Raw genomic sequence first — 144,179 nt, 5'->3', positions numbered from 1 at the left:
AACATCTTGCCTTAACTGATTTATTGAGGTGTGTTTTCGTTTTGTAATCACCCTTTGAAAAGCTAATGTCAGCTGATAGGGGGTTTTTTCACAGTCCTTAAAATAAGCACATGTTTTCATGGTATGTGTTTAAAATGCAGGGCCCTCTTGTCAGAGCAATTTCCACAGATCTTCTGCAGCAGGTGAGTAGGTATCACCTAGAAGCTGAACAGTGGAATGAAAAGACTACTCACATCTAGATGAGGTGCATAAAGCTAGAGGTGGCTGGTGAAGGATTTGCTTTCAGCTATCAACAGTAAGGAAGAATTTTTTTTTTAATAAAATATAAAAGTCTAGTTGTCCAGAAGCCAGAATATATGTTCAAGCTCTTTGAAAGCTCAGAGCAGAGATCAGAAACCACTGACAGAGATGAGAATTTCAAATTGTGTTGCCAACATCTGTGGACAGAGACATTTCTTCCAGTGCCTCTGTTAAATCCAGTAACATGTGAGCATCACCCGGCAGCTGAGTTCACTGCTGCTCCTCCTGAAGCCTGGGGCTGATGGAGTGGGAGAGGGTTTGATCTGGGCAGGTGATGGATGCTGTGACACTGTGTTGTCAGCAAACAGTGGCAGCTGATGAAATGGCTTTTGATGCGTGGTGGGCAGGCTGGAGCGGGAGCATCCTTGTCGGAGGAATCTGTGGTTGGTGAAATGGGAGCAGTGGTAGTCTGGCACCCTGGGGTGAGTAAAACAGACCATGATGAGCTACAGGAGCTCAAATGAGGTGGAGAAGGGAGAGCAGCTCAGGTGAAGAGCCCATGTTATCCCCAAGGGTTACAGTGCTAGTGAGTTCAAAACACCTTTGCCACCGAGTAGCAAACATAGAATAACAGTATTTCTTTTTTTAGGTGAACTTCATGTGACTATTAAAGAACTGCAGTTAGCAATAGAATCCTCAGAGGGAGAAAAATAACCTATGAATTTATTACATTGAAGGAATTAACCACTATATCATGTTTTGACCACCCATGTTTTCCTCTAACAAGCTTTAAGGCTCTAAAAATATATTTCTTAAGATTTCTGCATACTGCTTTGTTGTTGCACTGTGCTAACAGTCGTCTGTTCCCTCATGGCCAAACAAATATGCACTGGACTGTGATAGTCTGGATAATTTTGATGCAGTGTCAGCATTGATTAGATGTGCTCAGAGTGCTGCCTGCCTAAGCGTGCATAGCTGGTGTTGTAATTTGAGGTGCACTTGGACATAGCACCAGATAAATTTGATGGTGTTTATGGCCAAGGGGACAATATGGTGAGTGTCTCAGGGGTCACATTAAGGAACTGTCTGTGCTGGCATGCAAGCCTGTGAGAGATAATAAGGGAAAGTTGCACTGAGCCCTCAACTGAGTATTAACAGCTTCTGGTAGTCAGTTTCTATTTGCTTGTTTTTCAAAAATTCTTCAGTCATGGTTGAATTCGGTTCTTTTAGATCTTGGGCTAGAACTGGATATGTTTAAATAGAACATAAAATTTCTGTAGAGGAAAATGTTGTGAAGACCTGGTTAGTACTACCTTGTCTGGATTATGCAAGTACAACCAGTGTTGAAAAAGAAATGCTCTCGGCAAACATGCCTTTGGTGTCTTGCCTTAAAATTTTCAGGTCTTGAAATTAAAGTCCAGTGCCTCAAGGTTTGATTATAGTAACTTGGATTCAGGAAGGGGGAAAAAAAAGTGTACTAGTTAGTTGCCAGTGCTTCCCCACAAAAAACAAGGCAGCGAGTAACACAGTGTTCCTCCCAAGGCTGCGTTGTGCAGGCACACTGTGTAGAATAAGTTGTAGAACTTTGAGTTAGGTGTCGTGTTTGCTAACCCCTATCCAGGCCATGCAGATAGTGCTCAAGCTGGAACATGAGCCAGGTTGTTTTCAGCTGGGCTGATATTTGTTCTTGGGGGTATTTTTTGGTTTTTTGTACTCTGAGAAGCAAATGTGTCTTTTATCACTGATTTCAGTGGTGTGGCTGAAGATGTACATAGAAAGCAATGTCTCTGTGCTTTCCTGAATAGACTTTACATTTTAAGGTTCTTATAATGTAAGTCTCCAGAGATGAAAATATGACTTAGACAGCTTTATAACTAGCAGACTGATATTAAAACTTAAATTACTTTCACTTTTATTGTTTGTTTCTGATTGCTGTATGATTTTCAGGTGTGTGATTTTAATATAATATTTTATTAATTATAAATTATATGAGTTATTAATATCCCTTGCTTACACTGACTCAATTGTCTGAATATGTAGACATCTGAGTATGCCTACTTTGTTGAGTATCCATCTGGCTTATTCTCATGGTATTGAGAACTTGATCAGATTTTGATGGTTTTCTCTTTGGGGTATTTTTGAGGTTTTTCTACCATCCCCAGCCATGTGTCATTAGATTGCTTGTGAGAAGTTTAAACACAGATATCAAGGGCCTGAAAGAAAGCATCTCGTCAAAGCAGAGGCTGTGCTGAACATGAGGTCTTAAGCATACATACCGCAAATCAGTGTTGAAATCAAATATTAATTTTTTTCTTCAACTGGCTGTTCATTTCAGTAACAGCCCAGAAGCAAATTGCTGGAATGGAATTAACTAGATACATATTTTATTGTAGAAAAAAATTCTCAAGGTTTTTGCACAAACTTATGATCTCAACCTGGATGAACACCTGCCTGGGTCTGGAGCAAATGTCTGACTTTGGTATCCATCTGGCTTTGCTGCTTGTCCTGTTGCACACAGCACTGGCAGCTTCCGTGCCCCTTTGTCGCTTTTGGATGGACTGCATTGAATTCAGAGGTCTGTTGGCTAAACCAATTTTCATTTTGATTAAATGCACGCTATAAATACGTGTTTGAGTGCTCCTTGCTTTGGCATGTGAACTGATTGGAACGAGCTGTGGAAGAAGGCTGTCACCTGGAGACTGACAAGAAAAGTAACATTTCCACATGTGGATGATCGGGGTTTAACTTGACTTTCTGAGGACTGAATTAATCTGAACTTACTGTATGGTGTTGAAAGGCAGTACTGTTAACTGGAACATGCATAGCTGTTGTTTTGATTTGGTTTGGGGGTTTTTTAATACCCAAATGTATTAAGAATATTTTCCACAAGTCTTCATTTTAAAATGCAGTTTCATAGTTTGAAAAATATCCGATGATCACTAGTTCTACTATAGTCACCACATAGCAACAACCTTCTGTTTGCTGCTTCAGGAGTTCCTATGTACAAGATACTCATATGTACAAGATATTAATTAATTCCCAAATTTTGTTGCAATTTCAAACCAGGTGGTGCTTCATACTGAAATTACCCCTTATATGGACTATGAGTGAAATTACAAGGAACTTGGCAAGTACTGTCTGGTAGCTAGCACACATAGATTGCTCCTATCTCGTCATGCCTAAGTATTATTTACTGTTTTTCTTTAAAATTTGTAGGTGTAACTGTATAGACAAGTTTTCTGTACACTTCTACACTGAGAATCCACATAGCAATTCAACACAGAGAGGCTATGTTGTTGATTCATTCCCTTATTAGTGCACATTAATCCCCCATGTAAGCAAGCCCTTGCTTAAGCTCATTTCAGTGTAAATCATTTCCACAAGATGAGCTTGCACCCATGAGCAAAATCAGAGCATAAATAAAGCTTTAGATAATCTTACATCCACCTAATGCACATCATACAACTATTTCTAAATTCAGTCCATTATTTTCTACCCCTATGCATTGAAGGGGACCTGCCCTTGCCCTCCTTTTTTAATGACAATGTTTTGTTTTCTGCATTGCAGCCTTTATTAATCTTTCCAGCTGGAAAGTAGAAACAGATGTTTCTAATTATTTGGACATCGTTTTAGCGCTCAACATCAAGTTACAAAAGCTTTCATAGAATAATTTTCCTCATCTGTCAAGTTTTCCATTTTATTTTGGGAGAAATAGACCGAGTTTATTTTTATATCTGATGCCTGCTTCCTTTGCCAGACAGTTAAGGGACAACTGTTAATTTTTTTTATCCTCCATTTGCCTGCAGATCTGATAGTTACCCTGCCAGGAAGGCCCTCCAAGCAGCCTCATAGGTGACAACATTTTGATATTGTAGTCACTTGGTGTATAAGGGTAAGGCCACATCATGTTTTATGAGAGTTGTCAGGTCCAACATCTCATAGAGTCAAAATGCAAGTGATTGTAGCATTAATTCAGAAGGAGTCAAACAAAGCGAGCACAGGGTCGGCAAGTATGCCAGAAGCTGGCCCTGCTGCAATTACTGGCATCTTCATGGGCTGCTTGTTTACATTTGCGTTTTTGAGTTAGAGAGTCAGGTCATTCTGGATGGTACCCTTAAAATCTTCACTTAGGAAATGGATGTATCTTCAGCAGAGTGCTCGGGTTTCTGTCCCAGGACCACAAATGGAGGGCAGCAAAGCCAGTCTGGGGGAAAAATGGAAAGGTAACATATCTCACATGAGCCCTTTAAAACTGACTTCACCTGTTAAATATTCAATATATTCATTGAATAAAATGTAATGCCTTCATTATCATCATTAAAGAGAAGGGGCAAGACAGTGGCTTATACAGAACAAGCTTTTCATTCTGCTTTACATGGCTGCATTGATACTGAGCACCCATAAACATAATTGGTTGAGATTGACACAATTGGTGTCAGCTGTAGGTTACCATGGCACTGTGAAACAGCTGAAGCTGAGGGACCATCTCCCAACATGTTCTTCAACTTTTTAAATTTTTTAGTTACATTCTCAAGGGGTCTAAATTTGCTGTTACTAAAATGAAAATGACTAATCTAAAGTATAAAGTCAAAGAATAACTGCACTGTGTACTCTAGCAGTTAGACAGTGGGGCATGCAACGGTTTAAAAATCTGTACTTTGGTAAGTCTAAAAGACAGGACCTTTCCTCTAGTACTAACTAATTTTTTACTGAGTTATGCCAGCTGTCATTGACCATATATCATTTTGGTGCTAAGAGAGGCTGATATAGACATAACCCAGTAAGACTCATGAGTGTCTTAGTGAATGCAGCCTGCTGTACTTAGCTGCTCTCCTGCTTTTCAAGTTATGTGGAAAGACTTGTAATAGTTATTTGGGTTTTCCTGGCTTGAAAAGACTCATAGCAACTTGGAATATTCTCCTATAACTTAATTTTATTTTTATTACTTGTGAGAAACTAAAATCAAAAAAAAAATGTGTAAGGTAGTAGCAGCTTTTAAGAATATCTACAAAAACCAGCTTCTCATTAGAGCTCGTCACCAAGCTTGGAATTTCTTTTTCATATTTCTAGTCCTCACCTCCATACAGTAAAATATTTACATTAGCAAGCATACAGCTAGTTAATTAAAATTGCCAAAAAGCTACCTTTTCAGAGGTGACATTGTAGGAAAATAGAAAAAACTTAAATTTAGTGAATAGTCTAAAGACTCAATGATACTGCTACTTGTCTCCAGCTGTGTGTTATTCTGTGTTGAGAATGGGTCTATATTAGAAAAGCAGCATTTTTTCACCAGACTCGGTTTTAAATTATCAACCTTAAGTGTATTTAAATCTTTATTCTAAAAGTTTTCTATTGTGAAATTATACCAAATTGGTGAAATACATTATGTGAGTAAAATGAGGTGTAAATTCTCCTTGATTACCTACAGGTATTTGTACTAATTTAGCCAGTTTTATTTAGAAAATTTCCACTAGTTTAATGAAATTATTTTGTATCAAAGTTGAGGTTTTGTATTGAAATATATACACACATAGATATGCATGTTTGTCTTCCCAGATTCCAATTGCCATTAAAAATGGTTTCTGGTCTTTATCATCTTGCCACATTTCAAACAGCTGGATGCCTGCCACATCCTCCGGTATTGGGGTATCACTGACAGAGTGAATGAGTTGCTGTCTTTCCATTCAGATGTGAAACTTATTCTTACTGCTATTACCATTGCAGCAAAAGTGGCCGTGGTATTTTATGGACTCCCCTGAAGGCAAGATCCAAAGCCTGTGTAATCTAAACATCCCTCACTTTAGCTTCTCACTGAGATTGAAGGCTCTGTGTAATCCCTGGTATTTATTGCCTTCCAAATTCCACTCTGTAAGCATCAATATATTTCATCTAATATTGCCAGCAAACTGTAAGCTGCGTTTACAAATGTGTCATATGAGACATTTTTCAGCTTTTGACACAGCTCACCACCCGTAAATGAATACACGAGGCCAAAATATCCAAGTCAGCTTCTCTTCATCGGAGAGATAAGGCAAGACACCGTTGGGTGTGAAATTCATAGTCCATTTCTCAAATGAGTTTCTGCAACAGTGAGTTCCCATATGTTGAAGCAAAGTATCATGCATATGACAGGCATGTACTACTTGTCCTGAATTACATTTATATAATATTTCTCTATATAATAAACCTCTATATAGGGGCAAATCCTAACAGATAAGCTGGAAAGGAAGCAAAAAAAGGATCCTTTTCCCTTTTCCCCAGTTTAGCCTCTTCGATATGCATTACCAGAAATGAGGCAGGGTTACGATTTAGCACACACATGCTGCTAAGAAGATTGGGTTTGAGAGAAGAGGAAAGGAGTTTAGCGTGGTTAATTTGCATGCTCTGAAAGCATGGGGCTGGCTCTGTCTGGTGCCCTGCTCTGAAAGTGTGGTGCTGGCTCTGTCTGGTGCCACCAAACAGCCACACTGTGTTCCTCACTGGGCCATCTCGCCATGCACTGCCTGCTCTTACACTACCTCTCACACCTTTTTCAAGGGTAAATGCTACTCACCGTGACATTTTTTATTGCTGTCTAACCACTGGAAATAACAGTCACAGATCCCTAGTGCAACCAGCACCAGTAGATGCTCTCCTCCATTTCTTTCTACTTTTACAGCAGTGAGATATCTGGTGAAGTGCCATGTTGGCAGTAGCCATCCTATCATGGGTAGACATCCTATCATGTCAGACAACTGAGAAGGCTTGAAAGTAGCTTTCCGCTTTGGAGCCATAGCTTTTGTACCATTTACTACATCACTTCAGTCCTGGGAGCTTTGCTGTCAGGATTTCTGCCCCAGACCCATTGCTTTGTGGATACTCAGGGGGTGCAATGCATTTCACCATGCCCTTTCTATTGCCTAATGCAACCACCCCAGGGAGTGCCCCAGGGGGGTCACAGAGTTGAGGAGATAATCCCCACAGCTAAGACTGTTGTACAAGCAGGGAGCTGGAGTGTGTGCACTTCATAGATGAGTGAGGAATAGAAGGCAGAAAAGAGAAGCAGCAGTATGGAAGATTAGGAGCCAGCAACAGGGAAAAAAAAAGGCTGTTCTCATAATTTTGAAAATGGATGCTTAAATATTACCAGGGGGACAGTAGTTATCATCTTGAACCTGTTCTGTCACCCAGCTGTTCTCTCAGAGGCCAAAATCAGGCTTATCCTACACACGGTATGTTGCTGAGCTACACAGCGGTGAAATGTGGTGAAGCAAAGCAGGTCCCTTGCTTTGACAAGGTGCCACATCTGTGGCACCAGGCCATCCAGATCTGACCACAAGTGTAAGGCTTAACTGCTTTTGACTTGGTAAATAAGAATCTCCATGAGGCAATTTTGACTCTTCTCATTGATAATACTAATGAGAGCTGAGTGCATTAGCTGTAGGCTGCCTTGCTGCTGAATTTAGCCAGTGATAAATATGAATTTGATTTTTAAAAAAAAATGCGTAGAGAGTTTATTCATGTGCTGGAGATACAGGCAGTGAAAGAGGTGTCAAGACTATTTAATGTATTTGTTCTTGCATAGGCAATGTTACTGCTACCATTTTACCTCTCATCTCTGAACTTTTGCATGGGGAATTCTTAGGTGTTGCAGCACTGTAAGTTAGTGGATAGTGAGCCTGGGAAGACCCAGGAAATTTAATGTTCGTAAGTGTGGGATTTTATATCATTGCTCCTAAGAAAGCCAAAGTGTGATAGGTTATTCCTTGCTGTCAGTTTGTGTTGTCAGCTAGCTCTGTGCCCCAAAGTGAGGCAGTTACCCAGAGCAAGTCTTTTTCATATCATCATCATAATTTCCTTAGTTGTCTTTTCCAGTCTGTTTTCCCTGTTGCTCTTTTCTTAAGATAAATATCTACTGTCAAAGTAATAGAAGTTACTTGAGGAAACTTGATTACAGGGCATCTGAAAAGAATTCAGAGGTGCGTATTCGATTTGCATGAACCATGGAAGCAAATGCTCTGCCTTACTTCAACAGGCTGAGCATGTGTTCCCTGAAATAAGCGTCCCAAATGGGCTAAACTTTCCCTTTCCTCTGTTTTCCATCTAGGGTTTGAACATGAGTACCCAGCCACATACTGTGACCAAGACAGAGATCCCTGCCCATGTTCTTTACACTGTAGGAACTTGTGTTCTCATTATCGGCTCCATTGGCATCATCGGAAACCTCCTAGTTCTCTACGCATTTTACAGGTACAAAAATTCCTCTCGTGTTTAACCTGACTGCTCTTGAGGTTCATGTGTGCAGATTTCTGCATTGCTTTCCTCTTGGTTTAAATCTTCAAACAGAGGCTGATGTAAACAAATGGAGAAGGGGAACGAGAGGAAGGCAACCCTACACACACACACACACATCCACATGCATCACTGATAACCTTAGTGTGAATTCCTCATGTTTTAAGGAATCAAAGAAAATGAGAAAGTAAATACCTTGTTCTATAAACAGAACCAATTGAAAGTTTAAAGAACAGTTCAGCACTTTTGATGATAGAAATCACAGTCTCCCTGTTGCAGACACTTACCCTGTAGTATTTGCAGAAATACTTGACAAACACCGACATTCCTCCCAGCAGCTCAGATGTCCTGGAAGGACCAAAGAATCAATGTGCTACATGAAATGAGCTCATGCCACCAGTGTATTCCCTGCTTCAGGCAGATCATAGGATTTCTGTCAGTCTGTGTGCTCTCTTGGCAGAGTAACAGACAACCAAAGTTACTGCAGCTAGTAACTGCAAAAATCTCATGGAAAAAAAATAGCTACCCTCTGTCCCACAATGTGATGATGAATTTCAAAATCCTCCTCGTTCACTGCTTGCTGTCATTATGCATGTTGATGTAGAGGGGCCCTGTAATGCTAGAGACACTGGTGGGGTTATGAACCAAGTGTTAGTTTCCTATTCTGAAAGACAAATAAATTAGTTATTTTGAATAACTGGCTTCTAATATGACTTAATGGAGAAAATTAATTCCCTGCAACTGTGGATACCTTCATGATTTTTTAAATGCAGCACAAGCTCTGCGTTTTTCTTGAAATTTGTGTGTTTAGCTGGTGTAAAAAAAAGCATTAAATTTTCAAAGTAGGAAAATATGCACTGACAGTTGAGCACCTGGGAAGGTGTGAACTCTGCAGCCTCTCTCACCCAGTTGCTGGCAGTTATTAGACCCAAGAATCTGATAGCATTGAGATGGCTTTCTCACTTTCTTTTTCAGTATTTGTTTATCATCATGAGGAAAGAAATTCATGTTAGCTGCAAATACTGCTATTGCAAAGCACATCAGAAAGCCCTCAGTAGTTCACCTTCTTACACTGAAGAAGACATTTTGAGGAAAAGAAAGAATTATTTCAAACTATTGAAGGTTGCAAGAACAAAATTATTTATAAAATTCTGCCTCCTCCCTGTGTCTCACAGAGCATGCCAAGTCACCCCTTTTTGTATTATACATACCTAACACTCGCAAAAGCGCTGAATTCAAACTCCAGGTATCAAAGCCTTTAACTCCATGATACAGCCAATACAGCGATTCACACTGGGGGACTACTAGTTCAATGTTACACCTTCTCATTATATCCCCTCAAAAGTGGCAGTTGAGGATTTGGGTGAGCTGAACTCATGAATTAATTTAACTTTCCTAGTTGGACACAATATTTAATTAGAGCAACAACAACATATTCAACCAAACAACTCCAAGTACAAGTGAGAGGTTCTTTATCTTGTTACCAGTATCTTTATTCCTCTCAAACAGAGCTAAGGGTAATCCCGAATGCCCACTGAAACTTTCCAAGAAGGTTTTTACTCCAGATATCCCTAGAAAGTGAGACTGCATGAGGTGGTGAGATGTTGGGAAAAGAACTGGAAGTGATGTTTGTTTTCTTTGGATAAGCTTTGCTTGCAGACTGTCTGTTGCTTTCACACTCCTTGTTGTGGCATTTAATATTGCCTGTTCATCTGCAGCTGAGAGCTTTCATTCCCTCTTATGAGATGTATATTAGCAAAAGTACTTTTTCCAAATCTCAGTGCATGCTCTACTTGTGTGGTAGCACTTTGCAAAAGGTCATTTAGTTAGTGGTAATGTGCCAACTCTTCAGGTCAGCATCTTTTAAAATATCACCAAAAGCAGATCCTTTGGCTCAGTAACCTGCTTCAGATCCTGGTCATGTACAGTGCAAGACACAATCAATATTACAGCACCCCTAAGGAACTGCTCTATTCCAGAACAAATCCATATTTGTCAATACAGCTGAAACTCTTCTCAGTTTGAAGAGGAAACAATCCATTTTAACCCTCCTGCTCTTGTCAGTCATAAGTTCATAAGTTTGAAATGACTGCAGCTGAGGCTGTAGTAGCTGACTGATGATTAGCAATTGATTCGCTGTAAGTAACCATCGATTCCAACCTGGACAGTATTTGTTTATGCTAGTAAGCAAAGCTATAAAGTTAACTTTTCACTTTGTCTGTTTAAAATCATGTATTTCTCATGTTTTTTAAGCAACAAGAAGCTGAGGACACCCCAAAACTACTTTATAATGAATTTAGCTGTGAGTGACTTCCTGATGTCGGCTTCTCAGGCACCCATGTGCTTTGTCAACAGCCTGCACAGAAAATGGATACTTGGAGATATAGGTACTTTTCATCACTAATTCGTACCTCACCAGCTCTATGCTGTCTTCAGCCTGTTTTTGCCATAACAATCTTTACTTGTGCTGTGGAGACAGCAGCACAAATCTCGAGTTACAAGCCCAGTTCTTGACATCATCAGTCAGCATGTTTTGTATTATAGGCTTGATTCTTTTATCTTACATATTTTGGAAAGGAAGGAGTCAACATCAACATGTAATTGTATTACCCTTTAGCTTGTAAGGGAGAAAGTAGGTAGAAAAGTTTTAATAAGTTGTAAATAGTATTTTTTGTATTAGTTTAAGGTGTAGTTACTCCTTTTATTTAGAAATGTATGTTGATATCCATTAGCATGCTTCTAGGAATCTCATATTTAATTAAAAGATATAAATAATGATACTCAGTTGAGGACTCTGCAAATTTAGGCTCCTTTCATGCCAACTGCAAGAAGGAAAAGGTGATGAATGCTCAAATTATAGCTGAAATGTGAGTACAGCAAGAACCTCAGAAGGCTTGATACTCTGATTGATGCTGCTCAACACATCGTTGGGTGAAAACTTACACAAAGTAGTGGTTGTATAACAGTGGAGCAAGCCAGGAAACCATGTACTTTTTAGCAGCACAGAAGGGACTCCAGAAGGGACTCTGCTTTAGTTCGATTTTAGTCTTGCTCATCCCCTTAGATAAAATCAGTGTAAATTATTGTGCTGACACAAAGCTGACACAATGAAGCAATTGATTTGGATTGAGTGGGATTTCGTCCTTAGTTGCAGGTTACTTATAAAGACTTTAGAAGTCTATTTTAAGGTTGAATCGGGTATTTTGACTGCCCGCCATTCCTAGTGGGCTCTTGTCTATAACCACATGGGGCAATGCAACATTTCAAAAAATGGATGATCTTTTGACACAGGTTTCTGAACTAAATTCTGGACAGTGTAACTCTACAAGTTTCATCTGGTAGTGCAATGCCTGAATGTAGAGAGGTAAAAAAAATCTCTGTCGTGTAAAAAATATTGGTTCTTTTAAAAAGCACTGCCATTAAAAATGGGAGTTGGAGCTGTTTTACAGCTGTTTTAGTCATCAAATTTAAACCACTTCTGTATTTTTAAACCACATTAACTAAAGTAATTTTTTGAAACACTCATTGGTCATTGGCAGACAGATGTCTGCTGCAGCCTGTTAAGATCAATATATTGGGCAGCAGTCCAGGAAAGTATAACTTTAATTAGATTGGATTTTCTTTGAGGCAGTTTTCCATTGACAAAAGGTTCCCAGTTGCAGCCTGCAGTGGAGTAGGACCTTTTAAAAACATATATTTGTATTTTATTTACATTTGTGTTTTTCTAATAAACAATAACTATGAAATTGTGAGGCTAAGAAATTCTTCTAATGAGAGAGGAGTCCTGAACCCGGAAAAAAATGGGAGGTTTATTACGACGGGCTCTGAGAGAAAACGTGTGTCTTTTCAAGAAAATCCCTGACATTGCCATTTTCTGCTTCAGGCTGTGACTTGTATGCTTTCTGTGGCGCACTCTTCGGAATAACCTCAATGATGACTTTGTTGGCTATTTCTATTGACCGCTACCTTGTGATCACTAAGCCCCTGCAATCCATACAGTGGACTTCAAAGAAACGCACCATACAGGTCATCGCCGTCGTGTGGCTCTACTCGCTAGGATGGAGCCTGGCTCCACTCTTCGGGTGGAGTATGTTGTCTGCTCTCTCTCTCCTCTAGCATTCCCTGTGTGGTCTGCCTTAGTCTTGCTTGGGATATATAAAAAAAAGAGTTTTCTCACAAGTTCTTGGTCGATGCCTAGCCACCGCCTGATGGTTTGTTGTCGTGCCAGACATCGACACCTGCTGCACGGCAGATACCCTCTTCCCCCCTACCCCCAGGCTGTATTCAAGCAGGTGGAGTATTAGGTGTGCATCTGAGTCTGGCAGTCAGAACCTCCTCTCCATGTGCACACTCACATTCTCAGACCACACATATAACATGGCCAGCATAGCTCTTGAAGGCTATGGATACAGTACAGGCTTTATTTTAAGGGCTTAGTTGTTGGATCAGCAACTGTGCTAACTTTGGGTGTATGTGCGAATAATGTATTCCATGTATTCCACAGGTTCCTATGTGCCTGAAGGCTTGATGATATCCTGTACATGGGACTATGTAACCTACTCCCCTGCAAACAGAAGTTACACCATGATTTTATGTTGCTGTGTGTTTTTTATACCCCTGATAATAATATTCCTTTGCTATTTATCTATGTTCCTGGCCATAAGACGTACTGGCAGGTAAGCAATGTAGCTGAAAGAAGTACATATCCCTTTTCTTGTATTAGAAGATATTCTCAATTTCTTTGACTGCAGAAATATCTTAATCAAAAATTAATCTGAATTGAAATTGGAACTGTAGTGGCAGATCTTTAGCAGCTGCAACAGGAGAAATATTTTTTGCCTATTTAAAATCTGGAATGGATGTATGGATTTTGGAGCAGAAAAAGAAGTCACTGGTGATTTCAATCTTATTCCAGTGCATCAGATAATTTGATTGAGTTATTTGTATTTCAGATTTGCACTGCAAGAAACTTTGTCCCTGTATATTTTAGCAGTTTTCAGACCCAAGGGATAATAAATAACATGTAGCAATGGAGGCATCATCTGCCTTCGAGCTGTTCTGTAAACATAACAGTCTTCATATTTTTTGACAGCTTTATTTAAGGCAGGCATCCCAGAAATCCTTGTACTTCACTCAAGCATCACAACTACATGTACAATATCTGGCTATGCTTGTTAGGACTTTTTTTTCCACAAAAATTTTGGTCTATATTTGAAATGAAAAATCAACAGGGTGTTAGATCTGCAAAGTAACTTCATCCTGTCACTTATTTTTCTCCTAATGAGCACATGGCTGGTGTTGTAAATCCTTCCTGCTGCTCACAGTGTCAGCAGCTCTGATGGCTTTTCTCTGCATCTGTCTGCAGGCACTTGTTGAATCATTTGGTTACATAACGCTAAATTCTGTTTTTCCAAGCACATTTATCTGTATGCCTTAAGTGAAGTTCTTACTGAACTCTATGTTTTGGCCTTGTCTTGTTTTTTGCACTTTGTGTACACATATTTGACATCAAGCAAGGGAGCGAAGAATGCATCCTTATAACAATGGTGTCTTGCACACATGTGAAGCACAGTGGACATAAGATTTTTCTGTGCCTTTTGCTAACTAAATACAGAAAACTCATTTTATGAGTTTAGATGATTAGAGGGGTGGAACAGCTCTCCTATGAAGAAAGGCTGAAAGAACTGGGTTTGTTCAGTCTGGAAATGAGAAGGCTTAGGGGTGACCTAATCATGGTCTTCCAGTACCTGAAGGGAGTGTACAGGAAAGTTGGACAGGGAATTTTTACAAGAATGTGTAGTGACAGGACAGGGGGGAATGGCTTCAAGCTGAGAGAGAGTAGATTAAGATTAGGTATTAGGAAAAAGTCTTGAGTGTGAGGGTAGTGAGGCACTGGAACAGGTTGCCCAGAGAAGCTGTGGCTGCCCCATCCCTGGGAGAGTTTAAGTCCGACCTGGATGGAGCTTTGAGCAAACTGGTGTAATGAAAGGTGTCCCTGCCCACAGCAGGGGGATTGGAACTAGATGACCTTTAAGGTCCATTCCAACCCAAACCATTCCATGATTCTATTCTATGTTCACAGTGCAACAGGAAGAAGTTTGTTACCCTGCTGGCTGGTAATTAATGTCTTCAGCCTGAAATATATCTCCATTTACCAACACTGATATGTAAAAATTGTTATTTCTATGCTAAGCAATATAAAATACTTAACCACACAAAACTTTTTTAAAATAAAAATGGAGCGTTTGGTGTGAGAAGAGAATTTGATTCGATGTTTTTCAGCAAAAATGTTAGGACTGCATGTTGTACTTCCCCCTGAAAATACTCTTCTCCAGTGAATAAATTTGCAGGTAAGTAAGAATGTCCTCCTAAGTGTTTGGGACAAGGTCTGCAGAGTTGTCAGGGTATCCCAGCACGTGTTACCTTGTGAACTTGATTTTCTGCAAGCTGTTCTTCCCTTGAAAAGGAAAAGATGTAAGGCTTGATTTTTCCATCCAACTATGCCTTTGCTTCCTCCACCTCTGAGAACAACAAAGGGCAAGAGATATTAATTTCTGCACCTTTGCAACCTGAAACCCTCCTTGTATTAGGTAAGGACAGTGCAGTCCTGTCCTGTAGTCCCGGGCATTCTGGCTCAGTCTTACAGGCAAACACAACACTTGCAACCGTTTTGCTACATTAATTATCTTCTAGAGTTTTTAAATATCAGAGGACAAAAGGAGAATTAGAGTAAGGAAATATGAAATCTACTTCATTTTGCATATTGCTGAGAACATATTAGAGATGTTGCACCTAGCTTTTTCACTGTCCTGCTGAAATATTGGTATTTTTTCCCCTCTCACAGAGATGTTCAAAAGCTGGGGTCCTGCAGTCGGAATTCCCACCTCTCTCAATCTATGAAGAATGAGTGGAAACTGGCAAAAATTGCTTTTGTGGTCATCATTGTGTTTGTCTTGTCCTGGTCTCCATATGCTTGTGTCACCTTGATTGCCTGGGCAGGGTAAGTGGAAAAGTAATCCAAACAACATAGGTTATTCTGAAATGCAAATATGTTAGTACTGTCACCCACGTGAAGCAGATCTCCATTTTGAAAGGGTCCTAAATAATTAGGGTCCTGACTGACTGTGGGAACTTAAAATCAAAAGGAAAACACTGGTTTCAAACCACTTCTGGTCCTCTCTTCCTTCTGCAGTGTTTGAAACTGAGTCACTGACGCACATTACTGTGTGGCACAGATGTTGCTGCTGAAAGATTTTTAGGTTTGATTCTGTTTTCTTTTTTATCACCGTTCACTTTTCGCAGATGACCATAATGGGCGTTCTTTTGTTGGGAGTTTTGGGGGTTTTTTTTGCCTATTGTAGAAACAGGGAGGGTGATTCTTTGTGTTCCTAGTCATCCTCAAGTAGATAACTAATTACTTGCACGTGTTTGATCTTCTCCAAATGAATGAAACCAAGTACATGCTGTCAAATTCAAGCCTTTCATCTGAAAAAAAAATGCATTTGAATGAATCAACATTTCAGGGGTATTTCTTATAAAAAGAAATAACAGCACAAAACCAGCCAAAAGGAGTAATATGTTCTATTAATATAGTATTAATCCGTGGCATAGCTGTGTGTAATGTTTTTGCTTTGTTTTAGTCGAGGCAACACCCTAACACCATATTCCAAATCTGTGCCAGCAGTTATTGCCAAAGCTTCTGCAGTCTACAACCCCATCATATATGCAATAATTCACCCAAGATACAGGTATAGTAAATATATAGGTATGTGTGTAATTGTACATTCAAATGTGTTTCTTTACAAGGAATGAATTACTCTCATTCCTTTAGCCTCACCCCATGCAGTGCCTGTTCCTGCACTAACTTCAATATTAATTTAAAGAAGTTGCTAATCTTCAGGAGAAGCCTTCTGAGAAGCAAACAGCATTTTCATAGAAGTTCTTTGCATAGTGACAGCTGTAGTAAGCCGGTAATGCAGACAAGAGTTCCCTGCAAATATACAGAAAAGGCTATTTTTTCATTAATACTCTTGCTAGTGTTAGTCAACAAGTATTTGCCTTTAAAAAATAAAGCAAACATTTCTGAAGTATCTCTTCTGAAGGCTTTTTCATATTTGTTTCATTTAGTTATTTTAGGAAAAGTCTTTCCACTCTTTCTTGTTTTCAAAAATGTTAACTTCGACTTAAAAAACTTCAGGTTTTACACTAATGGTGTTCAATATGCAAAATGTAATGATCACTTCTCTGAAACACTTTAATCCTTTTTAGGTATGAAATATTTCTGAAACTATACCTACATAGACAAATTATACTACAATTCTACTTATTACTACAGATATCAATTATTGTATATTTTAAAACAGAATACTGTGCCAACCCAGAACAACTTCAATAAGCTGCATTCTTAGACAACCTTTCTTGCCTTTTTATTTCCTTCTCAAGCCTCTCACAACCTGTGAATGAGTTTCTGAGCTGAAAGGTATGAATTCTGCTTTTTATCCAGGTTCTCTGAATGCAGTAAGGTGAGGGATAGAGAGTATAAAGATAACTTGTTCCCATGGAGTAGATTATTAGAAATGTAACAATGCCTTGTTAAAAAGGATTTCCATAGTGTTGCTCTGATGGGAAACCTACAAGATTAGGTGAATAGAATGGTAATATAATACACCATAAAAGACACTTCTCCAAAAAACAGAAACCTTTCTCTTTAGAAAGTGGAAGAAGGTCCATTAAAATATGTTTTGATAACTTCTCTAGACCATCCAAGTTAGTCTCCAGAGATCAACTCAGCCTTTCTCAACATTTAGGGAGAGTGTGAGGAAGAACCACCTTGTGTTTCAGAAAGGTCAGAGACTCTTCGACCCAACCAGGACCTGGAGTCATGCATAGTGTGGATAGAACAAAAATGATTGTGTTTTCAGTCATGTATTCCTAAAAGGAGTTACAAAGTACTTTGGGAAGAGAATAAGCAGGCATGGTTGCTGCTGAATGGTTCTGAACAAGGGCAAACTTACCATGCACCTCCCAGACACTAAGCAAGCTGGAACTGCTTTTTTTGAAGTCAAATATTATTTAGGAATGTCCTCCCAGCTTCAGCTGAGAAGTATGTTCCCGTTACTGGCAAAGTAAGTAATTTCTGTTAAAACTACTAACTCACTTGGTTTCCAAAAATTCAGCAGAAACAGGTTTTCTAGGGAGTTGTTTTTGCAATTGTTTTTTTTTTTGTTTGTTTAACATAAGGAAAGGGATACAACCCCATTGTGTTCTCAGCCCTATTTCCAGCATTAAGTGAGCTTCTAAGTATTTTTTTTCAACTTTACAGCTCACAGTAATGTACTCAGAAGAAGCTGTACCTTACATAGGAAATAGAACTCAAAGTGTGCAATTTCTTCCCGTAGCTGTATGTAATGTTTTTTTGAAACACTGGCAGTGAAAAATACTGCATTATATAAAGGAGAAATACTTGTAACAGAACTGCTGTTCAGCAAATCTCTAGGTCTTTTGCAAGTCTTACAAAGCTTATCTACTACAAAGTGATGCTGTGTCCAAAGTTCTGACAAAACACAGGGATGCCATGGAGGTAAATGTGATAAACGTATAAATGCCACTAGATGGCAGGGTTAGTCATCGGTATGAGTTTTGTTTCACCCAAGAAGTGGAAGAAACTGATAAATTCCATTGCCTGAAAACTAGGATTTGGAATTTTCAAATTGAGTTCTTTGTTTTGAATGTCTGATGAATGACAATGTGGTTGTAAGAAAAGTGAAGTTTCTCAGAAGGCTAGTAGAAATATACCCAGAAAGGGTGAAAATACAGTCTCATGTAATTATAGAATGATTTGCGATGGAAGGTACCTTAAAGATCATCTAGTTCCCAACTCGCTGCCATGGGTAGGGACACCTTCTTCTAGACCAGGTTCTCAAAGCCCCATCAAACCTGGCCTTGAACACTTCCAGGCTTGGGGCATCCACAGCTTCTCTGGGCAACTTGTTCTAGTCCCTCACCATCCTCACAGTAAAGAATGTCTTCCTAATATCCAATCTAAACCTATTCTCAGTTTAAAACCATTCCCCCTTGTCCTATCCCTACATGCCCTTGTAAAAAGTCCCTCTTCAGCTTTCCTGTAGGCCCCTTTTAGATACTGGAAGGCTGCTGTAAGGTTTCCCTGGAGCCTTCTCTTCTTCAGGCTGAACACATTGACCACAACTCTTTGAGTGTGACCATCCAGCCAATTCCCTACCCACTGAATGGTACATCTGTCAAATTCATGTTTCTCCAGTTTAGAGACATTTTTTTTTAAAAAATATCTGCTATCATAACTAACATCCTTTTTCATCCTCCAAAAACCATCTGATTTTTTTAAGTTTTCAGGGCCTTTCAGTTTAGTATAGAAGAATGTTTCTGATGAGTTGCAGACCTTCAATTAGAAGTTTTGTATGGCTGTCTGATGCATTATGAACTGTTATTTTTTTCTGATCACAGAATCACAGAATGTGCTGAGTTGGAAGGGACTCACAAGGATCATTGAGTCCAACTCTTATCCCTTCACAGGACCATTCCCAAGAATCACACCATGTGCCTGAGATTATCATCCAAATACTTCTTGAACTCTGTCAGGCTTCATGCTGTGACCACTTCCCTGAGGAGCAGTACCAACCACACTCTGAGTGAAGAAGCTTTTTCTAATATCCAACTTAAATCTTCCCTGACACGGCTTCAAGCCATAACCTTGGGTCCTGTCACTGGTCACCACTCCGAAGAGATCAGTGCCCACCCCCTGTGCTTCCTCTCACAAGGACGTTGTAACTGCGATGAGATCTCTCCTCAGCCTCCTCTTCTCCCTGCTTTCTGACTTATATTTCTAGACATATCAACAAGAGAAGTGTTTATGGACTTGTTGTGAAGACATTTCATACACTTGAGAGCCATCCAGTCAGGAAAAGAAGTAATATTGGGTCCTTTGGGATAAATCAAGAACACAGTTTCAAAACTGAAAAAGCAACTACAATACACCAATAAGTCAGCTGGTAAAAATAAGCTGGCAGGATCAATTTTGCTTGAACAGTGAATAATGAATATATATATATAAAGATTAGTGTTTCTGGATAATTTCCAAATCTTCTAATTATTTACATTATGCCTTGAAAGTAATTTATCTGATCACAGATGAATGTGCCAGTCTGTTCAGGCTAAACGGTTAAGGGGTGGAGCAGCAGATAATTTGCCATTTTATATTGGAACTACTGAACTAAGTTAAATCCAAGTTATTTTCCAAATCTCTCTGTAAAGAGGCATCTAGAAATCAGAATCTAAAGAATTCGAATATGGCTCAAACCAGTGATGTACAACTAGCAAAGCAAGATGCTTTTTTGCACAGAGAATTGCTGTCACTGCGTCTTATCACCCCAACAAAACAAACAAGCCTTTTTGTGGGGTTTCCTTACCTTGTGCAAATGGAGGGAAAAAGCACATTACAATGACTGTAACTGAAAATGTAACAATGACCTTTGTGCTAGGACTTGGCTTTTAAAAACTGGTCTGAGACTTTAATTGTTATGTTCTTCCCCGTCCATTCACTCCTCACCAGGATAAAGGAGAAAAACACTTCCCTCCCTGATAGGTAGTAACAAATGTGAGTAAATAAGAAATGTGCTCAAAGTTTTAATTCATTAAATGCTTTTTTGTGGGAAGGAAAGCTTCCACCTATAAAAACTTGTGTGTTGACTCTTATGTTCTGCAATTACTCTAACACACAGCTGTGTTTTTTGAGAAGTTTTAGGTTTGTTATTCTTTTTTATTCTTTCAGAGCAAACAGGGAAATTCTGCATCTCCATGTTTCCAACTTGCTCCCAAGTGAAGCACAGTTATACAGAAATGATTGGTTCAAAACTGCTCCACCATAAATAATGAATAATCATAATGAATAATAATCAAGAAGTTTTTTATACTGTATTTTACACTAGGTGACTCTTGTATTTCAGATTATAAAAATATCATTAAATAAGTATATCAGTTTATACGTATTTTGTATTTCATACATAGAATTTAAAACTCCCTTCAAAATTCACTTTCATTGCAGCCAAAAAAGTGTTCCTCAGTAGTCCTCCCACATATTACTAAAACTGAAACTCTGGTCCCTCAAGACAATGTTCATATGTGTCCTTAAAAATTAATCATCAGATATATGTTTCCTGAACCTCCAGCATTAGGAGATCTCTGCATGAAGACCCACTTAATGAACAGATTGATGTGTTTTACACTAACTTTTACTTTTCAAACGGTTTACAGGCCCAAGTAGCCTATGACACATGAAAAGCTACATCTGTGTCAGAGGGAAGAGGTTCAGCTTCTCAGACTTACAGCTTCTCTAGTAGAAGCAGAAGAAACACATGGGGGGAAAAAAAGATGCAGCTTCTTTTCAGCACCAGCCTGAGATCTTCAGTATGAAAGGGAACTTACGGGAACTTGGCCTTTTTTCTTGTCCTGTAAACACATGCTGTTTCTCAGAACTTTTTATTTTGTGCACAACATTAACTATCTTTTTTTTATACAGAACCATATGAGTAGCCTTCTCCCCCAAGCAGCTCAGTGGGGCTCTGCCAGGTCACCAGTAGGCATCTTGGCAGGATCAGGAATGACGGTGCACACAGCTTTCTTCAGTCCTTGTTTCCAGAGTAGACACAGAGCTGCTATTCACTTACCTCTGAAGGTAGAGAGGGAAGAGATGCAGAAGTCTGGTATACTGAGAGTGGTGATGATGACAAATATTTGGGTTTGGTGGCAGTGGATTTCTTTTTTTGATTACAAACTAGTGATCTCATCTTGTGATTCCAGAATCCTGTATTGAAATTTTAACGTTTGATCTTTTATGATAATAGAAATGATGATTTAAAATTTACTAGTTATTCAACGAACTTGGTAACTATAGAAGCAAAGATTTTACAATATACGTCTGCTTGACTTGCGTCTTAGTGTAAAGTCGATATACCAACATCCTCCATCTATCTCTACTCCCCTGCATCAGTTCTTTCCCATATGCCTTGTTGCTGCCTCACTTTTTGACTTGTTCATTTAGTTTTGTGCCAGTATTAGCTTCATGTTTTGGGCTGAAATAAAGGATTGGGAGGTCTTGGGGAGGTGTTGGAGAGGTGTTACACCAAATGAAGCATTCTGGCTAGCATCACCCTGCCAGCTGGCATTGCACTGTACAGGGCCAGCGCTGGGGCCATGAGAAGTAAACTCACACAAACATGGCTGAGATTATTATTTAATGAATAAGAAAAGATTTGGGGTCTAGATCATGGTTTTCATCTGTGCTTGTGTTTTCCTGTTTTCAATAGGAGTTTACAGTAGCTGTTGTGATACAAATAAGTAACAATATCTGATTCTTCTGGCCTTCTCCCCCTTCCCTTTTTTCTACTCATTCTGTGCCTTTGCACAGTGAAGATCTTTGTACCAGCTACTCTGAAAGTTTTCTGGGTTAACCTTTTAAATAAATCAAAAGCAATCATGCTCTTCAAGGTATTTTCAATTCTTACTACTTATCCATGCAGCTCTTCCACATGTGTTTTGATACAATGACTAGAAGCATTTCTTATTTTCTTTTCAGCCTTTTGAGTAGTTTCCACTAGATATACTATGATGTTTATGGGTAATCTGTAAGACCCCGTGAATCAAAACAGAAGCCATATTTAGGTGGTGGAAAGAGATGGTACTTTTACCACATGAATTTCAAAGCTATGTCAACAATGTGACAGTTGTTTTTTTTATTCTCACCTTTTCCTTCAGAAAAACCATCCACAATGCTGTCCCCTGCTTGAGGTTCCTAATACGAATATCAAAGAATGACCTCCTGAGAGGGTCCATAAATGAGTCATCATTCAGGACCTCTCTCTCCAGCCACCAATCTCTTGCTGGCAGGACCAAGAGCGCTTGTGTTTCATCTATTTCTACTGGAGAAGCTGTAAGTCTTTTCTTGTTTCCACGAAGGAAAGTGAGTATAATGTTTCTCAGACTCCCAAAATATGTGACTCTATAAATACATATTCAAAATTAGAGAATGGAAAAGGGGGAGGAGGGGAGTGTAACTAAATGTTGGGGGTCATGTGAGGTCATTTCTGCCAAGCATTTCTGGGAGTTTACGCATGATGATTTATGATAAGAGAAAGCATCCAGGCCAGCACATCTGCGTGGTTCAGATGCATAATGGGACCAAGGATGTTCAGGTTAAGTCTTTAATGTGAATTAAAAAGCATGATTGTCAGACACTATCTGTGTCAGGAACTACTGCCTATAATTTAGTGTCTGACTGGGCTGGAGGACAACAAAACAATGTCCCATCCAAAGTCTTCAAACCTATCCAAAAGCTGTCTTATTATTTTAAAGGAAATCTGTTTTATGTAGGATGGGAAATTTTTTATTTCTTTCCCTGGGTTTTAACTATGAGGAGCAAAAGATTCCTGTCCCTGGAGCATGGTGGGGTGTTTTGTAAGAAGCATACCCCAAGTGTCAGTAAGGCTGGTGACTGAGTGAGACAGAAATAAAAGAATCCCCTGGGACTCTTCACAGCCTCTCTCAGCATGACCTCACTTGCCTCTCTGTCACAAGAAGCCGGCCTTGCCTGCAGAGGTGCTGGGAAGTTGGCTCTGGGGGGATGGTGGCAGGCATGGCAGGGTCCGGGCTGGGGCTGGCCCTCCTGGGGACCTGTACTGCCCCCTGCTCAACTTGGGCATCAGAAACCTCCCAGAACAACAGCTGCCTCTGGTAAACTCTCACAAAGGTGTAAAACACTGTGACAGGCTGAGTGGCAAGCTCTTGACTCTCCCCTGGGGCCAGCAATCTGGGCGAGGATGGGCCTGGGTTACATGTGACTATTTTCAAGGTGAGAGTCAAGCCATGGAGTTGTGCTTCAGTGAGATTGTGACTGTGTCTGGTATTTTGGGGAAGACTGGGGTCTTTGATTTGGCAATGGACTCAGGACCATCAGGAAAACCAGCTTGAACTATTCTCAGACAAGGTAATTTTGCACCAAATTTTCAGCTGGAGAATGGAAGTTGTCATTTTGGGTAACAGCAACAGGGAGATTTCTGAACTCTTTGATGGCAGGTAGATGCCATTAAAACACACTGGAGTGAAAAATACACTGGTCACTGGGTTTAAGTGCCTGAAAGGAAGGCTCAGTACCTGAGCCCTAATGAAACAAAATCTACCTCATTACAAAAGAGAGGTTACTTCGCACTCCTTCAACTGCCTCCCTTGCACATTAACCATACGGATATATCAGGTAGGCTTCCAGTTAAAGTAACACATTGCATTCGCTGGTTAGCCTCAGATATTCAGTTTGTGAAGCTGTGAACTCTCTGAGGACAAGCATCCTCTTCCACTTTGTGATTATATCACATATCACAACCGCATTCCTGACTATCACTAAACATCCTACAGGTTATGGTATTACAGACTGGTAGTAATGATTATAATTAAAATAATGACATCTCCTAAATGGGGTGTGCTTTGCCACTCAAAATTAGAAGTTGTTTTAGTACCGTGCAATGGATGAGCTACTTCACAGGAGAGTCTTTGTCTAGAAGTGACAAGTTTTTGCTGTAGTACTTTATGAAATATGTCTACTATAGAATTTCTTTTAAATTAAAACAATAAATAGAAGAGTGAAAGGCTTCTCTTAGCCTAGGCAAAGCCTATTTTTAGCATACTGTTGTTCAGATTTGAGCCCAAGCAATTTGAAGTGTGTGATGAGACTCTTGTGGAGTGCAACACTACTGTATCACAGCGCATAGCACAAGGATCCCCAGATTTGCTTACCTAGGCTCTCATAATCTTAAGGCCATGGGGAGCACTTTCATGTTTGTCTGGTTCCTGCTATGTTAGGGCAAAAGACTTTAATGAGATAGGAAAAAAAGTGATTCACTTTGTATGGGCTATGAAATTTAGTGTTTGTCATAGCTCTTGAAGATATAAATAAATGCATTAATATTACTATTGCAATGTGAAGGAGAATGAGATAATCTGTCCTGCTGATTTAATTCCATTCACAGACCACTGATTTCACAATGATGAGTATCAACTGTGATTGTTCATAAACTGTAAAATACCCAGATTAACCTTGCAATATGAGGTTAGTATATGTAACACGCCAATATCCTATCATTAAAAGAAAGAAGAGTATAATTTGTTTGGGATTGCTTAGCAGCTGGAGCAAACAGAGTGTGCACACATATCTGTATCTCCCTTGAAATCAAGGGGACTACTTGTCTTACACATCTGCTTCATTCACTGGTTGAGGTAGTACACATAGCTACATGGAAATATGTTGACTAGTTTAAAACAGGGTTACTCCTCATTTTCTTATTTTCAACCTTTTTTGCCCCTTTTACCTTTTGATTTTCCTTGACTTAGTTTATTCCCAAATTTTCTCCCCATTATTCCTTTGTTTGATGTCAAATGAAGTAATTTCAGCTGCATCATCTGCCCTCATCCAAGAAGCTTTCTCTTCTTCACCATTGGACAGTACTTGGACTTAATTGTTCGTGTTAGCAGGTTACTCTGTGTGTTTGGTTGGGGGTGCTCCTTCAAGAGGCAGGATAACGAGGATAAGAAACTTCAGCCTTTGGCACAACTTTGGCTTAGGAGTCTCAGTTAAAACACGTGCTGTTAGAGATGCACAGAGCTGCGTTGTGCCAAGTTGACACAGTCAAAGGCAATTGTCCTTGGGGCTACTGACATCTCAGTGCAGCTGTACAGATTTTAGCTGAAAGAGCAGCTGCTGAAATAAAAGCTAAGCTTGATGACTGGCATGACAGCAGGACTGAGAAAAATTTTGGAATGCTCAAATAAAATATTGATGGGCAAGAATGACACCAGCAACAGCTGTTGCCACCAACACTTTCCTCTATGTGTTATGTACATGTTAGTGTAGGGAACAAACATATTTACGAATCACATCAAGGAGCATTTACAGTTTGATCTGGCAAGTGAGGAGAAATAAACAGGTGGCAACACATAGATGCATGAGCAAGGTGATGCAGAGGAATTATGCACTAGCTTCCCACTCGTGTGGAGCCCTGTCTGTCTGTCTATCTGTCATCTATCTATCCATATCTCAAAGCTGGTGTTGAAAACAGTGGAATGATCCCATCATTGATACTCAATCAAAAAGTCACCACAAAGTAAGGGATGATGGATGACCTCTGCCCAAGCCTGTAAATGGAATGGCATGGTTGCAATGTCACGTTTGTGCTTCATTGCTGGCGTGCTCTCAGAAAATTAGTGCAGAGCCCACCCGTTGTTTCCCATGCACTAATGATGGTTTGTAGAATCAACAAGCTCATGGGGATTGAGAAGCCCCAGGTGTTCTGGATATTCTGCTGGCATGTATACAAATGTGGGTTTGGATCTGTCCATGTCCACAGTGTTTTACCAGTCATGTAGAATGCCATAAGACATATTAAATAGATTGGTTGTACTTGCTCCCATCTTTAGAATTCAAGTGCTCTTCAGCTATAAGCATAGCACAAGCAATGAGATAAAAAGGTGTGAAAAAGATCATGGTGAAAAGAGATCAAATAATTTTTCATTATTTAAAAGATTTTTTTTTTTTGTTCAGCAAAATAATCCAGGGTAAGTAACAAGACTTAAAGCCAAGCCTCTCCCCAGGGGAGATTTGAGTATGAGACCTATGTTAGAACAGCTTTAATTTTCTGTAAGTGAATTTGAGAAAGGGTGCAACTGTGTGAAATCCTTCATAATTTGTGATTAGACTTGGAGCGATGTAGAGCTTGACCCTGTAGAGCCTGGTCATGAGAAACTGAAGCCTCGCCGAAGTCATTCCTTCTCAACGAGTCTGAGACAAGAGAAGAGAGACCTGCTCCCAAAGAGCTGCAGCTGCAATGCAGCAACTGCCGAAAAGGTATGGAAAAAAGTCTCAGCTGAGGACTCTCTATTTTATTGTTAATCTTGCTGCAGTACATCATCTCTGGAATGATAATTCAGTCTTTATATGTTTATATCCTTATCTATTTCATCTATAGGCTTTATGTATACTGATTCCAACGTCCTCTTCATCCATGCTATTATTACTTTTTTTTTTTTTTCTTTTTTTTTTTTTTTTTTTTTTGGTGTGTGTGTGACAAATGAGAATGCCAGGAATGCCTTATTAACTTTTTCCAATGATATGTAGCCTGTTTTGGGAAAGCCAGCATCAGCTCATAGCTCTGAAGCTGTGTTAAAGCATAGTCAATAGCATCAAATGTAAAAAGATGAGTTCTTTGCCTCTTCACCTGTTTACCTACCCCAGCTTTGGTTCCTCTCATCCTGACCCTTGTGTCTATATAGTGGCAGCCTCCTTTCATAATAAAGTTAAGTCTGCAAAACAGAGTTTGAAGTAATAGAAGCCACCCTTTTTCTTCTTTTCAGTGTACATTAAAATGTTTCATTTTTGTTGAGGGGGAAGACAAGAAAGAAACTCCCATTTCTCCCTAAGTGTGGGAGAGTCTGGCAGCTGCCACCCTTCCCTCACTGAAAGAGGAGACGGTGAGTACTCAGAGCATCTTTTGTGGATGCATCACACCCATTGTCCAAACCACTGAGGTTTGGCATCAAGTTGTTGAGGAGCACCCCATTCCCTGCGGAAGTGGGATGGGAGGAGCAGGTCACCCACAAGTCAGCTTCTGCCAGATTGTAACATCAGTTTTGAAATGAGTATTTATATGGGTGGCACAAGGTCAAGCACATATCAGCACTGCATTTTTAACAGACATAGGCTTACAAATAGCCACACCTTTGGCAGCTGCAATATCTGCCTCTGTCCCCTGTGCTGCCTTACAGCTCTGATGGTAATTATCTAGAGACAGTGCAGTTTAAAGCAGGAGCTGTTTTGGAAATTTCCAGCCATCCGACAACCTGGTTCCCGCATGCATCCGCCCTGTCTTCTTCCATGTGTCTCATTAAGATCAAGTCCTGGGAAACCTTGTTCTTTCCCTGAAACTGTTGTGAACAGTACTGATGGAAAAACAATGGCTTCAAATGTGGTGGCAAGCAACATGGACTCAATATACCTAATACCCAGTTCTGCTGCTATGTAGTCCAGTGTGTTCAAGGTTGTAGGTAAGTCACAAAGACAAGATACTGCCCCCTGGCTCTGGAGAACCACTGGCTTTCAGTCTCACAAGGAAGGAGAAGGGAAGTAAATTTGAGGTGAATCTGCATAAAACTGTTCAGCAATCAAATAAATATTTCTGTGCTCTGGAATTTAGCAGTTTTGTAGCCCAAAAGAAGGCTCGTATGCTATACTTTGCCTTTGAAAGACATCTGTTGAATTACTTTGATAAATAACCCTTGAACAGAAGAGGAGTTAATTTAAATTGAATATTCAAAGCCTCATTTGCTTTTCTTAATATTTTCAGCAGAGGTTCCTGTGTGGTATGAAGGTTTTTTTGTATTAGCTAAATGCGATAGGTCAGTATTCATACTATCAGGATAAATATTTATTTGTCAGTTAAAATGTTTCACTGTGAGACCACACATTTATCCTTAAAAAAACCCCAACCAACACTAAAGAAGCCCCACTGTATCTTTAGATATTAGTTTGAAGGTTTTAATAGCATTACTGGATTTTCTGTGACTGAATTCCAATTACAGCACCTCCAGAAATATTCAACTGCAGAAATACAAGTGTGAATTTAGTGAAGGGTCACCTTTTTGACTTAACAAAATTTTTTTTTAGGAAAATAATCTTATAATTTGTTTCCATTAAGAAGATTATCTCAAAAACATCTAAAAACCTTATGTACCTCTGAATTCTTTTCGCTGACTGAGATCAAGGCTCCTTAATGAACAGTTGCATCAAAAATGTAAAAGCATCCTTGAAAGAAGCCAGTCAGTGTCCCAGGCTTGTTGCTTTCCAGAGCATAAAAATGCATGGGACTGTTTGCATACTGTGCACAAAGAGCTATGGAAAGGAATCAGGGAAGTTGCCATCAGGGCCAAGTTAGAAATCAGAATTCTCTCAAAATAGGTAGATAAGAAATTGTTAGCAAAGTGGATGTTTGCTGCTTCTTTGTTGAAGCATTCACACTGTCCAAAGTGTGAATGCAAAGCCACTGACTTCCCTGAGGCAGTACTAGGAGCTTTTTAGGGTCATCATGATAGGCATTGTCACAAGGATGATGAAAATAAAGAATACAGTGTACTTGAGTCTTATCTGAGATCTCTTCCATGAGAAGAGAGAAAAGTGTAATTGTCTGGTACCCTGAGACGTTAAAAATGGAGTAATTCCTTTTTTTAGTAATAAAATAAGTCAGATATAGAAATATTCTTTTCTTCTTTTGTTTGCTTTGTGGTGGTTTGTTTTTTTGGGTTTTTTTGACCTCTGCTGCAATTTGAGCATGTCTTCTTTTGCTTCATTTAACACTCTGCTTTCCAAACAGTATATGTTAGCACATTGTGATCTTCCCTCTAGTTAACAATTCAAGTGTTTAGAAAATAGGCCTGGTGACTCAAATAGTGACAAGTGCTAATGAGTATTTCTAGTACTGGTTTCCACAGTCATACAGTGTATGACAACACTAAAGCTTATGTCTCCACTCCAGGTTTTGCTCTCCTCTAGCTGTTTGGAGAAGGTGCTTGGGCAGCCAGGTCTACACAGCCCTCCTGCAGCACTTGTGACCAGCTCCCTGCGAGCAGCTTCTCTGCCTGTTGGTTTGAATAGCAGCAGTGTCACTAGAGGAGACTCAAGTACTTCACAGATGGCAACTCAAGAAAGTCAAGCTAATGGAGTCCTGGACTCTGTCATTAGCAATGCAGTCCCTCGCATCGTCATCATTCCTACCTCAGAGAGCAATCTATTTCGGGAAGAAGAGGAAGAGACTGAATTATTCCACTTTAATGACAAAAAGGGCAATCTGCTGGACTTGGAAGGACTTAGTTCATCCATGGAGTTCCTTCAAGCTGTTGAGAAATTTCTATCATAAATTTGTCAAAAGAAAACTCTCTGGCAATTATTTTCTTGGCATCTTCTCCACTTAATTATACCAAATAACTGAAGCCTTGTAGGTTAAGTCATCAGATTTTTTTGTATGCTTATGTGGTAGTCACTAGGCAGCCTTCAGATTTATCTTTGTCCAAACCAGCTCAGGCATGGAAACAGGCTTTCTTTCACATTGTGCTGCAGGAAATGAGCAGTGGAAGATCTGGCAGCATAATCGAGTGGCATCAGTCAGATAGGCTGCCTGCTTCATGAGGCTCTGATTTGTTGCCACTGATGAAGGTGCCAGCAGAAGGGAAAATGACCAAGAGCAGGGTCAGCTGCTGAATGTTTCTGCTATCTGCACATGAAACAGCATTCCTGTTTTGGCAGCTGTCTTCTGGACAGTGATGGGAAGCATCACAAGACCACAGCTTTCACTAGCCCCAGCAGTAAAGGCAGGTGGCTAGGTGACCTGAACTATATTTTAATAAATATTTTTCAGCATTTTTTTGGCCATGTTTCATTTTTTAAATAGGCAGCTTGCTAAACATAAAGAGAGAAACTGTTGATGTAACTGGGAAGTGACTGCTTCCCAACATCTGAACTTCTGAAGTTTAGTGCTAGAAGTCTGGATTTTACCTCAACATTAGCATGGTCACCTAAATGTCAAAATGCAAGGTACTACGTGCTAAAACATACACTACCATAGAAACATTTAGAGCACCTTTAGAGCTACAGTCTTAATTAAATACATATGGATCCTAATGAGTCTGTGATTGAAAGGGTGAATGTTCACAGCTGGCTTGACATGTCATTGACAATAACAAAGTCTTGGCTGCTGTATGTCACTTATCTATTGAGGACATTCTTCTCATCTCCTCTAAAATTACCCAGCAAATGTCTTCTACAGGTCACTTACCAGAGGCATTCTGAGTGGGTAAAACCTCATCCTGGGAGAAAACTCCACAGTTACTGTGGTGTTTCCTACAGGATCTGCACTCACATCATTATCTGTGGTTACTAATTGCACTCATTTTATCCGTGCTTCACATTATGGCTCAGGCTCACAAGACTCTCCTAGCATTTTATTCCTAACTGCATTCTTCCTTTTGTTACTCATTTTCCCATGTTGTCCACATCTTCCCTTTCAGTCTCTGATTTTCAAATGTAGACAACAAGTTGAACTATATTGTTCTCCACATAATATCAGTATATATTAGTAGACAGCAGGTGTTCCTCTGGATGTAATAGTGCAAATATTTGGTCCAGTGAGTCTCATAGCATTCAGACATTCAACAAGAGAGTGAGAGTTAATGTTTATAGTCTCAGTTTGTTCCCTTGTATCCTAGATTGTGCAGAGATCACTGAAAGCATTTCCAGGTTTGTTGTATGCACTGGCTGGTCTCAAGAAGTAATTTCTCTTTGCCTGTTTTCCTAATGCAAAAAAACAGATGGAAAGCACAGACATTTGGGTTTTTTAAAATTATTTTTCATTACAAAAGAAAATATCACAAATCTTGTTTGCAACAAGCTAGACAGGAATGCCACTGAAGAAAAAAATAAAACCCAAAGCAGTGTAAGACAGAGAAGAATGCCTCCAAACTTGCAGACCTGAGGCTTTGCAGGATGCCAGCCAGCAGACTTTTGAGAGGGCTGAAACACTTGCTGAGACACACTGCCTAATGCAATGCTAGTACTATTAATGCTGCTATTATTTGAGGTACTCAAATAATAAGAAATGAGGCCAACACACTTCCTTACCACTGAGAGGAGAAAAGGGTGGTGGAGCCACATTATATGTGTGGCTGCTGTGTGCAACCCTGGTGCATGGTGCCAGAGGGCCAGGGCTCAGCTGGGGCAGCACCAGGCTGGGGTACCCACAGCCAGGCTGCCAAAGCCTGTGCCCACTGGGTGCAGAGTTTTCTGCCGGGGCCAGGAATCATGCCAAGGTCATCTGCAATCAGGTCAGCATTTCCAAAAGCAATTCCTCCATCTGAGGACTAGAGCAGTGAGCAGGAAGTGCAGGACAGCTTCCAGGGACTGGGACAGGGACGTGCTTACTTGCAGCTTCTCAGTGTCAGGCTTTCATCCACTGCATAGTTTTGGCAACAATGAGTAATTGAATATTAATTAAATATGATTTTAAGGGAAAACAGAGCAGGTTCAGTCCTAGGGTAAACATTGTCCCACCGTCTTGGATTATTTTCTTTTTTTTTTTTTCTGAACCTGCCCTCTCTGATTTGGGTTTTTTTCCTCTGTCAGCTGTGTAGTGACATTACTTCTACGTGCATTTAATATCCACAGCTGCAGTATCTCCTTTCTTCTTGAGCCAGACGTTAGGAAGCAAGTGTTTTTATAAGGCTTCCAAATCTTAGACCTGATTTTTACTGTTGTAAAATTACTCTAAATAACAATAGAAAATGCATTTGATGTTCCATGATGTAAAAGTGTGTCCTGGAGTAGATTTTGCACTCAGGTTATGACAAACTTGTACTGGTAAAACTGCAGGCAGGGTATTGCCATAGTTTTTGACAGGAGAGGACGACCTAAATAGTCAAAAAACTCCTCAATATCCAAAATTTTACATTCTACTTGTTAGCCTACAAGACAACTTTCCAGTGATTTCTTGCATGTGTGTTGGTACTGTTAGTGTGTCTCAGAAAATTAGCAGGCTTGAGGCATGTGCAAAGAAGTGTTTCACTTTTATACTGTTAATGTCGTACACAATTAGTACCATTGTTTCTGCAGCTAATGGCAAGATTACTGCTTATTTAAACTGATATAGGCTAAAATACCAAATGAGATAGCAGTAGAGAGACAAAACATGAAATATGAAATATCACATAGACTTACTACAGTCACTGTGAGACTTTTGCAGAAACATTGGTCACAGAGTAAATGTGTCTTAAATTGACTACCACAATGAAGAAAAATTTTGGAAACTTCTCTGTTGCTGCATTAGAATAGATGGAACACAAAAATGTGCAATAATAACTGTTGCTTCCCATTTCACAGAAGAATGTATTGGTTCACTCAAATGGAATAAAAAATTCTGAGGAGTTAAACCAAACTATCTATTGTTTGTTTTTCTTATTTAATCATTATTTTTGAAGCCAGGAGGAAGAATGAAAAAGTTGAGTCAAAGTTTTTGAAACCCATGCTCTGATTTAGTTAATAATAAGGTAGATATATAACTTTATTTTCAATCATTTAGACTGCTCACGTGCAACCAAGCACTCACCTACTGGAGTGCTGAACATCCAAAATTAGAGTTCACTGACTTGGTAAAATCTGAAGTTGTTCAGCAGCTTTTGAAATACAATGACTTTAACTGGGATGTCAGGAATGAGATGAATGAAACTGAAAAAAATTAACCAAAGTCAATACATTAGAACTGTGATGGCAGACTTTGATCTTTGTCCTAAAGCCAAATGAAAGTTAATGAGCAATTGTTTGTTTCTGCTAAATCTTTCTATAGCACAGTTATAGGATATGTTCCAGTTTCCATAAGTAATAGAAAATCCAGACTAGAAGTGTAAACATTTTCTCTTACCACTGACAATGGTATTTTTTTATAGTTAAATCAACGGTTAGATAAAGTTTTCAAATAAGAAAATTTACTTATTTGAATCTTAATGAATCTTGCTGCCTTGGGTTGGTATGAAGCAAGATCTAATACCACGTTCTTCTAGAAAGGTCATTCAGTTCCCATCCATTTTCTCCTTTCAGGAGAACACTTGAATCAGAAAACCCTTCCACCCTGCTGTTTGAAAAAAGTTTATCTTGTAATGTGCAAAACTGGAAAATACTGGAAGGAAAATACCCTGTTTTTTAATTTCCTTACTCTTCCCTCACCCTTTTATTATTTATTTTTTTTAACAGCTACTCTTTACTGCTTCTTTGTGCAGGTTATCCTTGATATTTTTTGTCTGGTTCTTTCACAAATGCATGAAAGTGATTCGAGTTAGTGGGGAGATAGAGACTTAGGTGTGTGTTATGCAGTGGATTCTTTTCTCTGATAAGAGCAAACAAAACTGCCCACAGTGCTTTGGTTCAGCAAGTGCATGGACCAGGTAACTACAGGATGAAGTCAAACAAGGTGGAAGCAGCTGAGGTGCAGCTGTCCCTCCCAGATCATCTCGACACAAGCTGATGATTATTTCTTGCTTTGCATCATATCCATAGCCTCAGTCAGTGTTTTGTCTGCACCTTGAATGGACAAGTATTTAAGTGAGAAGTTTGGTGCTGGGATGCCTTTATTGTTCATTTCACATTTACCCTTGTATTAGCATACACTATGGCTTATTAAGAATTGGGATGCCTGTCCCTATATTTTACTTGTTTTATGATGTGTCAGGGTTACACTTGGGTTGCACTTGTTAGTGCTACGGGTTGTAACAGGACATGAAAAGCTGTTACTAATTCTCTCATATGCCAGCATGAGGATACAACTGCATGCCAGCAATCCCAGTGCCAATATTCCATGGTAAAATCTCCTGAGAGGAAATTTCTATAGGGAATAGCATATTATACAATATATTGACTATTTTTATTCTGAAACATTTTTCCTCTTTATTCATAGTTATGTATCATTGTAGGCATTTTTATTTAAAAGGTCAGATGCATTCTTCGCCCTAAAGCAAAGCTTTGGAAGACCCTTGTCATCTTCAGGACCTTGTTCTGGGCTGAATGAGCCAAAGACCTAGGCAATAACAGGTGAGGAGATGGGCTGCTGCCATCACCAGTGGTGCACAGTCCTTAGAGTGATGCACTGCAAACCTCTCCCTCCATGCCAAGGAGCAGGTCTGTTCCCCTTGAAAATGGTATTTTCCAGACATTTATAGGGAACTAAGTGTGGGTAGATTTTCATGGGGACAGCAGAAGGTGTCTCCCTAGAGTTTCTCCTTGCCAAATTTCAGGTTCCTTTCCACTGTAAGCAGGTGGCAAATCTCTTCAAAGGAACAGATGGATGTATTTAACGTTAACAACTAATTTTCCACAGGCATGTTCTTGGAAACAAATGACCCGTATTTCCTGAGACAGAGAAAAAAAATCCAGCCCAGAGCAGACTACAAGTGTGGAAAATGTGAAACTGAACACATTTGAGTTCAGTAAATGTAAAACGAATGAAAACAGCATCTTAGAGTGGAAATTACTGAGCCACCAGGAGTGCAGTAAAATGGCCAACTCCATCTTCATAAAAGATACAAAAAGCTATATCCAACCAATTAATATACCCAGGTCTTTTTGTCTAGCCCCATCTATTGACAAACTGAAAGAAACAAGCTCAGAGACAATGGCAGCTTTTTCGTGCTTGGGTCACTATGACAAGACTCAACCATCTGGGCACCCACACGTGGAGAAAACAGGAATGAAAAGTTTCTCTTAGAAGAGCAAATGTCATTCACCTTGTTAAACCCAGCAGAAAAAAACCGGGGGGGGTATGATTGCTGTCTTTACTTGTGTCTGGAGAGAAAGATAGAATGTTCAGGTGAAGTGTCAGTGACAGCCATCAGTGGCCAGTGTCAGACACTGATTGCTCTAGTAGAATAATAACAAATTTCTTAAAATACCTACAGAAACAAATTTTGCTATTAAAAAAATACCTTAGCTTATTTGCTGACAGTTTTAAATAGGCTGGTGTTGTTTTGAGTCTCAGTGCACGTGTGACTGTCAGGAGAGTGCATAAAGCAGGAGTCCTGCTGGAGAAATGCAGTAAATTTCCTGACGATGTACAGCCATTGAGCAAGTAACTGCTTCCAATTTGCTGAGGAGAAAACTTGCCGAGAGACCAGTAGGATCTCTGTTATCCTTTTTGTAAACTTCAGTGGAAAAATTGCCTGTCCCCTAAGGTATTTTGTAATGTGGAAATAACTTGAGCTTCAGCTGCCTGGCAGGGCTGAACCTGCGTTGTGCTTTATTTTCTTACTCATTATCACGCTACCTAAAAGCCGCATGCTTTTCTGGGGCAGGGATTTGAGCTGGTATGGCCTTTTCCTCCAAGCTGTCTTTACAATCACAGCGTAGATTAAGACCTTATTTTGCTCCATCAGAGTCCAGCAGCAAGTGTTGAAACTCCTGACAGGCCTCTGGAGCTTTCTCCTACATGCCTTGTCCTCCTAGACTTTAGTCTGCCAGAGGTGCCAGTCTGCAAAGCCAAGAGAAATGGACTTGGAAAAAAAGGAAAAAAAGGTCTTCTCTGGTTTTCCAAAGTTTTACTATCTTGCCTACTTTGGGAGTGACTGGGGGTTTTTATTTTTGTTCTTCTTTTCTCTCTTCTTTTTTTTTTTTTCATGGATGCCTTGGCATGCATCCCTACTGGCATAGGATGTTTCCTCAGAAAGGTTTTGGGTTTGTGCTGGTCTGGATTTAATTTCCCCATGTGAAGATTTTTCCTGGAGCAGCTTCTGAGCAGTTCTGAAGGTGCCTAGCAGATGTTCCTTTGCGATTGAGTTGTCCTGCCACACTCTGGTGCTGCTGATGCACTAAGACGTTTGTGTTTGGGTGAGCTCTTCTGGTCCAGCAAGAATTAACAACTAAAATTCCCAGAGGAGAAACTCCCATGGCATGTTTCCATTTTGACTGAGATGCTGTTGCCAAACTTGTGTAAGAGTAGGTTTTAACCACCCTACAAAGTCTGATGGAGTCTGAATCTCTCTTCTTCACACGCCTCTGTTTCAGAAAAGGCTGTTGCGCACTTCTGGAACATCACTGGTATTAAAATACTGAAAACTCTGATACCACAGGCTACAGAAAAATCAGCAGTTTCAATAATCCAAGGAAAATAAAAGGGAGAAAATCGGTCGGTAGGAGAGAATCAATGGACGTGTCAAGGTAAAAGGTAGTAAAGAAGTCCCCTCCATTGTCCTCCTCAAATCTGGGCCTGGACTCCAGCAGGCACAGTGAGGCTCAGGATGAGTGATCACAAACACTCAAACAAGACAGACTAAAATCATCATGAAATTACATAAAAAGCAAAGGACTACCACAGTGAATATTCCTAAGTCTTGACCTTCTTTTCAAGTTTGTCTCTCCAGCCTGAATAGATAGAAACAAGATTGGTTTTTTCTCAGAAAAATGAAAACAAAAAACAAAACAAAAAACCAAACAACAAACAAATATAACAACAAAATCATTCAGACTCAGAACAAAGGTCCAGTTGAGTCAATATCTTGTCTCCAACAGTGACCAGCAACAAGTAACTACAAAGAGAAGCAAAACTGGTACCAATAGTTTCCTGCTCTGCTCTCCCAGAACTGTTGGAAATTCTGCACTAGAAATTGTATTTAATAAACTTCCACAGACCTCTTTTCTTCCATGGATTTATGGAATTGCTCTTGGGATACATGTGAAAGCCTAACCCCCAAAACATCCCATGGGCTCTGCAATTTGTGATTTACACAAAACAGAGCCTCACTTTGCACTCAGTGCCCTCCAGTTCTTGCAGGGTGTAAGAGAACGGATGATCACTGCCTGGTGGGCACCTTCCCTGGAGCCCCACTGAGGCTACACGATCTCCACTGATTATCTCCTCTCACAGCTGAGGGGTCCCACACTGTCCACCTGAATCCAGGAGCTCCATCCCATTGGCACGGAACCACAGTGAAACCACTGGATACCACAGGTGAACGGCAAAGATACTTTGGTTGCTAATCCCAAGGGGACGTCCTGGGTTATTTGTCCTTGTCCTTGCCCTGGACCCTCGACTCCTCCTCTCCCACTCCTTGTGTGTCCCTGCCCTCTGTGTGCTCTTCTGACAGCAGTGCTGGGAAGTTGTGCAAAAGTCTGAAAGACTTGGAGCAGAAATGTGATGTGCTTGCAGTTACAGAGCATCCGCAAAAATATTTACAGACTGTTTAAGCAGTTGGCAAACACTGTGAGGAATAACTTAGCAACAGGCTGTCTCCCAGCTCTCCTGAGAGGGAAGAAAATGTAATTATCCTCATTTAACATAATCAGGGGCTGGGAGGAGGTGTGATGTGCCCAGACAGTAGCAGTGTTGTGGCAGTCTCCTCTCTGCAGCCCAAGCCCAGACATCAGACACTTTGCCCTCCGTGACTGCAACATGTGGTCAAAATAACTAAAATATTTGGGTTTCAGCTGTAGGTATTATATAAAAAATACAAAACAATCCCCTAGATCCAAATAATGCAACAAGTAAGATGTTGGATCTCAACTGGAATCCAAATTTTGCCACTTAATATTTCTACCTGTGTAATATGGTGAATTTCAATGACCTATTCAAATGCACAACTGGAATTGTCACAAAAACATATGGTTGGGAATCACTCCAGGAATCGTGAATAAATAGCAGGCACTGAATTAATATTATCCTCACACTTTAATCTGGCATGCTTTATGGCAGTAACCAGAAATTAATATAAAAGTTGTATTTCTAAGGACTGGGTTTCCAAGTCTTCTCTCTCAAAGAATATAACTTTTTTAATAAGCCATTTGGAAAAAGTGTAGCTTACATTTCTATTCCAGCCTACAGGACATTTTCTTTTATGCATAGTGACTGAAATGTCTAGTTCAAAGTTATCAAACATTGGCAATGACACTGAAAATCCCAGTATCTTGTGAGTTGTCCGCATTGGAAGAAAATGCTGTTAGAAAATCAATATTATTCTTACTTTGACTTTGAAAGGAAACAGTCAATGGTGGCATAAGGATGAGGACACACAGCATTCTGCCTAAATGTCCTTGTACTACCCTGGGAAAGTATGAGGAATAGTATTATCCCCAGTGCCTGTCCTGCCTGCATGAGCGCAACATGTCCTGCCAGGGTCACTGCTGCAGGCAGACATCACCTCCCTTGGGCTCAGAGTGCATGAGGAAAACCCTTGGTCTATTTTTGGAGCGGCAAAGCCAAAAAGTACGTACTAGAAGCATGGGGTATATCAGCAGGAGGTATTCCTCTCCCCAGAGCAGCAGCACACAGAGAAGTGTCACTTTGCAGGGGCAGGCTCTGATCCATTCAGGTCAGCTACAACCTTGGGTGAATATATTTCCTGTTTCTGTCTGCTGCAGCTTAGGGAGAGACCAGTTTTGCTTCAGCATGTGTGACCCATGGGCGCTCAGAGGGCTCGCCCAAACACAAGTGATTAAGTCAGGTCTTTCCTCCCACAGGCTAGAAGGAGAGAAAGGCAGGGGAAGCTGCTCTAATTTTAGCTGCCTGAGACATGCAGACCTCATGGTGATGGGGGGCTGATAATTACATAAGGAGTCATACTAAGATTTGCTATTTAAGTCTATCTGGCCTCCTCCTTATCTCAAGTGTGGTACTTGCAGTTCCCGCTCTTAATGTCCGTAATCAAAGTATAACGTGTTTTCCTGGAATCCATTACATGAAGTAATAGGCTATTTTATAGCGTCCCTTTTCCATATGCTGTTCTTTCTGGCTAATGCTTCCAGTTAGGTGCTGGTAGGGTGGCTACACTGGTATCACAGGATCTGGTGTAGTCCCACAGGTAATTCATAGGATGAGTAAAGGAGGGTCAGGTCATTTTCCACTGCGAAACAGGACTTGTGTTTGAGCAGACTGTCAAACATTGTGCTTATTGCCTCCACCCCGCTGCTGCCACCCCTACTGAGGAAAAGTGTTTCACACAGAAAATGCACCTAAAAAACCTTTCCACCAATAACTTCAGCTCCTGTAGGTGATGCATCCTGGGTGCTTTCACACCACTATGACCCAAAATGCACTCATCTATATGTTAGGTGGCTGTCTGCAAAGGTAGCCTGGCGCATGCAGGCAGGACCTGCAGTTTAGCTACTTGCCTTGCACATCAAGGCTATTTCAGGTATTTTTTTCAATTCCTTGTGATTAATTTACTGGTTTCGTATCATACCTGAACACCTGGCTATGTCCTACTGAGCCTCTCTCTACACAAAGTTCATCATGGGTGTCTCCACACCTACTTCAGGAGGGTTTTTTGCCAGTAAAAACCCTTTTTTCCAGTTCCACTAGCAGCAAAAGAGGGAGGCAGTGAAAGCAAGGAGGCTGATTTATAGACAATGGACAAGGAAGCATTTTCATGGAAAAAGCCACACATGTTACTGCAATTGGAAGTACTGATATCTTTTATAAATATAACTTTTTATTCTCATGGAACTGCTCTAAAGCACTCAGAGGAAACAAATACATTAAAAACGAGGCAGTGGCCTGCAGTTCCCGGAATGTCCTGTGCCACATGCCACAAGGGTGCTCTTGGATTTCAGGTGTGCAGAGGCTATATCCAGCTCCCAGGCATGGAGCTGAATGGAAACACTTCTCATTGCATTAATAACACAGGGCTAGACTCCAGCTGTCTAAATGCAAGCAATTAGTTGAGAGTCTGGGGAGAAACCAGAAATGCTGGCTGTTGTATTACACATGAACAGTGTTAGAATTTAAAAAAAAAAAAAGTGGATGAAAGGTCTCTCTATTTTTATATAGCAAAGTATTAAGTATCTGTGGCAATATTTAGTCCAAAGGAAAATGAAATTGAATCCAAGTGACACAACGAGAAAGTGTCTGGCAAAGCTTGGTCCGGGGAAAAGTAGCAGGGATCATTGCCTTCTAAAATTTAATTTTTAAGATGAATATGCAACAGAACTGAAAGCTATGCTATAGGTAAAAGCTATTTTATAGTAGAAGCACACACTTTTGGGAGGAGAGACCGAGGTGTTGGCATTTAAAGCAGGAAATGTGTGGACCAAGAAGTGAGAGAGAAAATTTTAGCATTATGGACTGAAACTTGGAAGACTTGCACACAAGAGAACAGTGAGCGGGAACACAGTAGGGAAGAAGTGCAGAATAAAGGGAGGCAGGATGAGAACTGCCTAAAACTGGCACAGCAGGGTGACTTGGAAAATAATTCACAGTTGGTTTCAGCTCTTGAGCCTTTCTTTCAGACACTCTTCTGCTCAGCTTTGCTACCATGGCAGGTGTCTCAAGTTAACATCAGGCAACACCTGAGGGATTTTGCTTCCCCTTAAATTGGGACTGTGAGGGGACTCCTACAAAGGAAGGCTTTGAAGAAAGAACTCTAAGTTAGATAACACTTGTTTTTTCCCCCCTCCAAGATCCTACAAGAAATAAACAATGGAATATCTCAATGTGAAAAAACCAAGATGTGTGAAGTAAGAAATCCTTCAAATACACTGCAAAGAAGGATTCAAAAGAACAGGTAAATTTGAGGGGGCAGATAATGTGATTGCAGACATATCTCTGCAGCAGGCAGCAGTCTACGGTTGTCTCTACCAGTGCTTCAAATGCAGCACATATATATATATAAATATATGCTTGACTAATGCAATGAGGGAGAATTTGTTGGGTGGACTGATTTCCCCCTGGTGCTCTGTCTGACTTCTGGCTGAGCAGCATGCTGTAGGTCATTTTACTGTGGACTGTTGGTTGTTCCAGCCACAGTGTCTTGGCAGCCCCTCTGTGATGACTCAGTGCAGGCCAAATGGAGAGCTTGGGGGTACAGGAGCCTCTGTTGTTCCCCTGATTACAGAGGCTTTGGTTTGTGCAGTGCCTCACTCCTTTTTTCTCCCAGCTTAGAATTATCTCCCCGAGGCCCAGCAAAAATGGTGCTAAAGACATTACGAGGCCATTTTCCCAGGAGAAAATCTTGAGTACATATCTGTATTTGAGCCCCTTTTCTGTTGTACTAGAGGCATCTACAGAGTTCCTCAGCAACATTTATTGGTGTGGTATATACTGAACAGGTGTAGTGCTTTTTCCAATCTTAAATATTCATACGCCACAACTATGAGGCCTGGAAAAAATCTCTAGCACTGTTTTCCTGTCTGTCCTTCAGCCCTTGGTACTTTTACTATACCTTGGCATTATTTATTTACATCTAGACTCAGATATGCTTGGTGTTTGCTACCAGGTGAAAATAAGACACCTTCAATTACTGGAGCTGCAGGTGATAGGTGAGTTGAATTTCTTCTGCAAAATCATGGGTCATGATAACTTTTGATGCAGCTAGCAACAAGTACAGAACTACTTCTAACATCCTTGTTGCTACAAAGCAGCTTGAAAAGTATTAAATCCTATAAACAAGGACATAATACCTTTTTCTGTCGTGGCTTTGAAACCTTACCTTTGAAATACTAATAGTAATGTGGGAAGCCACTAATAGGTCAGTAACTGTGACGTGTACAGTCAAATTAAGTTTTTAATCAAAATACTCCTTGGTTGTTGCTCTGCATCCCAGTAACTTATGTGCTTCACCAAGGCTGTCTTGGTGAAGGGTGCTGTTACCAAACTCTTGCTGGAGTTAATATGTGGTTGCAATCACACCAATGGGAATCACGCTGGCAGTGGTTAGGAGGGCAGATGAAGGAGATAGACAAAATCTAGAAAAAGACAGGATATTCTGCCATTCTATTTGTCTGCTATTTGCCTGCTATCAAGAGCTAATTCTTCAGTGCAGTAAAAAATCCCAGTCTGATCAGTATTTGTGGCCTAGAAAATAATGGGTGAGGTATGAAGATAATGGATGCTGCAAGAAGATAATGGATATCAGCAGAAGTTGCTATTGAAGCAGTAGGTGCAAAAAATGTAAATATTAATAATAGTTACTCACTTTTCCCCTAACTGCTTTCAGTGTTTTTTGTGGGAGAGAGTGCAACTCACTATTGGTTATGTTCAGAGATATAAGGGAGTTTATCAAGAGAAGATCTATGTGCTAATTGAAGAGGAATTGAGCTTTTAAAACCATATATTTTTTGAAGTGGTGCTTGTCTCTCTCTATTCCTAGTTTCATGTGCTCTGACCTGCAGAAGAACCCTAAATGCAAAGTGAGCACAGGAAAGGAAAAGTGGAAATCAAATTGTTGGTCCTGTGCTGTGCTCTTTCAGGGTGAATCTCCCTTTTTAAAAAAAAATTTAAAAAAGAATATATAAATAGAAGTATATTGCCCAAAGAGAAGTAATACTTCCTTGGGGATTGTCAGAGCCCCTTTATTTTCCATTTTTAACTGGTAAAAATGGAAACATTGCTCCAAGAGTCCCTCCAGGATTCCATCTGTTACCTAAAGCTGAGAGCCGGAGGAACCGGAGGTCAAAGTTTGAGTTCAGCTTCCTGTGAGAAAGCGGAGCTGAGATTCCTTAAACATGTTAAAGCTTTGTTTTAAATGGATTGTTTGTCTCACAGTTCTCATGAAATACTTCTAAAGGAAGTATTTACATATTAAAATGCATTCTTTGCTGGTTTCCATGCTTCCTCACTGAAGGTAACAGTTCACTGCATCTATGGCTTGGTAGTTCTCCCTTTTTTCATTTTTCCTTTTGCTGTTTTTCAATACTTTCCTACACATAGCTAAATTTTGAAATGCTGCAGCATAACAAAGCAAAGTGATGGAAAAGGATCTCTGGGTGTAACAGAGTGAAGGGGGTGAGCAGGAGGAAAGAGTGCACAGAAAATTCAGTCTTTTCTACCTTGATGGAAAAAAAATCTCTTCAGTACATTTTTCTGCATTCAATTATTTTGTGCAAAAATGGAATAAAAGAAAAAATAAAAAAATTAATTCTGTAGCCAATTCTGTGTCTAGCTCTGGTTCTGGTCCATGAAATCTTAGCCCCCTTTGAGTTTGTTCAAGGGCAAACTGAGAGACAGTCCTAAGATGCTGATGGCCTTGTATGATTTGAGCAGCTGAACTGAGCTGCCTGGTTATGTTTTTGCAATATATTATATACAGCATTGAATACTCAATGGCTGTTTGCCTAATGGAAAAGAAAATGGAGAACACATGGGCCAGATTAATAGGGGGAAAATTGGACTGTTTTTTCTTTTTTTCTACTGGCATGGTTTCACCTACTTTGATGGAGTTATTAATGATTTATGTTGCCATGCAACATATATAGCTAGCAGACTAGGACTACAGTGAAAGAACAATGGGCATTTCAAGTGTACAGGACAGTTTGGGGAGCTAAACTGAAGAAAAACAGTAGAGGGAAATAGATTCACTAAAATTGTGCCTGAAGTTCACTTTTCTCTACAATAAGCAAGAAATGAGCTGGTGTGGCATCCCCTTTTCCCTTCTCTGGTATCTGACGGGGGAGACCCTGGAGCTTCTCCAGGGCATCTGGCTGCCAAAGAGGAGCTGTACATTAAAGGGAAGGGAGCTCTGGAGGGAGGCATTTCTTTCATTTAAAAGGCAAAAGTAGAAAAGCTACACTGAACCTTTTAGCTTTGGTTTGCTCAGCTATGGAAAAAGACAGAGCTTGACTTATGGGTTGTTAATTGCCATTGATGAGTAAACAAGAAAGAACTCAATCTAGCTCGGTTATTTGTAATTTTCTTTTTTTCTGGGTCACTTGAACTGGAAATCAGTGAGATGCAATAAATAGAAAGCCATGAGGTTATCATTCAAAGAAACACTTCTCCTAGTAGAACTGTGCTTTAAATCAGGAGGACTGTCAACCCTCTGACACAGCCAGGCTGTAAATATTCAGTCATTGCTTCATTTGGGGTGCAGGGGAGTGGTGAGAAAGGAATGACCAAAAGCTTTCCCAGAAATATGCTGCCCTAAGGATTCATTTGTTAAACAGAGGCTGTGCCAATGCATTGCTCTGCCAGCCTTGTACCTCTATTGAAATGTCTCTGCTGATTTATTCTCAGTATCTACATTCCCATGTGTGAATTCTATACCTTTCTCCATTCGACTTCAGTATCTGTAGACTGAGGCTGAATTTTACAGGATTCTGTGTGCAACAGTGCATGGCAAATACAACTTTGTTCTCTTCCCTTTTCGGTTAGTCTGTGTTCTTTCCTTATGCTTTAAAAACTTGTTGTTTTTCTGGTTTTCTGCTTAAAATAAAAAAAAGTTTTTAAAACTTTATCCACTGTCTGTAACTCTGCAGGAATTAATCTGGGTACTGGCCTTTTGCAATACATGTGACTGGTCCTGTTTGTTTGAGTTGGTATCTGAGGATTAAGAGATTTGGGAAAACTCATTCAGTCTTTCTTTCTTTCATGATCCTCTCAGTTGCTTTGGCTGGTTTTCTGCCTACCCAAAGGGGAGCAAATGGAAACAAAGATGTCTAACTCTTTACACCATGCTCCTCACATCCAGCAAAACCTTCCACTTGTCACTTCACAGGAAACAGCAGGATTCCTGTATGATGGACTTGCACCCAATCCATATTTTTCCTAGCTGTGATTTTGGACTTTATATTTTAATGTTGATGTTGAATTCTTCACATCAGCTGAAAAGCCTGACTCCAGATTTTTTTTTACACTGTGCTATTGTATAAATGCTAAATAGGAATAGCTGTGTCAGGAAACACAGTTGTTATCTGCTGCTGAAAATGGTCACTTCAATTCATTATACCTGCTTTTTCAAACTAGTAAAAAGAGAAGTTTCTATTCTTTTGCTCATCCTGCATCCACAGCCAGAAGCCCGTTTCTTCTACTGAAAATCAGTATAAACCACTTTTTGCACCTCCAGTGTTTTTTATTAGCAGAGGCTATTGTGGTTTTACAGGAAATGTAGTCAACTTGGAACTTGCGTGTTAATGTATCTAAGGCTGTGATTTGGTTTTTATGCAAGAATGTTTCTTGCACAAACATCCTGTTAGCAGGTTGCTGGGAAAGTGGCAAAAGTTGATCTCAGTGGGGTTTTGTGCTTTGTCAGCATATGTGAATTCCTTAAGGTTTGCTCTTCTTCCCTGCTGTTATGATGGCAGCAAAGTGGTTTCGGTAGCTATTCTTCATGGAAAAGAGAGCCTCTGGGCATAAACTGCAGCTTTGCCCACTGGCACTCTATTCCCAGGGCCATGGGCAGGAGTAGAGACATCTTGGGTATCCGTTGGAGTCTTCTCTACTGGGATATGGGAAAACACTAGGTGTCATCAGTGAGGTATATTTTTCCAGCAGTAACATGCATTTGAAAACCGACAGCTAATGCTGTTGATAGACTAGCTGCCCAGGATCTTGATGCATTTTTATAGAAAAGCCAGGAAGAGTCCCTGAAATCCCTGTCTCAGACAAGTCTAGCCAAAACTTCGGGTTGTCCAGTGAAAATCATGTCAGGATGAGGCTTTATTTCTAAGTGCATAGAAGGGTATTTTTTTAAAGCTTACTTTTATGAAGAATGAAAACATTATTAAAATACCAAGTGAAATAAAATTTTTCCTTTATTTGTTTTTTTAGTTATCAGTTAGATCTTATTGAGGACTTTTTTGTCTCTTCTCTCTGTTGTTGTTTCTCTTTCTCTCCACACAAATCTCTCCCTGTTGCAGTAGTGTCCCTGAAATAAAATGGGAATTACTATCTTGTTCATAGAAGCTGTTTTCTGTCTTTGGGATGTGAACAGCACCTGGTGCATAGCTCAGCCTCCTGGTCCAAGAGAAACTTTCTGTCCCCAAAAAGGGCAGGAATCTCACTAAAAAATTATTTAAAAATGAAACAAAAACCCACAAACATAAAAATTACAAGGAGATCAGAGACAAATGTAAGAGGCTGAAGCTGTCCCAACAATACTCAAAGAGGTTAAAACTCCACAAGCAGGAAAATAATCTCCTTCTGTCTCTGCTTTGACTTCTCTGTCCTCTACTGAGTCCTCCAAAGACCAGAGGAAAAAGGAGTCTTTTTTTGACTGCAAAGTGGTAGCCACTTCTTTCATTCTAGACAATGATCCTTTCTCTTTTTCTCTCCCTCCTGGTCATTTCCAGTGCCAAAGTCACAATGATGGAGGTGGCAGCCAGAAAGAGACAAATTCCAAAAAGAGAAAAGTAATTTTATCTATTTTCCGCTTCTTTTCCTAGACATATGTGTATTATTAATACCAAAGAGAAAAGATGGAGTTTTTTCAATATATAATAGGTAGCTAGAATTTTTATATTCTTTTTTTTTTTGAGATTTGCTCTCTGTGCTTCTTGGAATGAGGGAGTTTCATCTGTTTGTGTTTAGGGATTAAACTCACCACAGATGCTCCAAATCTTCAATTCATTTCTTGCAGGTGACAGCTGTAATGGCATTAGAGACTTGCAAATCCTGGCACACACACAGTTTAGCCATGATTTAGGTTCATAAACCTCTATAACATCACATTTCACAAAAGTGTGTGCATTCTGAGCTAGATGAAAACCCTTTTGTCTCCCTTGTCAGCTTTGGCAACATCTCAGACCCCCACTATAAAAGAAGTGTGGCTCAGTGGCAGCATCTATAAAACTAAGACCTACATTTAAGATAAAATCTAATTTAGTATCTATGAAATTAAAGCAGACTCACTTTACAGAGTCTAAAAAGTAGATGTATAGCCAAGTCCAGATCCCCACAGCTACTGCTGCAAATCCTGGATTAGACAGGATATAAGAATACACTTATCCCTTGGAAAAAAAAAACCAAAGAAGCCATTCAGGAAATTGTGATGCTTGAGGAATTAGCTGTAAACAAAGAAGATGGCAGCATCTTTGGGAGAGAATGCTGCCATAAATAGATACTGGCAAACTACGGCTTAGAGAATTGCAAATTATAAAATAGCTTTCTATTGCTGTTAAGTGGAGAACCAGTTTTTGAGTCAACTCTGTTAGGAAAAAGACCGCCACGTAGAACAGTGCTAACATGATCCTGTGTCATGCTTTGCAGCTAGCATCTGGTTTCTGTAGCTACTTCCTAACTGAAATGCTTTCTGAACAGCAGTTTTTCATTAAATCGTAGAATCATCAAGGTTGGAGGAGACTTTTGAGATCACTGAGTCCAACCATACACCCAGCACTCCCACTGTAACCTCTAAATCACTAAACCATACCACCCAGTGCCAGATCCAGACACCTCTTAAGCACCTCCAGGGATGGTGACTCCACACCTCCCTGGGCAACCTATTCCAATGCCTGACCACACTAACAGTGAAAAAAAATGTTCTAATATCTCCCCATCTGATGAAGAAACAGATTTTTCTCCAGAGTCTGCTTCACTTTCCCAGCCTGAATGGCCCTGGGTGGTAATTCTCAGCCACACATGCTGCTGAGCACTGACTATGCTTCACAAAGCCAGAGGGAAGGTGGACAATGTGGTTCTCAAGATGACTGCAAATAAACTCCAAGTAAATTTAGGGAGGTCAGTGTTTCTGGAGGAAGGATTGGAAAAAATCGCACTTCACTGTTTACATTTTATCCTTTGTTGTAGAGCTGGCCATTTTTTCAGTTCTTTGACCACATCTCTGCCTGTTTCAGCACTCAAAATAGTCCTTAACTAACTAATGGGCCTTTCAAATCTCTCTGAAAACAAGAGATGCACAAAAAGTATTGTGAACCTATGGGATGCATTTCCTCAGCCTTTTCTCAGTTGCTTTTTTCTCCTTTAAATTCAGCTGGAATAAACTTAATTTTTATTTATTTATTTTTATTATTCTGAACTCTCTATCGACAGGAATGACAGGGTTGTCTCTCACTTAGCTGCCTCAGCTAGAGAGCAACAGGCAGTGGAGTGAATGCAACAAATTCACCTACAAACCCCATGATGTCTTCTCTTCCACCCCGACATTCAGCACACAGGTAAGAAGTTTTGTTTCTCTGATTCTCATTTGCTTCTCCATCTTCAGTCTGTTTCCCTTCCCCTCCATATGTTGTTTCCATCCTTGTGAAACTGCTTCCTCCAGCATTTAAAAACAAAATTAAAAAAAGCTAAAAGCCCTATGGCATGATCCTTCTTTCTTGCCATTTTTATAGTAAGCAATCCCTGCTTCTAAAGTGGGAAATGTTTGTGTTCAGTCCTTTGTCGCCGTTCCTCTGTTCCCGCTGAGATATGCTGGACTTGTTCCTTAATGGGTAGGTTTACTCATCCACAGAGCAGAGAAAGCAGTTAACTACCTTTAAAGGTGCTCAAGATACATTTTTTGAGAAACCCTGTGGGAAAACAAAGGATTTTGTTCAATCATTTTTTCACCAGATGGGCTTTTTTCACCACTAGGACTGGTGGTGAAACCTTGGAAAGAGAATATTGTTCCCTGGAAGAGGATTCATAACTAAATGTTGGCAGAATAATTCCATCAAGGCCCCTTCACATCTTAAAGTCAATACTTTTTTCCTTGCTTTTACTCTAAGACTTGTATAATTAACGGACATACATGTACCTGGCCAAAACATAGCTTTGAGTGGAAGTGAAAGATGAGGACAAGCAAAGAAATAGTCACTCAGAGACCACGAGATGCTTTTTAAAGCACGAAGGGTCTACAGTTATCTTTCCATTAAACCCCTTTCGTCAGTGGATAGTCTATTATTAGAATGAGAGTACACAAAGTTTTCTGTGTCAATTACATAAAGGCTGCTAATAAATCTTGTTTGGTTCCTTGCTGGCCTATGCCATTTCTCAGCAGAGCAGTTTTGTTGTTGTCATGGTGGTTGTTGACTGGGTCTCTGACAGTCTACAGTGTGAGTTATTGGGAGTCTATAGTGGGATTTACAGGGAGTCTGTGGTGAATGCTGCCCTTCTGCTGTGGGATCTTTTGGCATTTGCTGGGTGGTTCTGTCCAAATGAACTTGTAAGCAGCAAATGCAGACTCACATCCCCTGCCTATGCAGGAGCTTAGATCAAGAAGCAAATCTACCCCCAGTTTATATATAAATAGAATTGTATATAAAATCCCAACACCATTAGCTTACACAAATTGTTTTTGCCAGTCACCCTAAAAATTCTTTGCAAGCCAGCAAATCCTCTATAAATTCAAGAGATAATCAAATACATGTCTTTCGGTCACTTTACCCCCTTAGAGACCTCATCAAAACATTCCAGTGCTCTGCCAAAATCCATGACTCCGTTTGTAAATTTTAGCTGTTCCAGGAAGTTTATGTACCTGATGCAATGTTACTTTTATTAAAACTCCTGCTCGTTTTAGTTCTTCCTTTTAACTTAGCTAGGGTCAAGACAGGTTTGTAGCCATTGGAATAAAACTGAATATGAGGAATGATCACTACTGGAATGATACATCCTGTATTTTGTCCTTAGCTAGAGAAATCTATACTTTCCAAAAACAAGAGCTAAAAGCCATAAACTAATAATTTATTCCTGATATTCTAAATGTTTTAAGGATCAAAGATTATGTGCAATATCACAATTTTTTAAGACAAAATGATAATGTAAAATTATTTATGCATTTTCTTTAAATTTGACTTCTCCTACAGCAAGGCAACTTGTGTTACACAGTCTTGTTCACCACTTTCCTACTCTGCTCATACCCCAGACTCTTTTGTAAACAGACCAAACACTATCCAGAAGCATCAGTGAGGATGCCTTATCCTAGCTGCTCTGAAGTTTGGTCCAAGATTTCAGTCTTGCAAGGCTGCCAACACCCATCCTTAACTTATTCCACCCTCTCTCTGGGTTAGGAATACCCCCTTAAGGTTATTTATCATCAAAAAGAAGAAAGCAGATTTTTTGCATTAGCACAGCCAATGGGACATATAATACTTTGTGTTTCAAAACTTACCCTGAGTAACTGTGCAAGAAGCCCTCCTGCAGCTCCATACATCCCTTCTCACCACTGTTACAGACTTGTGCATTCCTTTGAAATTTCCGGTTTGGGAGGTTTTTACCAACTTTTTTTATTTCTTTTTTCTTTCTTTTTTTTTTTTTTTGGTAGCCATCCCCATTTCCTGCAGTTTGTTTTATAGCTTCCCAAGCACTCCTAGATCTGATGCTTTCCTGAAGTTCTTGGAGAAAAAATCTACTTCATTTCTGTGTTCTAGCAAAGGGATTCTTGTATCCAGGAGAGCTATGGAGTGAGTCTGACAGCATCTGGTTTTTTGCCAATGTGCTTCATTTTGTCCTGTCTTTCATTTACATCTCTATCTACCTCCATCATATGAACAGCTTATTTACAGTCCTATGTATTTCTGGACTTGCAATAATATGGCTGTTAAGCTCACCATTTTCCCCAGGCATTTGCTCTTAGGTCAGACTTTACTGACATCTCAAGCAACCACAGTCCCTGCCTGCTAGAGATGTCTGCAATTTTGGCAGTCATGGTTTGGCATGCCCACTATGTTTCACCCCCACTAGCTGGCTCTTGTGATGAGAGCCATCCCTGATGATATGGGGACCTACCTGCTCCAGCCCCTGGACTGCTTGTGCACCTACACAGGGATCAATGTATTCCTGACACAGCTGATTTCCTAGGACATCACTAGTCAGATCAGACAGAACACTGTGCAGACAAACTGCCCAAATTGTTGCAAAGATCAGTGGAACAAGCTGGAGGAAGTTATGCAAAAGTCTGGCTAGACAGGCCCAAAACAAGAAAAAACATAAGCCCACACCCTCTGTCTGGTGATCCTGATGACTGAACAACAGTGGAAACATTTATTTGCCAAAAAGAGCTTCCCTACTCCTTACAAGGAGCTGTGTACATTCATCCCTGTCTTTGTGGTCCTCTTAAGGACTTGCATCTCCAGTAACAGGAATGAAAAGCTGGTCAAAATTCGTCACTGGAATGAAATGTGAGTTTCCTGCCATCACTCATCCTTTACCTCTTCCTTTCTCTTTGAATAGATAAGGAGGTGGTTCTCTCCAGAAGGGGTTGTTTGCTTTATGAGGCATTTCAAGCCGAGTGCCCGAGGCTGTAAGGTTAACACTGCAGGACAGGGTGTATTGTTTCTCAGCAGTCAAGTTCTGATTTGTGCAAGAAGGAAAAAAGTAATTTCTCATGTTGTTTTCCCTCTCATAAATAGAGCTGGTTAGGAGCACTTTTTTGCAAAGGTTTTGGTAAGACGTGGAAAATGTTCTCTGTTTGCAATCAGCTCTTCTCATATTTTTTTTCTTCTAACAACGTATTTTGAAATAAGTCTGATTAGCCTGCTCCTAACCCATATTTTGGCTTATGGCATTGTAAAGTGTTTTATGGTGTGTATGTACTGCATACATGATGTATTATTTTCTTAAATCTACCATAAATTATTTTTTTCTTTGGCACTTCCTGTCGGTTAAACAGAGATAACTGAATTTGGATGTGAATTTTCTGGGTGGAGAGGGAAGGAAAAGAGGAGGTGGAGGGGGAAGGAGCAGCAAATTGTTTTGCAAAGAGCCTCTGGGCTGGAGCCATGCTTTTGTTTGAAAACATAGATACATACCCAGTGACTGCTAACGTTAAAAATAACATAATGTCAATAATCTATGAGAAAGCCTAAGTTACAGGTCATGTAGCTATTAATGAAAAGTTCCTATGGCCCCTAAGTGTCCTTTGCCATATGTTTGTTTTATGTCTCAGTCCACATGGTTCGTGGTATGAGGGAAACCAGCCCATTGAGGCTAATCTGGTAATTCTTGTACGTGCCTCTGTCTTCACAGAAAATTACCATAGTCCACTGGCTAGTCCAGTGAGAACAGAAACTGAGGTTAGGTGACCACTGCTGGCCTGTTAGAAGAGGTCTGGAAGCAGGCTTGAGTGGGAAAAGGAGAGCAACTTGCCTTGGGGAGGGTCAGGATCCATGCTGAGGATCTGAGTTGTGTCTCATGCAGGCAAGCTTTCCAAGGAGACTTTCCCCTGCTGAGCTAGGAGTGGTGGAAACCCTGCCCACAAAAGAGAGGTGGAAATATTTTTATAGCTGCTTATATTCCCACTTCCCTGGATTATTCAGATACTGCAATGATGAATGCAGTAGCACTTGCAAGTTACTCAGCTACTACAGTGTTGCAAGCTATATGAGGTAATACAGAAATATTTCATTCATTTCCAGGGACCAGCTCACTGGCACTTTTCCAGCAACACTGTAAACTTGTAAAACTGATGGATCAGTTTCCCAAGGGTCTTTATTACCAAGACTTCTGACTTCTCAGCAACTGGAACAGCCTTGTAAACTATTCAGACCATGCAAGATGCTTAAAATAATCTTGCAATTAGTGTTCCTAAGGGTTTTGTGCTGGGCTTCTTTTCCCAATGACTCTTTTCTGTCATATTTAGCACTGGAGAATTGGATGCAACTCTCTTGGAGCTTATCTCTGTCAACAGGCAAAGGGCACTTTTAAATGGAATTAAGTGCTACCCTCCCTTCCTCAAAGGCGAAAACCACTGCAATGAGTGTAAGTTATGTCTCCAGTCGGTTTAAAAATTCCAAACTTTGGGATGACTTGGGTCTGCTTCCAATAAGGCTTAGCACAAATACGTGTGTAACTGAGCTTCAGACATAGTTCTGCACATGAATTAAACTCTACAAAACACCATTACTTTGACTTTTGTCATATAAAATCTGAACCGGTGTGTGCCTCATGTCTCTCTCAGCTGTTCTGCTTTGATATCCCTGTCCCTCTGTGTCATTAAGGCAACTGGTTCCTGAGTGAAGCTGTCTTCTGTATGCTGACATGTGGAGCACAGACGAAGTGCATCATTATTACATGATTATTACATGATATTGGATTAATTTTTCATTTTTTTTAAAGGTTGTATTTAGAGAGACTCTAGTTTTGAAAGTTGAAACAATATTTAGACACATAATAATAATATATATATGTTTATATATATATGTGATACAATGCTACACTGGTAACATTTTGTTTCTCATCATAAAGGACGAAAAAAATTTAAAACTGTCCATGCATACTTCTGAATGATAAAACTTGTGAGCTGTGCCCTTCCCCTTCAGTTTCAGGCAAATAAAAGTAAAATGGGAGCAGAAGAACCACTTTGTTCCCCAGCCCTACCCCCGGGTGTATAAATAGCAGACATCCCTGCGCCCGAGTGGCTGCTGGAGTTCCACTCATTCCAGAGATCTCTGGCCATCCTCTTATCAAAACAGAAAGGCTGACTTCACTCCCGCTCTCCCCTGATTGATTTCATGTTGGAAACAGGTAACACGACAGCTTCCATTGTCCTTGAATTAGCCACCTACTTCCAGAGGTCAAACAAACAGGCTGAAGGTCCTGAAACTCACTTCAGCTAATTGCTGCCAAAATTCCTTCTCTGCAAAATAAGCAGGGGCTGGAGCAGTCCTGAGTGACAAATGTTCTCCAAAGAGATGGACAGAAACCATCCCGGGCAGGCTAACAAGGGGTATCGAGCTACAGGGCTGGGGAAGAGGCGAAATGCGAGACAAAGTCCAGTGCCAATTTTAAACTTAGGAGCTGGAGCCACAGAAAGTTTCTACTTGATTTTAATAGGCTTTGAAGTTTTGGTCAAGCTGAGGTGGAGCTGAGCAGTAGCTTAGGACATGGCTGTCAGATTCAATCCTCGAGCTCAGGAGGCTCAGTGTTATATTGGGCACCAGCATGGCCCTTCACTTGCTGAAAGTTTTCTGGCATCAACACATCCTGCCAGCTTTCTACTTTTGTATTTTTAGAAACAATATGAGTTTAGAGGCAATAAGTGGTAGTTGAAACTTCTCACTCTTCTCCCTCTCATTTTCACTGTTTTTTTCTTCCACCAGTTTTCTAGCTGTTGCTTTAACTACTCTCCAGTACATTTTTCTGTCACATAGCAGAGACACTGCAGCTACTGCTGTGCCATCTGTGTCATGCATTCAACATGTACCCTGTGCCTAAGGTGATTGATGTCACCCTTCTGTCACTGTCATGTTTTCTTTAAAATGAAAGCTTAGAGAAAGAGGGGATTGTATTCCTGTGCTTTGGAAGGTTGTCCTCATAAAAAGAGAAGGAAAGTGCAGGGCTGTGCCCAGCTAATACATTGCAGACACTTCATGTTGCTCCAAAGTACTGTCAGCTCCTGCTTAGCCCTAGATTGATTAATGTGACTACATGTCCCACCTGTAGCTGCACAGATGCTGTGGACTGCACAGGCATGTAAAACCAATTGCATTAGGTCCTGCTTCACTTGCAGTTGTTTATATATAGTCTGTCCTCTACAAGAAATGGCTGATACATTTTTCCATATGTGGGTATAGTAAATAAGCTCTTAAAGAATAACCCAGATATCCACAGTTTTGATTTATCCATGCTGGGTGACCACCTTGCTGATAGGAAGCATGGGTGAGAAATACTTGTCTTTCAACAACAGCTTTTTCTTTCTTTTTCTTCTTTTCTCAAATTGTGTAAGGGAGTATTTTACCTTCGCTTTAACATCTTTAAACAAAGCTCTAAAATACTGCTTTCCCCATCTTTTGTTCCCTGTCCTGTTTTGAAACAAACAGGGCCTTGGGCAACCTGAGGTAGTTGAAGATGTTCCTCCTCATTGCAGGGGGACTGGACTAGATGACCTTTCAAAGCCCCTTCCAACCAAAACTAGTCTATGATTCTATGACACTGCTAAGTTCTCTGCTTCTGCTGCCTTGCACATATTGGCATGATAGTTTTGTGTCTAAGACACCGGGAAATGTCTCAGTGTTTTAATACTCTCTCTCTCTCTCTCTCTGTTTCCATCTTCACTCAGACCTCTGAGTGGCCTTTGGCTCCTGCTGGCTCTGGTCTGAACATCTCTAACAGACTGTGCTTGCAGCACTTCTGCACTTTCCTCCCAGCACGGCTTCTTGGGCTCGCCAAGGGCAGCTCGTGTCAGACTAACCTCACAGCTGTCTTCGTCACTGCGATTATAAACAAAAGGAATGTGTCAGATCCCATTCGTCTGGGCTTTAGGACAGCATCTGACGTCCTGTTTCAATCCTTATGCCGCTCAAGGTCATAATTTTTATGCAAGATGAACAGGAAGACTAAACCAGATAATCCTGCAACAGAAAGTACCAGGCAGAAAGGCAGTTTATATGCATTCATGTATATAATTATATAAATATATGGTTAAAAAATTAAAAGGTCTTGGAATCTTTCCTGCTTAATGTTTTCATCATTACACTAGGCAAAAAAACTGCAAGTTTACTCACGACATTTGTGGATGACAAAAATTGGGAGACCCTATCAGGAGGGAAGAGATCTGAAAAATATTACCAGAAGAACAAGAATGTAATGAAGTTAAATGCAGAAGCATAAATAATAAAAGCACACATACAGATATCATTTGTCAGTAAGCTGAAAATGGAAGAAAAATAGAAAAAAAGAATTAATCAACTGTGAAATTCCCTAGTACCTGCGGAGCACTGATGTGATTTTCTTTGGAGAGGGAAATGTCAATCTGGGACATGTTAATCAAGATGTTTCCAGTGGAAACACTAAATCTATAACAGAAGATGACATCAGTAACGTGTCCTTAGGACATTATATATGATTTTGTTGTCTCATGACCATGGAAAATACAAATCTGAACAGGTGTAAAGAAAGGCTACCGAGATCACCAGGAATGCCACAATCTTTCCTTACAAATGGAGGCAAGGCAACTTCAACTTATTCAGCTCAGGAAAATGAAGTTGACACAGGATATGGTTTCCCTCTAAAAATACCCAGGAGTCAAACAGCAGTGAGGGATAAGAACTATTTAAACTTGTATGTGACTAAACTTAGTCTGGAAATGAGATGCAGGTTGCTGGCCATTAAAGCAAACAGAGGTGAGGACAGCTTTCTGATTGGAACAGCTGGGATCAGAAAAGCTTTTAAGATGTAAATTCAATTGGGAAGAAATGCTGTAGCATTTTAGGAGGGAAAGGCTCTGGCTCAGGCTTGATGACACATCAGTTTGTGTGACTCCTTGATCCACCCAAGGAGGGCATAGAGAGGTGGCAGTTTCTGACTGCCCACTAGGGATGCAAGACACTCTTATGTACTTATGGTCCCTTCTGTCCCTCTTGCTCATCTTGATTTACGTACAGCATTTCAGCCAAAAATATTAGCACAATGCAGGTTTCATTCTTCTGGTGGTGACACCCAGATCTATGTGGCAAGCCAACCTTGGAAAGCCAAAAAGGAACTGGTGTTTTCACAAATAAATCATAGTAACATAATTCACACATAAATATGTCACTGGTATGTACAAGTTTGGTTCAAATTCTTAAAATGTATAAATATAAGCTTCTCTAGTGGCTGTTTCTTTTTTTCTCCCCATTCTCCTCTGTCAGTAAAGATTAGAGGTATTTTATTTACTGTGGGAATGGTTATTAGTTCATTTAATATTTTTTGTGGGCAGCAGCTAAAATAAGATCTCCTGGACATGTTCTCAGATCTTACTGCTCTCATGCCTGGCTTCTTTTTTTTTTTCCCCAGAGAAATATAGCTCTAGACATGGTTACAAAGGTCTCTGCGTGCACAGGTTTTTATATGGATTTACCTAAGGTGTTATTAAATTCAAGTCAGTTAAGTCAACACAACTGGAAAGCTAGGTTGATTCTTTTTTTCTTTATTTATTTCTATGTGCTTGTAAATGCATTGTTCGACCTGCTTATACACTGGGATGTCACTAGTTTTGACTACGTTCGTTTTTGTACCAGGTCACTTACATGAACTTGAAGATGACGCGGGGTTGTGGTGGGGGAGCCACAAATGGCATCTGCTGAGTGCCCGTGTTGATCTGCAGAACAGACCTGTCTTATGAACAGGCTGTGCTTTTGTGAGTTAGAGGTGCCAGTAGGAATAACGCTGGGGAGCTTGCTGCACCCCTCCTGTGGCATCTGTCCAAATCCATGTGCCGGGCTGCTCCTGACCTGCCAGGCTCTTCGTGCCACAGCTTGCAGCCGCTCCCTCCCTCGCTAAGGCAATATCTTACACAGAAGCCTATAGGTGAAGCTGCACCTCTTCTCCCGTGACATTAATTAATATAAATAACTGCAAGGATCACTCTGAAAGTTTGGTTGTCTACCTGCCAAACCCTACTTAATTGGTATTCATGGTGAATGGCAAACATAGCTCAAAGACATCACTCAGCAAGCTCTTCCTGCACAGCTGATGGACTGTAATTAAACCACACCAGGCCACAGATTTCTGCATTAACCTTTCCCTGCCATTAAGGAAAAAGCAAATTAAGGCAGGCAGCTCGCTTCAAGAGGTAAGAGCAGGGATGATTGAAGGCATTACTCCTGTAACTTGCTTGGCTCTGATTTTTTTTTTTTTTCCTTCTCATGTATTGCTGCATTTGAAGAAGCAGAAAGGGCTGTGTCAGCCTGAGGTAGGGTAATCCAGTAGTTAGGAAGCTGTGCAAGAATTTGGAAGAACTGGTTTCAATTGATTCCTTGCATGTATAAATGTTTATTGCCTCTGGTCACCATCTGTAAAATGTGGCTAATGCTTCACAGTGGGGCTGAGGATGAAGTTGTTCAGGCTGTGATGTACAGAGAAGCTTCAGATTGGTTTCAGTCCCCGAAATGGGCCATGTTTAATGTGATAAGTATGTAACCTCGAGTTCCTCAAAAGGCTTCTCGTGTTTCCTGGAATGAAAAGATTTAGTTGCTGGTTCATTGATTTGGACTCACAAGGAGGAAATGTTTAACCTGTAGCATGGGCTGTGTCATAAACATAGGTGGTCCTTCTTCTACCAGAGAAGGAGGGAATAAAACGTATTTTTCTAGCTTAGAGCTTGGGATGACTAGGATCCAATGTGACCACTTAGTCACTACAAAGGAGTCCAGTAATAACAAACACTTATTTCCTTTGTTTACGCAACTTACTGAGATTCTAGGGTCACTATAAATAAGGAGTATTGTATTAGTAAATATTACTTTTTCTTTGCAAAGGAAAGGAACAATAAAGAAAAATTAAAGAAGGCTTGATAGGCTAAAAAAAAGAAGAAATCATTGTTCAAAAAAGACAATAAATCCATTTATAACAGTAAGAGCTTTAGTGGCTAACTATCTAAAGCAGGAAGACCAGTGCTGCTAACTTTTCAATCTGATGAAAGTCACAGACTTAAAAACTGTCTTGATCACCAATATAGTGAGTGAACCATAGTCAGAGAGGATGAGGGCTTACAGAATCAGCAATGCAAGAAAACATGCTTGGTAGGAAAACAGGCTGATGAAAAGTGAAGATGGTCAGCATATCTGGAGGGAGAATAGGGCTCTAAGATGAGGGGGGAAAAAAAAAAGATGACAAGTAAGAGTAAACTTGATCATGGGGGTTTTTTTGGCTGACAAAGCCAACCCAAAGTGAACTGGGTGGGTGTAGCTGCCCAGCTGAGTGAATCCTGAACTTCTGGCCAGCCACTCTGTGCCCCATCACTGGCTCCTCCCATGTAAGGAAGTCTTTGGGCTAACTGAAGTTATTGTGATGGACAGGATGTATGAGAGAAGATGTCATTCAGCACCGGGTACCTGTCCAAAACAGGGACAGGAAAACGAAAAACAGACAAAGCAAACAAACAACAAAACCACAAAAGACCAAACAAACGAAAAAATAAAAGTCCTTCTGTGATACAAGTATTAGGCAGTTTGGGCTTCATTGTGACCAAAGTGCAACAGCTTGCCCTGCCAAAAGCTGGCTGCAGCCCCTGCTTCTCAGAAACACATAGAAAATATCTAATTTCTTTCATTTTTTGGCCACAGAGCTGTCTTGGAACTGGAAATAAGCTGTTAGGCTATAGATAATATTCCCATTAACCTCTTTAGAGAGAGGGTTACTTTGTGCTGAACACCAGTTATATGCTGAGTGTAAATATTTGCATTAGCTTTACCTCTGGAAGAAAAGCAAAAGTGAAAGTAGCAGTGCAGTAAAAAGCACAGCTCGTAGTTCAGTGCCTTAACACACAAAAAGCTAATGTTAGATTAAGTGCTGGTTAATTGAGAATAGCTCTACTGTGCATTGTTAATCTGTTCATAATTTACAGGCTACTTTTTCCATTTACAAGCTCCTTTTTGTACTTCACCACCTCAGGTGATACTCTCTGTCAGTTTTGCAGTGCCCATTATCTGGCACCTAAGGCATTTCATTAGCATTTAAACGAGACTTAAGTGCCTGAGTAATTCAGAGATAGGTTGTATCTGCATGGCTAGCTGACTACTGCATTTAATTAATTTCCAGACGTCTTCCTTCCTTGTTAAGAGGGAAAAATGCAAGCTCTGTCTAAAATCTGGTGGTGGTAGGAAGAACAGGCAGGCCACAGTTCTAGCTGCTGCTGAGGTTTCTTGCTCAACTTACTATCTCTTATTTCACTATTCAGCTCTAATGAAAAGCTTTTTCTCAAAGAGGAGAATATTTGAAAAGTGACCAAGAATGGAGAGAACTCGAACTAATGAGTTGCCTCTATTTCTGTGCCCTGTCTCTGGAGGCAAAGGAAAACAGATTCATTTGTTATCACGCCGCAGAAAAGTGATGACGGACTTAAAGACGAGACTGCCAGCTTTGAACTGGGAGTGGCATTGGCCTGGGTGCAGTGGGTGGGGATGGTGCAGATTGCATGAGGACTCACCACGGGTGAAACCTGCTGCAATACCAACCAGTAAAAGTCTCCCTGCAAGTTCTTCCTCAGTCATGGTGAGTTAACATAACAGTGTCTTGAGATGTTGCATGTGCAGATAGTTTGGGCAACCTACTCCACCAACAAGAAAAGCTGAAGGCTTTGGGAGAACTGAAGTGGAAAAGGATGTTTTTCACTGAAGTGGCAAAGTGCAAAATCAAGCATGGCCACAGGCTGTGTGCTCCGGTGAGCCGAAAGGAGATTGCTACCCAAGCAGTCAGCACAGGGACCCCATGACCTTAGAAATGTCACGTGATTCACAACTGGGAGTGGGGTCCTGGAGCTTTTTCTACTCTAATAAATAAAACAGCATGAGAGTGACCTAAGGCCCTTGTGACACAATGAAAAATCCCTGTGTTGGGGGAATTTTTACCTCTATGAATTAAAATCATGTGAGACAGTCTGTGCATGTAAAGGGGATTTTCAGTTTTGCCCGATTAGAGATATGTAATAGAAAAAGAGCAGACTAAAGAAGAAAGATTTCTGAAAGAGTGGTTCAGCTACAGTAGTGTGGGGTTTAGATTCTTTTATTTTTGAGATACTGTTTGAGATGCATTTGTCCTAGTCACGGCAACTTAGAAGACACACAATGAGGTGGGGCAATGTTAAAATACCCTTGTTATGGTTGACGTAACTGGGGTTCAGAGGACTGGACATCACCTGGTTTCATGCACACCCAGGCACCTAGGGCATGTGTCTCCTAACCCAGCATCACCTCCAGTCTGAAGGGTCTCACTCAGATTAGCCTGTGAAATGGGCACAGCAGGGCCAAACGCAGCCTCTCAGCTGGGCAGGTGACAAAGGGAGCAAGGGACAGTGCTTTTGGGCCAGGGGGGAATGGCGGGGCCATCCATTATGAGGACTGTGTGTTGTGTTGGCTGGTGATAAATAGAATTTAAAGCTTCTTCCTGCACTCCTCCCCAGTAAATCCATGCTTGCAGAGGGGACTGAAATCCTTTGAATGGTACTCATCATGGCTGGGCTTCACGAACGAAGATTTGGGGAGGGCTCTACTCATGTTTGCTACAAGCGTGCTGGTGGCTAAAAAGGCCAATACGAGATAGGCACGTCCGCTTGCAAAAGGCACAGCAGAACTAACGGTACTGTTAACCACATGCACATTTTTTTCGCAGCCGTTTTTAGTTGTAATGATTTCTGATTCACATGAATTATGGCAGGAACTTCAAGCCTCACCTAGCCGTGAGGTGCAGCTGAACACAACACAGAAGTGCTGTCGCTTCATCCTCGCTCTGTTCCCACTTCTTGCAAAGTGGTGGCCGTGGCTGGCACTGGCAAGCCCAGCAGCATGCTCTCCCAGCCAGCTTGCCCTGCTTCAGGCTTGAAGATTGTCAAATGGACTGTCTCTGTGTTAAATAAACAGTTGTATAACATAATCTGATGAAGCATCAGCTTAGAACCTGTTTCAATTCTTGCACTCACTCCTACGGAGAGGCCGTGCCAGAAACCTTCCTTTCCTCCTTGCTGGCAGATCCCCTCTAATTTCTGAGCTGAATTTATCCATGGCTACTCTATACCTGTTTGTTCTTGTGCCAGCGTTTTTTGTTAACTTGAACAGCTCTTCTGCCTCGCTGCTGTTCCCCACTTTAATGCACTCAGGAGGCAAGGACATCCCTGTCAACCCTCACATTACTCCCCATTAAATAAACCAAACTGCCTCTTTCTGCAAGGTCTCCTGCTCTGCTGCAGGCTGCCCTAGCAGCTTCCCCCCTCTCTGCCCGGCGCAGCAGCCCCTTCCCTCGGAGCAGGAGCTGGAGCGGCACACGGAGATCAGCCCCTTCCCGCTCGCCCTTGCGTTTCACAGGTGCGCCTTGAGCTACTTGTGTGTAAAGCAAAGCTGGGTGAAAGCGAGCGTTTTACTATCAAAAAACCAAAACCCAATAAAAGTGGGGAACGGCGCCCCTGAGCCTTTCCGGCCCCTGCCCCGCTCCGCCGTCCCGTCCCATCCCGTGTCTGCCGGGCAGGGCTGGGCCGGGCCGGGCCAGGGGAGGAGCGGCGGGAGACGGAAGTGAAAACAAGACCGGGGGGACGGAGCTGCCGCCTCCCAGACGAGACGCGCTCCGGGTGTCTTCGCCGCTCCGCGCTGTGCCTCACCGCCGGGTGAGTGACTGCCGGGGCGGCAAAAAACAGGGTGGGGGGCGGAGAAGGGGAAAGGGGGGATTGAGCAAAAAGTCGGTAGGCTGGACGCGGTTTTTTAAAGCTTGACGTGCCTTTTTTCTTTTCGTTTTATTTTTGTGAGGCGGGGCGCCCGGCCCTGGAGAGCTCGCCCGAGCTGACACCGGCGGGGCTTGCCCCTGAGCCGAGCGCGCTGAGGTCCCGTCGGGCTGCTCGGGCGTGGGGCTCTGGTGTGCCCCGGTCCCCGGGCTTTGTGGCACAGGTGGGCTGCACGCTGGTGCCTCTGGAGTGCCTGGAACAGAGACCGAGCGCGCTGGGGGGGGTGTGGGGTGTCTGGTCCCCCCAGCCTGCCGTGGCCCTGGGGCAACTCGTCCCGGCGAGTTGTGCAAAGGGGGTGCCGCAGAGTACAGGAGCTTGTGCTAGCGCTGCCCCTCAGCCCTTCCTCCGGCACAGCTACTTTTCCCGGGGGGGTGGGAGGGGAGAGCCCCGCTGGGCACTGCTGCGTCCCTGCTGCTCTGTGTCCTGGCCGGCAGTGGGGCAGGCCGGCGTTTCTGCCTGGATTTTGAAATTCACCCTTCCAGAAGTAGATCCACCGAACGTTTGATCATCTAAAGGAGAGTTGCACAATTTGACCCTTAGCTGGTGTGTTTTCACAATGCTCCCCACGTGAAGCGGGGTTGGTGGGTTGAAGTGTTAGCTGTTGCTCTGACATATTTTAAGAAATTAGTTAAATAAAACTTTGAATGGATCTTCTTCATTTACCGTTCCTTCCTGGTGTATTTGTAAGCCTAGAGATGCAGAAATGTCAGGATTAAGGGGATGAGAAAGGAAAAATGAGTGATGCTGAGAGTGATGCACGGTATTTCAGCATGCAGTCTCCTGTTTCTAGTTGCCAATGCAAAAGAACAGTATCCTTTCCAATATAATTCAATATCTTTTCTAGGTCTGTAATTGTAATTAGTTACAGCTACAACAGTTACAACTGTTACTTAGTTTAAAACAAACAAGCAAACAAACAAGTGCTTTCGTTTCAACTGACAGGTAAAGCCTTCTGCCTGTGCCGAACAACTGCATGTGTGCTGGTCACTAGATGTGGTTTGCTTTTCTGCGGTCTCATAGTTTACAGTGACCTGTCACTGCAGTGGATTTCATTTAAAGGTAGTGAAAAGTATTTGTATTCTTATGCAGAAAGAAATCTGTGACTAATTTAAATCCTCTTTTTACACAGTTCCTTGCACAGGGCAATTAAAAAACTTAGTTCTTACTTTAGCGGTGAGCAAGCCCCCTAAAAATCCTATCTCAAACTTGGTGGGGACTTTTCTTCCTCTTTAGCCACATGAGAGCTCAGTGGTGTGTTGAGTCAGTGCCTGGGGTCAGAGCTATCCCTTTGCTGGATGCCAACAGGCAGGGGCAGGTTGGGAATGGCCCAGGTACACAGGCACCTCTGTTACAAGCTCCAAATTCTGCTTCCTAATATGTATCTGGTACTGCCCAATGCCAGCAGCCCTGCTCTGGTTACCTGAGTGGCCGTCGATGTGAATAAAGTTCACTGTTTGATTTAGAACGAAGTCTGAGCAGTGTGGATTTCTGCTGCTATTGGAGGAGTACCCAGAAAGGTGTGTTATGGGTGGCTTTCTTGGGGAGTGACATCCCTATGCCGACGGGGGCTGTGTGACAGCCCTACTCTCGTGGTCCTTGAGGGTGGGCTGTGTTTGAGAAAAATCCACCACCTATAAAAAACTGACACAGCACCCCCCCGCCCTGCCGTGTATGAACAGCTAAAACCGGACTTTGAAAAGTTCGGTGGGGTTTGCAGCCAACTCGCTGCTGCTTGACTGAAGGTCCACCTTAAATGTCCCTATACGAGTATGGAATCTGGCTGTGCCCCGGTGTAGTCTTACACCAGCCCGCCCTGGTGTGCTCCTGCCTGGCTTCAACTATACAAAATTAGACGGCATCCACTACCTAAGATGTCATTGTAACATCGCTTATCTGAGGTGAAACTGAAGCCCTTATCTTTGACGCTGAACAGCAATTAAGTGCCTCGGTTGCCTTTTAAAGGTAATTTGTAGCCCACATTTGTAGAGAGGGAGATGTATGGGTTTTGCTTAGCACTGAGTTGCAGCTGTGGATATTTTGCTTTAGTTCACAGCTTTCATTTGAGGGTTGGTTTTAATATCTGTTTTGTCTGTGACATTGTTCTACCACTTGAAGCTATGCTATAAAAATAAAAAACTCACAGGGATTTTATTTTCTTCTGATTAACTTCAAAGTTGGGATGCTTTGACATTGTTGTATTTAGAAATAAGCTTTGAGCTGATGACATGGCAGCATATGATATTAATTTTGTTAGAAATGAATATGCCAGTAGTGCTAATGTCTTCCATACTCGGGTTTAAGGAATATATCAATTCATGCTTCTCTCAATATTGGCTTTTTTTAAAGATGAGCTTTAATGTTGTGTGAGTTTCACCACACACGCTGTTTTTTTACTAAGAAGTAGTTGTCAAATATTTTGGCCCTGTGAGTTCTCCAAGTCCATATTACCCATTCCCTAGTTATGTTTCTTTCTAAGCTATGGAGGAAAACATGTGAGGAATAAAAGCACAATGACAGACCTGGTGTAGGGTTTTTGGCTGATTTTGGGGGAGGGGAATACAGCCAAAGAAAGAGAGCTTTCAAAATGGCAAACAGTACCTTTTGTTTTTATCGTCATTAAATTAAAACTCTAATCCTCTTCTGCAGGCATCAGTTCCTTGGATTTGGTCCTTGAATACTAAACATCATGAGCAACTACAGCGTGTCTTTGGTTGGGCCGGCTCCCTGGGGTTTCAGACTTCAAGGGGGCAAGGATTTCAATGTCCCTCTGTCTATTTCTCGAGTAAGTGCATTCACTTCTTTTCCTGCATGTGGGTATCTGTTTTGCTGTGGCAAAACCACAACCTTCAGACAAAGCCATTAATTACAGAGACTGGGGCTCAACTTGCCCGGTGGCTTGAAGGACTGTTGGGGGTCGGAGGAGGGGTTTGAACTGGGAAAATAAATCTTTGTTGTATGAAGGCTCCAAGAAAATTATCCTAAGAAGGACCGGTTCATTTGAAATGGTTGTTTTATCTGCACTTGTTTATGCAACAAACAAAAGAAACTACCCTTGAATTGCCTTCCCTGCTCCCATCCAGAAAACAGAGATGCAGAAGTTGGAGGCTGACAGGAAGCAAGCAATTTACTGTGCCGGGCTGAGCCTGTGGTGTTCAAATGGGAAGCAGTGGGAAAAAAATCACTTTTATTACCCTTGTTTGTTCAGCAGCTCTTAGCTGCTTGAGGATCTTCTGTGTCTGTTGTTACAAATCCTACTCTTTGCAATAAAAAGGTACTTAAATGACAGGAGTTGTAAATAGCAGTTCATCAATATGTGCCTGAGTGAACGTGCCAGTTTCTCATGAGTGTTTTATAGAGTATGTGCTCTGAACTGGTATTCAAAGGATTTGAGGAACTAAGTCAAAACAAATATGATCCTTGTACCCAGGCACTGTCTAACTAGTTTTTTACTTTAAAACTATGTTTTCAGGGAAGGCTTGTCTTTCAGTGTGGGCTGAGTTTCAAAGCCTTTCTCAGATGGCTGAAGCACTTTGCACGTAAAATGTAGGGACAAACTTTACAGTATTGAGCTTCTTGGATTATTGGAAATCTCTGGGTGAAGAAACTGGCTTCTGATGGCTCTGTACCCTGGTGCCTTTAAATTTGAATTTGTGTACAAATGCCCCTTCTTTGTCAACAGCTCTCTTCCTCCTACATATTCATGTAGTTTAGTGACAAAGATGAATTATTTTTTACACCTGTTGGGACTGCAGAATTGATACTGCTCTGGTAGATGGTGCAGGTTTCTATTTGGGTTTATGCATCATGGCGATATTTTTAGCTAATCTTAACTAGCGATACAAACTCTGCCAGTTCATTTAGACTTGGCTTATCCTATCCACCCATGGATTATGTTGGTGAGGATAAAATACAGTTTGGCTCTGCAAAATTCTTTTTATGTGGCTAAAATGGACTGGAGAGCTGCAGAAATGCCTCTGTACAGATAAGTACAGTTGATATCTGAGACAAAAAGTGGTTGAGAAGCAGTTTATTCCTGAATTCCAGGGACTTTCAAGCTAAACCGTAACTCAGTTTCTTGTTGAGTAGCTGTTACTCGTACACTACTGAGAAATTTGAACTGGGCAGGCAGATAGCTCTCTTCTGATTTGATGGTAGAAGGGCTTTCATGACAAAGATTTGCAAAAGCATAGGACCTTGTCTGCATAGGGTCCTTGTGTGTGATGCTGACTAGAAATTAGGCACTACAGGCAGTAAGCCATACTAAACAACCAGTTTCAGGATAGAGTAATACTTTTTTGTAGAGGCCTCTGTTGTTCTGGAGATCTGGAGTGCAGTCCTGCTGTAAGCAGGCTTCCCATCTAAAAGAGGAAACATATGTTGAAATTAGCCTAGACTACAACTTTATTGCAGGAATCAAATATGCTGTTGCATGAAGTAGCCTGGGGGAATTGGCCTAAATAGCTACCTATAAAAGCCTCAGTTATGGGATTCCCGAATGACAAATGTCAGTGCCCACAAGAGCAGAACATAGTGAACGATGGGGACCAGTATGGTTTTGGGACTTCAATTTGTGCATGGGTGGGGGAAGCACAATATCCAGTTCACTTACTATACCTTGGCACTGCTCCTCAGGTGAGCTGTTTCTTCCTACTCACAGTTCAGAGTATGCAAGTATTAGACTGCCTGGTGCCTTTTTTTTTTTTTTTTTTACCCCCCCTACTTTGGATCAAAAAAATGCTTACTTCTGGCATGCCAGTCCAGCTTTGGCCTGATAGCTGGAAGAATTCAACACCATGTTCCTGGTATGCTAGAACAGTGTGTACAATTCACCCCCCCAAGCCCTTCTTTTCCTGATGTAGCATAAATTCCTTCCTGTATCCGAAGGCTGCTAATTAAATTATTTTAGCAAAACAGTAATGAGACAGCAGAATTATGTTCCTTGGCAAAGAGGACTATTTGGTTTTGTTTTGTTTTTAGTTTGTCCTCTAGATGCTGAAGATGAATCTGGCTGGGTTACTGAGGGCTAATTTCCTGCTTTAGTTTAAACTTTTGAAATTAAGTTTAAATAAAGTATAGTTTATGAAGCACAGATAATACACTGGTTTCTAAAACTGTTTATCTGAAAAGTTAATCTCCTCCCTGATGATTTGAACAAATTAAGATCTCATGGTTCCTTGGAGAAAGTTTTTAGTAAGTTATTCGACTTTGTACAGAATGCAGTTTAAATGGGCGCATTCCTTGTTCCCTCTGTAAAGAAAAAGGAGCCTGTTTTGTGCTCTCAGATGAAATTCTTATGGTTAGCTAATGTCTAACAGGGTAACAGTAGTGCAAGGATAGCAGTAACATTTGATTTTTCATAAGCTAGTATATTGCAGACTAGTTGCAACATCATAACCAATAGCAGCAGTTATTGCAGGGCTATGTCAGTTAATTGCTAGAGCTCTCTGCTTGCTTTAAAGTTATCTGTATACTTTAACAGCTGTGCACATTTCACTGTAAGGGATACCTGTGATGTTGGGGGTATAGCCTTATAGTTAGTACAGTTTTATCAGTATAAGTGTATACTATATATACACACAGTTACATGTACATATATGAAGTATATACAGTTAGTGTGTATATATCAGTACAACACAAATGCAGGTGGTACTTGTTACATATCTGGCTGGACTTCAACAGGGTGAATGAAGCAGTATGGGAGCAGTGATGGGAGTGTGATGGACGGTATGGCTCTCGTGAAAGAAGGGCTGGAGGGAAGGAAGTTGCTCTGAAAGTAATCAGGAATAAAGGGTGGGCTGAGGTTTATTAACAGCCTAGTGTTAAAGTGGCTCAGGCCACTGCAAGTGACTGTACTGTAGGGCTTCCAGGTAGTTAATTCTGAGGTGGTACTTGTATAAGGAGAGATTGCTAACTGTGAGCACTTAGCTCACAGTGAAGAAGGCAGAAATTACTAGAGCCAAGGTATGCAAACTTAGATTATTCTCAGTTGCTACTCTCACTTTTTCCACATGGTGGTTTGTGTTAAAGAAGCAACTGTTCTCCTCATTCCTTAAAAACCTATGCTGTGATGCAAAAAACAAAAAACAAAAAAAAAAAGGAAAGCTAGAGCAGATAAGAACAAATTGCTGACATGCAAGGGTTATGATTTGCTAGCCGTAAAGTAACCATTGTAGGAAATGATTAAGATTCAGACTTTTTCCCTGTAATATATGTAGTCATGTGAAATGACATTTGTCATAATGCGATTGTTGTCACATGAATGAATGGATTGTTTCTGAATAACACAGGTGGCTGAAAAGTCAGCTACTTAATACACATGTTCACCTTTATCTGGTAGATTTGAGACATATTGTCCCAACACTGAGTGTTGGGTACACTGCAAGAATTACATCATGGGTCCTTCTTGTTTCTCAATTATTTTCAAACAAAATTTATTTACAAGTTTCAGGATATTCTGCTAAACATCAGATGAGACAAAAAAAGACTTTTCGTCATGATTGCCAATAATAGTGAATCTGGTGATGTCCATGTAGATTTGTAGTGTGGGATAAATCCTACTGACATGGAATATGTTCAGTTTGGGACTAATGTTGGTCTACACTTTACCTCCTAGATTTGTTTGCACAAGAGTTTATTCTCATTCAGTAGAAAAAAAAAAGAAATGCAGTTTTGGAAATAAGGTACTCCATACATACTACTAGGTAGGATTCTTGAAGTAGCTCTTGGGCTTGCTAAATATTGTATTTACAGAATTTGGGGTCAATGGTATCTACAACATGATCTGTGTTATTTATAACTATGCAATGCAGTAGCTTTTAAAACTATCCACACTTCATTATAGTTTGGATTAATATTATGGTTGCTTTAATTTTTTGGGACTTGGTTAGTTCCCAATGCTTAATTAACATAACCAGAATAAACTTAGTAAGCATGACTAGCATTAGAATTGTCAAAACTACTGTCCTCTGAAGATTGAAATAAATAGTGTTTAGTATTGGTGATGTATTCATTATGTTGGGATGGTCTGTGAGAGGTTTGGATATTTGTTCTAAATGTGTCCTTGATATGCTTGTAGCTTATCAAAATTTTTGTAGTATAGTCTCTAAATGGTGCTTCTCTCTGTTTTATGGCAAAGTTTACCACTAGAAACAAGGAAATACTAAAACAAAGCTATAGTTTGAACAGTAATGTAGCCTATATGCAGTATACTTTCCCACCTAACGCAAATACCTAGGATTTTTTCTTGTGTTTTAAAGTTACTTTCTTGTTGAATCTTCCAGCTATTCTCCTTCAAAACAGGCAACTCTAGCTATTGTCCTTCAGAAGGTGTTTCTCTATTTGTCTTTCTTCTCCTATAGGAATTAAATGTAATACTGTCATGTTGAAATGCTTGGCCTGACTGACAGCTCAGTTTTTCTACTGCAACTTCTTTCAGTGTGTTCCCCGCCCCCTCCCCCCCGCCATTTCTTTCTGCTTCACTGGTCATTTGCTTCTTCAAAAAACCCAAAACAAACAACCACTACTCTCCCCCTTAGAAATAACCCCTTATTTTTGCATGCTTTCAATTTTCATTATTTCAGCTGTTTCAGGTATGTTTTTCTGTGCTGAAGTTGCAACCTTATAGTTGATGGAAGACTCATCATAATAAATCTGTCAGCAAGCAGTACACCCATGGAGTAGGTGGAAGAGCAGCCCACCTTGAGATGAAGTAGGAATAAAAGTACAACACATCAGCTGCTCAATATTCATCCCACATGAGCTTGCTGACATTCTTTATGCTGGTGTCAGGAGGTCACTAGCAGAGGAGTTGTCTCCTCTGCTTTCCCTCTTGCCCATGTACATACATGGTTACCCAGCAAGTTGTCCACATGGATGAAGCATCTGTGATTGGTTTTGCACTGTGGTTGCTTATTCAGGGGCTTGGCCACTGGCTTTCTTAATATTTCCAAGCAGGCTGTTTAAAGTCATTAACATCTGTGAAAATAGTGAGAAGAGAATAAAGGAAAATGATGCTTTGAATGGACGTAGGGCATGTCAGCTTTGACTGATTAGAGTCTGACTGAGTCTCTTGATCTTGTGTTTGTGTGAATTATGTGTCATTTCCAGTAAAATCAAGTTTTGTGTAAGTATGAAAAAATTTATTCTAATGGAGGGCTGGGGAAATTGTCTTTCAAGCTGGCATGTGAAATAAGAGAGAAACACTAGAACAACTGCTGGCCCGACCAGTGATAATTGTGTCAGTAACTTTCACTTCATCCTGGAAGCTACCGAGAGCTACTAACTAAGCCCTAACTGGCAGCTGATGGCATTGCTGTGCTGGTTTGGTTTATTACTGAGTTTGCACAAAATACAGCTGTATTTGTGATGGTCTGCACAAAATACAACTGAAATCTTATTCCACTATGGCAACTGAGGTGGGTTGAGAACCGGCTGAATGGCAGAGCTCAGAGATCAGTGGTGCAGAGTCCAGTTAGAGGCCTGTAGTTAGCAGTGTTCCCTAGGGGTCAGTGCTGGATCCAATCCTGCTAAACTTATTCATCAGTGACCTGGATGAAAGGACAGAGTGTGCCTTCAGCAAGTTTGCTGATGATACAAAACTGGGAAGACTGTTTGATACCCCAAAGTGCTGTGCTGCCATTCAGTGAGACCTGGATAGGCTGGAGAGTTGGGCAGAGAGGAACCTAATGAAGTTCAGCAAAGTTCTTCCCCTTCATCTGGGGAAGAATAACCCCCTGCTGGTGCACAGGCTGGGGGCTGACCTGCTGGAAGGCAGCTCTGCAGAGAAGGACCTGGGGGTCCCAGTATACAACAACCTGTCCATGAGCCAGCTGTGTGTCCTTGTGGCTGAGGCGGCCAGTGGTGTCCTGGGGTGCATTAGGAAGAGGGAGATGATCCTGCTCCTCTACTGAGCCCTGGTGAGGCTGCATCTGGAGTATTGTGTCCAGTTCTGAGCTCCTTAGTACAAGAAAGATAAGGAACTACTGGAGAGAATCCAATGGAGGGCTGTGAAGATGAGTAGGGGACTGGAACATCTCTTTTATGAGGAAAGTCTGGGAGAGCTGGACCTGTTCAGCCTGGAGAAGACATATTTTAAGGGCAGGTGTCAAGAGGATGGGTGTCAGACTCTTTTCAGGAGTGCCCAGGACAAGGAGCAACTGGCACAAACTGAAACACAGGCAGGTCTATCTGAATGTCAGAAAAATCTTCTTTACTTCAAGGGTGACAGAGCATTTAGGCTGCCCAGAGAGGTTGTGGAGTCTCCATCTCTTGAAATATTCAAAACCCACCTGGATACAATCTTTTGCTACCTGCTGTAAGTGAACCTGCTGTAGTAGCAGGATTGAACTAGGATCTCCAGACATGCCTTCTAACCCCAACCGTTCTGTAATTCTGTAACTTCGTGACATAGGGTCAGACACTGTCGGACGGCGCAGCACTTACCCATTGATGCTGCTCCTAGGGCAGCAAATGCTCTATTTTACTGGAGCTATTAGTGCTTATGAAATGAATGGGATTTGCCAAGACACCAAGCAAGAAGTGTTATTCTGGTCTGTTTAATTCTGTTTACAAGATGTGGTTTACTGAAAAATACACTGAGAATGACAAATGAGCTACCAGTGCCAAAGTTTGTATCCTCTCTGTATTTAGTCCTGAAGGAGCAGAGGTTTTTCTCTGGATAATTAAAAAGCTCCCAGCTGCACAAGTGGCTTAATATGAGCAAGTGTTCTAAAAGTCCTAAGAGTGATAGTTAGTGCTTTGGAGTTTGCAGAGTTGCCCGCAGGCAACAGTCTACTTTAGAGAGCACCTCAGTTTAATTTGAAGGTGGAAAGAGAGGTGAGTTGGTATGGATGTAATTTCCCGATTGCTTCTTTTCCCACTCCTGTTAAACCTCCTTGTGCTGAAAATTGGGAAAGGGGCTATGTTTCCCTATACCATTTGTTTTCCTTGCCTTGTATATTCTGCTGTGCAATTTAAAACAAGACCAGCACTGGAGTGTGCTTAGGAAGAAAGGAGGGCGTGGGGAAGAGAAGGCGTAAAGAAAGTGTCTGCATCTTGTCTCTTTCTGACCTTATTTGTCAGACAGCCTCCTCAGACTGAGTAGGAAGCTGACTTTTAAAAAATAGTTCCTCTACTGATGTCATTCCCGCAAAAGTGAAGCTGGCTGTACCGGGAGAAAAAGGAACCAAAGAGCTTGTAGCTGAGGGATATCTGATGTGATGTGTGAGCACATTCTTTTCACATTAAAAAATGCTGGTTCCTCTTTTTCCCCTTATAAGTGACAGTTTAGTTACAGTATGAGGAGTACAAGCTAAATATTTCATGATGGAAAAACTAAAGTATTTGTTTGCAAGATCCATTTCTCAAAGACAGATGTAGTGAAAAAATAAACTCTGATTAGATGTTCAGAGCAGATGCAAAATTGGCAGTCCTTCCAGAGGCCAAAAAGCAGGACCATTTATTGAATAGTAACTGCAAAAAAATTAGGCATGTTTTCTTTGCAAGTATTTGGCCCTGGAGGCCTGACAGCTTCTGTCGACTTCCCCACCATTTGGAGATGCTATTTTTAGTGTAACTGTTTTTCTCATTATTCATTGGCCGATGGCTATCAAAAGGCATTGTGAGAAGAGACATGGTGTTGAAAGGTTTGTTTGTTTGGCTTTGGTATGAAGCCAGGAGATAACATTGTGGGATTTTTTTTTTTTTAAATTTGTTTTGACTTTTTAAGAATAGATTTCATGTTATCAATATAAGGGAAAGTGTGAGAGAAAACTGTCTCATATGCCTAAGGCAGTAGAAATATGGGAAAGGTGATATTCTTCTTGCCAGTGGTCATAAAGAATGAAAATTTGAGGCTGAGATTTGTTTAAACAAATATGAGGAATAGAATCACTTAGGTTGGAAAAGACCTATAGGATCATCAAATCCAACTGTTAAGCCAGCACTGCCAAGTCCACCACTAAACCATGTAGACATGTCCACATCTACATGTCTTTGAAATATCTCCAGGAATGGTGACTCAACTGCTTTCCTGAGCAGCCTGTTTCAATGCTTGATAACCCCTTTGGTGAAGAAATTTTTCCTAATACCCAGTGTAAACCTCTCCTGGCACAACTTGAGGCCATTTCCTCTTGTTCTATAGCTTGTTTGTTTGGAGAAGAAGCTGACCCTCATCTCACTACAATCTCCTTTCAGGTACCTGTAGAGAGCAATAAGGTCCCCCTGAGCCTCCTTTCTCCAGGCTAAACAACTCCAGCTCCCTCAGCTGCTCCTCATAAGACTTGTGCTCCAGACCCTTCACCAGCTCTGTTGCCCTTCTCCAGACACACTCTAGCACCTTAATATCTTTCTTGTAGTGAGGGGCCCAAAACTGAACACAGGACTCAAGATGTGGCCTCACCAATGATGAGTATGGGGGGACAAACCCTTCCCTAATCCTACTGGCCACATTATTCCTGATACAAGTCAGATGCCATTGGCCTTCTTGGCTACCTGGGTACACTACTAGCTCATATTCAGTTGCTGTTGACTGGCACCCCCAGGTCCCTCTCTGCCTGGCTGCTCTCCAGCCACTCTGTCCCCAGCCTGTAGCACTACATGGGATAGTTGTGACCCAAGTGTAGAACCCAGCACTTGACCTTGTTGAACCTCATACAGTTGACCTCAGCCCATTGTTCCATCAAGTATGTTTACTTCTAGAGGTGGCTGTTACAAGAATAAAAACAAAAGGAAAGGAGGCCACTGCTAAGGACAGTGTTACATGAGTCTTTGAATGACCCAAGTCTTCAGGCCAGTAACAGTAGTGAAAATATGACAGAAGTACCTCTTCAGGTTCCCTTACTATACAAGGTCCCCAAGCTGAATTTGCAGAGAGATGTACTATCTTTTCTTAGAAGAGTTGACATGAGTTCCCTCTGTCTCTTCCAGTTTATCTGCTTCATTCATCACTCACCTTTCAACACTGTCACTTAATGGGTGGTGTCCCCCACATGGTAGCTTTTCATGTTTTGTCACTTCAAGACACCAGTGCAGTTTTATGTAGTCTCTTAGGTGTGCTGTCCCAAGTAGAGAGGTAAAAGGGGGACAAAATAGCATCCTATAAGTTGATAGCTGTATTGTGATGCACACCCTCAAAGCAGATTAGTAAGTTCTGCACCAATGGAATAAACTATACTGTACAGCAAAACTACTGAATAAGCAGCCACAGAGCATAGAGACTTGTAGGCTAGAAAATTTCAAGTAGAATAGTCCATAATATTTTTCCACTTTGGATTAGTTTTATAGTTACTGTCTCATTTTGAGTTAGTCTTTCAATGGAAACTTCAGCTTAAACAGTTAAGCTTAGTAAAGTAAAAGCAAGAGATAGTTGAAAGTATTTTAACATATGAACTCTTGCAACTGCTGTCAGCTGTGGCTGTAGCAAAGCCCTAAAGTAAAATGTAATGCCTTGTGTGAAGTCCCATAGGCTAAAATGTGGATCTTGCCAGATCTCTAGTAGTCCTGTTGGAAAGGTCAAATGGTTTGCATGTTAACTGGATATGAAAGAAGTTTGACTTATCCTGGTCTATATTAAGGAATGACCTAACACAGTATCTAGTTTTTATCCCTAACAAGTAATAGAACAATGTGAAGAACTTACCACAGAAAGGCAACAGAAACTTTTATTTTGTGTTAATTATTTCATGGTTCTTTTGAAGGCATGACTAGTGATTTAGGTCCTAAGCCTGGATTAATGCAGATTGTATCAATTTCAGAAGGGTAAAACTCCCTGTTTGTTAAGCTTCTGTATTTATGAATGTAATTGGATGATCTTTAGTTATTCTTACACCCAAAATTCTTTCAGGCTGTGGAGAAAATGATCAAAGTGTCTCTTTTAAGTGTGGCGATGTATTGGTAGCAATACCATTTGAGATTTTTAAAACAGAATTCTGTAGGGCAAAGGCAAAATGCTGCAAGCATAAAAAATACAGACTTAAAGATGCATTTTTATTATTAAAAAAGATTATATCACCTTGATGGAAACTCTATAACATTTTGTTCAGTACCCTTGAAAAAAAAATCAAACAGGCCAACTTTGCTGTGTAAATGCTTCCTCTGCCAGACAGAGCAGGTCAGTCTCAAAGTTTATAGTACATCTGCTATTAGAGTTTTTTCTTTACAATGTGTGTCTTATGTATGACAAGCCAGGTGTAGTTCTGAGTCCAATGCTGCTGGTAAGCAAAACTTTTCATTCTTTCCTGTGATGTAAGAGTTCAAAATTGATGGGGGGTATGGGTTTGTTTTGTTTTGTTTTTTTTTTTTGGTGGGGGTAATGTGTGTCTACTTTGATTTCAACCCCTTCTCTTTGTGGTTCTAGACATAGCATCGCATTGTGAAAGACATGGAGTGGTAGACTAATGGGATTGTTTATCTTCAACTTGCTTGTGTATCTAAGCAATGCCTTCTGTGCTGCTCTAATTTTCTTTACTTAATGCCTAATGCTTTTACTTAGGGAAATGGAAGGCTTTTAAGCCTTTAAACAGTAGTAATCAGTGGCTAAACATGGTTGTCAGAAGAAAACCTATGCTTGCATCTTCATGATGGAGCTTAAAGCCAACTTTACAGATGGAACTCTTCCTCCATCATGCCCTAAGCTGGGACAGTAGGTGGGACTGGTGCAGCAGGGGTTCACTCAGCCCAACAGGCCTGGTGGTGGGAGCTGGGACTGCTGTCACAGTGGTGGGGGCAGATACCTGGAGACAATACAGGCTAGAAGTGGTGAAGCCAGACTTGCTAGGACATGTCTGTCAGCATACTAAGCTGTGAAAACTGTCACTGAATGCTTATTAAATTACAGCTTTTGTCAACTACGAATAGAGTCTATTCTCTCCACTTTTCAGCTGTTGTATTTTGAGAACTGGCTATAAGCAAAAGTCATTGTAGCAGGGGTTTACATGAATCTCCTTTGAGAGCATATTCAATTTTTAAATTAAGTTAATTCGGTATTGTGCAGATCGAGTGTAATCCTGTAAATGCTGAGAACCCAAGCCTTTGCACTGCAAAAACACTTGGACAGAAGTGTAATTTTAAGCATACAGGTTGTTTCCATAAGATGACTCTTGCCTAAGGCTTGGCCTGTGTTGATGCACATTACCTCTCAGCACCCTGCAGTTTTTGGTCTTCAGACTGTTACCAGAAGGAAAGAAGCATTGACTTTCTTGGAGGAGACAACTGACCTTTCCCAGACAACTTTCAACTTTCTCTCAAAGATGTATTAGCCAGCGATTGACAGCCATAAGAGAACTGACTAGCGGAGAAGTTTGTATGACATCCTGAGAGCTCAAACAGTAACAGACCTTTGACTGGCCAGTCAATCTTCATCACTAAAACTATAGGGCTAACATCAAGTGGTGTAGTAGCATTTAGAGATAAGGATTCTTTGCATATTAGGTGTGTGGTGACTTTACTACTTCATGGTCTGGAAATGCTGTAGAGATTCTCTATCCCCTTCTCTCTCTTTGCAGTGTGCAATTACTGCACACTTAAGTTATAGCTTAGTACCTCAGAGAAGGTCCTTTTCCTGTGTAGCTTGGTAAAACTATTGCTCCTGAACCACTTACTAAAATAGTTGAGCTTATGAACAAAATATAGATGAGTAGGCTTTTTTGACTGAAAATAAATTTTGTGTATCTGTCTAGAAATGCAATTTGCTTTCAATGTGAAACCCAAAAGATGGTTTTCTTGAGGTGTGCACTTAAAGCTTGGAGGCTTGAATTCTTGCAATATCTCTCTGGATGAAAGTATCACTATCCCTCTTATGTCAGAGGGAATGTGATACTCTCTGGCCAGTTGAATAGCTGCACTGTGGGAGTATTTTTCTTCCACTGACACATCTACACTTGAACTTTAAAGTGTAGAAACTGCTGATTATTAAAACTTCAAATAACATTAATTTGTTTTGATACCTGACCTGATGAAAACTGCAGCAGTTGCAGTTGACAGCCCAGACCATTTTATAACTGTCTTGGATGGTGTGGGATGAAATAACTGGAAATTGCTCACAGGAAGCTCTGATTACAGTAGTCAAAGGAAGGATTTAGGGCAAACCAGTTGGTGTTGATGCTTTACTTTTTAACCTCCTACTGTTGCAGACGGCTAAACTGCTGGGGTTTTCTCCCTTTGCTTCCTCCTTGCAAATGCAAGGCACACTTTTGGCATAGTGATGGAGACACATGGCTGTAAGTACACAATTTTGGATGTTGTAGCCATTGACATCAACTGGTTCCTGACCTCATCAAAAGGATGGAGTGCCTCCAGTGCTTCTGGTAACTCTGAATGCCTCCTCTGTCACAACTGTATACATGGTTTTTTATTGCATATCCTAATCTATGCCTGTTTGATTAGCTCAGTAATTCTCCCATTCCTACTTTCTGACTTCCGTTGCTCCCTTTAGTAAGGAACATATTCCCAGGGTACAAAATGAGGTTTTGTAGAAATTCCCTTGTCCTGCTTTGCCCTGATGATGATTACCTAGTATAAGTCAGCCTCTATCTTCCAGCACGGACTCATTACCTTGAAAACTTGGAGAGGGGCTGCATATGGGGGAGAGGTGAGGCCTCACAAGAGGGAATCCCTCATGAAAAAAAATATTATCCAGAATAAGGGGATAAACATGAGCTTTGTGGAATGGGTAACTGCTGTGCTTCAGGAGAAGCATACCTTGAGAGGGGCAGCATGCAAATAGTTTAGACTTAAATGCAATGACATTCATGTAATATTAGTATCAATTCTAGGAAACATAGTGCATAACAATGGGCATTACCAATTAGGAAATACCTCACTTCAGCATTTGAGATAGCTAACCACTCAGATTGAATCATAGTTGGTTTTCTAGTGCCATTTTTTTGAGTTTCTGCCAAATAGGTTTGAGTCTTTCAGTTTGTCACCTGTTTTTCTTTTAGCAGAAAGAGGAAGGTAGTTTTGCAAGAACACAAATTGTACTGCCTTCAAGTTTTTGCCCTTGATTTTCATAGCCTGAGAACCTCTCTCTAACTGCTGAAATAAGTCTGGCAGGAGTTTTTGCTGTTAGTTATTCAAGGGAAGTGCAGTTCAGGAACCATTACTTGTGGCATTAACAGAGTTTAGGATTCAAAAAGAATATGATAGGATAGGAATAAAAGGAATAATAAAAACTAGGTATCAAAAAACCATACCAAACTAGAAAACTAGTATGTTTGTCAGAGAGCTCCAAGTCACAAGTGGTAAGAGCTTTGGACTCTCTACTTCAGATGGTGTAAATAGTTACAGGGATAGCTTGCCCCTGTTTTGAATTGCATTAGTACTGTACTGTAAGTCTGTAACCATCCTTTTTCTTCCCATTTTTCCTTACTGTGCCAATCCTTGCCAGAGTGTAGTATGTCCTGGGTTTATTGTGCACAGCAGTGCGTTTCTGTTTAATCAGAAAAGCAGGGCTTTATGGCAGTTCTTGCGTTATTGGTACAGTTGCAGGAAAAGCTTCAGCATCAAGAAACAAGCTGTTCTTTTATACTGTTTTGTGAGCACTTGGGTACCACTGGATTCCTGAACAACCATAGACATCGTTAGCAGCATATGCGTGCTTTGTGTTTCAAGCCCAAAAACACTGCTAACTTCTTCAGGGAAAATTCCGCGGCTGGCGTTGCATATGAGGTGACAAAACGGATCTACAGGTGGCTTCTGGCCTTCAGTCTCAACTGACTCAACTGTGTGTTTCAGTTTCTTGTTGCCCTGTGTGTGGGTCTGTCTTTTGGAGCCTGCTACAAGGTCCCTGCTGCTCTCCCAGGTTCATGGCAATGCAAGTGGCTTTCTTCACTCAGCAGCTTCAGGCGATTTTGATTCATGAGAGCACAGAGGGTTTAGGTTTCATGTGCCCATATGGGAGGCTGTTACAATGTGATAATGTTAAACTTTCTCTACACAGTAGCAACTTCATCAGGTTGATTGCTGTTCATCAATAAATGGAGTCTTAAAGTGTTGGTTAAAAATCACTCAGAAGATATCACTTTGGCCATCTTCTCATTCCTTTTCTTCACACTGGGGAGAAGGGTAAAGGTTGAGTTGTTGAAAGGCTTGAACTAAAATGGAGCCAAAAATCTAAGTAATCAGTGGGGTCACACTGCAGCACAACAGAGCCAAGTTTGTTTTGCCAGTCATCCCATACGGAGGAAGGAACTGCTTTGAGGTCTGCACTAGTAACCCCAGCTGGACATTACTCAGGACCACCCATGTCTGCCTTTAACCTCTTTTGGTCTTCCTGCATTCTGGAGTGATATTCCTAAAACAGGCCTTCCAGGATCACTTCAGTCAAGATTATAGAAGGAACCCAGAATTATTCTTGCTGGTGCTGTTCTTGAGTAACTGTGAACTTTTGGGAGGGGACTGTTGTGGGGGGACTGCTTTTAAGCTCCCAGTCCTTTGCATTCATGTGCTTGTATCAAAATGTGAATTCAGTTTAAGTCACCAAAATAATCCTTCAGTGTTGCATTGAAGACTCAGGAAAAGTAAGTTGGAAAACCAGCAAAACCTCAGAGTGTATCTTGGCATTAGGATTGTGAGATTAAAAAACACTCCTTATTTCTAGGGCCTGACTCATGGTTTTTGAATGTGTGAGGGTGGCAGTGCTAGCTGGTCAAGTAGCATTGTAAATATTTCAGGACTTTAGGGCATAGAGCTGGGCCAAATATTTTTCTCATGTTCATTTTTTTTTCCTAATTCCCAGAACAAATTTTTACAGATCTCTTATAATCTGGGTTGTGTGTATAATTAAACAGACAACATGTCAAATCTCCAAGTTTCTGAAAACGGTGCATCAAATCCAAGTATTTAAATCAATTACATAGTGACCAGAGTGTTGTTGACTGTCTAAAAGCTGTTTTATTGGGACATGGCGTATGCAGTTTCATGTAATTGTGGTAAAGTGAATTACAGAGCAGCTGGCTTGCTAGGGATCTTCAGAAATAAACAGTACGTGGCATGTGTGGTAGAATTTGACAGTGTTACGAAAATAAGTAGGGCAAGGGGGCTGATTAATAATGGTGGCTCCAGTTTCTGGTGGCAGCATAGGCAAAGCAAAAGAGATGGTGGTGGTAGTGCGTGGAATGATTGAATAATTCTTCCTGCCTGCCAGGAAGCCCCTGGTGCCCTGAAACTCATTCAGCCAATTCGTAAATGAATTATCCTCTGACAGATTGCACTCTGGGGGAAGTATATTTCTATTAGTTTTTACGAGGCATTGCAAGTTGCAGCGGGCCCAGAACATTAAAGGATGGAGGAGTGGGGATATGGTGGGAATTTCCTGCTCAGGACTTCATTGAACACTGGGATGTGGGGTGCTGCAGGCAAGGAGCCAGCATGTCACCTGCCATGCCGTGGGGTCAATTCTGGCAGTGTGGGCAGGAGTGGGCAGCTGGGAGCATTGGCCTTTTGAATTTCTTGGATGTGACTCACCAGAAACACTGAACAAGGTCTCTCCATGCTTTAAAATCAGAACTGAACTGCTAATTTATTTTCTCCCATTGCTGAACATGCAGGTGTGAACAAACTGCCCAGTACCCTGTTCGGCGCAGTAGTGAAATAATGAAGTTGAGACCGGTGTATGGAAAGGAGTGGGTGGTGGGCCTCTTCTGCCTGCAGTATATCCAGGTGAAAAAGATGAGAGGATGAATAGATACACTTATTTCTGTAATTTGTCCATCATGATTGTGCTGAATCCAAACTTCCATGCTATGTGGAGCAGGTCCTTCAGTGAAGAAATTTTTGAGTTTCCTTTATCTTTCAAGAATTCACAGAATGGGTCAGGTTGGAAGGGATTACAGTGGGGAATCTCAGCCAACTTCCATGCTCCAGCAGGGTCATCTCAGAGCACATGGCACAGGATTGTGTCCAGACGGTTCTTGAATATCTCCAATGAGGGAGACTCCACAACCTCCCTGGGTGACCTGTTTCAGTGCTCAGTCACCTGCACAGTAAACTCGTGACTTCTCTTTTTGCAGAGGAGAAAGAATGATGCCTAGGATATGTACCTTCTGTCTCCATATGCTGTTGTTTAAAATGACTAACTGAGAGCAGAACACAGGCTGTACTGTGTAAGCCCAGTACTACACAGTTATCAGAGGGACATAATTCTGATTGGCCATCTGCATGTCTAATTCATTGGCTTTTAAACTGGATTTCAGTGCAAGAAAGGGCTCTATACTGTAAGTTAAACTAGCTTTTGGATTTTTAACTAACAAGTTGTGGGGAAAAAATTAAATTCATACATTCCCCTTAAGAGAGACTCTAACCTTAATATCTTTTCCTTTCTTTATTTGGTTCACTCTTGATATACAGGAATATGGCAGTTGGCACAATGCCTCCTTTTTGAATTGTGCCATTTAGCATTGCTGGCAGCTGGATATGTGTGGAAAGCTGTATAGTGACAAATCTGTTTCTCATACCTTTTGTAGTCTGTTTTTCATCAGATAGAAAAATGTTAATACCCCCTGAACTTTCCTCCTTTGGCTCACCCTGACAGTAATTTACTTGAGCATTTCCTGTATATCGTCTCTGAGTATAGAGCTCATGCTTTCCATCTCTGCTGCATTATGGATCTCCACTGGCATGCTACCTTGTCCCTAGGCTTCTTGGGGTACTTTCTAGGACACTCCAGAGTTGCATGCTGCAGCAAATTTGGAATATGTGAATTTGTGGAAGGGAATTTATCCTAACCTGAAGTGAAACTTGAGAAAAATCATAGAATCACAGAATGGGTTGGGTTGCAAGGGATCTTAGAGATCATCTAGTTCCAACCCCCTTGCTGTGGACAGGGACACCTTCCACTAGACCAGATTGCTCAGAGCTCCATCAAATGTGGTCTTCAGCACTTCCAGGGATTGGGCAGCCCCAACTTCTCTGGATACCCTGTTCCACTGTCTCGCCACTGTCACAGTGAAGAAATTTTTCCTAATAACTAATCTAAACCTACCTTTAATTTTAAATGCTTCACTTTATTTGTTGCAATGCTGTTGATGTTTCCTATATATCCTAGAAGAGTTTCATAAATATTCTGCTCAAACAGAAGTCTGATTACAAAGAGTTACTGCTGAGAAAAGAAAAGCTTAGACAATCCTGTTTCTTCCACATATTAAAATGTATTTTGATACTAGTAAATGAATATTTTCATAAGTGATGAATAGAACCTTGGTTTTCTAGAGAATTTTGCTTACTTTTATTAATGTGTGTTGGCTTCGGAAACCTACAGACAAATGAAGAATATGGCATAGAGCTGATTTGGCTCTTGAGTGAATATTTTGTTTCTTCAGGTCACATGAGAAATTTTGTATTGTTTGTGGGCAAATACCTGATTCCAGTCATCACTGTCCATCATGCCTTAATATCTAAACAGGTGGTGAATTTTTAACGCTCAAACATGCAAGTATTGGGATTCATATGCGTGGTCTGGAATGGTCACCTTCTGTAAGCAATCATAATAATGATTTTACCTTCTACTACTTTTCTTCTCCCCTATTTTTTTCTTGTTTCCTTTATAGCAAAGCTGAAATGAGGTGGTGGTATTTTCCTTGCAAATGTGCCTTGTTCTTCCATTTAACTGCTAGTTTTGGATGCTGCTGAAACTGTAATTTGTTTCTCTTCTCCAGTTCTTCTAAGACTTGGAGCTCTCCTCAGAACTCAAATATTTTTGCTTCAGGAAAAGGAAAATAAAATAAAAAAAATCTTAGATTACTTAAGACAGGCTACCAAAAAAAAAAAAGCAAAGACCAACAACAGTCACACCCTTAAGGGGAGTTTGAGATGATGTCTTTCAATGAGCTCTTCCTCATCAGCAGTTCACTGAAAAATTTACAGTGCTGCTCCTTAGAAAATACTTTGAATTATTAATGAACTTTGAAACTTGATTTAAGATACTTTTTTCTTTAGTCAAGAATGTCTTGAAGTTCTTGAAAAGCCAATTTGTAAGTTATTGCAAGGATTAAACAGAGTCATGTTGACATAAGTAGGCTTTTAGGTTTATTAGTTTTTAGTGTAGACATAAAAAATGTGTATGTGCATGTCTCTCCGCATGTTTTATTTTAGTGCTGCAGAATGATGAGGCGAGAGATGTTGCAACACTAAGTTTGTTCGTTCAAAGTACAATCTGACCTGCTGCCAGCAGGCACTGAAAAGCTGTCATACAAGGCCCAGGTTTTTATTGATGCATACCAGCCCTGAAACAGAGGTGATAACAAATACTTGCAGGCATCATGCCTTTAAAACTTTTTCAGCACAGCCCTATCACCAAAATCTTCAGGAGCAGTATATATTTACATATTATAGCTGAGAATTGCTGTTCAGTTTGGGGTAGATTCAGTCTCTACAAGCACCCACCACAACTCTTGATCCAGGACTGGAAACTTGTTCTGAGGAAAAGCAGTATCTGCATTGGCACCTTCTGGGGAAGGTGTGGCTCAGGCTGTGTCCTGTAGGGCAGCTTCATACATGCAGTGGTTTGCTGTGGCCTGACCGTTCTACCTGGCAGCACCACCAAAAATGTTGATTGCTAAGTTGTGCTTGAATATGCAGCGAAAACTAACCTGGTTTATGTGTTTTCCAGGCCCTTCCCTCACTGTGGTCTCCAACAAGAAGGGATGAATTTCACTGTCAAATAACACAGACAAATGTCAAAAGTCTCCTATTCTTTTCTCCTCTTGGCTGCTACATTCCACGTACCTGATGAAAGCACAGTGGTTGTTACCTACCCCATGAAGCAGCAGTGGTCTGCAATGTTTCAGTGCTTTGTTCTGTTTTTACATTGCCCTTTAACGTGAAGTATGTGTGCAGGTAATGCCATTGCTTTGGCACAGCCTGTCCCTCCTCCTGCCTGGCCTGGGTTTCTGTGCGTCATGCCACGTGCACGCCGCAGGTGTGGGAGTCCCAGCCCTTCAGGCACAGCACTGGCACTCTCCCTGCCCTGCCTCTTCTGACCTCTTGCATTTTCTTGCATTGCTGGCTGAGGCCGGCCTTGGGAAAGCACCCAAGCCCTTCTTTTTTTGCTAAGTATGTTTCAGGTGGATACTTTTGAATGCTTTTTTTATTTCTGCATTAAAATGAGGCCTTTGTTCACATTTAGAAAAGAGTGAAGACTGGAGCTGTAAATTGGATGAGGAGACCATAAAACATAGTAAAATTCAGCTGCAAACTCAGCTTGTTTAGCTCTGTTCAATGTGAGACCCTTTTCCAAGAACCTATGGCATTTTTCACTGCCTTTGGGATACTTCTGCACATCCGGATTTGGCAGAAGCACTGACTAACTCCTGTAATTCTTAAAACCCCAAAGCTGTGGCCCTCTGCTCCATTTCACCAGAGAACTGGAGATGAAGCCAAAGGTTCATTATAAAGCACAGCTGTAACATAATCTATAGGCAGCATGTTGAAGTGACGTGCCAGCTCAATGTGCCATGGTTTTAAATAACTTGCATTCATCTCCCCTGAGTACTAGATGAAAGTTTAGACCCTCACTGGGCAGAGCACACCACAGTTGGAGCACACTGTTCAACACGTAGGCTCTGGGGTGCCTGTGTCTGTTTTGGAGGATTTTCTCTATCACTTACTCTTCCATTTCTATTTTCATCAGACTTGTGTTGTTTCAGTTTCTTTGTTGTTGTTGGTTTGTTGTTTTTTTGGTTTTTAACCCAAATTTAAGTCACAACTCTGAAGACAAAACTCTCACTTCCGACATGATGTCTGTCTGTAGATAAATGGCTGAGAGCCATTTCATTCCTGTTCCTTACCACCCTACTGTCTTTAGTAGCACTAAATTAAGCCAAGGTGATTTTGTTTTTACTTCTAGATGGTACATACAGGGGAAACAGTATTTGACCAAGATTAGACTTTTTGGGCAACCATACTAAAATGTGTTAATTGAACATTATTTAAAATTTGAAAATAGTATTTAGGAATATTTAATTATGCAGCATGAAACCACCTATTATTCCATCAGCCAAAAAAGTTCATATTAGTTGGAAAAATAAACATAAATGTTTTTCATTGTGGGATAGTGTTGATGACCTGTGTGACTAGTATTATTTTCTTCATGCAATGTGTCCCAGAAACTTAGAGGAGCTTGCCTGGGATTGCCTTCACAAGAGCGTGTAGTTACGTGGTTTACAATGTCTCTCAAAATTCTTTTTCATTCTTGGGGTGTTTCCCCTGGCAGGACAAATTTTGGCTTTATGTTGGAGAGCTCCTCAGCACCATCTCCAATAACCTTGAGGCATGCTCTTGAGCACTGACCTAAGTCTGTATTGCCTCAATCCTGCCATTTCCCATGTACCACCCCCAACCCCTGTGCTACTGCCGCTGCTTATCCATTCACATGCTGTGCTAAAAGAGCAGAGAAGTAGACTTTGTTTTCATTTTTTGTGGGCAATACCATCAGCTTTTCAATTAGTGTTAGGGATATGTGTATCCTAAAAGTTTGATTTTTCAGGAGAACTACCTGTAACTGCAGGGCATTGTGTTATTGAAATGTCATGTTTAATGATACAAATTGGAAGTTAGAGCACATTCTTGTTTTGTTTTAGTGAGGTTTGTGTAATCCTGCCCCAGGGACATAAGTTTCCCCGCCTGTGCTGGGAAATTACTGTCACTTGTTGCTTACTTGTGTTAGATTAGGTGATATAAAGGAAGATATTACACAGCATATTGCACATCTGAATAGTAATTCTTCACTTAACAAATATTTACTTCCTCCAATGCCTCTTGGTTTTCTGTATCTTCTTGTGCACCCTTTTACATGAAGGGTCTGTGTCACCCTTTCTTCTCTGAGCTGTAATTAGCAGACTTTGATGTCTTTGGATGTGACAAGTTATTTTGTTTTTCAGTGGATTGTACTTGATCGCTGTTGTTCCAACCGGCCTCTTCTGCTGTTGAGTTACTACATTAGTCTTCTACTCCTCAGGATGATGAAAACCAGAATGCTAGTATCTTCTTCTGCCAGAGGGGGAGGAATGACAGCTATTTTTTGTTCATGAGCACTGTGGTTAGTGTTTAGGAAGTGCTTGTGATAGTAATAGAGAAGCAGGGAGGTCTGGTGTAACCTCAGGCAGGTTAATCACTGTACGCATTGACATTTGAATGCAACCAGGATTTTCATATGTGTGGTTGGTATTTCTTTTATTTTTTGTTTGCACTAGTCTGGAAGAAGGAAAGGAAGAAAGATCATGTTCTGCTTTAAGCTTTGTTTATTCAGAAAAGTTGTGTTGTTGGGTTTTTTTCCCCTCAATTTAACAGGAATGTGGAAGAAACTCTTCCCTGGTACACATCTTGTGTTGCTGTCATTTGAATTTTATATGCTTCCAATTCTCAAAGGCTTGAGCTTCCTCATTCCAGTTAAATAGAGCGGACTGAAGGAGTGAACTCAGTTTGCTTGGGCATCTCAAGGGCATGAAATGTAACTTCTTCAGCAGTTAACTTAGTGTTCTCTTCAATATGAGTCATTGCTACAAAATACAGAGCTGGAAGTGCTGGTCTCTCCCTTGGCACATCTAGGTTTTTTAGTTAATAAGAGAAGCACTTTAGAGGTAATTAAATACTTTGTGAAATTCATGTTACTGAGAAGCTTCTATAAATGAGGGATAGTTTCTCCAGATGCTCTTGGGTGGCAAAATGCCAGGAGGCACTGACTGTGGCTTGGCTCTTGGCTTCTGGGAGTGAATGAGGGCCTGTCCCCTTGAGAAAGATGCTTTACTAGGGATGCCAACCACATCTGGGAGCTAGTGGGAAAAACACCTGGGGCGGAGACCTTGAACTAACCGGGTGACTGGTCCTAAAGTGAGATGGGAATTATTTTTGTGACTCTGACTCAAGGTGCAATTGGGCAGTAACTCTTGGTTGGGCTAACATATACTCGTTCCTTGCTGCATGAGTGACTTTGTATGCCAGCAGTAGTAGTGGAAGCTCACATGCATGCTCATACAGACAAGGGAGAGTAGGACTGACGCTGTTACTGCTACTCCAGTCAATGAGCATCCCAGTAAGAGTGCAGAAGTGCCCATATCCAACATCCTACACATCTGTTCACTGTGTTTGTGCATTTATTTGGAAACTTGCTAGATGCTGATTTTTCCCCTTCACCTACCCACTAATCCTGGTTTGGATACTACTCTTTCCCAGTCTTTAGGAGTATGTGCAGCAACGTGTTTTCAAATTGGTTAATATCAGATCTGTATGGATGTGTTGTCACTCAAGTATCTTGCTAATATCTGGCCCAAACTTTACATAACATCAGCTAGAGTTCTTTGCAGAAATCTGCAGTTTGGCATCACGATCTCGTGGACGGTGCCCAGGCTCAGGCACTCTGTATTTCTGCAGTGACTTACTCCCTCAAATCCTTCTCTTGGAACAGAGGTTGCCAGTTGCATGAGTTTTCTTGTGGTAAAGGACTGAACTCCAGGCTTAAACCATGAATGCTGTGTCAGTTCAGGCTCTGAGTAATACACATGTTGTAAGGAGGAACTTCAGTGTCTTCATTTGACCTAAATGCCAGGTCACAGGTGTCCTTATGTAGATGGGAGAAGAGAAAAACCTATAAAGCCACACTAACCTGGTCTCCTCCTAACCTCATTTATAAGTGGGAATGTTTCTGAGAAGATGTTTTACTTCCAAGGTTTCCAAGTTAATTAATTTTTCAGCTTTGGTTATGCTTATTGTTCCCTCTCGCTAGTATGGTTTGCTTTGTTCTTCATCTCTAAACTGAAAAAGCAGCGCTAAACCTCTCTTGAGAGGCTATGTAGTATCAAAAGTGGAATATTGGCCCTGTTAAACTTCTAGATAGTAACTTTATTTGTGTCTTAGTCATTTTTGTTTAAGAAGAGGTTGTGTAAGATGATCATCTCCTTCAGTTCTTGTGCCCATGTGGCTTTTGAGTTAGTGACTGGTAGATCATTTTACAATGATCAAAATACTATGGGGCCCAAAAAGCTATTACATCCTTCTCCAGTTAGTGTTCGAATAGGTTTAAGGACAATCTTATTAGAAAGCTGGAGGGAAAAGAAAAAAAGCCGTCTCCAACTATTTTGCAGGCATTTCCTGTGCGGGATTCATTTCTAACCATAACCAATTGCAAGACTCCTACTGAAAGTGATAGGAGTTTCCAGGCTAGCTTGAATTTCTTTATGTGAGTGAAACAAAACTTTAAAGTGAGAATTTATGCATATTAAGATAATTTCAGTATCAAATTCAAGTAAGGATAGATCTTAATATTTTTTGTGGCCATGTTGGTGCTAATTCTTTCATTCAAAATTCTTATCACAGTGTGCTCTTGTTATTATTTAAGATATGAAAATGCTATATTCTCAGCATACCTAAACATATTTTGGTTGCTATAACTGTGCTAAGCTGCCATTTAGAAGACAGAGAAAACATCCCTGTGCTCCCTGGAAAATCAGACCTTTTTGTGGATTGCCATTATGGGCTGTAACTGAACACTAGTGAGAGGCATGAAATGCTTCCAGACCATTCAGTCTCTGGAAGAGCCACTCAGGGACATGTGCTGTAAATCTAGGACCTTCCTTTGGTAGGTTGCGTAATTTTAAGATATCTGATGCCTTCTAATAGGTGACTAGAGAGGAACGTATAAAGCTGTTAATTTCAAGACAGGCATGATGGATGGCTGTGTGAAGAGCTCAGATCTTTCTGTAGCTTTTATATTTTTCCATTGAACCTGTTGGGCTTTTAGAAACTGGTTGAATAAAAATGATATATTTATGAGGAGAAGGCTTTCCCCTAAAATTTGTTTGTTAAACAGGCAGTAAATATGCAAACAGTGCATTTTCGGATCAGGGTGACGTGAACCTTTGATGTCACCAGTTCATATGACACCAGAATATTGCTCACCAAAGGTCACTGGCTGCACGTTAAGTCTCACTTTCTGCTTCCATGTGTGTTGTCATTCCTGCCTTCCACCTGCAGAAGCAGGCTTGGGGATGCCATTGCTGTTTGGTGATTGATAAAATGTGCCTTGAATGGTGATTTTGGGTGGGAAGCCATCAGATTGTTCTGTTTCTGGTGGCCAGCTCAATTCTGTAATGGCCTTCCCATAATATATCCTGTCTGATAATGTTTTGGGAAGGGGGGAACAGATAGGACTGTAATATTTCTGCCTTTTGTTTTTAATGTTCCCATAATCTAAAGGTGGAGACTCAGTGATTTCGGAAACTGTTTGCATGCCCTGTCTAACCTCAGTGTATGGGGGTGGTTTTGCTTGGTTGGGTTCTTCCCCTCCCCCAACCTAAGTTTTGCAGCCAAAAGTTGGTTTCTGTTGTCTTGAGGAACTATTTTGCAAACATCCAATGCACTGCTGCTCAGTGAAGTTTTACGTCCCACTGAAGTGAGTTATAGGCTGATGTGTCTTGTTAAATTGTATGTTTGAATGTTAGACACAGCTGAGGGGGATGCATTTTACTGTGAGCTGAGGGGAAGGGGTTGGTGCTGTGGAGGCTGGCAGTGAAGGCTTGCTCTGCTGTCTCCCCCCCACCTTAGGCAATAGCCACTGGCATCTCCTGCATGGAGCAACTCGTTTTGCCAGCAGTCCCAGTGGTGATCCTTCAAGTAGGAAGGAGAATGAAGGCAGAGTAGCCCTGCCAGGACAGTTCTCTGGCCCTGCTCTGCAAATTTCTTGGATGGATAGTCCCATTTCCTTTTTTCAGTTGGTAGATGAAGAGATTTTCATTGCTTTTGAGATGCTGTGTTAGTTGCATATTTTTTCTTGGATTTGGACCGATGTGGAGAATCTCTTTTGAGGATAAGCTTTCAGCAGTGAACATCCCATATGATTTATTCTGAATACCTTTTAAGTTTGAAAATGTCTTCTTTCTTCTGCCAAAGGGTAAGTTATGACTCCCACTACCAGTTTTCACCAGAGCCTTACTCATGAGTGGCTTACACAAACTTGAGGTATACAAAATTCAGTAACATTCAGGGCAGTAGGGCAAGACAAAAAGAACAAGTCATCGTGGCTTTCAGCGAAACAGTGGTCAAAAAGGGCATTATTTATAAGGGCCAGAAATTTTGTTCTTTATTTGGTATAGTTGATGCAGAATTCATGAAAAGCAAGATGAAAAAAAAAGGCAAGTACTGATTTTAATTTTTTATTTAAAAAATTCTTCCAAAGTCTTATTTCCAGCAGTTCTACAAACAATAAGTTTACTTCTAGAAATTACTTGAAATCTAGCATGAGTCTTCCTACACTAAAATTTGTTGCTGTTGTTGGGTACTTAGTGAAAAAACCTGAAGTGACATGCCTAAGAACTGTATGGATTTAGCATGTCAGCTGTATCATCATGCTTTTCAAAAGCCTCCTCCTTGTGTGTTGGTCAGGCTTTTATTCTTAAGTAGCTTTGAAGGCATTCAAGAGGCTGTATCTAGACCTCAGAGGCTGAGAAGAGTGTCAATCACATGGAGGACAGTGACTCCTATATGAGTGATCCACATGTTGTACTATTAGCAGCAATAATAATAACATTAAAAACCCCATTAACAAACAAACAAAACCACAAAAAAACCCCACAACAAACCAACCAAACAAAAAGAACAGAAAAAAAAAACAATCTGCAGGCTTTCCATACCATCTGTCTTGGATCAAGTTGAAAAAGTTTTGCATATTGTGTTTTGGTGTTTTGTTGTTTTACTTGTCCTTGTTTCCTAGCTTTGCCTGTAACCACCAATGCATATAGGATTTTTTTTCAGAATGCTAGAGCAATCTTAGTTTTAGTCCCAAAATTTAAGACTGTAAAATTTTTAAGTTTTTGTTTCCTTAGCCGTGATAATATTCATTGTAAGCTCTGCTTCCTTTGGGGATGATTTCTTTTTCTGTGTCTTAACTTTGAAATGTCCTGATTTTAGTTTTGGTAGTATAGGGCTATGTGCCTACAAATATAAGGGAGAAAAAAAGGGAAAGAGAAAATAAAATTCACCAGAGAGCTATCGTGGCTAACAGGCTTAATTACAGGATTCCTCTGCAAGTCCAGACTTTGAATGGCCGGACACATTCCACTAAATTGTCAAGCTGAGAGCAAGTGGTAGACTGTTGCAGGAAGTAAATTTGAAGGGTCGAGTTTTCTTCATTGTTTTTTCAGAGCTATTTGATAAGCAACTTTATTCATTGTTTAGCTGTGTGTGTAGATTTTGGGTCGCCAGATGTCCTAGTAAGAAAAAAACATATTGCAGCATAACTTAGACTTTAGGTTACTATAATTAGTTGCAGTGTGGCTCTCAGCAGTGAAACTCAGAAGATGGTGAAAATTTATCAGCAAGTAATTTAGTTGAAGTTCATAGCTGCAACAAGTACCACAGGCATTTTCCTCTCTGGAGCTATAGTGAGGAAGTTTTGCTTGGGTTTATGTTTAGTCTTACATGTCTGCAATGCACTTGGCAATTGAATGGTAAAGAAAATCTACTTAAAATGAGGGTCTTTATTTTGTGGTCAGGGTATCTGTCCTGAATAGCTCCCTGTTCGCTCTGGAAAACTCCTTTTTGTTGTACACTGCCTAAAAAAAAAGCTGATGCCTTTTTATTTATATAGAGGTGTGTAAAAATAAATATTTCTATGCAAGTATTTACTTAAAAAATATATGTCTATATCACCATCTACAGTACTATATTCAGTGTTTTACATATATACATAAATAAATGTATACGTAACCCCCCCACACCTGGAACTGTATAAACAAATCATGTCAAAGTGATGTTTAAAGTAAAGCAAACTAAAACAGTGTATTGTGTGTGTTTACATAGATCTGTAATTTCAAAATGGAAAATTAAGTTTGAAGTTGTTATATGTTCTCATGAGCTTTATTAGCTTGTGATAAAGATTTTTGTCTTAGCTAAAAACAGCTGTATGAATCTATTAAACAATGTGCAACTGCTTTAAAATGTGTTTCTTGTTTTCTGAGGGCTTTTTATTGGACTTTTTTTTCCTGCAGTGTTTCATACTTTGGAGTTTTAGCCAATATGTGACTGGCTTAAAATAAATGTCTGCTGTAATATTCCCTTGACTTATAAAAGGCAAGGTATCCACTAGGATTTACTCATGTCTCCTGTTTCTGTTTTATTTCTTTGTGCTAGAAGTTTGCATTTGACTGAGGGGTTCTTTCTCCATTGCATTAAAGACACATATATATAGGACTGTGCTTTCATGAAGGTCTTGGTACCATCAGCATATTAGCCATGACCGGTTTGTTACTTTCCATGTGCTTCAGAGCATGCTGATTTGTCTGAAATGAGTTGTCATCTTTCACATGTTTCAGATTGCCTTTTAATTCCCTAAAGGGTCATGACATAAGCCTTAGTGCCTTTACACTTAAAATATGAAGCCTCTATTGATGTAGCATGGAGAAGTTTCTGCACCTTGATGCATTTCTTCTGCATTTCCTCCTTGAGTACTGAGCTGCATGCTCAAAGGAGAGCTGGTGAAAGTGTAACTCCATCTCCAGCCTTTTCAGCTGCTGGTTATAATGCTAACAGAAGTGGCTCTTTTCTTTTCTTCTTCTTTTTTTTTTTTTTTTTTTTTTTTAATATGTGACTCTTAAATGTGTCAAAATGTTCTGTGGGAAGTGGATGTGGTGGCTCTTATTGCTGCACTTCGGTTTCACCTCAAAAATGGACTTATACAGTTTTTGCAGAGTGAGAGTTTGAGATGGCATTCAATTGAGTTGTGCTCCCTGGACAGATGGTTTGTGCCAATAAGCAATTCTTGCAGTCTGAACTTGCCTTCATTTTCTCTTTACTTATATGGTGCAGCTTGTCATTTTCTCAACTCTTTGAAGCAAGAAGGTTGTTTTCTGCTTGTTTTTGCATGCCTGCTTTCTGGAGAGGGGAAGTGAGACAATGGCTGATGTATCACAAAGGATTCAATTTGCAGTAGCATTTTCTTGCCACTGGCTGTTATTTTTTTTGTCAGATCAGTTTTTGGTTCCTACTCCCCACTTAATTCTCTACTTCGCTTTCATGTGTAGAATTGCTTCATTTGTTGCATTTCCTTCTCACTGCTGCCATGTACCAGGCTCTTTGTCCTGTGAGAGGTACTCAAAGGCAAAAAAATCAGATTATCTTTAAATTAAACAGTATAATGTATTATGCTATTTGTATTTCTAAATTGGATGTTCTAGCAAGCATGGGTAGATTGCATTTGATACAGAAAAGGTGTATCCCATTAAGAGGGACTAAATCATAGACCATGAAAACCTTATGAAAACAACATGACACATTGGGCTACTAAGATTACTAAGGAGATGGATGTTCAGTTAGTTAGGGAGGAAGCACACCATTTTATTTGCTGCAGATATATGTATGGCCTTTACAGTATGGAAATTAATTTCTTTGGAAGTAGCAGACCTCAGTCCCTTTTGCCACTTCACACTTCAGCTCCATTAGAGAAAACTAACTCTGCTTTGCTTTGGGTTTGTTTGGGAAGCCCCAGCAATAGAACTTACTAAGTAACTTTCCAAACAATTTATTCCAAATCAGACAGGCACTTGAAAGTTCTGTTCTGATGCAAATAGTGTGGCTCATAAGGTGATGCCTCTTCAGCAGTCCCAAGTAGTCAGTGTGCCTCAGTTGTGGAGTTAATTTGTGTTGGCCATGCAAAAAACCCTCTCAAAAACCCCCAAAACCAACCCCACAACTAGAAGCAGCTCCTAAAAGCCAAAGCAGACATACAAAGTTTGTGTTGTGTTTCTAGCCACATCTTCATTCCATTTTCTGTCTCTCCAAGAAAATTAAGTAGGCAGTAATTTTTATTCACTGGCATATAGTCTCCCAGGGAGAAACCTGGATTAGTTCTGTAAGCTCTCTGAACAGAAGAATAATCGTCCAAGAGAAGACAGCCAGTTAAAATAAATAGGGCTCTTAAGGCATGCTGGCACCATGAGAACATGGCTGAGCTCCTTGAGAGAATACTTAGTAAAAGCTTCTAAATTAAGGTCTTAAATATCTTCAGACATTCTGGCACTTGACTGTAAATTGTTTTCCATCACTCAAGGGTTTGAAAAGCATATATTTTCTTGGATTTGCCCATGTTCTTGCAAATATGATTTTAGCCATGATGTCTGAATTACTTTGCCTTAGTCCTTTTGACAACTTGTTTTTTGGCATTGTGACATTATTTCGTCTCCAAGTCAGAACGTTAGTTGTATCTTGTTCTTCAAGAAGTATTACCCATCTCATCTTGGTTGCAATCTTTTCATCTCTTTGTTCTCCTGAATGCTTCAAGTGGCTTGGAAAAGCAAGACCAGATGCTTAGTCTTATTAGATGCCAATAGAGCTACACTTGAACAGAATAGTTTCTTTATTCCTCATTGATGTGAGTGTGAATTTTAATAATCCTTTGAATTCCAGTGGGTATTTCCACATTTTTTGTATGTTAGTGCCTGGATAAAATGTTTAAGCTACATGTAAAATACGTGAATTTTATCAGAATTTATTGCTATATATGTAGTTAGCTACTTCCTTTTCAAGGAAGCAAGTTCAAAAGCAGGGATTGTACTTCCTAATAACTGCTACTGGGCTTGCAGTAATCATGAGGTAGTGGTGTTCTGTCAAAAATTAAAGCTGAAGGCACCTTTTGTGAAATTGTTTCTTCTACCTTACATCCTGCAGCATTTGGACTGTTGTAAGGGAAAGGGAGAGGGGTAGCAAAGGTTAAACCTGCTCATGGAAGAGCAGAGCTGCAACAAAACCATGATCCAATCAAGCCATGACAAGTGAGAGATGGCACCAGTTAATAACCCTTCTGGCATCAGCATGTGGAAACTGTTCCTGCTTATTAACAACCTGTTCTGGGGCAAGCAAGGGAAGCTGAGGGCTGCTGCTGGCATTAATGTTGGTTTGTTTAGCTTTAGTTGATTGAAAAATAAAAGAGCACATATTCAAAAGGCCTATACATTGTGCAGTTACCCTGTTTTGTAAACCTAATTTATATTTTTTGGATCCTTTTCTGCATCAACCCAATTGTGTGCAAGAGTAACATGCTATGTGGTGCCTCTTCTGTGTTAAGTAGTTAATGTCCTCTTGTGCTCCTTCATAGATGTGTAGCTCCATGTTTAGTGCATGCAGGGATGGATAGAGTGAGTGATGTGTATGTATGCAGCACATCATTTAAAGTGCAAAACCAAGTTAGGTTGGTTTTGTTTTTGATTTTTTGTTTGGTTCGTTGGTTTGGGTTTTCTTTTGTTTGTTTGTTTTTTTTGTGGAGTGGGAGGCATTAGATAAATATTAAATATTAAGAAAAAATTTTAAGGAGAAAAGAAAGCGAGCTGAAACCATTTGTTTTTTTCCTGAAATGTGAACCCACAGGTGTGCTCAGCCATGTTTGCATAGAGGGAAAACTCAAACTTTGTACTGGTTTTTGTTTGGAACAGTAGGGATATGGAGCTCAGTGACATTAAAATACATGTTGTTGTCAGGGTTACTGTTGTCAGAACTGAGAATGAAATGTGAGAGATGTTTTTATAGTTCTTTGCTGGAAAAATGAATGAATGCCTGTGGGCGCTCCCCATTTTCCCATGGGCTATGATGAATACAAAGGCTGTTTTGGGTCTGCTTCAACTAAGCCACTGCTGCATCACAGTGAGGGAGCTGCTGCATATGGAGGGAAAGGGATGAAGCAAAGCTGGACAACCTAGGAGGACGGGTCAGGAGGCAAGGGAAGCTCTATTGCCAGGCTCTCTTGCCAGGACTGGGGTAGTACTTGCTGTTGGGGTCCACAGCCAGACCAAGAAGTATAGTTGGTACTTGGCCTTACACTTTTTTCCTTAGATGTTATCTTTAAAAATTATTGTTGTTGTGCTGTGCATGCTTTAGGTTACAGCTTTATAAATCAGTTTGAAAATAACTTTCACGTTATGGGGAGAAAAAGGAGGGAAATGAATGAACGTAGCAAGTGGGAATTCAGCCACATGGAGTGAGGCGAGGGCAGGGTTTCCTGGTGATGATACATAGCAAAGTACTCTGGTAATCAAACAGGTTTTTTGACCTAAGCTAACTTTGATCGTTGCTTTGTTTGGGGAAAAGCTTTAGCTTATTTGCAGGACTGCCTCATAACCTCTTTTTATAGCTGGTTGTGTCAGTGCTTTCCACAGCAAACCCGTCATTACGGTTCTTATAACTCAGCTATATAAATTTGATCTGGACTTTAAAACTGGTATGTATGTTCTTGATTTGGAAGTGAGTATCAAGGCTGGCTGGCTAATCTGTTGGCTATGCAAATAATATTGCTGTTGTAAAGGCTGTGAGGAACATGATACAGCTCTCAGTTTCCATTGAGTGCAGAGGAAGTTTATTTGCCACAAAGAGCAGGTGCTCTTATGCCTTTTTTTTTTCCCCCTCTCATGCAGAAGTTGTAAGCTGGACCCTAAGTGTCCCAAACCTGTCAGGAGTCTGGAGTGTAAGTTGGGTTTTTGCTTCCTTCCCTACCGTGGAAGCAGGTGAGGAAGGGCTTTGGTGAGCTGTCCTGTAAGGTAGATCATGCTGGAGCACAGTGTTACCCTATTTGTGCTTGTGGTGTTCAGGTGTTGGCCCTGAGTGTTCCATGCTGCTGCCTCTGCAGGTTGTGAGGTGCTGGGTAACCCCTCAGTAGTCAGGTCAGACACGTGCAGTATGTGTGATGCAGTTGGTACAGGTACAGAGCATATTTTGGAGCAAGCGTGTGTTCTTCTCTTGTAACAATTCACCAAAGGGGTGCTTTTTAGTGTACTTTGAGCTCTACATACGTTTGAGAGGATGCTGTTAAAATACTGGCTATCGGTGCCAGGTGGTACTTTGGTCAGGTGAAATGAGGCTAGGGATAAGCAAGGTAATAAGAGGTAATGAGTGTAAATATCAGTAAAAAGTGTATAGTAACAAGGAGATAAAGTGGTTTGAATGTCCGTGAAAAGACAGAGTGTTATTTGATAAAAAAGAGTTTTCCTCTTTGCTTATTTTGCGATTCTGCAAAGTTCTTTTGTAATATTCTTTCTCTAAATGAGTATGTTGTGGTTTGGCTTTTTACTTATTTAAAATACTTTATTATTGGGAGGAATGTAGACTGAAGGAGAAGCAGGAGCAGTAGTGATACAAAGATCATTGTCTGGTTGCCTTCTGCTTTGATTATTCATGACTTTAAACTGAATTGCTATAGCCAACTGCTTATCAAATGCTCAAAGGGTAAAAATGAAGCTGGAGGGATGTCAGCTAGCCCAGAGAGTTTTAAATCAGGCTCAGTGAGTTACATTCTGAGAGAAAGTTGCAGATGACATTGAAGGATGCTTGTGCAATGGGGGGAACATTATTTACTGTCAGACTACAAAATAGTTTCTTTGGGAAAGTGGTTGTGACACACTATCACACAAGCTGGTTGCAGCTAGGATTGATTCAAGGCAGACAGTTTGGAAAAGATAAAAGGCAGCTTCCATCTCTAGTCAAATAGACCTTTGTCCTATGAGGAACTGCAATTTAAGTAATTCATTACTGCATAAAAGCAAAATAATGACAGCTCAAAGAAGAGTTGCCTGTCAAGTTTTCTTCTTAGTCATGTGAGAGAAAAATAGATGGTTATATGTTAATTAGAAATTAATTAGGCTGCAAATTACATTGATTCAGAGATAGATGCACATGAGTGTGCATACATGCAATTTTCCTGGAAAGGCTCTTTCAAAATATCTCATTAAAGCTTAAAAGTAAAAAAGTTGTTGGTTATTGCAAAGCAAAATAGTGGGCTGGCTAAAATTTAGCTCAATAAAACAGTTGCATTCCACGGTGTTTTGAGCTGTTTGCTTTTCAAACCCTTAGTTATCGAACTACACTGATTTTTTACACCTTGCTTTTGGAAGCTCTTCCTGGATCAAGGACTGCTTTACTTTTGTTCTGTCTCCATTTTGGAATGTGCTGCTGGACAATATTTGCACTTTTGAAATTCTGATGTTTAAAACCACAAGAACAACATATTTTTTGGGTTTGTTTGTTTTGTTTGTGTTTTTTTTTGTTTGGCCAAACAAAATTGAAATCTAATATTAGGTGGGTTATTTTACTTAGGTTTGTTAGAAAGCATCATGGGCATCTGTGGATGGCATAGGCTGGCTTTTGGCTTTCAGCCGTGAAGCTGGTTGCTGCTGAGGGCAGAGAAGTCTTTTGCTGCTGAGGGCTGTGGGAGTGATTGGTCTCAGCAGGTGCCTGATCATGAAATGTTTCTCCTGCTTGCCTCCCCTTCTGTCTCCAAATGAGCTTCCCAGAGATACAGAGACATGAAATTAAGTAGGAGGAAACATTCCTGGTTTGGCAATTTTTTAGCTTTAAAGTCTGTGGTGTAACATGAAGAAAAAAAGTCTCCTTTATTTTGTAGCCATAATTCATACTTGATTTTAAAAACTTGCATCATATTGTAAATACAGAATTAAAACAGATCCATTAAAGATTTGTAGAATATTTGTGGTGCTTAGAGGTTAGTTGGATTCTCAGGTAGCCCGTTTTATAATTTTAATGCTGTACTCTTCTATGCATACATCCTGTTGTATTGATTCCATGTGGTGATACAGGCACATTTAATAAAGGCATGTTTTAAGGATGTGCCTTTTTTCCAGGTAGTACTGTACTTTTATGGGAGACTGATGCAGGATAATGTTACTAAGATAGGGTTAAATTTGCAACTTAAGAACAAAATAACTTGTACAGGACAAAAAAAAAAGGTGTACAAAAGTAGTACTGAGATAAATATGTAGGTGACAATATATAAGAAAACTTGAAATGGTATTTATAAATCTTCTGAATCTGTTGGTTTTTTCAAAATCTAGGTGAAAAAAAATAAATTGAGTTAGTTTCCATTGTGACAAGGAATGTGTAGAATCTTTCTTTTGTTTTTGTTTCAAATATGTATGTGGTTTTGGTGCAAATATGTACACAGTTTTGCATATGTAATCTCCAGTAGATATATCAATTTATTGTTTGTAATGGCAATGCACAGTTGCAGCATCTAGGAACTGCCCAAACTGAGTCTCCCAGGGTCTACAATCTGGAAAAGATCCTTAATTATTTCAAATGTTCTGATTTCTCCAGCTGTGTTCAGTGTAGATGTTTGTTTATTTTTATATACTTGTTCTTGTGATAATATTCCTGTTGCATCTGTGGTAAAACTGCCCTTGTAGCTTCATTATAGGTGTCAAGGATGCTGGCCAGTACTTTCAGAGAAGACTCATGCCCTGGCTGAGATTTCCTAGAAGTATCAACCTCACCTCTCTTGGTTAGTCAGGTCTCTTATTCAGAATCAGTAAGTGTTACTTAGAAGTCTTATCCACTGTGCCTAGATAAGGAGATTACTGCTCTGGCATTCCTCTGCATGTGCAGTTCTCCACACTCTTGCCCAGTAATTTGTCCAGATATGTCTCTGACAGCCTCATCTGCAAGGCATATTCAATTCCCTGTGTGTATGACAGGACTCATGGACATAGCCAAGGACTCATCATGCTTCTCAGGACCTATCTGCTCTTTTCCTCATCTCCAAGGTGCAATTTCCAGCTGTATTTTTAAGGCATTTTCATCCTGGGGGTTTGCTGAAATGATTTTATATCTATCTCCCATGCGTGCTTGCAAAGACTTTCATTTCCTGTAGGCAACAGTTTAGGAATGACTTCTTGAGAGTCAGATGGTTAGTTGTGGATTGTCATGTGTTGGCTACTAGAATCAAACAAAAATGTTTGGCTTTTCTTTTAAATTAATAAATTTGTTTTAATTTACACTTCTGTGGATGATAAGGCATCCCACCCCACCATGAAAATAGTTACCCTGATGCCTGCTTTTGAAGTCTCACTTCTGAGTTGTATGTAGGTCGTTTTTTTTCTTTTTTCGTCACAAATTACAACATGTCAGCATCATGTGCATTTCAGCATGTTCTGAGAGCTAAATTTTATTCAGCTGGGGAGCCGAATCACAAAGCACAGCGATCCATTTGACCTTTAGCTTTTAGTGCCCTTACGTTCCTTTCCCTTTTCCAGACCTTGCTGGCAAATGTCAGCATGCTATAACATATCATTTTAGGGATCTGTTTATGGCAGGTTCCACCCCTCACCCAAAGGTTTGAGGAGCTTTCCTATAAATAGCTATGTTGGTCATAGCTTTCTATATGCTTGTGGGGTTCCCTGATCAGTGTTTTATAGTAACCAGCTCTCTTAGCTCAGAATTTGGGTGTGAACACCAAATTTTGAAAGAATTTTGGCTTGGTTGAAGTCTTTTGTAAAAGGATGCACTATAAAACTTGTAATTCTTATGAATTTAGCAAGTCAAAAAGGTTTTCTGAAATCAGAGCATCTCCTTTTTCCTTTGTCTTTTATGTTTCTTCCTTGCATGGGACTTGCTCTGCTAACTTTTCTTTGTTTGCGCCCTCTGTTTTCAACTCTGGATAAAATTGCTATGTTGACTTGTAATGCTGAGGGACTGGCTGCTGTTTTAAATCTGAAGATATGACAAGTCTTCCTGCATCTCAGGCCTCTCCTTTCACCAGGCTAACATCAAATGGAAGGATTTTTCTGATGTTGCTTAGAATTTTGTCTATTGTTTTTAGCTGCTAGAGATTACTACTGCAGTCAGCAAGTATGGAACTGATGTTGAAAAATGGCAGCTGTGATCCACTGAATGTGAAATTTCTTGGGTTTAGTCTATATGTTGTCAAATGGTAACATTTTTTGGAGTTTTGCATTTGCATTTGTCTTGCACCATTACACAATACTTTTTTCTCAGTTAAAGTATTTGTCTGCAGATGCCATCCAGTACAGATGTCACAGCTGTTGTGTATCACAGTCTCCTGGATTTCAGGAAGGGCTTGACCATATTAGGTAGGCTGATGGGACACTTTCCACAGGTTTACCTGGTCAAACAACCATTCATGCACAAATGCAAAGATGGAGCTCCTAGTGTTTCATGCATTATTACCTCTTTGCCATAGACAATTTTCAAGACTTGACCTCATTTCTTCTTGATGTGATTGATGTGGAGACTGGTGACTGCACTTTGTAAAGGAACAACAAGGAACCAAAACTTCTTGGTCCCTACTGAATGACCTAAAACAGGGGCAGTGAAAAACAGCAGAAAGGAAAGCCTTCCTTCTGCCTACCTCAGAGAAATTATAGAATCATAGAATTGTTAAGGTTGGAAAAGACCTCTAAGGGCCGCCAAGTCCAACCATCAACCTAGCACCGCCACCACCAGGTTCACTACTAAACAATATCCTCAGGTGCCATATCCACACATTTTTTGAACACTTCTGGGGAACTTTTCTGGGCAGCCTCTTCCAATAGTTGACTATGCTTTCCATGAAGAAATTTTTCCTAACATCCAAACTATACCTCCCTTAGTGCAACTTGAGAGCGTTTACTCTTGTCCTGTCCTTTGTTACCTGGGAGGAGGGACTTGACTCCCACCTCACTACAACCTCCTTTCAGATAGTTGTAGAGTGATAATGTCTCCCTTCAGCCTTCTTTTCTCAAGGCTAAACAACCTCAGTTCTCAAGTCATGTGCTATAGCACAGCTAGGGCCGATGGTGAATTTCACTTCTGGAAATGAAGTAGCTCTGCTGTTTGCATGATGTCCCTAGAAACACTGATTTCTTCAAGGAACAGACTCGTGCTTGCAGGCAAATGACTGAGTTGTGTGGTTTTGTATGTACAGCACCAGCAGCTACAACATCTCTACTGCAAGATAGGAAATACATCTGGAAAAAAGAGGGATTTTGCACCATCCAGGACTGCTCTTTGCAGCCAGTTATAAAATGATTAGGAGGTTGAAGACAGGGTTACTAATCAGTGCGTAGATCTTACCATGTGGCGCTTTATTTCTGTTTCTGTTCTTGGGAATGAAGGTAGTCGAAATCAGTGGCATCATATGAAAATATTAATTTATTGTTCAGTTGGAGCCAATAATATGAACTTTACAAAGGTTTCTGTTGCAAGACTGTTTCATTCAAGTGGACCAAAGGCAGTTGAGCTGAACTTCGATAATGACCTCGATCAAAGAGTCAAACTGCTCAAGAGGCCTTTCTTATTCTTGTCTGAATATACTGCAGGTCACTGGGGGCTGTAAACCTACAGAGAAAAAGGCAAAATAGTATCCTTTAACTGGTCAGTCTGTAATGTTGAACTTTTGACTTTCTAGTAGTTGCAGCTAGGAAAAAGTTATCTTCACTATTAATGGAGTCTTCCACACACATGACCAGTTATAGATAAATAAATTAACGAACTTCGAAAAGATAATTAAGTGGAAAATCTAGAATAGAAAAAGCTGGTTTACAACCTTTCTCCTCTTGTGAGAAAAATTTCATATATGAAGAGAAAAGCGACTGGAACTTGGCATGCAGGAGACTGTGAGTTCCTGTCCCTGCTTGTGTCTCAGTGAATGTCCATAGCTTCTAACCAGTAAAGTGGAGTTTGATTCTGAAAAACTTTTCCTGTCATTGAAGTGAAATGAGTACCTTTAAATATTGCAGCAATTTTCACAGGGATATGTTCACAGGACTCACAAAGGAGAAAAGATATCTTTTTTTTTTTTTTTTCTTTCTGTGAAACAGCACTGTGAATAAGATATTGTGATTTTGTGTTCAATATAAACATAAACAAGTTTCTCATTTACCATTCTTGTGATGTTTCAGCTTAATGATGGAGGCAAAGCAGCCCGAGCACATGTGGGGATAGGTGATGTGGTTCTCACCATTGATGGGATAAGCACAGATGGGATGACTCATCTAGAAGCACAAAACAAGATCAAGGCATGTACAGGCAATTTGAACATGACTCTGCAGAGGTAAGATACCTTTATTTAAAGAGAATTGATCATCACTGTAACTGTTGTTTGGAGAATAAAAACATGTAAGTGGTTTGCCAAAGTACATGGAATTAAGTGGAAATGATTGAAAGATGTGCTGCCATACCCTGAAATCTGTCTTGATTTATAGTGTTTTAGAAAAGTTATTAGATGTTAATTATGTGAGTTGACAAAGACCTTTTCCAACCTTATGTCATCTACTCTAGTTCCTTTTGAGCTTCAGTTTTGTTTAATTCACTTGTTTAAGCAAAACGAGGTCTTATTCAGGCTTTTTTTAACCTGTCCCAGCTGACTAGGGGCATTTCTTTTTTGGGTCAAGTCCAACAGCATCATTGTTATTGGCAAACAAAATGATGGATTTAAACAGTTAAACCCTGAGTTAAATGGATGAAAATACTGCAGCTCAGAGTCTCTGAGGTACCTTTCCTGAAGTGATACTACCGTTTCACAAAGTATCAGCCTCCCTTTGCTAGTTGAAGAATCTGCTATAGAGGTAACATCTTGGTCAAGTCTTATTCCTGAAACATAGAGTTTATTCAATCCCAGCATACCTCTGTTAGCCTGGGACTATGTTTTGGTAGGTGTTGGAAGAAGGGAGCAGGATGCTCACATACGGGTTATTGAACCTGGAGCAGGAAGAGCAGCAGCACAAGCAAGAAATTCCTTCAAGCTCTCAGAAGTCTCCCAGGGCTAAATATTATCTTTTGTTAGAAGACTGCTATTTTGATTTAATGATATGGGTGAACATCTTGGAGGAGGATTGGCCTCTGGATCCATCACATAGGGGGAAACATCTTTTCTTGTTTTCAAAGAAAACAAGAGCAGCTATACCCCATGATTGCTGTTCGTGCCTGCCTTCAGCAGTGCAAAATTCCTTGATGGATGTTGGTTGAGGTCCGTAACATATCTTTTCACCAGTTACTTATGTCTTTTGTGGCAAATTATCCTGCCCTCAATGAACGGACTATGTGTCTCTGAGAGTTCATTGGCGTTGAAGACGTGACGTGGTTGTAGATCTGACAAACATCCATCTCTCCAGGGTGGGGGTGCCTGTTCCCAGCCCTAAGTGACATGTATTTGAATGGTTGTATGAGTGCTTTCTTCTGTGAGAGTCTACAGTTCATCCCTGCTTGTTGTTTCCTGTTTTTCTTGTTGTCCTATCCTTTGGTCCTTAGCTACCCTTAATAAGGGATTCCCTTTTCTCAGTCTCTGAGGAAAGGAGTATCTTGTGGTGTGGTTCGTGCCTAGGGCATCTTCTGGAGCGAAACTTGTAAAGGTGGCATTAAAAGTTTCTTGATGAAAGAGAGGTATTATACCAGCTCTAGTATCTAGTATGTCATTTGCTTTTCTGACTCCCAACGAGACAGGCAGGTTGTTTAGAAATGCACTTTCCAGGAGCCCACTGAGTCACTCCAGAAGCAGCTGGGAGTGAAGGGGGGCAGGGGGTGGCCCCCTTTCTCCTGTCACCATAATTGGATGGGCAGGGTTAATATCAGATATAGGAAAGTTATAGCAGGTGTGTCTCGGTCAGGCAATGACTTGTCTGAGGCTGCTTCTGGTTGGGTACAGAGATGAGTGGTTTGAAAATCGAATTAATCATGGGTTAGCCCAGCCCCCTCCTGTTCTCACCCTTCCTACCTAGTCTAGCATCTGACTCACCGCTGTTGGCTACCTGACAGCTGAAGACTAAGTCAGGATCAAACTAACAGAGATCAAAGGAATAGCCTTGGTCCCAGCATCTGAGGGTGGGATAGATGTCCTGTCTTGTGGCTCTGCTAGTTTGCAGTCTCATGGTCTCAGCTGTTTTGAATTCTGCCTGGATCCCAAGAAACCAAAGCTGTAGACAGTGCTGCCCTGACTCTTCTGCCTGTGAAAACTTCCTTGCTCTGCTGTTTAACAGATTTGCTTTGGTTGCTTATTTGATCTTTATAGCTTGGAAGAAAATGCTTCTTGGAGTCAGACTGGCTCATGCTAACTTGAGATGCTGTCTGCCCATGGGAAGGACAGCTTAAGAGTATAAAGAGTGTGGCAAGATAAGCCATTTTAATACTGAGGTTTCTCCGTACTTAAATTCTTCTGTTCCTGCCTCTTTTCCCAAATCAAAACAGAACTAAATAAAATATTTTAGGCTGTTATTGTTCACATGCAAGACTAAAGAGATGCTGTCAATGTGAAACAAAATTGGCCTTCAAAATACGGGCTGGTGCCACAGTATAGGGAAATCTAAGACATATCTTATTTTGTTATTACTGCTTTTAATTGTCTTTAGTTTTTACACTTCTGAGATTTTATCTACTTTCATATAGTCTACTGGTAGTTTGAACTACAGTGCAAGAAAGTTGAAAGACTACATAAATTCTTAGATACTGTGTTGCTTTAAAAGAACACAATGATGAGATGGTTAGTGGTGTTACTTTGAGGTCCAAGAAAAATGGAAGAGCATGATGGCTTAAGGTAATGGCTTTTGCACTGTGAGCATGTCATGTGGTGTTTATCAAAGGTGTGAAAGAACTCAGTTTGAGCAAGTTAGTTGTGGGAACCATAAGTTCAATTTGATACATTTTTGTGGTAGAACCAAGTGACTTTTATTCACAATAAACTGTAAGAAGTGCTGTGCACTGATCTGTGGATGCCTGCTTTACTCTTGATCAGTTATGATTTGACACAGATCGATGTAGAATATGTGGAAATTAATATAGTGGTGCAGACTTAAGTGTAATGTAAAGATAATGGCAATATGGGGAAAAATTACTGAGTATGCCACCAGCCTCATGGCATGTCAGAGATGGGGCTGGCTGTGCTGTGTGCTAGGGAGGGATTAACCAAAATAATCAGTACTTATTTGAAAAAGAGCTGTGTCTTCCTGCTCTGGCTTTTTAGGGGCTTTTTTTATGTGTTAATGGGGATCAAAATGGTAATTGGTAGAAAAGCAGTGCTACACCCTAGGGATTTTTAGGCCAGTGAACGTGAGTGAGTCCCATCTGAGGTTGATGTACTCCAGCATCCCAGTGTGTTCTGTGGCCAGGGTATGACAACACCTTACCTTTTAAAAGCTACGAAGGAAACTTCCTGAGTCTTCATGGCAAAGGTGAGAGAGGATATTCTTTATGATCAGATTCTTTATTATAGATATTTTAACTTGATAGTTAACCTATTCAGGTTTTCACTTGGCTTCTTCTGTTCTTAATGTGCAAAGCGGAAAAAATACAATTAAGACAAACAAAACAAGAGGCAAGAAGTAGCTTGCCTGGGAGGTTGGAAGGGATATTTAAAGCAGTATCTTCAATAACTTTGCTTACAGGTTTAAAGTAGTATATTTATGGAGGCAGATGTGCATGTACCTCTTGTGGAAAACCAATTTAGATGTTTTGTGACTGAATGCTGGCAAAATATTTGAAGTGTGAATAAAAGCTTCCCTTTGTCCTGCAAAAGAGAGTATTGCAGCTTGTTTTTTAAATATGGGATTGTTCTGTGCCTTGAAAAAGGACTGGAAGTGCAGCTGTCACAATTGCAAGTCCACTTTGCTCAGAGATTGCTTAAATACAAATGGACGATATTGTGCTTGCCAGCCATGTATGCAGTAGGAGGTTCTTAACATTTGCATATGTTGGCAAGTATTTTCAGTAACATGTCTTTAAAATTGATTAGTTCTGTAAACAAGTTTCACTGTTTGGTATTAAAGTTATACTTTTTTTTAAATTGTGAAATGAAATTCTAATTTTGGCATGTTATTTGCTCATTTTTCATACTATATATGGCTGAAAAAAAAAGTGGAGTGTGTTTTTCTTCTGTTCTTTTTATTTTGTAACCTGTGATTTTTAGCTTCTTGATAGATTCCCCTCCTTCTCCCCCAGACTTTTTCTTTCTATTCATTCCTGCCTCCCTGAGATCTTGCTCTTTTGCACCCCAATATTTTATTTTCAGCTAAAGCCATTCCTGGTTCCCATGAGGACAGATGGAAACCAGATGCTTGCTTTTTCAAGTTCAGATATATTTTCAAGTTCAGTAACTTAGCATGGACTTTTATAAATAAATCTGTAAGTTTCTGAACAGCTATGAGCCACCACCTATTTTTAAAATATTATTTTTGGGGACTGTTTCTCCAGACTTTTGCCTTAATAATTCTTGGGAAGTAAGAAAGATAAAGAATTGTGTATTTCTACAGATGCATGAGATCATGATACCTGTGAAACTTCTAGAAAAAGTGTCAGTGAGTAATACAGGGATAAAAGTAAAACAAAAAAGATGGAAAGTTTTTGGGTTTGCTTTTATTATAATAATATAGAACTTATTTACCTCTCTATTTAGTAAAACAGATCTGCAGAGGTATAGTATGATTTGTAAAGGAATGTCTTACTGCGTAATAAATTCAGGTGCTGAGATCACTTGGCTTGGGAAGTGAAAGGAGAATTCTCAAGGTTGTTTGCCTCTCTGTCACTATATCGTGTGCTTCTGGAATCTTTTTGGGTACAGTAAGCTGTCAGTGAGCAGTTACTATCATTCTGCTTCCAGCTCTTCAGTGGAGGAACATGGCTGTTAGAAAGCAGTAAATGAATTTCAGTGATGGCTATGGGTTTGGGGTTTATTTGGGTGAGGGTTTTTTTTGTATTGTTTGTTTGGGTTTTTTTCCCCTTAAACCTTTTTAAAGCATAGGGTTGCCCAAGTTTCACAGGTGAGCCTTGGGCCTCATGGGCATTTTTGATGTCCATGTTGACAGGACTCAGAGGCAAAATTTAGATGAGCCTTAAGGCTGGCTTCTGCAGTTGGTAAACTCAAAAGCCATTTATTTTACCTGCCTGTTTGAGTACAAATGTTTATCATACTTTTCTCCCTCATCTTTCTGTTTTTTCTTTCAGAAACCATGAAGTCTAGATTTCTAGCTTAAGAACAGCTGAAATGCTCATGATTTGAGGTGGGATAATAGGGAGAAAATGTTATGGATCATTTGAATTCTATTTTCTAAGATAGTTTTTCAAGTTAACCAATCCACCAGTAAGACTAGCTCAGTATACTTTTTTCTTACTATTTTTTATTGGTTCCAGTTTTGCTTTTGTTAGAAAACAATATAATGATATTATCATTTATTGCTTTGAGAATCATGCTCTTGGGTGTGTGTTCTGACAAACTATATAGACATAATGGATGCTCTTGTTCCCATTTTGTAGATGGGGAAGTGAGGCACCTTGATGTAGACCAGGTTTTAAGAAACTTGAGTCCTTTGCTACTCAGGTGTTGAAATATTCTCACAGTGTAGGCTAGCAGTAATCTATTTAATTTCTCAGAAATAAAAATCAGCATTGCAGGGAATGGCACCATGGATCCGAAGAGCCAGCCTTAGTCACTGTTACAGGGGGATTGGAAATTCTAAAATTTTTAAGTCTAAATTTCTCTACAGAAAGGTGAGAAAAAAGTATAAATGCTAAATCAAGCGACAGGACAGGCTATTGTAAGAAAAAAGAAGAGGAGCAAGCAGAAGAATACAAGTATAGAAAGGATTGCAAACTAAAGGATTGTTTTGAGTTTTATGAGTCATGGGTTCTGTGGGGTGGATATTTTGTTTCCATAAACCATATAAGGATGAGCTTTAAGAAAGCTATGATAAGAATGCATTTGGAAGTCTTGTTTTTCTCCCAGCTTCAGTTTACTAGCCATCATCATTTCCTTTACATAGGTATTTTGACTTTAGTTCTATTCTTCAGTGATTTGCTTCTCTAGCATATGAAAGAAGCTTAATTGTCCTATACAAGTTGAACAGAGACAATAATTGGTTGAAAGCCATTACAGCTTCTGAGTAATTTTTTTGAAATCTGAAAACATTTTTTTGTAATGTTAATTCTTATTTCACTTCTTTCAGGGATGTCAAAACTAAGTGTTGGATGATTAAGGAAATAATCTCTTTTTAATTGAGGGAGTTGAGACAGAGAAAATTGTCTCAATTGAGGTTGTATGGCAAGGAATACAAAACCAAACTGTATATTGGTGGTTTAACTGCTATTCAAAACCTTTGGCAATGTATTCCCCAATACTAGTTTGTTACTCTCAATCATTAATACTAGTTTTCAGTAATTATGTCTGAAAATAAACTGGATGAAAAATAGTGCCTCCCAAGCAGATGCTCACTTTTTATTTAGCCATGTCACTAAGCTTTGAGGGGGCAGCTATTCCAGATAGCTCACTCAGGAGCCCCTGTGAGACTTAAACACTCCTGTAGAACATTGTTATTGACCACAGACTTTTTCTGAAAGTTTCGATAGAAAACAACTGATTTCTGCTCTGCTGCTGATCTTAAAACAGTTGTGGCCTCCTCCTTGTCAAATTTCAGCAACTTGAAGCCTTAAAGCTTTCCAGTGAACTTTTTTCAGAAAAAAAACACATGAGTTGTCAAAGTTTTCAGTGGTCTGTAAGCTCAAAACAGGAGATATTTGGGAAATGAATCCAAAGAGCTTAAGGATGCAGGTACAGCTCTGCCTTACTTCGCACATTAAAATTCCTGAGCTCTTTTATCATATTATTTGTATGGAATTCCATGTTTCCAAAGAACCATTCAGGTTACAAATCCAGGTATGCAATAACAGAAAAATATGGAAATCAAAGAATCTCCATTAAAACCACAAGCATATCATCTAGGGCTGCTGAACAGGGCCTGCATGACCAAGAAAGAAAAGTAATAAGGCAATGAAATTAATATGGCCCCCAGAGTTTCTTGGTTAAATGAACGGGGTGACTTGTTCTTCAGTCCCTGTTACGACCTCTGAATCAGCCTGACCTTGGGGCCTGGAAGTGACCTGACCTGCAGGACCAGCGTGGTGTGCAGGAGTTGGGTGCTACTGAGGAAGCCGCTCTGAACCTGCAAAGGTGCAGAATCTGTTTCTGAGCTGGTGTTTCTTTGAAGTAAATACCATGGACTCTGTGCAAGCTTTTCAAATTCTTGTGAGCTCTGTCAACTTGGAGGTGAGGCATTGCTGGTCAGGAACCTGTCAGTTTTCAGCTTTCTGGGCTCTGTCGGTGGTGCCTTACATAAGACATTCTCTCCTCAGAGCATGGACTGATGGCTTCCTAGACCACATCTGAGACTTGTGACTGCTGGTGAGTTCCTAAGGTGCAGGGTGGCAGCTGACCCGAAGCCTTGCAGGCTCATACCCTCTAACCTTAACGGGGGCTTTTCTAAAGCTGAAAGGTCGTTTTGTGCTGTGCATTGCAATGCAGCCAGCTGAGTCATCTTAAGTCCTCCTGTTTTATCTCCTCCCGAAATTGAGCGGTGTTGAGTTAAAACATTGTCCAAAGAATTCAAAGCTAAGGAATGAGGCTGGTTTCTTTTTTGCATACAAAGGTTGTTGTATAAGTCTATGTGCTTCTATTGGAAGTAAGTTAGAAAGCTTTTGCTCCTAATTTAGGAGCTGAACAGGTTTAGCTAGCTAAGCAATGCCTTTGGAAAGCCTGCCCACACACTAAATAAATGAAAGGGTACAGCTCTTGCTTCCAGCTGAAATTCAAACTCTGGTTGGATGTAGCACTTTGCTGCATGTCAGGTAGCAATTAGTTGAACCACAAAACATGCTCCAGCTAAGTGAATTCAACAAACTAAAGACTTGCTTGGAAGTTCAAAGGAGAGTTGCTGGGACTAAAATGGAAGGTTGCAGGGTAAAAACAGAGTTCAGTGACTTGTACATAATCATACCTACCCATCTGCCAGGAAAATGGGTGTGGCTGAGAGCTAGTTAAGCAATAGCGGCCTTCCTCACATTGTGTACCTTATGGTTTTCCTGGGAATCTTTAGAGCTGCAGAAGAGTTGTAAAGGCTGTGCAGTTCCTTGAGGTTGATGCAGTACGTACCATAGGAACATAAGTACAGTTGAAGATATAGATAGTGGACAATGGCAGGTGCCAAAGGCAGATTGTTATTTACTGAACATGAAAATGTTTCCTTCAACTTTAAGTTTAAAGATGATTTTTTTTTACTTTAACTACAGTTACATTCCCCCTCTTTCCCCCAAATGGTTAATACCACCTCAGGAAGGAAAAAAACAATAAAGCAAAGAAAATTAAGCAAAGGAGGGTTGAAGAAGAAACATTTAATGTGGGTTTGGTTTGGAGTTTTTTTTCTTAAATTTATTTTTATTTTTAGTTTGTTTACCACCAGGGAAATGCTTTTTTGTCTTAATCAGTGAGAAATATCTGTGCCATTGCTTTGTACAAGTTGGTGCATAGCACAGACATCTGACAAATATGGCAAGAAGTAATTTTGAATTTAACTCTTAGTTTGTTTCTCAAAAATATTGACTGTTTTCAGACAGGGAAGCAAAGTTTTTTTTTTCAGAGTGATTTTGCTGACCCTATAGAGGTTCGTTGTAAGGCCCTGAACCATGACTTTGGGACTAGCCAAAGAATAAATGTTTATCATCTGTTGTTATTATATTCTTCAATTCCTGTATTTAAGATAAATAAGAGAATACTTGCCTTCCATTATAGTTCTGCTACAGAGATTAAACCACTCTGATGTACAATGACACTTCTAAAAAACAGAGATTAAATTGTTAAAATCAAAAACTACAGTGCAAAAAAAAATATGAGTTTGAAAAGTGGTTTTACACAAGCAGATCATTAGGAGGGTAATAGCTTTGGCTTGATGTTTAGATGTACAGTAGTTTGGAAGCCTATTTTCACTCTTATAAAACTAAAATAAAACTGATCTGTATCCTAGCTGAGATTTGACAAGATTGATTTCTGTCTGTGAAGACAGGAACAAACAGTGAAGATTTAGTCAAATATGTTTTACTTGAAATTGTGTATTTCAGTAGGAAGTGTCTGGAAATTATATAATCTTACTTGATCTTGACATTTGCTGGATGGACAATATGCCTCAGTATGTGATGTGAGGACCAGTTTGCAGTGCTCTGTCTAATAGGTAAAAGACATGATAATGATAAACTAGTATTTGTGATTTAGAATAACTTTTTGTAATACCAATAGCTTTCTTCTGTCTTACAGAATTCAAAAAAAGCTGAGTTGAGTACCTTTGTGGGCAGCAGGGAATTGCTTACTGTACTCCACATTGTTCAGTTCATATGCTCTTACTGTAAGCAAGAAATAACGTTTGCAAGCTGAAATTTAGTACAAAAAATGTCTAGGTTAATTGAGGTGGTAACTAGTTTACTAGGAGTCTGACCATTGCCTAATAGCAATCTCCAGGTTGCAAACTCCTTAAGTTAGTTTTGCTTAAGTTGATTTACATTCTGAATGTTGAAAAGCCTTTTTGTTGCTATTGAAGGGTGGAAACAGAACACATGATGTGCTCAAACATCCCCACACTGAAGAGGGATGAAGGGGCAAGTGAACTTTAATAACATAGATGCCTCCAAGTAGTGGAGTGAATTTATTTCCCAAACATTAAACATGTATTTTAGGAATGCAGGAACACAACTAAGCTAATCTTCATTATGGAAGTCTAAAAAATCTCTTACAAACCACAGGAGTTAATTTTGCTGACTGTCAGTACCTACATGATGTACAAAAAAGCTACTGTTTGGGGTACAAGTGCCAGGTTTCTACATGAGTGGAAAGTGGTTTCTCTCCTCTGACAGTGCAATATCAAATTGACCTTTTTTGTAGTCATTGTATGCCAGGTGCTTTGGCTACACCACCATTGTCCAGACCTGTTGTGGCCATAGAAGTTCAATCCATGCACTTTTTAATTTTCATTTTCTCTTCCCACAGGTAATGCTGAAAGACTTGGTTTCTGGGGTTAGGAAGGAGGGGGCATTGGGGTTTGGGTTTGGTTTGGATTTGTTTCAAAAAAGGGTAGAAATTGAGCTATTGTATAGTTCAGATTTTGCAGACTGATAGGAAGGCAATGTTGTTTGCTCTTAGTGTGATTTCCTGGCTAAGTCCTGCTTTTTAGTTATTCTGAGAGAAACATTCATAGCTGTGTTTCAGGAAGCTCTTTTGGTAACTGTTTTCCTCCCGTTTATAACTAATCCCCACAGGGGAGTGTAGGGTGTTTTTTTTTCTTTAATGAGTTACAGCAAGCCATTAGAAAAGTTATATTCTTAGGTTTTTGTTATATTTTGTTTCATCTGAAGTGATTTTAATGAAGCATTATTCTCCAGGAGGCCTTTGATACAATTCTGGCTTTCATTTCCTTATTTTCTAATGGACTTCCATGGTATTCACGGTGACAGTCACTGATACTCCGCAAGTACTGCAGCATAATGTAACAAAATATTTTTTTATTTCTCTAGTAATACTACCTGCTGTATGCAATGGCTAATTACAGCTATTTTAAGATGCTATATTACTTGCAAAATGTTTTCCATTAGTGATCTTGCTATTTCAGGTGTTACTTTATTTGTCAGAACTGATTTAGTGGTTAAACGTAGGTTTTAAATTTTTAGTTCCGTGTCTGGATTTGCAGCAGACTTGGCTTTGCAGCTTTAATGTTTTATTTCCTGAAACTAGAAGTTTCCTCTTTTTCTTATGCAGATAACCTTTATCTACCTTTCACACAGTCAAATCTGATCTTACTTGATAACCATGAAAGCTCTGAGGAATTCAGTAGAAGATACTAAGAAAAATAAAGTATCATGATGACAAATCAGGTGTGACTATTACCAGTTGTTTTTTTTAGTTCCTTATGAAATTTGTGTTCTTCCCTCAAATCCTCTCATTTTGTTAAGAGCCCTGTAGTCAAATATTGATTGTTGCACTTCTTTTTACAGTTTCCTGATGATGTATATCTGCTTTCCACTCTTACATAATATTTAGGTCTTAGAGTGCACATAGGTTTCATTTCCTGAAGTGAAGTTTCCTACAGCAAAATAAAATGAGAAGAAAGGTGTGCACTTGGGTGTTATGAAACACTGAGTGAATTAAACACAGTAGAGTTTCACAACCCAGTAAAATAGACCTGAATTTCTCATCTTCTAATGCTCCTGTTAGCTCAGTATTAGAAGTAAAATTCAGCTTTGCCTGGTGATTAAGAAAGAGCTGTGTATATATTGATTTTTTTTTTCTTTTTTTTAAATATCTCCATCGCTGCCTCACCTTTTCCAATATGGCATGTTTTGACCTGACACTGAATAGGATATGTTTCAGTGGATGTGTTTTGGTCTGAACACTAAGCCTGCCCAATAACAAGAGAATTGAAAAACTGCAGAAATGGCTTTGTCTTAAGGGAGTGTATTGGATCAGTGAACCTGTTAGTCTGGTATCCAGACCCATTGTGGCTGGTATCTGATGATTCAGCAGAGGAGGAGGGTGGTGAGAAGTAAACCGTGCCTTAGTAACCCCTGCATGGTGAGAACCTGGGTGCTTACACCCAGAGATGTGGGTTTGATTATCATAAACACTTGTAACTAATAATTAAACTAGGGTCTTACAGGCGTTGTTTCATGTATCTATCAACAGGACTCTGATCCCAGACAGGCTAACAATATCAACGTGTTTGTGCTGTGTGTAGATAGAAAGTATTTTCTCACACTGATTGGTTTGGTTTTTTCCCCAGTTACTTTCCTCCAGCTTTGGTGCACAGTATATCCCCACTTTTACCTAATCCATAGTGAACTGCTCAGGAAAAAAAGAAGACAGTTTTCTGTGCACCCTTTCAGCTTTTGGCATAGTCTGTACCAGATCTGAGCCTTCAACTTTGTGGTCTGAGACTTCAGACAGGAGGTCTTTAGGTTTCATCTGACACTTCGGTTTAGTCACAGCTGAATCCTTATTCCCATCAAAAAAAAAAAAGTGCATTGTCTTTTCAGTTGCTCATGTGCATATTCTTTCATTCATGGAGATGCAGCAATTTCTAGTCTTGAAAGGACTTGGGCTCCCAGCTGGGACAGAGGCACAGAGGACACGCTTTTCTCCTGACCTCATGGTGCTTCTGGTGGAGTCCTTCTGAGTTTGAGTCTCTGCCCAAAAAGTGCACGGGAAAGAAAATCTCCCTTCCTTCCTGTCATGAGTAAGGAGATTTGAGAGACCCCATCTCAACTTTGTAAAGGTTTTGAACTGCCCTTTTAACCTTCTGCATTTGTTTGGTGTTTGCTCCACAATCCTCTTCTGTCTTCCACGTGAACTGACACCACTCCCTGTTGCTCTCCCCAACCCTGGGGCAGCTAATCAATACAAGGAAGTGTTTGATCCTGCCAATTTCAGGGAGAAGTGGGAATCTGGATATGGATGAGAGCAGAGGGGGCAAAGCAACAGGGAAGCAACTGTCAGTAAGAATATTACGTTTCAAAGAATGAGGAATGTTTAAAGTAAAGACAGTGTACCTTTTAGCAGAAGTGGCAAATCCATAGCACAGATGTTAGTGTTGGCTTCATATTGCTGCATGAGCGTCTCTTCTGCAAAGATAAGAGATGACAAAGACTTGCCTTTGCTTCTGGTCCATGGGAATTTAAAAACAAAACAAATAGCAATAAATTTACAGGGATGAAATGAAAAAAAAAAGTTATTGAAATATCTCAAGAACACTTTGGGTAGTAATTTTCCCATTTAAAAAACAGGGCAAGTTTCCTCACTTGCTTAGATGCTCAAAACAGAACTCAAAGCTACAGTGAGGGACTTGGGACTGCTTGAACCAGAACTGAACCTACATTTGTTTGTTTTTACTTAATGACATCTGCTTCTTTTATAAATAGAGTAAATTATTCTTGTTCTTGCATATTTTCTCAGTTTAGGCTTAATTATACTTGATGCTAACAAAGTGTAAAACATTGATGCAAGTTTATGCTTTAGCTTTTTTCCAGCATTCCTGTGGCTGTTTAAGCTGAGCAGAGTCTGTTTGTTAACATGAAATGTGCAAGTTGTTTCAATCTCTCTTACATTTAAATTTACAAAGGATTTATTTGCTTTCATATTTTGGAATCTTCACTATTCTTCTTAATACCTTAAATTTCTAATTTTATGATGTCTGCTGAGTATTTTTCTCCCACAGTTTTGTCAAGCTTTAATTTCCTAGCATTTCTAAACTCTTGCCAAGATACAATTTTCGTACAACTTGGAAAACCCCAACGAAACAAACAAAAAACCCCATGAAGATTTGATAAGTCATTTTTATGTGGGTGTGCCTGAGGGCAAAATCTTCCAAAATAAAAAAAACCCATGCAATATGAGAGGTTATAAGCCATTGTCAGAGACACAAACCTTATAGACAATTCATGTCAGCACGTAAGACTTTTGAAGCTGGTGTTTGATGTTGCTTTCTGTTTGGAGTAAAGTCTTCACCAAATAATCAAATGGGTTTTCTGAATGGCAATTATTTTGAGAGGCTTGCTTTAACCTATGACTGATTGCTGCTCTGTAAGAGAGAACATCTTGGCAAAAGGGAATGAATTATAGAAATAATGTGAGCTTTGTTGGCGGGAGGGACTTTTAACACTCAATGTCTTTTGGAGGGAAAATGACCAAACCTAGGGCAGTCAGTTTATTGACCTTTCTAGCTCCGAAGCTCCTAGCAAAAAATGGAATGTAGTATACATTCTTAGAATGTATTACAGAGTTTAGGAAGCCAAAGTTTTAATGAGCACAGTGACTTCAGAGGTAACTAATGCTTCTCGATTGCTAACAGATTATTTTTCCTTTAGGTACAAAGCCACTCCATATGAGCAGACAATAAGTTTCAGTGACACATGGAGTCACTAAAATACACATACTGGGCTAAGTATAATATATAGCAGTCTTTGCAAGCACAAAAATGTGTAATATTTTCCATTCAAGACCTCTCAATTACTGAAATTTGTAAGTGTGCCTGCTGTCAATACTGATCTTGGAGACCCTTGACCAAAATAGTTCCCAGTTATCTCCTTTCCAAGTCTTGGAAGGAAGGTGATGACTTGACAAGTCAGTCACTTTCCACAAAATCTTGTTAACCCATAAGTGACTGCTCCATTAATGTGATAATTAAGTGAATGCTCGGACTAATATTTTTGTTTTGCATCTCTTGGAGCTGCCTACAAAGGAGCAATGTTGAATAAGTTATTTATAAAGAGAGTATGGTTGTGGAACATAAATTTCAGAACTGATATCATGAATCAGTGAATAAAATCTATGGGTCACTGTATTTTTTAATTTTAATCAAAAGGAAATGATCCTTACTTACAGTAACCATTAAAGTATTTTTGTGACACACCATGTAGTTGTTGCAAGCAGAAAAAGAACAAATTCTGCTTGCAAATCCTGTTGTGCAGAATGCATAGAGGTGAGTGGAGGGAGTATGCCAGTGCTGAAATTAATGATATATCAATTCAATGTTATTGTTGATAATTTTAAGGCCGGTGAGGGGCATGAAGGGAAGGTTGGAGAAATCATTAATTGGCTTAATGGTTTAATCTGGTAGACATATCTTGGTAGGGAAGATGGATTCCAAATTTATGTGTTTATTTTTATAGTAGAAATAACAAATATATTTTGAAATAAAATATGGTTATAAAATTGTGAATTTCTCTTAATGTGGAGGGAAAAAACAGTTCTTTGTTTAATGAGAAGGACTTCATCTGCTATAAAAGATGATGGAGCCTGAGGCATTAAGCAGCCTTCCTGGAGAAATGTAATACTTTGCAGGGCTGGACCTGAACCATTTCTGCCATAAACCAGTAATTAGCAGATAGAGAACATCTTTGATCAAGATCTGAAGAAAGGACACTGTGAAACTATTCCTTTTGTTTTCCTTTTCTTTCTTTGCAAAAGAGAGATGAAGAAGGTTGTAACTTCTATGTGGCTTTGTCTGAGGATATAATCTTATGTTAAATTTTTATTTTAAAGCTACTCTTTTCATTTTGATCATTATTTTGATCATTATGCTTTTCTTCACTGAGGTGTTTTTTTTTTTCTCCCTCCAATACATTAGCACTAGAAAATGACTCTTTGTTAAGACGAGATATCGTGAATAGCTGTGCACTGTGGGTGAGGCCAAAAGAAAGTATGAGGGTGAGCTGGAGTTATTACAAACATTAAATTTTTACTCTTGACTACCCTGTTCATTGTATAATTCGCCCAAATGATTTCATTCTTAAAAAATGCAAAGAATTCATCTGATCCTTCTCATGATTCACCATGTTCCTGCTGTTTGGTTTTGTAATTTTTTAACTCCATGGAAAACTCTTCTTGTGAGAAGTCACCAATTTGTTACCTCTTGACATTTTCAGCATTCTTTTTTTTTCTTACCTGTCTATCAATCTGAGTGGTGTTTGTTTGTTTGTGACTTTTTTGTTTGTTTGCTTTTAAGTTGCTCTTCCTAAAGAGGATTTGTCAGACATAGCTGCTACACATGTGAGTAAAACAAAAGGAAATGGAAATACAGTATGTGGAATTATTGGTCTAATACTATTCCCTGCTTTAGGTCACTGTAGATTGCTTATGGCCAGACAGGGAGGCAAAAGGAAAAACTGGTAGAAATGGGCAGAAACTGGCAAAATTGTGCGGGACCCAGAAGATGATCAGATTTCTGTGATGGTAGATATGAAAACCTTTCAGTGTGGGATTAGGGGGCTCTTGTAGTCACAGTCATTTCAAACTCTCTGTATTTCTGGGGCTGGTCAAACCTGTATGAAAGGCTTGGGTAGGCAAGGATCAACCCTGGTGAGAGCTCTCCAAAAGTCAGGCTCTGTGCATGTGACTGCTGGAGTGAAGATGACTGTGGGATATCACATGTGGAGACCAGAAGATAGCCAGCACTACCTTGGTTTCCAAACCAGGGTACCCAACCCAAGCTTTGTGTAACTACACAGAATATTTTTCAGGGCTGTAAAGAAATGCTTTCTCATTTTTGCAAATGACTGCAGAAATCTTAAGTCTTTCACAAATCAGTGATATATTTTTCTCCTTGTTCATGGATGTTTCCTCTTGGAGATAGCAGTTGGGCCAAGAAAAATTATATTGGCCACTGCCCTGCTTAACATAAATGTGTTATTAAGAAAAGATGTCTGGACAGTTGAACTTTTCATCTTTGCCCAAACAGGTCAATCAAGAAGTGCAATTTTCATGCCTAAATGATGTTGTAGGAAGCAGCTGAGACCCATGACTTCTTTTTTTCCCCATGAAAAAAACCCTTCAAGTAGTAGACTATGGAGTTGCACTCCTCCTCATGGCTTATCAAGACAATATCTTTTGGTAAAACAGCATCCATATAACTATAATTTTCATTATTAAATTAGGCTCTAACTGTTTGTAACTAATATTTTCTGCAGTCAACGAGCCAATGCTTTCAAAGTTCTTGTATTTCAGGTAAATAACTGAAATGTTTCCCCCAAATCTGTTCTCAAATAGCAGACTTTTTTTTTTTTTTTTTGCTAACAGCTTTGGAAACTTGTGTAGGTTCTCCTGTATGACTGGTGGCAATTTGCCATTCATAGTCTGAAGTGAAACGTTTCTAGCTACTTCTGGTTTAACCTGTGCAACCCATACAATACCTTTTTGAAAGTTCAGGGGCTTGTTAGCTAGCATGTAAATTGTGATGCTATTGACCTTGCATATTTATTTTAAGCTGTGTCTGTATATATTGAGTGAAAGATTTAAGGGAACAATGTGAAGTTGGCCACAGCTTATCTTCACTTCTTAAAATAACGCAGATACCTCAGAGTGCCATGATCTTTAGTGATATTTTAATTCTGTTGGCACACTTTGAAATAGCCAGCTGGGGCATCGCAGGCAGACATCAGTTTTGAAGCTTTGCAGATACCATCTCAATGCCAAGCTTTTGAGTAGCAAAATAATGCATTTATATATAGATTAAACACACAGTAATCAGAAGTACCTCACAGTGTATGCCAGTAATTGTGAACAGCTACATCGCAACAATGCAGCTGTTGAAACTCCTTCACACCCCAAATACATGTATTTGGTCCAAATTACTCCTGGATATATCTGTATGCTTTTTTAGGGATACAAAGACTCATTTGGGTTGCAATCATTTGAGAAAATCAGTCCTTGATTATATTTTATCAAGGGAGCACCTGATATAAGGAGACCTATAGACATATACAAAAATAATCTAACGCCTCAAGCAAGCAAACATCACTGTAACAAAGTTGTACAGTGCTTGTGTGTACAGTGCTGCCTCCCCACAGGCTTTAGCTATATCTGTGAAATATACAGTGCTGCTACAGAAATACCTTATCACAGTATTGTGGATCATAGAATGTCTTGGCTTGGAAGGGATCTGAAAGATCCAGTTCCAACTACCTCCCTTTCCTGGGCCTAAACCACTTAAACCAGGTTACTCTGAGCTCCATCCAACCTGGTCTTGAAGACTTCCAGGGATGGGGCATCCACAGCTTCTCTGGGCAACCTGTTCCAGTGCCTCACTGCTTTCACAGTAAAGATTTTTTCCTCAGATCCAGTCTAAAACTACTCTTTTTCAGTTTAAAGTGGTTATCCCTTGTCCTATCACAATGTACCCTTGTAAACAGTTCCTTTCCATCTTTCTTGTAGGCTCCATTCAAATACTGAATGGCCACAATAAGGTCACTCAAGGGCCTTCTCTTCTCCAGGCTGAACAACCCAACCGTCTCAGCCTTTCCTGATAAGAGAGGTGCTCCAGCCTGTTGATCATCTTTGTGGCCCTCCTCTGGACTCACTGCTACAGATCCACATCTTTCATATGCTGAGGACCTCAGAGCTGGATGCAGTGTTCTGGGTCGAGTCTCACCAGAGTAGAGGGGCAGAATCACCTCCCTCAACCTGCTGCCCACACTTGCTTTTGATACAGCCCAAGACACAATTGGCCTTCTGGGCTGCAAGTGCGCATTGCTGGCTCATGCCCAGCCTAACATGGTAACAAACCAGTTACAAAATGGTGACAAGAATCCTGGGGGTGCTCTAGCCTCTGCTAGCATGCCAGTGCGCAGGTCCAAAAATAATTGCTAGCAACAGCTAATGTTATTCTGTGCCTGTTGCTGGGGCATGTTTTGTGCCAGTCAGTATTTGAGGACTGGAACATGAAGTTCAAGAAATTCTTTCACTGTGATGGAAACCAGTCTTGTCATCATTGTTGTCATCATGCTGCCTGTGTCTTGTTTTTCCCTTGGGGTTTTTATTAGAGGAAGTTTTCGGCAGCCTCTGATTCAACTGTAGAAAGTTATGTTATAAAAAGGAGACCAAGAGCAAAGCTGTCAAGGTCTCAGAGTAGGAAATACAGGGGAAGCTCATGCTTGGCATGAGGAGCTTTGCTTTGAAAGTCTGATGTGCGTTGTGTGCACTGTAATTTCCTAAACAGCAACACAGATCTGATTTTGACTGTGCTACTAATTTACAAAGACCCTGATTAAAGACTTCCTGAGACTGGCATAACTGTACTGTTTGTAGTGCTTCGGGACACTGATCTTTTTTTTTTTTTTCTTTTGTATGCTAGTTGCATACAGATGAGTGTTTTTAGAAAGATATCAAAAAGTCAAGAAAACAATTACTCCCTGCAAATGTTAGGCAAAACTTTATTTCTGCTGCTTTTGAGTGTCCAATGCTAGTGTTAAGTCAAGTGTCCATTGAATTCAATAGTTTTGTGAGATTGCCAGAAAGACTGTGAGCTTGAAGAATAGCCATTTGACCCAGGTCCAAAAGATTTCTGATCAAAAAGTTTTTAAAGCCCTGTTGGTTTACTTGCCAGAACCTGAAGTAGCCTTGGGATTTGGCAGTCGCTCGGCAGTCATGCGTCAGCAGCGGTGCTTCCTGCGCTCCTGGCCAAGTCTGGATAAATGGAAAAGCTTGCATTTTGGAAAGTTTAAACATTTCTGAAAATGTTACTCTCCTTGCCTGTGAATTTGAATAGTATGTGAATATATTTGAGAGTGAAACCTTTGTCCCCCTTTTCAGAAAAATGTAGGAGGTAGTATGTGGTATTATCTGGATTGTGGGACATGCTTAATGGCACTTACTTAAAATCTTCTTTTGAAACTTGACAACATTGAGATAACAGAAGCAAGGTTAAGAATGGGAAAGAAATAATTTTCATCATTCTCTCTACTATGGGTTCTATATGGCTCAAAATCTGATAAAGTACCTAGAGATGCCCAAGTCCCTTTTATCTCAGTCCACTGAGCAATCTGTGTCCATTTTTCATTATCTGGGTGCCACGAATGATGTTGCTTGTCTCTATTTACACTTTTGTTTTTCAAATGCAGACTGGGTTCCCCACCTGTTGCTTTCCTTTGAAAAACACATCTCTCCAACATGCATGGTTTATGATGCTAACTTGCAGGCATTCTTAAATTATAAAAGGATATGTGGTGATCTGTCAAGGGACAGTTGTCTCTAAATGGATTAAAAGAAGCTTACGTGGTTTAAATATGGACTATGCCCTTCATATACTGAAAATAGTTCTAGTTAGCTTGAATTGGATAAATAGTGTGAATATTTAGCACCTATGCAGGTAACTGGTTAGTTTCTCAATTTCAGATAGTTAATTTTGCACCTCTGTGCATGTGGGATGTAAAGAGTAGAAAAATAAAAACAAACCTAAGGCAAATAAATACATGAACTGACAAGTGTTGTTAGATAAACTGTTCCTAAGCATCAGCCCACAGGAAAAAATGAGACACTGGTTAAATAAAACCTGTCCTCTACCATGCAAGTTCTCAGCTGTTGAGAATCAAAACTGTAGTGCCCTGACTCATTAACTCTTACTACCTTCCTCTAGTAAAGGGTGAAATGAGAATAAATTAATGACTGGCTGTTTGGAAAATAAGTGTCTTCCTGAAAGATAGCAGTAGCATCATGAAAGTGTAACAGCATAAGAAAGATAGGATGTTTGGTAATGCTGGGAAAAGCAGAGAGGTTTTCAGGTACACAGGATATTCTAGAGGTCTGAAAAAATGCTAAATACAAATTGAGATCCATCACTGCAAGTTTAACAACTAGATATGTATCTGTTACACCAGGTTATAAAAAGGTAAGCGGTATCTGCAGACTTGAGCTTATAATTAATAGCTGACTTTCACTGCTGCACCATTTTGAGGGCTTGTTTCAATCCATTTTTTTGAAAAATTACTGCCTTTGAAAAATTCCAGGGTATTGTCAGTAGAAAGTCATGTCTGTGGCACAAAACCACAAAACCCCATGAGGTAATAAAAACACATATTGTGCCTGTCAAACATTGCTCCCTTACTTCGGCTATAGGGCAAACCAAAAGTAATGTTTGCAGAATTGTGACAAATCCCAACAGGTTTTGTGACCATGAGACATTTTGCATCTGTTTTGCATCACTGATTAGTTGCCTACAAAAGCAGTTACTTGCTTCATATGCTGTAAGTGTGCTGTGAATGTTATCCTCTAAATATTTTGAGCTGAGGGGGATGAAAGATTCTTTTTCCAAAACTAGACTGTGGGAAGGAAAAACTTGTTAGCTGGATCAGTTGGAGGCAGATGGGATTATTAATTTTTCTCTTCTTTCACAGTTGTTGCAAACAACAGAAGAATTATAGAACTGTGGTTTATGCACCTTTACTTAACCAGTGTTAGTATCCGGTATAATTGGTTCCTTGGCCAGCTTATTGACTACAGAAATTAACTACTTGAGATCACTGCTGCTTTCCAATTTGTCTTGCTTAGCTTTTGCAGTAAACAGAACAATTTATAGGTGCAGCTCATACTCTGGCAGTTGATCTTTGACTTCCCTTTCCCTTAAAGGTGTGGTGAGACCTGTTGGCCAGGCTAACTTGAGGTCTTGATGCAACAGTTGAAAGAAGTCATGTAAGGAAACCTCCAAACTGAAGTTGTTAGATATCTAAAGCTATAGTAGACAGCCATGTTGAGACATAAATAGCTTTCCTTAGCATGTTAGACCTGCAATACATGCTGCTAAGCCAGTGACCTTAAATATATAACCATATAAACAATACATGGAAATGATACAGTGCAACAAAAGCAAGAATCTGTAGTGGCAAAATTAACAGCTTCTGGCAAGTATATGGTGATTAAATTGATCCTGTAATAATTCTGTCATGTGATTTATGGTGCTTCAGCTCTGCTGTCCAGAGCCACTACCACCTGTGGTGGTGTCCTCTTTGGAGACAGCCTGTGGGAGCCCCTTCAAATACACCTGCAAAGAAGACTTGTTCAGCTATGTGCTGGCTGCAGTGCCCGTGGTAGTTTTTGTGGCAGTTTGCCAGTCAGGTCCTGTGCTCATGCACCTCAAGGATGGATATTCAACTCTTGCTGCTGGGGTGACATGGGAGGGAGGAAAGAGGTATGTGAGGGGCTGAATAGTAAAGACAGTTGGCTGGTTTAGTGGTGGGTCCCACTGAGAAGTCAGAAAAATGCTTAATGATATTCCTGACCTTAATTGGAAATAATTAAACCCATAGCAAAACCAACACAAGTTCATCCTTTTAAATAGATTTAGCATCATGTTTCTTTATTGGTGTCCCTGGCTTTTCTTGACCAGCCCCAGGCTCAGCAATTTTCCTGACAGCCATGCAATTGCAGTGGGTTCTCTCCATGTCCGCATGGTATGGCTGGGATGATGTACAGCAGATGGAAATTCAGAAGTTGTAGGATTAGGTTGCTCATATTGTTCCCCTGTCATTGTAAGTCAATAAGAAGCAGAAGGTGTTAGGAGGCAGCTGGGATTTGGCCAAAGATGCCTGGACAGTGCTTCTGGAGTCTGGGTGGGTGACACTGCTTCCCATGCTGATGATCCTAGTGAAGGATGAGGCTCTTCTCTGCTATTGCTGCCTGACACCTCAGAAATAGTTTTTGTCTTGTTTGGTTAACTACACTTTTACTAACCTCCTCAGAATTTTTGGAAGCAATGAATGGATGAGCTGCTTCACAGACGAGAGGTGTGCTTAGCTCCCATAAGGACTAAAATACAATAATCTTGTGGCTCTCTAAATTGCCAGATTCTTCATTCGAAAAAAAAAAATGTTCATTCCCACGGACATGCTTAAGGAGAAAAAAAAAATAAAAGTACCAAATAAGGACATGTTGGGGATGGGAAGCTGTTTGTGGTGAATTTCCAGCTAAAATAGATATGACTACACTTTTCAAGTTTCTTTGGGCTATGTTTTAAACAAAGGAGGTAATTTAAACATTACTCACCATATTGTGGAAAGCACTGGAAAAAATAATTCAGTGCTTAGTTTTGAATCTTTTAAATTATAACCTAGATTTGATGACAGATTGAAGTCAACATGAAGCTGGGCCCTTTTTCTTTTTTTTTTCCCCTAAGAATTTTGGAGGAGGGACTAGATCTGCAAGTCATTTAGACCTATGCTTTTCATTAAGATGGCTATTTTTAAAGGTAGCTTGCTGTGTTAGAATTACTATCTAATAAGCACTCATAAAGAAAATCAAATGTGTAAATTATACTTCATTAAAAGCCCGGATATAGTTGTTTTATCTTGTTATTTGCACTTAGCTGTTATGTGGATACTCTTACTTAGCAAGACAGCTTTAGAAGCTTAAAGAAAAGAAAAAATCGAGTTTATAGCAAGACATAGCTGATAGAAATTATCTCTGTCACTGAAGGCAAGGTATAAGGAAGTCTTATATACAAACCAGAAGTTTTCCTGTTGCTTGCGAGAAGCCACCCAGTGACAAGATGGGAGTCCTGCTTACCAAACTCAATTATTTAGAAACGCTAAGCTACCACTTGTATATAGGCTGTTTATAGCTTTTCTAGGACAACTGACAGCAATCTGCCTTACAGGATTGTAAGGCATCATCCATACTTGGTACTGGGGATGCTTTACCTGCTTGGGCTCTAATCAGGGGAGTTGTGGGCAGGTATGTACAGACATGCCTTCCCAGTCCAGTGCTAACCATATGCATGGGATCTCCAGGTTTCTAAACCTTCTTCCTTCATGGAAGCAAGAAACTTGTTTTTTAAAGCCTCTGACAGCCAGAAGGTAAGTGAGATAAATTCCTTGGTATTTTTCCCTAGCTTTTTGTTTGGTTTTTGGTTTTGCTGTAGTAGAATAAAATATTATCTGCCTGCACTTAAATTCTCTTTATAAATGCGTTTGGTAGGGTTGCCACAGACCACAGGAATGAGGCTATGAGCAGTGGTTGTCTTTGGGAGGTCTTAAAAACAACTAATCCTTTGTGGGTAGGAATACCAAAGCAGAGGGCAGATTTTTTTCTTTCCTAAAATATCAGCACTGTTTATTTTAACACACAATTATGATATCACAAACCTTATTTAAACTAAAGAGGGGGACACCTAAATTTGATTTGGCCAACTATCAAACAGACAGTAAAGCAAGAACATAATTTTTCTTTCTTTCACCTGACCTAGTGCTTCATTGTAATGGTGTGCTGGGGGAGCGCACAGTGTGAGGATGTGAAAGTATTATATAGTGTATATCAAATGTAAAATGCTAGCATGCAAATTCTCCCCCTCTAAACTTATTGAAAGTGTAGAAATTTTTTGAGAGTGACACATGAACTAATATTCTCAGGCTGAATTTAATGAAATATTATCTCAATGTACTATTCTGACAAGACATAAATACCAGCATTCTCAGTATACTCCATTAAATATACCTCCTCAAAGTACATCAAGCCCAAAAGTTATTAGGTGTTTAAAGTGGTTCATTGGACAGAAGAGATCCTTTTCTGAGATTTCACATACAAACAGAGCACCCACAGAAACCCTTCAGTATTTTATTAATGATGAGACTACTGTGTCTCACACTGTTTGCGTTTTAATCATAGAATCATAGAATGTCCTGAGTTGAAAGACACCTACAAGGATCATCAAAGTCCAACTCCTGACCATGCATAGGATCATGCTAAGAATCACACTGTGTGCCTGAGAGTATTGTCCAAGCACTCCTTGAACTCTGTCAGTCTTGGTTCTGTGACTTCTTCCCTGAGGAGCCTGTTCCAGCACTCAACCACCCTCTGGGGGAAGAACCTTTTCCTAATAATCCAACCTAAACCTCCCCTAACACACTTTCATGGTATTCCCTTGGGTCCTGTCACTGGTCACCATAGACAAGAGATCAGTGCCTGCCCCTCCATTTCCCCTCATGAGGAAGTTGTACCTGCAATGAGACCTACCCTCAGTCTCCTTTTCTTCAGGCTGAATAAACCACGTGACCTCCAGTGCTCCTCATACAGCTTACCCTAAAGGCCCTTCACTGTCTTTGTATCCCTCCTTTAGATGCTCCCTTACAGTTTTATATCTTTCTTATATTGTGGTGCCCAAAACCGCACACAATATTCCCAGTGCAGAGCAGAACGGGACAATCCTCTCCCTCGACTGCCTGGCGATGCTTTGCCTGATGCCCCCAGGACACGGTTGGCCCTCCTGCCAGGGCTTTGCTGACTCATATTCAACTTGCTGTTGACCAGGACCCCCAAGTCCCCTCAGTTTAATATCATCAGCAAACTTACCTAGTATACATTCAAGTCCTGCATCCAAGTCATTTTTGAAGATGTTGAAGAGCACTGAGTCTAAAATGGAGCCCTATGGAACTACACTAGTGACCATTTGCCAGCCTGATTTGATATGTCGTATTGAATAATCATGAGAATTTGAATTATCATGGGTTAACAGACTCTGTTTTGTAGGGTAAGAGGAGAAAGAATGCATTTTTAATGTAAGAATTAGTTTGCAGAGGGAGATGTTAGTACCAAGACTCCTGGAGAAGTATCGTATCTGAAGTACCATTTTGCATCCCAGCTTTTCTCTCCTGTATCACTGGTTTGAAATTGCCATTTGCTCCTCTAAGCAGGCAGTCAGCACTGATGTTTGCATTGTTTGATTGTAATTAACATTATTTGACATAATTTGGTATGTTCAACAAAAAGTAAACTAAAATAATAAACTAGAAAAAAGAGAATGACTGATGAAATAAAATGTTGACAACCATCTGTTGAGATGTTAGTAAGTATGATGACAGACTAGAGATTTGAAAACATTGTTGCATCTCTTTAGGCAGAAAAAAAAGTCATCTCTTTTTTTGCAATGGCTGCAACAGATTCCAATTTTCATTGAGTCATACTTAATGATAATTTTGCTACCTCTGCTTTTCCATGTGTTGGGATGTGGACAGGTTTGCAATCTCAAGGCTGCAGATGCATGTCCTGGCAAGATTGCTGAAGTGCTGATTTACCGACTGGTGTTGCCTGGGGCAGTGTGTCTTTTTACAAAACTGTGGGAAATGCAGTTGTATGTTATATTAGTGTGTGTAAGGAAACCATTTTGGATGCTGTATAAATTGCAACAAGAAGCAAGCTTAACAATGTTCTTGTTTTTCTATTGTTGTGAGTCAGAGCAAGGTTGGTAAAAAATTAATTATGTCTGTGGTAAAGAAGGGGCTTGTGTTTAAGGAAAAAAATACATATATTTTGATTATTCTTTTTTCTGTGCTTTAAATTATGTCTACATTTATTATTATTCAGATAACCCCTAGTGAAAGTCATGACTTGTTATATATGTTAAATGTCTTCTGCTTGTCATCTTTATTCCACGAGTTGGCTAATTTATGAAAGGCAAATTTATTTAGCTTCCTGCCCTGTCTACTGAGTGTTCTCCAGAAATAAAATGAAGCTAACCAACAGAACTGCAGACTACAATGGCAAAACCACTAAAAGATCAGGTTTTTGGAAGGAAGATGTGACCATTGGCTTTTCAGGGGTGTAGCATCTGCTGCCAAAACCTGCATTCTGATGATTGATCAGCTAAGAAAAAGGAGTTAGTTTTGAAATGAGAGGGACAGGACAGGGAATAGGAAGGGAATCCTTCCTTTTTTCCATCCTTCTGTTAGAAAGGTTCAGTTCAGAACAACAAATAAAGTTTTGTGGAAAATTCTTTCTGCTTTGGCTTCATTTGGTGGACTTGACAGTGTTAGGTTTATGGTTGGGCTTGATCTTTAAGATCTTTTCCAACCGAGATGATTCTGTAATTCAATGAAGGTGTTGCAGCTTCTTGTATCTCACACCAGAGTTTAGGCAATTCTTCAAGTTACAGAGATGTGAAAACCGCACTGTTAATACCAGTATTGTGTGCTCCCCTTGTTTACAGAGGAGTTTATGTAAGCACAGTTACCTTCTTGTGAATTTCCCATTGATTTTTGCATCAGTCTTTTAAGTTTTGAATACATTATAGTCCCTTGACTTAGGAGCAGAAGGACAGGGGATGATGGGGCTTTCAATGCAGTTCAGGAAAGAGACGACTCTGAAATGTCTTTTGGATTTTAGGTTCAGTGAAGATGTAGGGATTTACTGGATGAGGGTTTGGGCCTCTGTTGTGTGATTATACACACAGGACAGCTGAGATTTGTAAAAAAAATCCTGCCTTGCATTGAGCTTGCTTCCATAATGCTAATTATGAAGATAACAGAGTTTTCATTGATGATCAGTCTCTGCAGATGGTGTATTCCCTGCTGAAGCATGAAGAACTGTAGCTTTAGCTTTAGTAATTACAGAAGGGTTCTGTCAAATTGCTTGGGTCTTTTTTTTTTTTAATGGGAGAAATACTTGGAAAGTGAATGAATAATAGGAGAATTTAAAGAATGAATAGTTATTGCTGGGCATATTGCTTACAGTGAAGAGTGGACTAATTCATTTTCCTAATAAGGCTGTGCTGGAAGTTGGAATGTTTTGAATTGCATTAAGTGTCATGAAAGTATTCATCAGAGAGGAACAGCTTGTGGTATGTTTAGACAGCAAATTTTATCATGTTTGGTTGAAATGACCTGTTTACACAAGCTAAATATAGCTTTGCCCCCTCCGCCCCCTCCACAGAAAGAATAAATGACTTTGATGTAGAATCCTGTGCAAAAAATTTGTGCGCTTCTATTTTCAATATTAGTATATTAGTAAGTGATGGCTGCTGCTTCTGGTTTTATTGTTTATAATAATTCCTATGAAGGTTGATACTGTAACCATTTGCCAAGGTCTTTTGTGTGAGTTGTTTATAATAAGCCTTTATACTGAGCTTTTATGTCTTTGCTTTGTTTGTATGTTATTGAAAGTATTGCATAAACTAGTATGCTGAACTGCTAGTTTTAAATCATTCAGAAAATATCATGCTTCAAGCTATACTGCTTTTTTTAGTAGGTAGTAACAGGGCAAGTGTGTCATCTCATTCGGAAAACCTTTATCATCAGTTATTCATACGTTCAATGGGACCAAATCAGCATGAAATCCTAGTATGTTTAATTGCTAGGTGGCAAATTAAGTGCTAACAGCTACAAAATGTAAAAGATGCTGCAGTTTAATTATGTTTTGGCTATGCAATTTGGTGGTATCTATGAAAATCTTAAAGGAAATAGCCCCAAAGAAGGAATTTTCTTAAATGTGTGTGTTGGATGTGTTTTGCTTTTCAGCTTGAAGAGTGCATTTCCTTTTGTACTGTCTTGTCTAACCACTGTGCATTTTTCACATTATGATCTTAGTGGCTCAGTTTGCTGGGTGAGCATTTTCTCTTTACAATACAGGATAAATCACAGATTTTAGTCTGATTATAGTCTGAAGTCAACAAGGCCAAGTTAAACTGCTTGAAGTATGTCTGGGGCACACAAATTCATGTCCTTGTTTCAAGTATGTTTGCGAGGGAAATAAAGTAACGTTATGTTGTCTACCTCCACTGTTTAAAAGGAACATTTTGAACATTTTGATTATCTAGTCTTTTTTTCACCCTTTCCTTCTTTTTCTTTTTGTATGACATTTTTGAAGATGAATTTTGAAAAGTGTGTTTTCAGGTCATCCGGTAATAACGGTTTAAAATAATTTTTGCTCAGTGCTGTACTGATGAATGCAGAGCAATCTCATCCATTGCAAACTCAAATTTGATTATTTTGTAAAAACAAAAAAAAATTAAGTATGTTCCTTTTATAAGACTGAAACTCAAGGCCCAGCATTAGCAAAGAGAAGCTTTTTTTCTCAAGCGTGAAATATGGTAGTTGGATTGAATAATAAATGTCTTCCTACATCTTCCTGTTGGATCAGCTTAATTAATACATAAAACATTTCAAGTTACTTTATTGGAAAAAAAAGTATATGTAAGATATGAAGCCAGATGCACGTTTCCTTCTAACTCTGGTCTTAAAAAAAAAAGAAAAGTTTCCATATGTATTGGTATTTTTTTTTTCCTCCTTGTTGCTTTTGTTGCTGCAAATTGACAACTCTGCAATTAGGAGTGATTAATGATGCACCCTAGTGCTGTGGAGGGCTGGAGGTCAGGCTTTTCATAGGCTGCACGCTCTGTGGGAAAGGGGAGAATGGCCCTGTTCCCCAGAGCGGACAAAACCCTCTCTCTGTTGAGAATTGCTGTTGATGTGGACATAATGTGTGTCAGCAGCGATGCACAAGTGGTGAAGCCAAAGTGCAGAAGATGATCTTCTCCTGCTATGCATTTTTTTCCTTTTTTTTTTCCCCCCTGTCAACGTAGCATCTGGATTATATGTATTTTGCTTTTTGTAAGTTAACTGCTGAACCTGCAGCAGGATTCCTGTTGCTGGAATCTGATGAGCGCTGAGGGCCAAATGACTCTCAGGAAAGGAGTAAATATTGTGAACAAAATAGTAAAAAGAAGGGGAAAAAAATAAAGAGGACAAAACAGAAAATTAAAAAAGGAGTGGTTAAAGGTAACAAGTGTGCCTAATACTAGCTCTCCATGTTCTCCTGGTAAAAATTGAAAAGCTGGTTTATACAATAGAAATATTTTTAAAATTGTAGCCTCTGTTAGCTGATGTCCAATTAAATGAACCTTTTTACATCCCTAGCAAATTATCTTTTGGAAATCAGAATCCAGCTACAGTTTTTCAGTTGTTCAAAAGCCATATTGTAAATCAGGGTTGTGTGATTTCAGGCAGGATACGATTGGTGGTTCTTGGATCATTAAGGGTGACTGCTTCTCTGAGCAGCCACCAAATATGGCCAGAAATGTTTTGAAATGTGTTGAGAACCCACTTTTTATCAGAACAGCATGAAAACACTCAAGTGTATCAGCAGCAATGTTTTCAAGCAAAACATTAATGTATCATATTTTTAATATATATTTTTAATTTAGTGTGTGCATGTGTATTTTTGCATACAATTATACTCAAATCCGAAAAAAGCTCGATCAAGTAAGATGTCTTTTACCTGTAACACATTGCCGTTTCACTTCAGGTGTAACAAAATCTATCAACTCTTTATCTACTTAATCATTTCCATTGTGATACTTCCTTTCCTTCCCACCACCCCATAGTAGTTTCAATGTGGCCATTGTTTGGGAAAAATTTTTTTGCCATCTACTGTAGAGTTCAAGTGACATTAACCTTACTTTTGAAAACCAAAGATGGTGCAAAAAGTTTCTGTATTATTTAACTTGCTAAGTTCCTCAGAAGGGTTTTTGTTTTTGTTCTAAAAGGAAACTTTCTGTTTTAACCCTGTATATAGGTTATGTACTATTTAAAATGCAATTTATCTGACCTGAGCTTTTGAGTTGACAGTTTCTTGTGAAAGGATAGAAAATAGCAAGCAAATTGGAGCTGAAGTCTCCTAACTGGTGATAGAGAATTATGAATTTATAAATCAAATAGTACTTGATGATAAATGCCAGAGTTCTTAACGTTGTATCTGGACAAATTAATTCAGTTTTGTTTTGCCTTTTCCTTGTGTGAACAATAGTATTCTAGGTTTAACTTGAATTGTTCCTTTAGAGGAAATAAAATTAAATATTTTGTATATCTGTGGATGGACGTGGTGAGGTGGAACAGGGAAATGCTTAAACATTAAAGAATTTGGGGTTTACAATAATGTTTGTTTTTCCTCTTCCAGAGTGGCTTCTGTACAAAAACCCGATCTTATTAATGTGCCAAAGGTATGTTCATCCTCACAATGAAGAAATGTAGCATGTGGCACTAACTGATATCCATCTATCCAACTCTGTTATTGATAAGCACTGTCATTCAAACTTTCCTTTCAGTATAAGATGCTTGTTTCCCATGTGTTACATTAAGAGTATTGCAGCATTTGGATCTTTGAGTGGTTACCTTTTTTTCTGCTCCTAAAGAAAATGGAAAGACCTGGCAAATGATTATCCAAAAAAACCAAAAAAGAGTGAATAAATGTTATCTTCCAACTCTCAGAAAATTTGTTTTAGGAAGATATTTCTGATGTTTTCCCTCTGTACCTAAGAGAGAAACAGAGTAGGCTTTATTTTGGTGGTGATTTCTTTTCTTTGTTTTTGGGGATTTGTTTGTTTTAATGGACACTAAGATCTTTCTTTGTATTTGAAAGAAGCTTATCCAAATACTACAGTTTCAGAGAACAAGTCTCCTCACTTTCCTTAAAGCCCTGGAGAATTAATTATTTGTTCTTGAGTTCTTCTAATGTTTTGTTCTATGCAACAGTTTCAAACCTCCCTTTTTGATAAGAAAGCTGTTTGCAAACTTGAAAATACTTATAAATAGCCTGTACTTTAAAATCCTCTCCACTGACCATAAATAATGTGTAGTATATCACTGTTCTACTGACCGTGACTTGAAAGGCCACAGTTTGGGAACCACAATGTTAAAATGTGGATCCCAGCACAAAAAAACCACAGAAACCAAACCCGTGTTTTTTGAATATATTAATCTGACAAAGGTATATGGAGACATTGGGGAACACCGATGTGCTCTAGTTCTGTTCTTAAGGATCTTACCAACAGATCAGTATGTATAGTGTGTGTGTACACATGCACACTCCATTCGTGTATGGGGAACGTGCATATCTCAAATTGGGTTTGAGAGATGGAATATGGATTTTTATAAAAAACAGTAGTTTTTTTCCACATGAGTTACCCGCTGGGTTTTGCAATAGGGAGGTTTTTCAGTTTCTCTTGAATTTGATTTGTGGGGTGTCTGGTTTGGATATGATGAGAGGGGTCAGCATCGCAGAATTTCATATTGATTGTGTATGTTTGGATCGTTTCCTTTACTAAAATGCATGGCTTGGATTGTTTTTCCATACATTTTATGGCTTCAGTCTTGATAAAGCTTGCTTCTCTGCTTCCCTTTTTCACGCTAGGTGGGTTATCTCCTCTGAGAACAGTGAAAATCCCCGCTGAGGAATGTGCATGCGTTTGGCGTGGTTTTGTGTGTTTCTTTTTTTGTTTTTTCATCTCACATAGGGAGAACCTACTGAAGTAGTTAAGCCTGTGCCCATTGCCTCTGCTGTTGCACCCAAAGTCACTGCCACGGCGAGCGTGGCTTACAATAAGACGCCAAGGCCGTTTGGAGCTGTAACCTCCTCCAAAGTCACCTCCATCCCATCACCGTCCTCCGCATTCACCCCGGCCCAGGCGTCGGCTCCGTCGCTGACGGCTGCCGCCCCAGCCCCGTTTGCCGCGCCCGGACTGCATGTTCACACCAAGCCTAACCCTGAGCAGCGGTCGCCTGTGCCGAGCGCTGCTAAACCTGCAGTTAATGTCCCATGGCAGCCCGCCGCGCAAAACGCTGCCCCGAGCGCCTCTGCCGGTGACGGCGCCCAGGATGTAGCCGAGGGGCCACGACGAGGATTCAGAGAAAACCAGGGGGAGAGTAAACAGCAAAATGGGTAGGTGGGATTTTTTTTTTTGCTGTGAGGGTCTCTCCTCACAGGAAAAAAGCTGGGCTTGTTTAAGGGCTGAGTAAAACACAACTCGGAGAAGTCATTTAACTGCCGGAAGCAAATCCCTCAGAAGGAACTTGCATTTTAAAAGAGATGCTTCAGAGGGCCAAGCCGGACTTTTGGTGATGATTTTTCTCATGAGTGATATATCGGTTTGCAGAGTGTCACGGCTAAATTGAACAAGGACCACAAAATGCTTTACGCAATGTGTTCTGGACCTTACAGCAAGCCTGGTATTAATTTCAGTGTCCATGTCTCACTGTGTATTTTGACGCCCAATACAGTGACTGAAAGCAGCAGGCACTTAAAAATGCAGAGCAGTCTGTCAAGAAGTGTCAGTGGGTACGGGGATGGCTGGGAATCAGATGCTCTGAAAGACCAATCGTGGCCCTGGCAGAAAAGGTGGAAAAAGGTCCCAGAAGGGAGGCAAAGGGACAGATGTCTCATTACTTCTCTGCACAACACAGGAGAAACTTTTTAAGATGTATTCAAGGATGTTGTCAGGGTTGAGCAGATTTTTTGCAGTGCTATAATGTAAATACCTCAACTTTAAATTTTACCTTTACCTTTAAAAAGCAGGGCAGATTTAAAATTTGATTCATTTCCATATTCAAATAATTGTGTACGTTACAGTGGATATTGGAGACTGAACATTCAAGGAACTGTAGGGAAGCATGAAAGGCTCATACTATACCTGGCATAGCATATAGGCTAATAAACAATAGATTAGTAAGTTAAATTTGGCTCAACAGCAGTCCTAGGAACTCAGACCTGCAGTAAGGTTTTTGGCTGGGGATGCCTTCATCTCTCCCAGAAATTCCAGGGCAGGGTTTGGGTGCTGCAGCACCTCAGGGACTGGATCCCAGTGGCTGCTGTGCTGTGGGAAGAGAAGGAGGCTGAGCACAAGCAGTCCCATGCCAGCTGGCCTCTGTTCCCAGCAGCAGTGTCCAGCAGGTTGAATTACATCATAAAAAGAGCAGGAGAGGAGCTGTAGGTTTCTCTGCAGCCTTAAGGATTTAAAGCCTGGGCTAAAAACCTAAAAGGTGTGGTTACTATTTGCCATCCCGCAAATGAAAGATGCTGGAAGAGTAGGCCTTGTGGCTCTGTCCTCTGATAGCCTCTCACTCAGCATATAAAGTATATAAGAACCCTACATAAAGGTAAACATCCATGTCAACTAAAATAATGGATAAATTGCAGTTTGAGTTGAGCTTCTAAACTTCTTTAGGTACCTATTCCCTTTATATTTTAATATGAATATATTCCATATGTGGACTCATTAAATGCAGTCCATATGCATTTTATATCACACTGTAGTCATGGTAACTTCCAGCCCTTTCTTAAACAGCTGGTGGCAGGAATCCACTCTGCATAGAAGTGAGTGAAAGTATGAAGTGAATGCAGTATGAAATCAGGAGATTCCAAGGACTTGCTCAATGCTGGTAGAATTGTTGAATACACTTTAGGAAACTGACTCTTATCTTTCCAGGAATAGTGTTTTAACAAATAACTGTGTAAGGAGTATTCAAAACCAGCAATTAGTACTAAAAAAGAGGAACAATAGCAACAAAAGTAGGTCTCCTGAAAGGAAGTGCTGCAGGCATAGAGTAAGCATTTGACAACCAAGATAGGATGACTGGGTAAGCACTAATATGTGCCCTGCCTTACTTAGAGGATGAATAATACCTACAAAGAGGATGAATGATCACAGCTGAGAGGTGAAGAAATCCCTGTCTCACTGTCAGCCTTGCAGATTTAGTTTGGGAAAGCTTGAAAACATTTTAGAGCTGTAAAAACCTACTTTACTTTGCAATCTTTCTTATAATAGTGTGTTTGGGCTGTCTAACTGTCTTGCAGTCCTAAGGTATGAAACAAAAACAAGACAAAAGCGACTAAGATGATTACATTAGTCTACTGCTACACTACTCTGTTTTATATAAAAAAAATAAATTTCTACAGCGATGTTAAACTATATCCCCATTTAAAATTGTATCACTGGCATCTATGAAATATCAGAAACACTGAAGTCTGAAATAAATTCCCTTTTGCTTCTGTGTTTTACATGATACGTTTTCTCAAAACAAACAAACAAAAAAAGCAATTTGTATCTTGTTCATAGATGGCAATGCTGAGCAAATGCCGTTCTTCAGACAAGCACCTTGTTGTACTCACAGTTTCCTCCCTTCCTTTGGCTTCCCTCAAACCACATTCAGGATATAAACTATTTAACTTCACTTCAGGATGGGAAAGGAAATTTTGTTTTCCTTGTTTAGTCCTGGCTTAGAAAGCAAGCAATTCATCTTCACTGGACTGTGTGCAATTGCATTTTTATTAAGACCTTCTTGCTGACTCTTGCATGAAGATGTGCCTGCTGCTTAAATCAGGTAAGGTGTTCATAGACTTCACTCATTTTAAGTGCAGGTAGGTTAAAATTTTCCCTTGTAGGTTCTCTTGATGATTGTAAGTTTGACTTATGTGATATATGGCTTTACCAGAGCTTGGATTTGGAAACTCCTGTAGTATTTTGAGAAGCAAAGAATGAATTAACACATCAAATACTTTTTTTTCCCTTGCAGATAACAGCAGCGAAAAAGTTAGTATCAACAGCACTGGACTTGAATTATGGTCATTTTTCCTGTTGGAATAACCAGCATGTATTCTTGTTTTGCAAAATTATAGCTCTTACAGAGTTTTATATTTAAATTTTGCAAAACAGCTTCAGCTTTTCTTAGTGTAGTAGATTATTTTGTCTGCATCGGACATGATGTGATTTTGCTTTTCACTGTGCTACATTTTGCAGCTTATTTTTATTCTACAAAACATTTGTGTGGTGTTTGCGTATTCTTGGTGCATTTATGGTTCATTGGTGTTGGTAATACAACTAGTAAATGGTGAAATACAGTATAAAAATAACATTGCTTTGAAAACGGTAGAATAAAGGGCTGGATTCTGAATTCATACAGGAAAAATAAAACTAGCATCCATATACTGTGATTTTTGCATATCAGGATGTTAAATGATTAAGGTTTTATTGGCCTTTCCCCCCTTGCTTCAAGGCTGAGTTAAGGGAGAGCCTGTCTCATTGAATTTTCCTTTGTCTCTGGCACCACCTTGTTGCCTCAGTAAGTAATTACTAGTAGACTCTTAAGCCTTAAAGAGGGGACCAGTAGGATTCACAAGAGAAGTCAGCTGGATTTTTCCTTTATACCACTTTCAACAAATGTGAAAGACTACTTATTTCACTGAGGTAGTTGCTAGAATGCAGTAAACTGCATGTAAATAATTACATTTTCATGTATTCCACACCTTTAACTACTGTTTTAATTTTTAGATTTTATTTTTTGCTATTAACTCTTTAGATGCTTTACTTAATTTTTCTATGTACTTTTTGTTCTCCATCCTGGACATACCACTGTCTTTGTTTCTGTACCTCTCTCTCTGATGGGAACTTTGATGTGTGATACATGTACCTCAATAATGCTGTGTTTCAATAAATTCAGTGTCTTGATATAATTTTGTATCATATCTTCCACATTCTTTCAAGTATTAAGTCTTCTTGTAAGTATTTACTAATGCATTCCATTGAATGGAACTAATTCTTACTTGTTAACAGTTAACTTGTTAACAGTTAACATAATTTTCACTCATATTTTCCACCTTTCTTCACCAGAAATAGTTTGGACATTAAAAGTACAGAGAGGGAGTAGTAGGAAAAATAATAGGGACTTTTAACATTCTGTTGAGTTTTTGGTTTAAAAACTTTTGGTTTTTAATAATTATTGGAAGTTTTATGTTTTAGGAGCTAGTTTTGCGCAGCTTTTCTCCTGTAAATTATGTAAAAGTAAATGTACACTTAGAGGGTCTTAAAGATGAATACTTTGGAATAACAAATGTAGAATTTAGGAGTTACTTATATAGTTTGAGTCTTCTGTTCCCTTTCCTAAACTGATCAGTGCCATTACATGTTATTTGTATCACTTACTGGAACCAAAGCTTTAAAATCCTGTATTCTTGCAAGTCTGCTAGTGCAGGGAGAGATAAGAGCATGTAGATTACTGTAGGGAAAATTGCCAGGTGAAACAATCACCCGACTTTATTGTCCTTCAAAGAGGGTATCTCCTTATTGTGCTCATTATGGTTTCAAATGGCCTAGTTCTGATCCAGGCTTTGCCAAGTGTAAAAGACTTGGTGTGTACTGTGTGACCCTTGCACATGCACACAGCTGTGCTTTGCCTCTTGTGAGCCAAGAGGCACCTGATCAGAACAAGGTAGACTACCCTGCTTTATCGAGGCAAACTCCCCTCTCATGCCTGTAAGGAAATCCCTGTGAGTTTAATTTAAGTATGGGAGTTCTGTGGTTTTAGTGGTAGAATGAGAATATCACTATTAATTGGATTTTAATTCCCCTTTCTCTCAAAACTAATTCAATAAAATAATTAGCTGCACTTCTGTTTCACCTTTCTGACTTTATTTCATGTTTTCTTTTTCTCCTTTTCCTGTTTATGGTGGAAAACTTTCTCTTGCTGTCTTGCTCTGTCATCACCAAGGAAAAACCCACCAAAACGGTAAAAGTTTAAACATGTAAATGTCTCAATAATACTGTCTTTTACTGTTTCAAATGTTCCATCAGCGAAACGTGTTTCAGTCGACTTGGAGTGATTATAAAGCTGTGTTTGCTTCAGAGAACTAAATCTGTGTTCAGGCGGGCCTGAACTGCTGCACTTCTGCCTTTAAACGCAGAAGCTGCCTTTAAACGCTGTGAAAAGTCACAGTTCTGCCCGTGTCTTTGTAGCTGCCCAAACCCAGGTGGTCTCTCAAACTTTTCGCTCACTGCTGTCTCTTCTGCTTGACGCAGCCCCCCACGGAAGCACATCGTGGATACCTACACCGAGTTTTACCACACCCCCACCCACAGCGATGCCAGCAAGAAGCGCCTGATTGAAGACACGGAAGACTGGCATCCCCGGACAGGCACCACCCAGTCCCGCTCCTTCCGCATCCTCGCCCAAATCACGGGCACCGATCATAGTGAGTGGCTTGGTTTAAATGAAATAGAAGTTAATGGTCTTGGACAGATAAGTGTTTAAAAGCTGGGGGTGAGGGGAGGTATTAAAAGGAAAATATTATTGTAAAACTCCTGCGATCGCTAAATAGCTCAGGATAGATACATTACTGGACACTATTCCTGATTAAGTTGAATTAATACATTCTAGGTAAATCTTAAAATTTCCACTTCTACTCCTAAAGATGCTGACAGATATGTATTTGTTGTTTCTTTTCCCCCCTGTATTATCAAAATGGCAACATTCCTGTTCAAATTTTATGCTTAAAAAAATTAAGTGTTTTCTGGCATGTAGAAAGTCTTTGTCAGGCATACAAAAGTATGTGAAATGCAATTATTTAACCAATCAGAAACACAAATCCATAGTTCCTCAGTTAACCCCCAGGTTATGTTTCCATCCTCTCCTTATGCTAGTGTGATTACATGCATTGGTGGACTGGAACAGGTGATGTGGAGAAGGTTATTCCCAGTCATATGATTTTATTGTAGAACTTCAATTTCATGTTATGCTGTCAGCTATAATTCACTGGATGAGATTTGTGATTATTTCATTATGCTGCTTTTCACAGTTAATGTTGTAATAAAGAGGGCATTGAGGAAATTGGACCCCTTCTCTGGGGGCAGATTTTATTAAATCCACTGTCTCTAGAAACCAGTGATAACATGTCCCCAAATACAGATTCTTGTCCATGTGTGATAAATAGTCTGAATTTGGACAGTTTTCTGATTGTTTTGTTCTAGCACTGTATTGTGCTAGTCTATTAACAGATCATTGTCTATGTTCCATTCTCTTCATTGGTCCTTGTAAAGGCAGAGTATGGACCTGAACATCAAATAACATGTTATCCAATACAGATGAATTTATCATGTTTACAAATGCTGTAAAAAACAACTGCAATTAGATTTGCCAGTCTTTAAATCAGGGCTGGGAATTTACATTATTCCTTGTGCAGACCTCTAGAACCTTGATGGGTTATAGCCTAACTGCAAACAGATGCTTGGATTATCACCTGATATAAACCCATTGGATGTTTGTCCAAAAGAAATGCCTCTCAACTTCCATTCATCTTCACCTTCTCAAATCACCTTTCTTGACACCAGCATGGAGAGAGGGCCAAGGGAAAGGGCAGAGACCAGCAGAGACACTTTTCAACAATTCTACTATGAAAGGGACTCTTGAAGTTTTGGACATAACTCATGTTCATTGAGGCATATTTAGAATCAAGGAGTCCTAACAAGTGTTGTTGTAATTTCCTGTGGTGAATGTATTGGTACAGGAGAGAATCTCAGTGTGGTGGTACAGTGTATTTAGTGCCTTAGAAAATAAAAATTTTCTGTTTTCTTTCAGTGAAAGAACCAGAAAATGAAGCTGCAAAGAAGACTAAGTGAGTTGATGTTTTACATTTTTATTACTTTAATACTTTGCATGTCTTAATTCTTAACTTGTAGTGTTTGGTGCATTTGTGTGACATCTTGGTGTTTTTAAAATATTGCTTCTTTTTTACCTTTTACTTCAGCATGTAAAAAGATCTTTTTCTCCAGAGACAAACCTTTTTAAATCTGTTGGTGCAGTCCAGTAGTAAAGTTTGTGCAGGAGTTTGTGCAGAGATTTTCTGTAAGCTTGGACTGATTTGGTTGTCTGTATGAGGTCAGCTTGTTGATGTGTTTTCCTTTTCCTGAGTCTAACCAGGCGTTTTTGATTTGCGAGTGTTCATCAGATTGCAAGGCATAGCTGGAAAATACTGTCGTTCTGGACTGCAAATGAGGGTCACCTGTCTCCTTGCTTTGGAATAAGTGTTATTCAAAATGAGCACCAATCAGCGGCTAAATCTAATCGTTCTTAAAGTCGATGAGACTTTGACTAACACTGGATCCAACTTTTTGACAGAGAGGAAAACAAAGTGATAGGAATAGTGCATGGAGTTTGCATGCTCACTTGTGAAACTGCTTGAGACAATCTTTCTTTCTTTCTTATTTTTCTTCTATCACTTCTTTCCACAGGGAAAAGGTTCACAGCCACGTCATTAGCCCCAAATATACAAAATTACGTGACTGGCACCATGAAGTCTCAGCACGTGTTCTTAATGTCCAGTGATCTTACCCAAGTTGCAAAAGCAAAACACAAACACTTCCTTCTTTTCTTCTTTTCCATCTGCTTTGCAAAAAAAAAAAGAAAAAAAGAGAGAAAAAAGAAAACTTATTTCACTAGCCTTTCTGCAAGAGAAATTCTAGCCTTTTCTATACTTTTCTAACACTTTCCTACTGGCGTGTAAAAAATGGGATGAAAATGTTTTTGTGCTAATCATTAGTTGACAAAAAAATACATATTTAAAACAGAACAACTTGGGTGACTGAATCTTCCAACATGGGGGAGGAGATGGCTGTTTCAGTTTTTTTTGGTTTTTTTTTTGCCTGAAAGGAGTCATTTGCATTGCTGAGTTTCAGTTACTGTAGGCTGTTAGAAAGCAGAAAATTTGGAACAAAAGAATAAGAAATTGTATTACCTTGATTTTGGGGCTGGGGGAAGAAGATGAAGAGAAACTGTATGCACTTATTTCAAGCTGTCATACTTACCACGACAATTATTTTGGATTTGACTAGCAGGTCAATTTTAGAGTGGTTGTAAATGTTTTACAAAGTACAGCAAGAAGACAGACTGCTTTTAAGCAAAGAAAAAATAAATTAAAAAAATATATTCCAATGTTGTGAATTGAAGTGAAAGCTCAATATAAGGATTCTGCTGCTTAGACTAGTAATATATTCATGTTTTGGAAAACTTAAAAAAAAGAATAATTGAGCAGAATGTTGCTGTGTACCTGTAAGAGCTTCAACACAAGATAAGACAGTAGTATTTATTTATTATAGAGTGAAGCTTATAGGCTTTCTTGTGTTTATAAAAACTTCACAGCCCTATGGTTCTCCTGTAAAATAATGTATTATAGTAGCTACACATTCATTAATTTATGCGTTCTGAAGCTTGAAGAGTATTTTAATAAAAGTTGCTTTTATCTTAGCTCTGTCTGTTTTTCTTTTGAGTCTCTTGGACTCCTTGGATAGTCTTCTCATGCATGGAGCTGAAATTTCATTGCACCTTCACAGGTTATAGGAAGAGAAACAATTAAATCCCTGCTGCATACTAGAAATAATCTGAATTGTATAAAACTATCACAGGATTAGAGTTCCTGATCATGTTAAAAATGGGGTATGTGTTTGTGTTGTCAAAATCAACACGAGATTTGCAGAAATCAATAAAATTATTGACCTATTTGGGGGGCTACAGGAGTAATTCTTCTTCTAAATAAAACTCTCTTTTGGCTTTTGCAGCATTTATTGAACCGGCTAATGTTTCAGATCTCAAAGGTGAATTGTAAAGCACATATAAAAGCCCAGTCTTTCATAATTGCTCAATGAGAACCATTGCATTTGGTTTGGTGTTTATGCAGCTGACCTACACGGTCTTCTGTTGGAATTAGTCGTGTGAACAGATGCTTCTGCAGACTTGAGGGGATTGTTTTTTTCTTGCACAGCTTGGGAACTTGAAAGGAGTAGAGACCTTTGGAAGCATATTAAGCCTGTGTTTCCTTTTCAGAGGGTTTATGCTGCTATGCAGTACAGCAGTAGCTTATGGTATTTGTCATTTTATCTTTAGGAAAAGACAAACAGAAAATGGAGACTTCAGGTAATAGCCAAGTTATCTAACACTAACAGTCACCAATGTGGATGCCTAACAATGCACAACATAAAGTACAACTAGATTTGCCCTGGTAATGATGGAGCAAGGGATACCACATCTTACACACCTTTTGGGTTAACTCCTTAGGGACAGTGGGAGAAAATATTCACTTTAATAATTTCACTAAAGACTGTTTTGATGAGAAGTGCCCATCAGTTTGATTTCTGTCCTCCCCTGCATCACATAACTTGATAGTGAGTACTGTGTTACTAAACCCAAGTGTGTTACTGAGTGCACTTACACCACAATATAATCATTTGATAGAATACCACATATTAAAGTAGGAATGTGAAGTAGTGTATAAAATTGTTTTGCTGGGTTTCTATAGTTTCTTTTTGAATGGAAAGACAGATGGGAGTTGTAGAGAACATCAATGCAATGAAAACTATGAAAGGTAATCACTTAAACTCTCTGTAAAGGTTTCTTCTTAAAGGCAGAATGGTTTGACCTTCAAGTATTTCTATGTTTTGGGGATGTCTCTAGGTAACGAGAATATTTTCATGTCATTATTAAACTTACCATTATGTTTATCTGTCTCACCAGCTCTTATCCCTCGAAAGGTGAATTGCTTTAGGGAGAAATAGAAGAAAAACCCTCTCTAAATAATCCAAAGAATAGAAACCTCTGATAAAGTCTGTCTTTTGAAGATATAGGAGTAGTTTGAGAAAGGCTACTAAAATTATTAGTTTTCTATAAATTCATAATTAAAAAAAAAATCACTAGTTCCAAAAATGTTTTATGAATGGTGAAATTAATTTCATTTACTGCTTTAAAGATGTCTTTTCTTCACCCGATATCCCCATGCACAACAGTTACTGGTGTTAAATTTTGGACTTTTTGTTACTGTTTCCAAAACAATGGGCCACTTTTTCATTTGCATGTGAATAACATGCCCTAGCTCATGTCTGTTTCCCAGCATACATCTGATCTTTGAAAAAATATTCAGAATGGTTTTTGATATAAATGAATAAGCTTAAATTTTAGAAATCTCCTAGCAGTATGAATATGATAATGAAATTGAAACTTCTCTTTCATCAGTAATCTACAGAAAAATATCCCAATTTAGTAATATTCAGCTTTTCAGGCAGGCATTGTCCAAGAGAGAT

At 39.9% G+C, this 144,179-nt stretch overlaps 2 protein-coding genes across 5 annotated transcripts in view; both read left to right on the top strand.

The window, feature by feature from the left end:
- Window positions 1-30,021, top strand: part of LOC103759283 (melanopsin) — a 37,513-nt gene extending 7,492 nt beyond the window's left edge. Inside the window, exons 2-10 of the mRNA XM_018083856.2 lie at window positions 8,327-8,469; window positions 10,765-10,898; window positions 12,395-12,598; window positions 13,016-13,187; window positions 15,356-15,511; window positions 16,152-16,259; window positions 22,300-22,474; window positions 26,285-26,434; window positions 29,115-30,021. Of these exons, the coding sequence (XP_017939345.1) occupies window positions 8,336-8,469; window positions 10,765-10,898; window positions 12,395-12,598; window positions 13,016-13,187; window positions 15,356-15,511; window positions 16,152-16,259; window positions 22,300-22,474; window positions 26,285-26,434; window positions 29,115-29,495 (1,614 nt within the window). The 5' untranslated portion in view covers window positions 8,327-8,335 and the 3' untranslated portion in view covers window positions 29,496-30,021. The remainder of the gene's footprint in view (window positions 1-8,326; window positions 8,470-10,764; window positions 10,899-12,394; window positions 12,599-13,015; window positions 13,188-15,355; window positions 15,512-16,151; window positions 16,260-22,299; window positions 22,475-26,284; window positions 26,435-29,114) is intronic.
- Window positions 30,022-61,719: 31,698 nt separating this feature from the next.
- PDLIM5 (PDZ and LIM domain 5) lies at window positions 61,720-142,353 on the top strand. 4 transcript variants are annotated; one of them, XM_018072873.2, is made up of 10 exons: window positions 61,783-61,818; window positions 62,875-62,991; window positions 64,579-64,714; window positions 102,588-102,739; window positions 132,464-132,506; window positions 134,109-134,224; window positions 138,826-138,843; window positions 139,134-139,306; window positions 140,689-140,725; window positions 141,342-142,353. In XM_018072873.2, the coding sequence occupies exons 3-10, from the start codon at window positions 64,619-64,621 to the stop codon at window positions 141,433-141,435; spliced, it is 729 nt and encodes a 242-aa protein (XP_017928362.1). In that variant the 5' UTR covers window positions 61,783-61,818; window positions 62,875-62,991; window positions 64,579-64,618; the 3' UTR covers window positions 141,436-142,353. The 4 variants fall into 4 exon arrangements, with proteins under 4 accessions (XP_017928369.1, XP_017928362.1, XP_017928379.1 ...); XM_018072880.2 differs by lacking the exon at window positions 62,875-62,991 and having other exon boundaries at window positions 61,720-61,818; XM_018072890.1 differs by lacking the exons at window positions 61,783-61,818; window positions 62,875-62,991; window positions 134,109-134,224 and adding exons at window positions 63,789-63,894; window positions 136,855-136,871.
- Window positions 142,354-144,179: the final 1,826 nt, after the last annotated feature.

This window comes from Manacus vitellinus, unplaced genomic scaffold (genome assembly GCF_001715985.3).
Source record: "Manacus vitellinus isolate BGI_N305 unplaced genomic scaffold, ASM171598v3 scaffold_0_pilon, whole genome shotgun sequence".
In the NCBI taxonomy this organism is placed as follows: domain Eukaryota; kingdom Metazoa; phylum Chordata; class Aves; order Passeriformes; family Pipridae; genus Manacus; species Manacus vitellinus.
This window is presented reverse-complemented; position numbering and strand designations above follow the sequence as displayed.

Coding starts and splice junctions, on each gene's coding strand:
- PDLIM5 (XM_018072880.2), top strand. CDS start 64,619: ATGAGCAACTACAGCGTGTCTTTGGTTGGGCCGGCTCCCTGGGGTTTC. Junction 132,507..134,108: donor ATCTTATTAATGTGCCAAAG/GTATGTTCATCC, acceptor GTCCCATGGCAG/CCCGCCGCGCAAAACGCTGC. Junction 140,726..141,341: donor GAAGCTGCAAAGAAGACTAA/GTGAGTTGATGT, acceptor TTCTTTCCACAG/GGAAAAGGTTCACAGCCACG.